Genomic DNA, 144,179 nt, shown 5'->3' on the forward strand with positions numbered 1-144,179 from the left:
CTTTAACAACACTACTACAGTTTCATTTAAAAGATGGTGGTGGGATGATGGCAAAGGGGCTTGGGCATCCCAGCTGTGTCAAGCTGATGTGGCTGTGATGAAAACTGTGTAAAGGATGGTCGCAACAGGTGAGTAGAGGAAACAAGTGAGAAAGACACCCTGGAGCTCATAGGAATTTATAGAAGAAAGTATGTAAGCAAGCTCATTTAATTTTATCTCTTGGGTTACATTCTTAATTTTAACATCCTTTTGGAATCATTAATTGAATGGTTTTAACTCCTGCGGGCACTTGTTTCTACAGATTATTTATTTGAAGAGTGAATGGCACTTCACGTATGTTTTGGACACTGTTTTTTTTTAATAAACGCACCTATGTTGTTGTTTGTGTCCTCATTGCACTAGTCCATCCTCAGCTCATGATTATCATTGTCCCAGGAAATGGCTGTGGGTTCTCGAGACATCGCAGTACTATTTTTTTTTTCTCTAGATATTTTAATAATGGATGGTGTAGTGGGATAGTGGACACCCTTGCTACCTCACAGCTCCAGTATTTTTTCGTTTCAATCCTATCGCCACCTGTTGTCTGTGTGGAGTTTGCAAATTCTCCCTGTGTCTGTATCGATTTTCCTCTGAGTATTCCAGTTTTCTCCCCACTTCCCTTAAGACATGCAGGTTAGGTTAAGTCTCCTTGAGTGTATTCACATGTGGTTGTGTGCCTAAAATGGATCCTGTGATGCATTGGTGCCCCGTCCGAGGCTTTTTCCTTCCTGTGTACATTTGAGTGTTTCGTACGTCACCATCTGTTCCAAGGTGTGTGTGGGTCGGCAGAATATGGCAAGGATAAAAGAACCTATTTACTATATAGGGAGTGTGTCTCTGCAGAATAACCGTAACATAAGCATACTGGCTATAGCTAAGCAGGTAGCCCTTACTGAAGGAGCCTGTCACTCCATTGTTTTTCATGTCTTTCCTATAATTACATAACAGAAGAGATTGTGCAGCCATTAAAAGCCCTCACAGATCCAGTATTTTGCGTTTCAATCCTGTTCCCACATGTTGTCTGTGTGGAGTTTGCAAATTCTCCCTGTGTCTGCATTGTGGACGAAGACTTTGATGTGCTATCCTTCCTGATGCACTTTGGTCCCAGGGGAAAAATGATTATGGAAGGATAGCACCAAATGTTCCAGTTTTCCCCCCACTTTCCTTAAGACATGCAGGTTACGTTAAATCTTCTTGAGTGTATTCACATGTAGTTGTGCCCCTAAAATGGGTCCTGTGATGCACTGGTACCCCATCCAAGGCTGTTTCCTTCCTGTCATCCTATGCTGTGGGGATAGGCTCTGAGGCTAGGGATCTGTACTGGCAATTGGAAGGTTGCCAGTTCGAAACCCGTAAATGCATATAGGGACTCTGCTCTGTTGGGCCCTTGAGCAAGGCCCTTAACCTGCTATTGCTGAGTGCTTTGAGTAGTGAGAAAAGCACTATATAAATGCAAAGAATTATTATTATTATTACATCTGAATGTTTCGTACGCCCCCAATCTGTCCCAAGGTATATGTGTGTTTGTGGACCAGCAGAAAATGGAAAGGATAAAATAATCTATTTACTGCATAGGGAGTGTGTCTCTGCAGAATAACCGTAACATAAGCATATTGGCTGTAGCTAAGCAGGTAGCCCTTACTGAAGGACCCAGTCACTCCATTTACTGTTTTTCATGTCTTTCCTATAATTGAACAGAAGAGATTGTGCAGCCATTAAAAGCCCTCACAGATCCAGTATTTTGCGTTTCAATCCCATTGCCACATGTTGTCTGTGTGGAGTTTGCAAATTCTCCCTGTGTCTGCATCGATTTTCCTCTGAGTATTGCAGTTTTCCCCCACTTTCCTTAAGACAGGCAGGTTAGGTTAAATCTCCTTGAGTGTATTCACATGTAGTTGTGCCCCTAAAATGGGTCCTGTGATGCACTGGTACCCCATCCAAGGCTGTTTCCTTCCTGGCACCCTATACTGTGGGGATAGGTCCCAACTAAATGTATACATCTGAGTGTTTCGTACTTCCACATCTGTCCCAAGGTATGTGTGTGTTTGTGGGCCGACAGAATACGGCAAAGATAAAAGAATCTATTTACTGTATAGGGAGTGTGTCTCTGCAGAATAACTGTAACATAATCATTTTGGCTGGAGCTGAGCAGGTAGTCCTTACTGAAGGAGCCAGTTCCTCCATTTACTGTTTTTCATGCCTTTCCTATAATTGAACAGAAGAGATTGTACAGCCATTAAAAGCCTGGCCTGTCCCCACTTCCTTATGCTGCTTATGGGACAATATTTCACACAGGTAGCCAAGTTCTTATTCTTCGTGCAGCAGAAGTAAAAGACATGCAGCACTTTTGTTGTCAATGCAAACTGTCATTTCTAAGTTTGTCTCTGATTCTAGGTTGTCATGTGCATGACTGCTGATGTCTAACCTAAAGTGCTCCTCCATTGAATAAATAACCCACCAATACCTATGTGCCATATTAACTCTAAATAACATTTGACAGCATCTGATGCATGTTTAACACAAAGGAGAGTAAAAAGGGAAAAAAAATGCAATTATGGCATTGCGTTCTTGCTTTAAGGGTTTGTACAGAATGAAGGTGAAGGTAAAGACAAGATAGAGAACTTGTCAAATTAAATGAGATAAATTACAGTGACGCTCCAAAGAAAAAAGTTGTAAGGACAAAAAAACAAAACACACAGACAAAGTGACTCCTTGGGGTCGTCATTATTACCAGACAAAGCAAGACACATTTGCAGGGGTGTTGGCAGTAAGTTGGGGAAATCGACTCTTCTGTCCCAAGAGTCCAGACAGTCCTGAAGAATTGGGGCAAAGATGGGGAGGAGCCAATTATTGGGGGGTCAATGCATTATTTATAAAGATTATTGCTGACTCTACTAACTCCTGTTTAGTACATGTATATACAGTACATATGTTCAGCAGCATAATATAAAATTAACCGCAAAAGTACGTTCTTATGTCTGTGGATAGTGGGCTGTAATGTCAGACAGGTGCACAAAAGAAAGATGACAAAATGAATGGATAAATAACTTGCACACTTACATGCTTCTGTGTAACTTGTTTATATACTTTGAGAATTAAATAACATATTTAAGCAGACGATACTTCAATATTGTCACACATGTGAGGCAGTCTATGGGCTTAAATAAGGGTAAAACGCCGGGTCAGGGGTTGATGAAGTGCACTAACGTCTCATCTCCCTCCTCTGCAGAACCACAGAAGAGAAGACTGACTACAGCCTAACCCATTTCCTCTTCCCTCTCCAGACCACGCCCTCCTGCTGACCTCACTTCTGCCGATGACTGTAGGACCCTCCTCTTCCTTTCCACCGCTTATAAAAGCAGTCACTTGCCTTCCCCAGTGAGTTCCATTCAGGACTCAGTCTTTTTGAGATTACAGTGATCCCTCGCTATATCGCGCTTCGACTTTCGCGGCTTCACTCTATCGCGGATTTTAAATGTAAGTATATCTAAATATATATCACGGATTTTTCACTGGTTCGCGGATTTCTGCGGACAATGGGTCTTTTAATTTATGGTACATGCTTCCTCAGTTGGTTTGCCCAGTTGATTTCATACAAGGGACGCTATTGGCGGATGGCTTAGAAGCTACCCAATCAAAGCATGTATTACGTATTAACTAAAACTCCTCAATGATATACGATGTGCTTCCCGCGAGGTGCTTGATTGTTTGCTGTTCTCTGTCTCTCTCACTCTCTCTGCCTGACAGAGGGGGTGTGAGCAGAGGGGCTGTTTGCACAGAGGATGTTTGCCTAGAGAATACGGACGCTCCTCTAAAAAATGCTGCTTTATGGTGCTTCGGCATACTTAAAAGCCCAAAAGCACATATTGATTTTTTGATTGTTTGCATTTCTCTCACTCTCTCTCACTCTCTCTATCTGACATTATCTGCTCCTGACACGCATTCTTTGAAGAGGAAGATATGTTTGCATTCTTTTAATTGTGAGAAAGAACTGTCATCTCTGTCTTGTCATGGAGCACAGTTTAAACTTTTGACTAAAGGGTGTTATTTCATGTCTAGAGGGCTCTAATAATGTTAACAGTGTGGGAGAGTTTATAAGGGCTTAAAATATATAAAAATAACCATACAAACATATGGTTTCTACTTCGCGGATTTTCATCTATCGCGGGGGGTTCTGGAACGCAACCCCCGCGATCGAGGAGGGATTACTGTACTCTATGGAGCCTGTAACTTCTGACAATCGACGGGGTGGATCCCCACACCTTTTTCTTGTTTCTGTTTTCTCTTTTATAACATTCATGATATTTTGAATAAATACTCGGTCTTTCCTGGGAATTACTTTTCCTTGTTTTTCTGTGTCAAGAACTTTTTCTTTCACTTTTGCTCTCGCCATTGCTCTGGAACAGTTGTTCTCAAAGGTCAATCCTGGGGGCTGCCTGTGGTTGCAGGATTATCTAACCAGTTCCCCTCTTAATTAAACTCCTGTCCCAAATTAGAAAGCTGATATCTCCCAGTTATAGTTATGTTATGTGTCAATCCAAAAATTACAAAGCTGGGTTTGCTAAGTTTTAATTGATATTTAGGAAACATTAATATATATTACATTGGGATAACCTCATCAGTATCATAAGTTCATTTTCCCTTTTCCAGGTGTTCTACTTATTTCAACTTTATGATTTATGATTAACCTCATTAATGGATCTACCACTGAAGTAACAGCAGCCTTTCCGCATTTCATGATGTTTGTTTCGTGTTACTCAACTTTTTGTTAATTATTATTACAGTAAGATACAAATAAGTGAGCAAAGTCCACAACAGAAAAGCTAAATTAATTAAAAAATTTAAACCTTTAAAGTGGTGGTAAAAATACAAATATTTTTATATTACTCATAAATGTTAATCTGACATTACTATGATTTTCTAAATGCAAAACAAGAGAAGATGGACAAAAGAGGGGCTAATTAAGCAAAGACATCAGTTGCAGGTAAAATGACACCCTGATTGTGAAGGATAAACGAACCTGCAGCCACCGGGGGACACTGCGACTAAACTTAAGAACCGCTGCTCTAGACCAAGTGACATATGCCTGGGAATTTGTAAAAACTGGCGACGATAAATAAACGGCAAAAATATCTATCGAGCGATGGACATGGAGGAAATGCCACACATGCCTGCATGACAAGATGTAGCATGAAAATGCATGCAGCATTATGGGTATAAACACACACACCTGAGTCAGCCTTAAAATCTGTTTTCTTTACAGGGGTTGTCCAATTTGGAGTTTCTTGTGTGTATTTATTTAGTTTTAAACACTCACTGCATTCATGTCTAAATGTTGTGTACAGAAATCATCTCCAAATGTTGGGAATAAACACGTGAGATTGGAAATTTAAAATCTAAAGTGTCATTCATGAGTCATCTCTCTCTCTCTCTCTCTCTATATATATCTCTATCTATATATATATATATATATATATATATATATATATATATATATATATAGCTATACTAATAAAAGGCAAAGACCTCACTGACTCACTGACTCATCACTAATTCTCCAACTTTCCGTGTAGGTAGAAGGCTGAAATTTGGCAGGCTCATTCCTTACAGCTTACTTACAAAAGTTGGGTAGGTTTCATTTCGAAATTCTACACGTAACGGTCATAACGGTTCGATAACGGTCGACAATGTCCGCCATGTTGAACTTTCTTATTTATGGCCCCATCTTCACGAAATTTGGTAGGCGGCTTCCCTTTGCTAACCGAAACCGATGTACTTACTTATTTCGATGGTATGACGCCACTGTTGGACGCCATATTGAACTTTCCAACGTCACTAATTTTCCAACTTCCCGTTTAGGTAGAAGGCTGACCCCATCTTCACGAAATTTGGTAGGTGGCTTCCCTGCGCTAACCAAAACTGATGTACGCACTTATTTCGGTGGTATGACGCTACTGTCGGCCGCCATATTGAATTTTCCAAACGTCACTAATTCTCCAACTTCCCGTGTAGGTAGAAGGCTGAAATTTCACAGGCTCATTCCTTACAGCTTACTTACAAAAGTTAAGAAGTTTTCTTTTCGAAATTCTACTTATAACGGTCATAACGGTCAACAAAGTCCGCCATGTTGAACTTTCTTATTCATGGCCCCATCTTCACTAAATTTGGTAGGCAGCTTCCCTGCGCTAACCGAAACCAATGTACATACTTATTTCGGTGGTATGACGCCACTCTCAGGCGCCATATTGAACTTTCCAACGTCACTAATTCTCCAACTTCCCGTGTAGGTAGAAGGCTGAAATTTGGAAGTCTCATTCCTTACGGCTTACTTACAAAAGTTAAGCAGGTTTCATTTCGAAATTCTACGCATAACGATCAACAACGTCTGCCATGTTGAACTTTCTTATTTATGGCCCCATCTTCACGAAATTTGGTAGGCGGCTTCCCTGCGCTAACCGAAACCAATATACATACTTATTTCAGTGGTATGACGTCACTGTCAGCCGCCATATTGAACTTTCCAACGTCACTAATTCTCAAAATTCCCGTGTAGGTAGAAGGCTGAAATTTGGTACTTATTTTAGTGGTATGATGCCACTGTCGGCCGCCATATTGAACTTTTCAACAGTCTGTTACTTATGGGCCCATCTTCAAGAAATTTGGTACACGGGTTCCTAACGCTAACTGAATCCTACTTACGTACATATATACGTCCATAGCCTGCAGCTCAGTCACCGTGTGAGGCGGCGTTGGGTCCCTCATCGCAACACCTCCCACGTTATTGGCTGCCTGCCTATGTAAGGCCGTCCGTCGCGCCAGTCTCTACATTCTCTTCCTTGCTTCGCCACGGGATTCACGTCTCCCCTGCTGATAACTACAGCCTTTTTATTTAATCCACGGCTTCTCCGCTGTTTTATTGTTCATTTATTACAATTATAGTTATTGTGTAGGTATTTTAGACTTACTTTACATTGTTCAGGTACCCATTTCCTTTATCATTCCAACTGTACCCGCATTAACATGTCTATCGAGGTGATCACCATTGATCAAAGAACTGTCACTTACCGAGTGGTTTCCATGCCCGGAGATGGCACCTGCCTTTTCCATTCTGTTTGTTACATATTGTACGGCCATATCAGGCTCACTCTTGATATCTGAAGAAACTTTGTGTCTTATGTATTGAATGACTGGGACAGGTTCAAGGTGTGGACTGATGACGGTACAGGAGATAATTATACTACACAGGAGCACTATAAGAGTGAAATGCCTAAGCCCTTTACCTATGGTTCTGCATGTGAGTTGATGGCTGCCGCTGAATTGTTCGGTTGTCGCTTTCAAGTGTACCGAAATGGCCAAATATTTTACACCTTTCGACAACCGCCAATGCCTCTTAAACATCTTAGATTCACAGGTGACGATTTCAGTAGTGGACACTTTGATGTTTATGAATGTTTAAACTCTCAAAAGCTGGATGTGAAGTTATCAATGAAACTGGTTGTATACTTACAACGCTTGACAGATGCCGAATGTCACTTCAACACAAGTCCTACAAATACTGTCGTAATTGAAACAAACCATAAAAATCAAACCGATTATGACAGCAGCAATCCAAGCTGTGAGATTTGAAACAAGATTACTGTTCACATGGCCAACTGTACGTTGCATGCTTAAGAGTAAGCTCAGCGCACAGCTTGGTCCTATTACAACTGGAGGGCCAAACTCACAATGTGGTATATGAAGAGATCCTTAACAAATAATTATTCGTATATTTTCCCTCAGTTTAAAAAGGTTTAATTTTCTTCTTAATAAAACTTTTAAGGCAGTATTTCGCCGCTGCGAATCGCGGGTATTTTGCTATATATTGTAAAAGAAGCAATAGACAATATAAAGGTTTGGGGTTTTTCCGGCCCCGTATATTGCAGACAATCCACAATATTTCAAAAAAAGAACAGGTCAAAATATAAACAAAACAGTTCATATGCGCAACGACTTTCAGAGGCGTTGGCGGCCATTTTATAGAGGAGGGGCCGGAAGTGGAGGAATGCTGGGAAGGAACGGTGAGGGAGGATGGGACTGCTGACGTCAGGAAAGATGGCGGAGGAATGGCGGAAGTGGACGTACTGCGGGCAGTCTATGATGGCGGAGCGTCTCTTTTTCTGGAAAACAAAGGAGAAAGGTTAGTACCCCACCACCCCGCGCTAACGTCTTTCAAGCGGTTTAAGATCCGTCCATGCCTCCTACTGGCATGCGTGACACGATATATATATATATATATATATATATATATATATATATATATGTGTGTGTATAGATAGATAGATGTAGATAGATAGATAGATAGATATATAATCTCTGAGTGTGTATGTATATATATATATATATATATATATATATATATAGATAGATATATAGATATATATATATATATATATATAGATATACAGGTAGATAGATAGATATATATATATAATGTGTGTGTGTGTGTGTATGTATGTACAGTATGTATGTGTATATATATAGAGAGAGATATAGATATATATAGATATTCGATATATCTAATGGGCAGCATGGTGGCGCAGTGGTAGCGCTGCTGCCTCGCAGTTAGGAGACTCAGGTTCACTTCCCAGGTCCTCTCTGCGTGGAGTTTGCATGTTCTCCCCGTGTCTGCGTGGGTTTCCTCCGGGTGCTCCGTTTTCCTCCCACAATCCAAAGACATGCAGGTTAGGTGGATTGGCGATTCTAAATTGGCCCTAGTGTGTGCTTGGTGTGTGGGTGTGTTTGTGTGTGTCCTGAGATGGGTTGGCACCCTGCCCAGGATTTGTTCCTGCCTTGTGCCCTGTGTTGGCTGGGATTGGCTCCGGCAGACCCCGTGACCCTGTGTTCGCATTCGGCGGGTTAGAAAATGGATGGATGGATGGATATATCTAATAGATATAGATATATAAACTGTATATATAATGTGTGTGTATGTATGTATGTGTATATATATATATATATATATATATGTGTATATGACAGCAACACTCATAACAGTGACAAAACAATTACATTGACAATCATGTTGCGTTATTTTCAAAATGTTTCCTTTAATTTTTCATTACTTCTTTAACACACTACTTCTCCGCTGCGAAGTGTGGGTATTTTGCTAGTATAAATATATAAAATCCAACGTCTGTCTGTCCGCTTTTCATGAGAGAACTACAATATATGCTCACGTATAAGTCGGGTCTTGAAACTCAAAAAATCATTATATAATAATATATTATATAATTATAAAATCAGACCCTGACTTATACAACCGTTCAAAAATCTGGCATTTAATTTTTTTTTTGCATCTTCTTGCCTCCATCAATCTCAGACCAGTTTCTCAGATGCATTGAATTTTGTTGCAGCAGTGCAGTTACCAATTTCTTTCACTACTTCAATGACGTTTAATTTAAAACCAGCCTTATATTTTCTTTTGATTGAACGCTCCATCGTAGATAAGGGATGCTCTTACGATAAAGGTGTATGAGGGTGTGAGACACAAAAAACACAAATCAGTAGAAACATTGCTTCAGACTAGTTTGGGTATTACCGTGTGGTCACGTAGGCACAAAGAGAGAGGTTAGGAGCATACGCTGATGCAGCGCATTGCCACACTCACATAGGAAAAAAAGGCAGTGTGCTCTGGTTACTCTCTCAGGTGAGCATTAGCATATCATAATCTCTTGGACCAATAGCGTGAGTTTTCTGCATTCAACTTATATGACTGACATTATAAAATACCAGAAATTATACTGTAAAATCAAGTCTCGACTTACCCGCGGGAGAACTTATACACAAGTACTGTATATGCAGTACTTAATGGATTTAGATCGGGTTTTTTTCTGTAATTTGCTTGAACATTGCAGTTGATTTTATGACTTCTCTCTTCGCGCTAAGAATCATAATTCACTTGCAGGAGTGATTTACTCGTGCTAATCCAAGACAGAGGCTGCGGGCCGAGGGGGGGGGGGGGGTGCATGACATCAGGAGTAGGGAGCCGGGCAGGGCCCTCCTCACTCGCGCGGTATCCTCTGTTTGAGTCGCTCTACCTCTACGTTTTGAAGCATACCTTGCCTCTGCTTAGCTAGCGATATCTGCATGTTTATTGATTTTTAAAGTTTGTCCTGTTTCACTACTATGCGGGCAGTGCAGAAGGGAACGGCTAGTACATAGATTTAAAGATACTCAAACTGGTTTCTTCCAGTTCTATCCCATATTTGAATTATAAAAGTTATTGCTGATTCTTCTGGCTCCCGTTTAGTACACTCATACATGTATATTCAGTAGCATAGCAAAAAATACTCAAACTCAGTTAACCCCTGTTCAGGTTTTTTGTAGGCCAAGGCAGGTAGGATCAAGGTACTAGGGTCAGTTTAGCAGTGATAGCCCTTATGCTCATGTCTTTGGGAGGATAAATTGGCTGTCCACTGAAAAATCCAAGCAAGAACATGCAAACTCCACACAGACAGGGATTCGAATCCAGGAAGAAATATCTGTGAGGCAGAAAGGCTGCTGTATTACGATAAGAAATTTGGCAAAGGAGAGGAGACAACTCATTCTGTCATGTCTGTCTGTTAAGCTAGTAGCTAAGCTGCCTTAATATCTCATCCAGATTCTTCTTAATGGTTGTCAGGGCTTCTGCTTCAACTCCTTGACTCGGTAGTTTGTGCCAGAGTCCCACAACTTTTTGTGTAAAGAAGTGCTTCCTGTGCTTCAGTCTTAATTATACATCCCCTTAATTTCCAATGATGTCCTTGAGTACCTGATTCAAGCTTAAGCTGAAAGGATGTTGCTGGATCTACTTTATTAATGCCATTGAGGATTTAAAATACCTGGATTAGCTTGGCTCTTCTGCTCGAGACTAACCAGGCTTAATTTTCTGAGCCTGTCACAGTAGAACATGTCCTGAAGTCCTGGGATGCACTTGGCTGATCTTCTCTGCACAGCTTCAAGTGCTGCTGTGTCTTTTTTGTGCCAGAATTGTTCACAACACTCCAAATGTGGTCTTACCAGTGCATCATATACTTTGAGCACAACATCCATTGACTTAAATTTAACAGTTTATTGATATAACCAAACAATTTATTTGCCTTTTTAATAGCTTCTGTACATTGCTTATTTGATGAAAATGTTGTAACAACATAAACCCCAACATTTTTTTTAGTGGTTTCTTATTTTAGGACTTGTTTTCCATCTTGTATTTATAATTGATGTTCGTTTTGCCCACATGTAGCACTTTGCACTTTTTGAAATTAAATTGCATTTTCCAGGTATTTGCCCAGTTTTGAATTTTGTCCAGGCTTTATTAATTCTTTTTGCTGCCTCCTCAGTGTCTGTCATGTCTCCAATTTTAGTGTCATCTGTGAATTTCACAAGTTTACTAACTACAGTATACTTGAATTAAAGTTTTTTATATAAACCAGAGAAAGTAACAGTCCAAGGACAGACCCTTGAGGGTCTCCATGGATAACCTCAATCCACGTGAATCCTTCTCCTCTTATCTGTACTCTGTCTCCTGCCACTTAATCATTTAGAGATCCAGTTTTGTACCTCTAATGCCTACAGCTTTTAGTTTCAGAATATAATATACTAACTATATGATATATAATATGCTATAATATACTAGCTGTGCTACCCATCTAAGATGGGTTGAAATCTAAGTGATCAATGTAGACCTCAGTGTTAACATTATGAAGGACAGCCGGGTCCCATGCCTGGCAGGGACGCCTCTGCTTCTTAAGTTCTGGGAGAGCCACCATGGGCAGTCCAGTACCTCCCCCAGGATGCTTGGTGGCAGCCTCCCTGGCTGACGGTGATTCCCCAACCACCCGCAGGGCTCCATGGGAGATGGAGTCCTCCACAACCTGGTTGGGGGCTCGGATGGCCACTAGGGGGAGCTGCATGGACTTAACAGCCTGGCTGAATGAATCTTCAGCCCCACCCAGAGGTGCAATTAGGACCAGGTGGTCAAGCACCTAGAACACTTCCAGGTGGGTTATAAAAAGGGCCAGCCACCACCACTCAGAGAGCCAGAGTCGGGACGAGGAAGACTGAGCTTTAGGAGGAGTGGTGGTAGAGGAGAGAAGAAGAGTGTTTGGTGTTGCAGGTGTGTTTTGGGACTGTGTTGGGCTGTGTGGCATGGGGAAGACGTGTAAATATAAATAATATAAATAAAAGTGTGTTTATTTTTATATGTACCTCCATGTCCATCTGTGTCGGGTCAGGCGCCTATATAGCGCCTTTCTTACAACATTTACAGTGCACCATCAAATAGAATAATGTACTTTGTTGTGTATGTAGTAGTAAAATGCATCAAATTTTTCATTCCAACAGATGGTACATCACAAACGTTAGTAGTAATACATGTAAATAAATGGAGTTTCTGTGCAAAGTTTGGTGGAGATAAGTTCAATGGTTTAGGATTTGCAAACTGGGCAGACACAAGCAGGAGAATCTGTCTCTGCCCGGGTTAGAGGCACCAAGTAAATATTGGAACAAAACACAGTAATGGTTTTTCCTTGTACAAATGTGGGGTCAGTGCAAAATCTGAAGGTGAGAGGTTCAGTGGTGTAGATTTGCCTACCAGAGAAACATATATTAGATAAAAGTATATGATTTATAAAACTTTATATAAAATCACATTCTTCTTTTAAAATAATTCAGACAAAATGTAACCAAAGAAGGTTCACTTAAAATAGGGCAATATCGTCCATTATGAAAACTGCCCAAGAGATGCCAGCTTCCCAGGCATATCTGTTCGTGGCTCCACTTTTCAATCACACTGCCTACAGACACACTGATTCATGCTCGCTCACTTCTTTAATGACACATCTTGAAAGCGTGCAGTGCATGTTTCTTATGGTCATTAGCATAAATCTATTAAACACTTGGGATAAAAAAAAAGCCGAAGCTAAGTGCTGATTATCTCTCTGACTAAGTTTCTAACATATCTTGTCAAGTGATTAAATGTATGCCATGCCCTGCAGATATCTGAGTTGAAAAACTTAACCATCCTTCAGAAAGAAGTTCACTTTAACATGAAATGGGGGGGCGACTTCGATATCCTGTGAAGTGAACTGGCTTGATCTGAAGGGGTTTGATAAAAACAGAACATAACATTCTCAAATAACCCACTTAATCTGGTTCAGGATTTCACATCAGCCTATCCTAGTCCCACACACTCACATTCACTCACTCATATCACACCCATACAATATCAACAGTCTACCAAGAACACACATTTTTGGGATAATAAGCTTACACATTTTATATTCCCTGTTTTAGTACGTTAGATAAAAATCGGTCTGATCAGAAAATGAGAAGTGTGTGGCACCAGCTGCCTATCTTTCCGAACACTGCTTAAGGTAAAGAACTTCAGCCACATGGGGGGGTCTCACAAAGCACAATATCCTAGACCTACTAAACCTGATTCGGGGTTGTAGAGGATGAGAAAGAGAATTGAGTGCACCCATTCATACCCGCACAAGTGGCTGTGAATGGATACCTAACGTGCATATCTTTAAAGGATGAGAACTTGAGTGCCAGGAAGAAACCCTCATGCAGACACAGAAAATATGCAAACTCAAATAGTGTCAATACTCCTGGTATTTGAACCCATGACTCTCGATCTGTGAGGCAACGACGCTAACTATTATAATACCATACCACCCACCGCTATAACAGCTAAGAAAAATTGGTGTTTCCTTAGCTTGACTTTGGCTACTGGATTTTTTTCAACCAACTTATGAGTGATTTATAGAAATGATTACCAGTATTAGTTAAATGCGTTGACGTCTGTCTTTATTTTTGTACAGGTCGTGTTTTGCTTATTCTCTAAAATTTAGGCTCTACATTTAGGCCACACTACCCCAATTTAGTAGTAATCTGTGTTTTCACCTTTTATCCACACTACCCTGGTATTTTCACCCCTCATAAAATGGAGACTTTTGAAAATGCTCTCCAGAGCCATCTACTTCTGAAAACATCGCCGCACCATTGCATTGTGGATGCGTGAAAAAAACGCATACTCTAATTGTACTCTGATTTGTTTGTGTTATTATGTGACCCCTCCTTGACTGGATTTTGCTTGTTACAACATCTCATTCCTTGATTGGTCACCCGTCACAGAAAAAAAAAACATTGGAACATAGCGGATGTAGAAGATTTGCTTTCCATGGCGCTTGTTGTGTTGCTTACCTGTATGCATGTAAACTGTGTTTTGTACAGTTTAACTGCTGCATGCATGTGCAAAAGGCAAGTAATCTACTGGTCACTACACTTACGTGATAAATGCCGTGTCCAGCAGTGTTACCATCATTTCAAGATTTTTTTTCACCAATGAGCGCATACCCAGTATAGGTAAATATCTCTCTATTATAAAAAAAAAATCCTGCAATGAGACAAGACGTTTTTGAAGAGATTTTTTCAAGTCCCACGAGACTTTAGCCATGAGATTTTTTCAAGGCACTCCCTCCTCTCAACCATATTCAACCATGCCCATGGTACTCTCACCTCTCATTCGTATGAATGTTTTTGTCAGACACAGTTCGTGCTCTCTCAGCTCTTATAAATTTTAACGTTTTCCTCACTTTAAGTTCCCAATTAAAGAAGACGTACTGTATTATGTCCGAATCTTATTGAAGAATTTCATCACAGAGGGTTATCAACAGAAAAAATGAGTACACAGGCAATCCTAACATAGAGAAAGGATGAAGCCAAACAAATTAACACCAAAAATGTCGATCAGTTGAATATTTGATGATAATGACAGTGATCGAGATAGTGACAATCGATTGGGTGATGTGGAACCTGTAGGGCCTGGTACTGAAGTGGTGTTTCTTCATCACAAGGCTTCTGACATGTCACAACTATCCGTACAGCAGTACAATGACATTCTGCCACCCACTGAACACAAACTGTTGTGAGCAATAAGTGCAGACTGTGCAAAGAAACATGTTGTATTTGTGGCACGTGTCCTTCTAAGCCTGCACTCTACGTGGTGCCATCCTTCAAGGACTCTCATTTAAACTGAGACTTGATCGTTTGTTGGTCAAAATAAAATGATTAATGGCTTTTTTATATTTCAGACAGAGTTACTGTTGACAGACAGACAGACAGATAAACAGATAGATAGATAGATAGATAGATAGATAGATAGATAGATAGATAATGTATAATAAATAGATTTAGACTTGAATAGACTTGAAAAAGTCACGCTTTTATTTTCTTGTTTTCTCTCAGCACAGCACACAGAGCTCAAATCACCAACAATAACTTAGTCCCTTCTTTTTTTTATTTCTTTCTTTCTCCTTTTCTCTCTTCTGCCATCTCTACTCCTCCCTTCGCAAGCTCTGTACTCCATCTCCTGACGCCTGCTCTCAGAATGGAGTGATCGGCCCATTTTATGTTGTCCCCGGATGCTCTCCAGGTTCTCGTATGAATGCTTTTGTCAGACACAGTTCGTGCTCTCAGCTCTTATAAATTTTAATGTTTTCCTCACTTTAAGTTCCCAATTAAAGAAGACATATTATGTCCAAATCTTATTGAAGAATTTCATCACGAAGGGTTATCAACAGAAAAAATGAGCACACGGGCAATCCTAGCACAGAGAAACGATGAATTTAAACGAATAAACGCCAAATCCGTCGATCGGTTACATGGCAAATTGGTTGAATTCGTATCAATGGACTATGCTGAAACCATTGGTGGTGATCATGCGGAACATGAAAAAATCAACTTACAATATCACAAAGAATATCTACAACCATTAATACCGTCCGGTCTTCCATCACACGAATTACTAAGGTAGTACATCTTCCACAGAAGACATTAGACAACAAAAGAGATTTTGATATGCCATTTGTATTGAAATGTTAACAGTTTCTCGTTAGAATAGGTTTTGTAAAGACAATTAACAACTCTCAGAGCCAAACATTCGAAAAAGTCATTTTATTTATTAGAGGGAAAGAAATGAAATTCAATCATGGAGAGTTATACATTGCGTTGTCACGATGAAAGTCCAAACACAGATTCCAAATTCAATGCAATGTTGACGAAAATTTAATTCAAAAATTGTTTTTACTGGTGCTTTAAAGTTTAAAAAGATTTTGCGTGTTAATTTCAAAGCCAAACAACGAAATTGTATTACTCAACGAATAACTCAAACGCAACACGAAACATAATTTACTTTCATGAGAGGTTGGGCATCAAATTAAAAGAAGTGGGAGTTCAGGGTGATTTTTTTGATGGGTGCAGAATTGGCTCAGACGCAGGAAGCAGAGGGTGATGGTGTAAGGAACCTCTTCAGAACTGGCCGATGTTAAGAGTGGTGTTCCACAGGGGTCAGTGCTAGGGCCACTGGTATTTTTAATATGTATAAATGATTTAGATAGGAATATAAGTAACAAGCTGGTTAAGTTTGCAGATGATACCAAGATAGGTGGATTAGCAGATAATTTGGAATACATTATATCATTACAGAACGACACCTTACAGGCTTGGGCAGATTTGTAGCAGATGAAATTTAATGTCAGTAAATGTAAAGTATTACACATAGGAAGTAAAAATGTTAGATTTGAATACACAATGGGCGGTCAGAAAATTGAGAGTACACCTTATGAGAAGGATTTAGGAGTCATAGTGGACTCTAAGCTATCGAGTTCCCGACAGTGTTCAGAAGCCATTAAGAAGGTTAACAGAATGTTAGGTTATATAACACGATCTGTGGAGTACAAGTCCAAAGAGGATCTTCTCAAACTTTATAACACACTGGTGAGGCCTCATCTTGAGTACTGTGTGCAGGTTTGGTCTCCAGGCTACTAAAAGGACATAACAGCACAAGAAAAGGTCCAGAGAAGAGCGACTAGGCTGATTCCAGGGCTACAGGGATTGAATTATGAGGAAAGATTAAAACTGAGAACTGAGCCTTTACAATTTAATCAAAAGAAGATTAAGAGGTGACATGATTGAAGAGTTTAAAATTATGAATGGAATTAGTACAGTGGATCAAGACTGTTATTTTAAAATGATTTCATCAAGAACACGGGGGCACAGTTAGAAACTTGTTGAGGGTAAATTTCGCACAAACATTAGGAAGTTTTTCTTTACACAAAGAACGATAGACACTTGGAATAAGAGACCAAGTAGTGTGGTAGACAGTAAGACTTTAGGGACTTTCAAAACTCGACTTGAAGTTTTTTTAGAAGAAATAAGTGGATAGGACTGGCAAGCTTTGTTGGGCTGAATGGCCTGTTCTCATCTAGAGTATTCTACTGTTCAAATTATTACGTTTTACTATTTTTAATATGGTTAATTACTCGCTTTAATGTAAAACACTTAATTCTATCATGTACAGTATATGTAACAATTTCCATGAAAATAAAAATCTGTTTAAATTGTACATCCGCATCCCCATGTGCGAGTGGCAGAGCCGCAAAGAGAGTTGGTGAGCGTAGCAAGCAGGGGGCAAAGCCCCCTACTTATAAGTAATTCCAAGGGTTTTAATGTTATACTTTGATAAATGACCAGAAATCATTGGTATGGACGGAGATTGCTCTTGTTTAAAAACACCATTTTGTAAATGAAAACTTAGCAGTATGGGATTACTCTTAGAAAAGACCTCTGTGCTTTACTCAAAGGAGCAATTCATTTCCTTGAGCTTACATGTTTAGATTTTTCTCTTCCAAATTTTTCATTATTAAAACAGACGCCTTATGATGTATGCTTGGGAACATAATAGAACTGAATTACAGTAATAGTATTTGTGCAGGGTAAATAGAATCATTTCCACCAAAGCCTGGAGAATTAAAGAAATAAACCCCTTCCGTTTGTCTCATCCAAATGGCTGCAGTGCAAGTTTAATCAACTTATATTAGCCTTAAATCTTTCCCCGCATAGCCCCATTCTTGCTAAAGTGGGTGTAATAACGAATAGATGCTCCTCTATGTACTGCAATCAATGTTTCTGGCTTGAATGCAATTAAAAAAAAATCCACACTATCTCCTCTCCATGACCTGTGTGAATGCAGCAAAACTATCAGCAGTCGCCAGTTACTCTTCTCCCCACAATGCATTATACTTTCATATTTTTCTTTAATAAGTGCATAACCGATGCCCCACCTTTAACACACTGTGCCACAATACAAGCACTCCTCTTGGGAATTTAAAATCATTAGGTCTGGCTATAAGAAATGCAAACACTTTGAAATTACTTGGAAAAGGTAATATCAAGCCATGCAGACATTGAGCAGAATTGATTTATGCAGTCGTTTGACTGCAGATGGCTGCCCTCAAATACTTATTTAATTCTGCTTTGCAGATTATGAGAAATTTCCTCCTGCCTAGCTCATAGTCCAAAACCAGCCTGCTTTATAACATTTTCCTTTAGTGCTTTTTAAACACTCGGCAAGCTTCCCTTCACTGGCCGTCTTATTAGCAATGATGACAGCTCCACCAGCCAAAGCCAGTTGCTGCCCTCAAGGCAACATCCAGCAGTCCATTTAGGTTATGGCTGGCACTCAACGGCCACACACAAACACAGAACGCACTTGATATACAGAACTGAATCTGCCCTCTTGCTATAGAGAAAGAAAAAGGACAAGTTTGTCTTTTTTATTTCTTTAATGCATCCTTCTTTTATTATTCATTCGAGTGAGCTTGCTAATCATCAAGAGGTACTGAGAGTTCTTAAACCGGTGATGATGATGATGACCTGAAAGCAGAAAATACTAATTATCACACAAGACAAACATTCTTCTTCTTCTTTCGGCTGCTCCTGTCAGGGGTTGCCACAGAGGATCATCTTCTTCCATATCTTCCTGTCCTCTGCCTCTTTCTCTTTAATACCAATCACCTTGATGTCTTCTCTCACCACATCCATAAACCTTCTCTTAGGCCTTCCTCCTTTCAACAAACATTAAAGCATATAAAATACAAGTTAAGTTAACTACAGGGAGATTCACTCGAAAGAGGCCCCGAATATTCTATAATAACTCTCGCTAAGACGAAGCAATCTGAACAAAACAACATGTGATGTGCTCCTCAGTATATGGAGCTTTGAAACAAGTCGGAGCAATGAGGTTGGCACCAGGCTGCCGTCACAACGTTTAACCTCCGTTTGCAACTTCTGGGTGCTTACTGCCCGTACCCCTTTACTCAGTCACTCGACTTCTCATCAGGATGGTGGTGTACAGTGTTGAGCAGCGCGTCTTCATGGTGTGAACCTATTGGGTCACCAGTTTGTTTAAGCAATGTCAGAATCAACTGGATGATCATGAGTTAATGGAAGGTTACTTTCAGCAAGATGGAGCAACATGTCACACATTGGCAAGGAACATGGCAGAAACTGAGTCCTTCTTCGGCAACAGGGTGATTTCAAGGGGGCCTTGGCCACCACGGTCGCCGGATCTGACACCACCAGACTTCTTCCTTTGTTGTCTGCTCAAAGGAAAAGTCTATCGGAACAAGACTCACACTGTGGAATATTTGAAGGAAAACCTCCAATGTGAAATTGTTGCTATTCCCCGTGAGATGCTTGCCGACACATTCAGGAACATGGAGCACCACGTTGAAATGTGACTGGCAGAAAACAGAAACCACTTCCAGCATCACATGTAATGCAATCAATTACACACACGTCAAGATATACAGCGTGTTTTTTTTGGTTCAGATTTCTTCATCCTAACGGGAGATACAACAGAATGTTTAGGGCCTCTTTTGAGAGAATCTCCATGTACTGTCTTATATATAAACGTCTGCACGTGGAAGTAAGAGGTGGAGTCGGGGTAAGGGCTCCTCTTCCAAGGAGACAGAAAACTTGCTTAGCTGCTATTAACACAAGCAAGGTGAGCATGTCAGCAAAACCAAACCTCAGAAGAAAGACAAAGTTGCTTAGCCGCTAACATTGGCAAAATGGCATCCCTTTTACTGCAGTGGGCTGGCGCCCTGCCCATGGTTTGTTTCCTGCTTTGTGCCCTGTGTTGGCAGGGACTGGCTCCAGCAGACCCCCATGACCCTGTGGTAGGATATAGCGGGTTGGAAAATGACTGACTGACTGACTAATCCATCATTATGTCATTGCAAAAAAAATTGCTGAAGTTTTGAAACAGCTAGATTGGCTGCAAGGTGAATATCTGATGATAATGACAGTGATCGAGATAGTGACAATCGATTGGGTGATGTGGAACCTGTAGGGCCTGGTACTGAAGTGGTGTTTCTTCATCACAAGGCTTCTGACATGTCACAACTATCCGTACAGCAGTACAATGACATTCTGCCACCCACTGAACACAAACTGTTGTGAGCAATAAGTGCAGACTGTGCAAAGAAACATGTTGTATTTGTGGCACGTGTCCTTCTAAGCCTGCACTCTACGTGGTGCCATCCTTCAAGGACTCTCATTTAAACTGAGACTTGATGATTTGTTGGTCAAAATAAAGTGATTAATGGCTTCTTTATATTTCAGACAGAGTTACTGTTGACAGACAGACAGACAGATAAACAGATAGATAGATAGATAATGTATAATAGGTAGATAGATAGATAATTTATAATAAATAGATAGATAGATAATGTATAATAAATAGATAGATAATGCATAATAAATAGATAGATAATTTATAATAAATAGATAGATAGACAGATAGATAGATAGATAGATAGATATGAAAGGCAAGTGCCAGACACAAGAGGCACACTTGGAAAAACTCACGCTTTTATTTTCTTGTTCTCTCTCAGCACAGCACACAGTGCTCAAATCACCAACAATAACTTAGTCCCTTCTTTTTTTTCATTTCTTTCTTTCTCCTTTTCTCTCTTCTGCCATCTCTACTCCTCCCTTCGCAAGCTCTGTCCTCCATCTCCTGACGCTGGCTCTCAGAATGGAGTGATTGGCCCATTTTATATTGTGTCCGGATGTCCTCCAGGTTTTCCTTGATGATCTTCCTGCAGCACTTCCTGGTGTGGCAGAACTGCTGCAGTCCATAGCTCTCGAATTGTCTGAGCACCATCTCATGTCCCAGCAGACCCCCATGACCCTGTAGTTAGGATATAGTGGGTTGGATAATGGATGGATGGATGGTATTCCTTTTACTTTTCCTCCCACCGCTAATTCACAAGCATTGCAAGCATAACGGCAAAATGAATTCTCCTAGGACAGAGATGCCCAGAGTAATTCCTTTCATTTACCTGACATCTCTACATTTCAATTTTGTTATTGACGATTTCAACAGTTTCTAGGACCCCGGGCTTTTTACAGCACGGGCTAACACAGCTAGTATGCTATAACAACAAGGTTAAATGTTAAGGTTTTTATGAATGAGAATTAAACTGAGCATCAAAACAACAATCAAATAGCATAGACTGAAAAAAAATCAAAATGTTCTGACACTACATTAACAACAACAACAAAAATGCATTTCTTGTGTAGCCCAAAATCAAACAACGGGTGTCTCAATTGGCTTCAACAGGTCCTGCTTTTTGACAAATCCCCAGCCTTGACTCTCTAAGAGGACTAGAACAAAATTCCCAAGGAAGGAGGGAGCAAATCGGATTGAGACCCTCTTGCAGGTAGGTTGGAGATGCAATGGCCGTGAAAAAAAATGAGGCACATACAACACACCAAACAGAACACAAGAAATCCTCTTCACAAACCTAGATGGTCAATCTGTCACGGCCACCTTACAAACACAACAGAACACAACACTTTGTTCTTGCACAGCGAAACACACCCAGTGCAGGCACACAACTGTCATGAATACATTATACCACTCGCTAAATACAGAACTACCATATATAAGGAGACAAGTTTGTTAAAATACATGAAAAACAGATTAGAAACTAAATAATATGAATGAAAAACAAGACTAGTCTGCAAATTCTTTCCAACACTTCTATTAATGCTGCTAGGATTGACTCCAGCCTCCTAAATTGGAATAAAAAACTTGAATAACACTGAACTATAAAGAGTTTGGTTCCTTAACAGTTTTGGGTTTATGATAATGGTTTTTGCTCAGCTAATAACAAAAATCACTTACTGTTTAATTGCAATCGGCTCTTTGTGATTTCCTTTCATGTTCTAAATATACGTGTACAGTACAATAACTAACACTGGAACTTCTGTGGTGATCTCCATGTAGTTGCACCCTATTTACTGCAAATGGGACACCCATGCTGACGAATCTCACTACATTAAAAAGACCGGGCTAATAAAAATTGCACTTACACCACTTGTCGACCCAACAAAGATATACTTTTGCCTCCTCTTCGTATAAAATTTGGATTAATGAAAAATTTTGTGAAAGCGATGAACAAGGAAAGTGAAGGATTTTGATATTTGAGGCTGATGTTTCCATGAGTAACTGATGCCAACTGTAAGCAAGGTCTACAAGTCAGACACATCATCAGTGACACCCGGTTTGAAGATCTGCTAGCGGGGTTGGAGGAAATTACGTGGATGGTATTCAAGGATGTTGTTGAGAGTTTTCATGGCAACTACTGAGCATCAGACTACATCAAGTATGCAAGCCATGAAGCGCAATATGTTGCTAAAAATTCATTTTCAGCATTCACACTTGGACTACTTTGCCGCTAATCTTGGTGCAGTCAGCATTAAACGTGGTGAAAAATTTCACTAGGACATTACAAGGATGGAAAAGTGCTAACTGGGCATGTGGAGTCTATCAGTGTTGGGCAACAATTGTTGGACACTGAAATGAGAACCATCAGACATGGAGGACAAATGAAAATGAGCAGCAAAACATTTTGAGTTAAATTGAACTAATGCAGTGTGTCAGCATTATTAAGAGATTAAACAAACTAAATTCAAGAAAAGTTAGTTACATGTTTCTCCCAATTCCTTTGAGATCCAGCCAATCTGAAATTATATGTGTTCTGTTTGAAGTTGTCTATCATTACCACCAAGAAGGTTTTCAGGAAGGAAAACATTTTTTAAAGTTTGTTGTGCGGTGCAAAGGATGAATGGACGATAAATAAATATTGTCAGCTGTAACAATGTTTGCAATGTTGAAAGTACCTGTGTCGGTTAGATTTACATTACATTTAAAGCCCGCTGTGATAGCTTTAGTTTTTCATTCTAAATTCCCTGCTTAAGTTCAGAAGCAGGAAAGAAAACAAGGCATGGGGCTACTAATCGAGTTAAGCTACAAGCAAGCATTAGCTTCTGCTCTATGTCTTAAGCGAATTACCTGATAAGACATTGTTTATTTTCTAAATTAATGTTTCCCAGTACAAAGTAACAGAGAACTGAGCTTAATGTGCCCCAATTCTAAAGCTCAGCCAGCTTCTGACAATGTGGCCTTTTCAATGCCATTGCACTTTGTTTTAAGGCCAAAACTACCTTTGGGATCATTCAGTTTAGGAGTACCAGATCAGAGCGCCCTCTAGCAGCTTCTGGTATCACAGCATATGGCGGAATAGTGCAGATCATGTCCACGTGTTTTCATATAAAAGCAAACTGACGACAAACCTTTTGCACAAATTACTTCAATTAAGGAAAGAATGTACAGTATATTCAATTAATTATCATTACAATTCATGGTGGCTCCAAAATCCGTACTAACCCCTACTCTCTCTTCTGTTCTTTTCCCTGTTTTCCGTGGTGGTGACCTGCTCCACGACCACCTAATCAAAGTACCGTGATGTTCCTACATTGATGGATTAAAGGCCAGAAGTCCACGTGACCACCATCATCAAGTCCTTCCATGAGTACCCTAAATACAATGAAGACTGATCATTTATGTTAGGTAGAATGCTTAGAGGGGGCTGGGTGGTCTCGTGGCCTGAAACCCCTGCAGATTTTATTTTTTTCTCCATCCGTCTGGAGTTTTTTATGTTTTTTTCTGTCCTCCCTGGCCATCGGACCTTACTTTTATTCTATGTTAATGATTTTTGCCTTATTTTAATTCTTATTTATTTTGCCTTTTTTCACTTTCTTCATCAGGTAAAGCACTTTGAGCTACATTATTTGTATGAAAATGTGCTATAGAAATAAATGTTGTTGTTGTTGTAGTGATGCCAGGCCCTCTGCTCTTGTTATGTTCTGATTTCAATTGTGTATTTCGTTTTGGCTTAATGCTTTTTGTCTTATTGGCTCTATATTATTTACTTATCGATTGATTGATCAGCTGTATTATCTGTCCAGTAATTCTTGCATCCATTTTTCATGTCTTTTAATGTCCATTTCTTTATTCCCCTTGTGATTTAATAAAGTTTCTGTAATCTAAAATAATTCTTCCAGATGAAACTGGACAAAGCAAGTTTCCACTTTGGTCACAGTACCTCTCTAATGCCGTCCTTTTGTATGACCTTTAGCCTTAGCATCCCTTTGCTAACCCTCGATATATCTCAAGTATTTTATTGCTGCATGTATCTTCTTAGCTTTACATTACAGTTGCCTCGGGTTATTATAAAAGCAGTAAGATTATCCCTGTACCTCATCCTAACGTTTGTATTTTATTTCCTAACAATCCAGTTCATGAATATTCTTGTCAGCATCAAGAAAAACAAATCCCTTGATAAAGAGCACAGCAAAGTTCACCCGTTTTGTAATTAATATCATATTATATGTTATATTAAGTCCTCCTCGACTCAAGAGACTATTACTTAATACTGCTATCAGCTGTTATCAGCTGAAGTCTTATTTCATATAAATCAAATCTGCTGGAATTGACATTTCAATTTTAGTGACACCCTGCTCTCTACTGGAGACATGTATTCCTAATGAAAGGCATTGCCTATTAAAATATGCATGATGTGGTTTATTAAATCCCTAAGGCCACAATTGCTCAACATGTTAACATGTTAGCTATGTTACTGAATAAAATAAAGAATGATTTTCTTATACCAATTTAATGTATTAATTAAAATCAATGGATCGACATTTTCTTTTGTAAATTCTAAGAGGAGCTGTTGACATCTGAAATGCAGCATTCCCATTTGGTACCTCAAAGCATGGCTATAAATCTGACTGGTTTAATATCTGTTAACATCTGAATGATGAATTGTGCCAACTTGATTTAAAATGATTGAACTCTTGTTCAAATATGATTTTGTCATCGCTTCTCTGAAAACGAGAGTTACCCAAAGGAATTTTGATGTGGTATGGTGTTGTAACTGCATTTTCCCCTTATTTAAAAAGAAATGATATCAAGTGGAACATTGGGACAGAGACCCTGAAGTGGATTACGTGAGTGTGATAATGGATGGATGAAATGATATGAAACGTTGAATTTGAAAAATGATCTTCGGTTGTGTGCAAAGCTGTTTAGCTAGTCCTGAGTTATCATAACCCCTAATATGGAAAAATCAGGATCAGTAAGGGAGTGGATGAGTTAAAGCAGAGGAGGTTACTGAAGGACTGCAGGATTCTTTCCGAGAAGTCACATAATTGAACTCATAGGGCAGATTCATAATTTTACTTTATTTGCAGTTCAATAGCTGTTTTCTAAAGTTGATACTTACTATAAACAACTGGAAAAAGCAAAAAAAAAAGCTTGTTTTTTAATGGAAGAAAATTTTGAACAAAATGAAATAAATAAATATGCAAATAAAAGGTACTGTGAAATGCGACAATAAATAAAGAAAAAGGGCATGAAATGTGAGCATAAATAAATATGTGTCATGGAATTTTTTTTTATTTTTGCTTATTTCATTTATTTAATTTTTAACCTAATTTTATTCATTTATTAATTTGATAGATAGATAGATAGATAGATAGATAGATAGATACTTTATTAATTCCAAGGGGAAATTCACATACTTCAGCAGCAGGATACTAATAAAAAAACAATATTAAATTAAAGCGTAATAAAAATGCAGCTAAAACAGACAATTTTGTATAATATTAACGTTTACCCCACCGGGTGGAACTGAAGAGTCGCATAGTGTGGGGTCTCCTCAGTCTGTCAGTGGAGCAGGACGGTGACAGCAGTCTGTCGCTGAAGCTGCTCCTCTGTCTGGAGATGATCCTGTTCAGTGGATGCAGTGGATTCTCCATGATTGATGAGGCTGCTCAGCACCCGTCGCTCTGCCACGGATGTCAAACTGTCCAGCTCCGTGCCTATAATAGAGCCTTCCTTCCTCACCAGTTTGTCCAGGCGTGAGGCGTCCCTCTTCTTTATGCTGCCTCCGCAGCACACCACCATGTAGAACAGAGCGCTCACCACAACCGTCTGATAGAACATCTGCAGCATCTTATTGTAGATGTTGAAGGACGCCAGCCTTCTAAGGAAGTGTAGTCGGCTCTGTCCTCTCTTACACAGAGCATCAGTATTGGCAGTCCAGTCCAATTTATCATCCAGCTGCACTCCCAGGTATTTATAGGTCTGCACCCTCTGCACAGTCACCTCTGATGATCACGGGGTCCATGAGGGGCCTGGGTCTCCTAAAATCCACCACCAGCTGCTTGGTTTTGCTGGTGTTCAGTTGTAGGTGGTTTGAGTCGCACCAAGTTAATTATCATCCAACCAGAAAACTGCCCGTTTCTCTCATTAATGCTGAGAGGGTGGTCTCTAGCAAGTGCTGTTATTTGATTGGTGAATCATCCACAGGGTGTAATCCTGTCTCTCGTGCACACAGAGGGATTGACTCAGAGTGCAAGAAAAGGATTACTCTGCAAAGTGGCTGCATTAATTTAATAACCTTCAAATTCATCATTCGAAGCCTGCGTCTGAAATGTCTGCCGTTCTTGTGACATTTGATGGTGAACTGTACAACAGTTCACCAATTAAAACACAGCACTCGCTAGAGCCCGCCCTCTCTGCTTTGACCAGTGAAAGTGACAGTTTTAAATTCAAGCCAGATTTCATGTTGCATTTGGAAGAATTTTACAGACAAAATTATAAAAAACTGATTTTGATACGCATTTATTTATTTACACTCGCATTTCATGCTCTTGTTCTTTATTTATTGTGACACCGTACTTTCATTTATTTATTTCATTTTGTCTGTTAGTCAAATGTAAAATGAAACGCAGATTGAATTTAAAACTGTTACTTTCACTTGTCCAAGCTGAGAGGGAGGAGTCTTTCAAATACTGCTTTTTGATTGGTGAATGTTCTGCAGAGTGGATGTATGTGCTTTACTTGACTTGGGAATCCCATAGAAGTGAATGTGATTGCTAACCACCTTTTCTTTGCAGAAGAGAGAATGAATCCCGGGATGAGCTGTAACATCACCACTGGTATGCTCCTGAACGACCCGACCCTCCTGTACTAGGGGCTAATAAAATAACTGCAACACACACAGTTACCTCCCATTCTGGTCCACAGTCAGGTAGAGAGAAGAGCTCCATGATGGAGAAGCCTTTAAACACGTAGCTTACAAAGGACCCAAGACATTCTACTTTTCTGATTAGTTATTCTACTATTTTTAGTTTCATTATTAAACAGGGTACCTGGCTGGTCCTCAAAACGTAATAATAATAATAATAATAATAATAATAATAATAATGCATTTTATTTATAGGGCACTTTACATTAGCAGTAAATCTCAAAGTGCAACATAAAAAGATTAAACAAAGGCAAGGCAAGACAAAAACAGAGATAAAACAACCATAATTATAGCATTCTTGTTAATAAGCTTTCCTAAATAGAAAAGTCTTTAGCTATTTTTTAAAACAGCCCACAATCTGCTGTGTTCTTAGGCTGTCTGGTAGGGCATTCCAGAGCCGTGGAGCAGCGGCTGCAAAGGCTCGGTCTCCCATTGTCTGAAGTTTGGTCACAGGGGTGCGAAGGCGGTGGGTGTTTATAAAATGGAGGTTTCTTGTAGTGGATTGTAATATAAGGAGCTCTTTGATATATTGTGGAGCATTTCCATTGACACACTGGTGAGTAAACAAACAGAGTTTGAATTTGATACGGAGATGGATAGGGAGCCAATGAAGTGACCGAAGGATTGGTGAGATATGTTCATATTTCCGCACCCTCAGGATTCTTGCAGCACTATTTTGAATTTGTTGGAGCTTTTGAAGGCTCTTGTTGGGTATCCCGATGAGTAGTGCATTACAATAGTCCAGTCTGCATAAGACAAAGGCATGAACCAGTTTTTCAGCATCACAGAGGGAGAGGTAGGGGTGGAGTGTGGCTATATTTCGGTGATGAAGGAATGCAATTTTACAAAATTTACCGTATTCTATTTTGTTTACAGAGTTAAAAGACATAATAAAGCAAACTAAATATACTGATGGAGGTCAGTGGTACATCAGTTAGAGCTACAACATTTTGCGTAAAGTTATCATGCAAAAATGGCAGAACCGATTTTCACGAAATTTGCATGGACTTGCTATTCTAAATGGCCTCTCCATACCGTACAGCCCATCATCCTATTTCTCTTCTAGATGGTCTTTTCAAACTGTACAGCCCAACATCTCATTGTTGTACTTAATGGTCTCTCCATACTGCCTAGTTTCTGATAAGAACTGGTCAAATTCTACCTGGTGTGAGAGATGGCTGGCAGTTTATCCCAGCCAACACCCCCAGGCTGCTAAATGGAGTCCTCCCTGCAACATGGAGGTAGGTACCCCGAATTCTCGCAGGGCATCATGGACAATGGAGTTCGGCTTCACAGCCCTGCTGGATATCATGGGGGCTGCCAGAGGACACTGAAGGGAGGCACCATTGTTTCTATCATAGCCTGGACGTACTCCCTAGTAAAAGAGACGGAAGAAACAAAGTACTTCCAGGCTGAAAGAGTTTTTATCTGACCCAGAAGTGCTATGGAATTACATGGACTGAAGGACAGAAGTACGTCCGGGTCAAGGACTATAAAAGGACTGTGGCAAACCCAGCAGACTGAGCCGGAGTTGGGAGGGAGTGTGACAGAGCTGCTGGGTGGAGAGGAGGATTAATTATTGTATTATTATTGATTATTGTTGATTATTTGTGTAGTGTGCAGGTGGAGATGTTTTGTGCACATTATTGGAAAATTAAAATAATTTCTGGGACTTTTACCTGGTGTCTGAACGTGTTGTCTGTGGGTTTGGAGGAGCGACAGCGCCCCCTACTGTCACACAGGCATGTGGCTAAGATATGCAATGTGAAACCACAAGGCTGCCACTTCAGCCCCTTAACCGACCTCTCCACCTTCTACTCATTCCTCTTCGTTTTACCACATGCCTCCCATGAAGAACCAAGTCCCAAAATCTCAATAAATTGTGCTGTCCTTCTCTCATCTCCATTTAACATTTGTCCTAAATTAGTGCTGGACCTCTTGAGGATGGCTGTTAGGGATTGTTAAGGGCAATGTGTCTTACATTTTCATTTACATTTACATTTATCCTCTTAGCAGATGGTTTTATCCAAAGCAATTTACAGAAGAGGTCAACAAATCTGAGTAAACATCAGTCTGGGGACTGTTTTGGAATGAGTGTGTCAGGACAAGTTTCTAATATTGATCATCGCAAGGACAAAACAGAATACGAACTAATTACACTTCTTAAGTTACAAGAACCTATCGAAGTCAAAATCATTTAGACAGAAATTCACAGAACAAGAGAGTCTTCAAATGCTTCTTAAACACGCTGAGGGAGTCAGCAGTTTCGGGTGGAGATGGGTGGCTCATTCCTCCGGGTAGGAGCGTCACACAGAAAGAGGTCAAGCTACTCTGATATGGCATCACCAGCAGACCTGAGTGTCCAAGAAGGAGCTTAGGACCACACAGAAGAAGCATGGGACCACCTAACAGTTCATCACAATGTGAAATGGTCTCTACAAGGTTTATTCCTCACCTCCGTGAACTCACTGTGTGACCTTTGCTGCTCTCCAATTTTAAATAATCGAAGTCCCTGGAATTGCAGAAACCTGCCTCCCCCTCACAAAGCATTTCGCATATGAAAAATAAACATATAAAGGATATGCGTGTGCTAATAAAGAGTACGATTTACTGTTTTAGAATTTTACCGTGACTCTTTCATTTACAAACACAGGGAAAGTACTCTATATTCAGGTAGCTCAGCGTGTTCTGCGTATATTCAAATATAAAGCATTATGACTGCCTGAGCAGAAATTTTGCCTTTGATGTAATATTTGTAAACCATGGAAGAGCTCAGTAATCTTAAAAGCAGAGGGATTTCAAGAAAATTAATTACTGCCTTCACTTTTGATCAGGTCAGCAAAAAAAAAAAGAAAAAAAAATCCTATGAAATGATCTGAAGAGATAACAGAGATTGAATCATTACACACGATTTCACAAGTCGATTAGGCTCAGTATTTGTAGCTTAGGGAAATTTCTGGAGTAGAAAAGGAGTACAATTAAGAGCACAGAGTGAAAATAATGAGGTTGATGATTTCTAGGGGAAAAAAAGCATACAACTTTTCTATGATCACAAAGCCTCTTGCCACAGTTGGTCACAGATTGTCAAAGCAGTCATCGTCCAACCCGCTATATCCTAACACAGGGTCACGGGGGTCTGCTGGAGCCAATCCCAGCCAACACAGGGCACAAGGCAGGAACAAACCAGCGCCAGCCCACCGCAGATTGTCAAAGCACACAATCAATAAATCCCTGAATAAGAGTTCAGCATCCAAAAAGGTTGAATACTACAGTATGGCACTGTTTAAATTTGTGATGAGCTAGAAACTGTCACTGAATTGATGCAACGCTGCTTACAAAAATACGGCAAAGCTAAGAAACTTTAAAAAATGAAGCACATCATTACTACTTAAAATGTAGCCATTTCAAATATTGGCTAATTAAATGTTGAGAAAAATCATCACCCAAACTTTTGCATTTAATCTTCAAAACTAATGGTTAGAGTGAACACAGTTAAAAAAAAAACTTTTTATAGAAAAATCTAAACAAAATGTTGTGTTGATCAAATGAAATATATCTAAAATTGTAAGGCTGCTGTACAACAAGCAGGCGCTGCTCCATCTGACAAAGGCCTTCCCCAGCCTGCCTACAGCTGTTCTCACCCTGAGCAGTCCGACCACCCAACTACACAGACAAACTTTAAGCCTGGCCAGGCCCCAAAAAAGTCCAAATTATTTTAAATGGACCATTTTTTTTCTTTTTGGTAATCTGGCACACTGTATTAATCCCCGAGGGGATATGATCTTTGGGGGTCAGACCACAGGGTCAGCCATTGTACAACAGTCTTGTTCTTCTTTCAGCTGCTCCTGTTAGGGGTTGACACAGCGGATCATCTTCTTCCATATCGTCTTGCCTTCTGCATCTTGAACTCTGTATCAGAATTCCAAGAACAAAACTTAAAAGTGGTGAGGTGGGCGGCCTTCTGCTGTTATGCACCTAAAATCTGGAATAGCCTGCCAATAGGAATTTGTCAGGCTAATACAGTGGAGCACTTTAAAAAACTGCTGAAAACACATTATTTTAACATGGCCTTCTCATAACTTCACTGTACTTAAAATCCTGATACTCTGTATATCCAACTCATTATAATAAGTATTCATGGTGGCTCTAAAATCTGTACTAACCCCTACTCTATCTTCTGTTTCCTTTTCCGGTGTCCTTGCAAGCCACCATCATCTACTCAAAGCACCGTGATGTTCCAACAATGATGGATGGATTAAAAGCCTGAAGTCTGTATGACCATCAACATCAAGTGACTCTGTGAGATCCCTAAATACAAAGAGGACTGTTTCATTTATGTTAGGTAGAATGCCCAGAGGGGACTGGCTGGTCCTGTGGCCTGGAACCCCTGCAGATTTTATTTTTTTTATTCAGCCATCTGGAGTTTTTTTTTTGTTTTTTCTGTCCACCCTGGCCATCGGACCTTACTCCTTTTCTATGTTAACTAATGTTGTCTTATTTTAATTTCTTATTTTGTCTTTAATTTTTCTTTTCTTCATTATGTAAAGCACTTTGAGCTACATTTTGTATGAAAATGTGCTATATAAATAAATGTTGTTGTTGTCACAAATCACTCCTGACACTCTTTTTCACCCATTCCACCCTGCCTGCTCTCCTTCAACACAGTAATGGGATTTGAACTGGCAACCTTTCAGATACCAGCACAGATCCTTAGCCACAGAGCCACCACTCTAAAGAAAGCTGTAAAAAGTATCTATGGCTTGAGAAACAAGTTCATGAAGAGTCACTGTAAAAGAACAAAAAATTGCAAAAGGTAAAATAAGAAAACAGGACTTGCCTTAAAAGGCAATCCAAGATGGACAATTCCAAATGCAAAATCTTAAGCTGAAACCACAACACGGAAGTAAAAACCCAGAATCTGAAAAAATCAATTCTTGCAAAAGGACAGAACTCCCCAAACATCAATGAACCACTGAAGGATTTGCTTCCTCCTTCAGAATATAAACACTGAGGGCTGTCCTTCAGCAGTGACATCAGGATGGCCCCACCCACAAACCACAAGGAAAATAAGAGAACGTAGAAGCACAAACTGTCGATACTAAATAATAAACAGAAGAATATTAACAAAAAATACATCATTAAAATATACACTCAAAAATAATCATTTAAAAGACACAATAAAAGGAAAATAAACATAAGTGAGGTATCATAACAAATACATACTAATAAGAGAAAAATAGAAAAATTAAGTTTATTAGTAAAACAGATTACAGTTGTAAAGACAGTCAAAAAAAATGAACGCTTCTAACAACAATAAGGTACACTAACATAAATAAAAAGGAAGTACAAAAATATGAAAAAACAGCAAAGGAAAACAAAAATATAAATAACCAAAAAGAGCAGTGCAGTAAATTGTGACCATAGTTTTATAACTGTGCAAATTTGGGGCGATTTGTGTTCCTTTGTAAAGCCATGAACAAATGTGATGAGTCACATGGAAACACTGTGCCATTTTTAGCAGATGGTGTGCACGTTGAAGGCCATAAGCTGTGCTGTCTTACTAACACTTGAGTTGTAATTCAAGAAACACAAGTTGTCCTTTGACAAAACACTTATGGAATGTTCTAATTTCATGCAATGCTGCTCTCAACACTGTTTAATTGTAAGTCTGTCCTTGAAGGCCATTCAACCTGTTTGATCTAATGTCAGCAGTGCTTAGTGTAATTTTATGGAAATTCTTTCAAAATCACATAATATTCGATAACCTTGGGAAAGACAAGTTTGAACTGAATGTGAACCACTTTTTAAACATTGAAATGTGTTACCAGGTTGTACTTTTATACATGCTGTTTTGCAAGTTAAAAAGCTATACAATTGTGAAATTTGTTTTAAATATTTGATAAGCCATAGCATTAAGCAAGTTTTGTTATTTTATGGTATCACCTTATTAGCCACCATTTGAATAAACCTATAGGTAGAATTTGACCAGTTCTTATCAGAAATTAAGCAGTATGGAGAGACCATTAAGTATAACAATGAGATTTAGGGCTGTACAGTATTCGAAGACCATTCAGAAGAGCAATAGGATGATGGGCTGTATGGTATGGATGGACTATTTATAAGAGCAATAGAAATGGAAATTTCATGAAAATCGGTTCTGCCATTTTTGCTGGATAAGTTCATGACAGTGTGAGAGAAAATGTTTAGAGTAGCATAGCATTCATCTTAAGAAATAGCATAAAGGCTTAATAAATGTCAGAAACCTGTTCAAGTATATCAAGAAACCAGATCAATGTAAATTGAACAACAAAGACACAGAGAAGGTTGATGTAATACATCAAATGCACTAAGAGATGACTAAGAGACCGGCAGATGTCCTGTAAATAACAAGAATGGATAGTTGTCGCATACATAGAAAATTCAAGGGTGTCGGCTAAACCTAAAGGTGTAAGAAGAACGTGAGTGTGACACTTATTTCATTTGAATAAGTCATTTGGGTGTAGATTGTTGTGGCAGAAATGTGCTGCTCAAAGAAGGCACACAGAGTCTCAGGAAGGCAGCAGAATCAAGCTTCATTGCGCGATGCATACACGGACTCAAATCAAGTGAGATGAGTGCCCAAGGATGGGCATACCATACTTTTTATTACAGTCCTTATCATGGAACCCATTATTCATCCTCATCTGACTCCCAATCATCTTCTAGCTTTGGACCTGCCACCAATTAGGAAGATGGTCTGTATGGTATGGATGGACCATTTAGAAGAGCAATAGAAATGGAAATTACGTGAAAATCGGTTCTGCCATTTTTGCTGGATAAGTTCATGACAGTGTGAGAGAAAAATTTTAGAGTAGCATAGCATTCATCTTAAGAAATAGCATAAAGGCTTAATAAATGTCAGAAACCTGTTCAAGCATATCAAGAAACCAGATCAATGTCAATTGAACAACAAAGAGAAGGTTGATGTAATACATCAAATGCACTAAGAGATGACTACGAGACCGGCAGATGTCCTGTAAATAACAAGAATGGATAGTTGTCGCATACATAGAAAATTCAAGGGTGTTGGCTAAACCTAAAGGTGTAAGAAGAACGCGAGTATGATACTTATTTAATTTAAATAAGTCATTTGGGTGTAGAGTGTTGTGGCAGAAATGTGCTGCTCAAAGAAGGCACACAGAGTCTCAGGAAGGCAGCACAATCAAACTTCATTGCGCGATGCATACACGGACTCAAATCAAGTGAGATGAGTGCCCAAGGATGGGCACACCATATTTTTTTATTACAGTTCTTATCATAGAACCCATTATTGATCCTCATCTGACTCCCAATCATCTTCTAGCTTTGGACCTGCCTCCAATTAATTTAACAATTATTACCCAGGCTCATGAGAACAGTGCTTTGTCCTGCTCACCATGCCCCCTTGGCAGGTCTTCACCATTACCTAATGCCCATCACCTGACCCTATGTCCATCATCTGACTGAAACTTTCCAACAGTGCTCCTTACCCTGTGCAGCTGTCTGAGACCTGTTTATCGATCCATTCCCACCAGCAAGTCCCAATCAGGAGGATCCAATCAAATAAACGCTCTCTTGTTGTACAAACATCCCTCAAGATTAGAGGTCTAGGTAGCTGCATCTCTAAGACAATGGCGCTGTTTCTTATGGACCACACTTTCCTTGGCTTGTCGTCACCTGTCCAGGCATCCGGACAGGGAGGCAGAGGCCTAACCGGTGCCAGTGACAGCAAGCGGCCTATCTGGCTTCCTCGCATGGTTAAGGCCTCCGTAGCTGCATTTCTTAAAACAATGGCCTGTTTAGCCTTCTCAAAGTACACAGTGTCCTTGACTAATGTTTTTTAAGCTTAACAGCAAGATATTGGTGGTTTGCAGCTGCAAAGTGGACAAATAATAAAATATGCATGTGAGGGCTTTTTATGGTTTAACTCTTACTATACTGGCGTGCATTAGGATATATAACTTATTTTCACACATGCTTATGATTCTCTTTGAATATATGCAAATCATAAACTTTAAGAATATACTTTTCTACAAGAGCAACAGACCAATCAGAGGACATGTATGAATTAATCAGCACTGTTATGTAAATTCAGTTGTTTATAAAATAGACTTCTGCCTTATTATTTGGACTATTCTGATCATTTCGTAACAGACTGCTGTGAAGAAACGGTCCCTCTTTGCCATTTGTTGAGGTGTAAATAAAAGACGCAATCAACAAGTTTTCTCCTGCCTGGTTTCTGACTTGAACAGGTTTAGCAAACTTGTCCTAGTAGATGATAATTTAAATTCTTTAATGAATAATTTCATTTCTACAACAAAAGACAAACAGACAACCAAACAAAACAAAAAACAGGTTATATTTTTATTGATGTGTATTTCTTAGTTTTGCTTTTTCCATTTTACTTGTTACTGAAGCTCCAATATCCATTCTGACAATTTCAAGAATAAAGTGTGCTTTTAATAGAATTGTTTATAAGCTTTGTTTGTGCAAAACATAACCCAGAATAAGACTGCATTTATATATGGCATCACACACATGCACATGGGAGGCAGCTAAAGGGCTTGAATGAGGGCAATTCCAAATCAGACCAGGATAGGACAGAGTGCACTGATTCTTTTTCTCACTTTCCTGCAGACCATTCACGGGAAATTCCACCTGGCCCTGGTGACGTCACTTCTGGGTGCGAACCTATAGATGAAGACATTTCTGGTTCCTGCCCCCTGGATGTCATGTTCGTGCCCGAGCCTATGGTTGAAGAACCTTCCGATCCCATCACTTCCTATCCTGACCTTTAAAAGTCTCCACCTTTCCCCTACTCCCTCAGTCCTGTTTTGGACTCTGATTTGTGCACACCAGTCTTTTTGCTTGCAATTTAGCAGCAATTAAAAAAATATACGGGTGGTTGCCCCAAACCTTGCTATGACTCGTGATCAAGTTTGTGACGATGGTGTAAAAAAATTAGTCTCAACACACTGGAAAGGTTTGGGGCAGCCACCCATATGTTGTCCCTGGCTGCAAAAGGGTATGAAAATTGACAAAAAGTGTCCTTGTTGAGTTCCAGACTGAACTGATTTGGTGGTGGAAAAGATGGCAGATTTAAAGGTTTAAAACCGGATGTGATGTCATCTGAGTCTGGAAACCAAAAGTGACATCGTTCTGGGTGCCAAAACCGGAAGTGACATCATTCTTGGTTCTGGGACCAGAAATGGCGTCTTTCTTGGCACCACATTCGGAAGTGACGTCATTCTTGGCACTGGAACCGGAAGTGACGTTGTTGTTGTTGTTAAATTAGGTAGGTTTTCCCGTATTTGGCCTGCAGAGACAACAGAAGTAGGTTTAGCGCACCCCAACACCCCCTGGCCTGGTGGATAATTACCTCCACTTGGTCCACTCAGCTTCTTCCTAATCGCATGTGTGTGACAATGGACAGTATAACCTCTGGTCTCAGTAAGTCCTGCCTTGTATGAGTACACTTTTTAGATATCAAGTCTCCTTCCATTTCAACGACCTGGCAGACTTTTTCCTTCAGACACTCTGATTCCTCCCACATCCCAAATACAAGCCTAGTTTTAAGGTGAATGTAAGAAATATTAATAGCCTGTGATAGACTAGTTTGTAGCAGTGCTACCATTACTTAGAACTGCATCTCCCAGCAGTCTCCCAGGGGCTGTTGGGGTCAAAGGTGGCCAGAGGGGTTTAAAAGGAGGGCAGGGGATGTGGAAAAGAAAAGTTTTGTTTTGTTTGTTTGGTGATTGTATTTATCTGTTGAACTGCCTGTCGTTTTCCTGCTTTACATCTTCGTGTCCTGGATTGTATTGTTTTGTTGGGGTCTGGAATCATTTGTCTACCTGTTTACTGTTACTGAGGACATTGTCTGGATTCATTGGTTTTCACAGAAGAAGGAGCGCTCCTGAACTGAACTGAAAATGGAATGGACTGAAAGCCAGAAGTCTACGTGACCATCATCATCAGGTCCTTCCATGAGAACCCTAAATACAAAGAGGACTGTTTGATTTATGTTAGGTAGATTGCCCAGAGGGGACTGGGCGGTCTTGTGGTCTGGAACCCCTACAGATTTTTTTTTTTTTTCCAGCTCTTGGAGTTTTTTTTTTGTTTTTTCTGTGCACCCTGGCCATCGGACCTTGCTTATTCTATGTTAATTAATGTTGACTTATGTTTATTTTTTATTGTGTCTTCTATTTTTCTATTCATTTTGTAAAGCACTTTGAGCTACATTTTTTTGAATGAATATGTGCTATATAAATAAATGTTGATTGATTGATTGATTGAACCATTCATCTGTCTTCATACTTCAGCAATTACCGGTAGGACTGTGTTTTTCCATTGCCCTCGCTTCATACAAATCACTGGACATAACTTCACCGCTGATCATTTCATACATGGACTTTACTGCGTGTTTGTCGTGTTTATCTGTTAAATGTAATATCGCCGAAGGGAACAGGGGTGGTATTATTGTTTTCATTTAGTTAATTTAATTTCATTATACTTTTTTTATCGTTTAAGTTCCCAGTGTGTTTTCTTTGTTGTCTCTGTAGTGTGTGTGTCGTGCCAAGGCTGGGGTTGTCCCTGGTAATCCTAATATAAAATAAATAAATCACCGTCACCCTCGACGGTGTGAATCTTAGCGGCTTCTGACCGCTACAAGTTTAAGTTCCAATGGCGTAAGTGTCAGCTTTGGCTCTGCTCTATATTGAGGGGATGAAAATATTATGTGAAAATAAATAAAGAAATAGATGACTGGTTATTGAAACTACAAGTTTATCAGTGTGTATTGTTATTTTTTTGTAGAGTTCTGGTGATGACGAGCCCTAAAGAAGCCAGTCGATAATCAATCACTGACTAACAAACTGCATGCCAAAAGCTACAACCATATGCAGTATGAAGTCATTTAGTCTCACGGAGAAGTGTGACCTTTCTCTTTCATATTTTTCAGTTTCTAAGTTGATATCTAATCACAAATACCAAGTCAGTCAAAAGCGTGCAACTTCTTATTGTATGGGTTGTCTTTTATCCTGTTTTTTCCACAAAATAAGATTAATCGTTTTCTAAAGAATGCAAAGTAGAAGAGACTGCAATTATATGTAACACTTGACACACACTGATGGAAAGTTAATGTTGACTTGTGTTGGAAAGCGATAAGACATATGAGAATGCAACACCTGGACCATTACTTCATCTGCTGCCTATTCGTTCACAATTATACATGTCTAATTAATCATTTTGCATGCTGCGTTGATGTGGGTTTTGGGAAAATGAAGCAGCAAAGCTACAATTGAAAACAACAGATCTTTCTATGGGAGATTCATTCGGTGAGTTCAGCTGGAATTTTTTGAAAGTCACCAGAATGTTAATAGAAAAAAATAAATTAAAGCCTCCTTAAATTAGCTGATTTGAAAATACAAGACAACAGTCCACAGATAGATCTTAGAAAGAAAGCAAAATGAGAAGCTGAGGAGAAAGGTCGCCTTTTCTCCCGTGACAGAGTTTATAAATCTCCCATATTAATTAATGAAACAGTCAGTCAATTAAATGTCATACAATAATATATAAAATGTTTGTCCATGGTCACGTCCTCACGTTTCTCTCTGGAATTCCGCACTTGAAACTTACTGCTACGTTCAGATTTTAACACACAAACGTCACTGCTTAGCTGTGATAGCTAATATTTTTAATGGATTTTGTTACACTGCTAAAATTTGTACAGTGCCCATTTTTTCACTAATTGAATGATTTTAATCAGGTTTCTTTAAACTTTCTTTATCTGCAGACTGCTTGTCACATTGTGACCTTTTTAAACTCTTTTAGGTATAATTTTTTTTTCTTTTGTCGCAGAGCTGAATATTTTCCCAAAAAACTCAATTTTTTTAAAAAGCACTTGAAGCAGTGGTTTCACACATAAATCAACATACAATGCTTATTCTTGACAAATGTAACTCTGCTTTATGTTCCATGAGCCTCTACAGTATGCAAATTGACATACGTATTACATTCTTATATTGCATACCTGCTTTCTCATCACTCATAAACCGAAAGGCACTTTCTGAGAAAAAAAGCCTGAAGTAGTTGAGTGGCTGGTAATCTGTAGTGTCCACTAGCATGCTGTGTTGTTTGGTGAAGTCCAGTAGCCATGTTGCCTCCCACTAATCTATGCCTGGGTAGTCCTCCCAGGGCAAACGTTGCTGTAGGTGTGTCAGCTACACGAGCATGTTCAGCACTACGATCAGCTAGGAACCAATCAGCTGTGTGCAGATCAGCTAATGTAGGTACCTGTCTTTCATTTTCACTTTCCAGATCATTTGCATCAAAATCTAGAGTTCGATAAGTGTTTGTGTAGACCTCCCAGGAAAATGTTGCCATAGGCACGTCAACTTCTCGATCAACTGGGGAGCGATCAGCTGATGCAGGTACCTGACTTTTGTTTTCCATCTCCAGATCACTTGTATCAAAATCAGAGTTCGATAAGTCAGAGTTTGACTCAGCAATAATCTATACATATAAAGGAGAGTTGGGATCCGAGAGACTGTATTTGTAGAGGGATAGAGAGTTAAGGCGGGTGGGGGAGTCACGTGATCATCTCCTCTCCCATTCACGTTATTTAATTCACTTCATTTCGCTCCGAGCTGAGCGCCGCAGCTGATGCGGTCTTGCCGTTCTTTTTCCTTAGTGTTTAGTCCTCTCTCCTTTACTGATTTATATTAAGGAGAATTGGGATCCGAGAGACTGTGTTTGTTTGTTTGAGGCGGGATTGAGAGTTAAGGCAGGTGGGGGAGTCACGTGATCATCTCCTCTCCCATTCACGTTATTTAATTCACTTCATTTCACTCCGAGCTGAGCTCCGCAGCTGATGCGGTCTTGCCGTTCTTTTTCCTTAGTGTTTAGTCCTCTCTCCTTTACTGATTTACTGTTTACTAGACACAGTACTTACTGAATAGTATTCTTTCCTTTAGTGTTTCTACTTAGTGTTTCTTAGTGTTTAGTAGATGCGGTGTGCCGGTGTTCCTGGCGGTGTTGCGGTTTACTGTTACTTTCTACTTCGTTTTTGTACTTTAGTGTTTAGCAGACTTTTACTTTATCTCATTTACTGTTGTTTTTTACTGTTTTTCCCGGCGGTGTTGCCCGTTTTCATTTATTTCAATTAGTGTTTAGTAGACTTTTACTTTATCTCATTTACTGTTGTTCCTGGCGGTGTTGCCGTTTTTCTTGTTTCTATTTTTTATGTAGCATGTTCACGAATTAGTCATAGAGAAAATTGATATATTTTGGCTCCAGGAGGACAAACCAAAAATGTTGTATATAAAGAAGCTCTATAAGTCGTATGTAGATACATAATTATTCCAACTACAGCGACTGCAGCGAATCGCAAGAGGTCTGCTAGTACACAATAAATAAATAAAAATAAATAACATGCATGGAGTATTTTGCGTTACGCATTTTCCCGATGTCGCTGCACTGTAGATGTTGTTTATACTACGCTATTCATGCACACGCAGGCATTCAACGTCAAGTCGGCAAGTCTAATAAACCTCCCAGCAAAAAGGGGGTACACTGTACCTATAACTTAACAGTCAGTTTTATCGACGTTTACAGCTTTTACCGCCCTCAACCCCTTGTGTTGACAAAAGTCGACATCCGTCCTTAAAGAGTTAAGGTACATTCAAATATACGATAGATAGATAGATAGATACTTTATTAATCCCAAGGGGAAATTCTGTGATAATAATAATAATAACAAAGAGATTTGTGTGCAAACATTTTAAAAACAGTTCATCGAGATGCCATCGACATGTGCAGCGACGAGGCACATTTCCATTTTAATGTTTGCGTGAATAAGCAAAACATTCGCTATTGGGCTGAAACCAACCCTCATGAAATTCATCAGAGAAACCTGCACAGTGAGTGTGTTACAGTTTGGTGTGCTGTTGCAGAATTTGGCATTGTAGGCCCTTACTTTTTTTTAGGGGGGGGGAGCAACGGTCACTGTCACCTCAGAACATTACATTGAAATGCTAGAGAACTTTTTGCAGCCCCAACTGGAAGAAATGGATGTGATGGATGCCTGGTTTTAACAGGATGGAGCAAGCTTTGTGGGAGATGTTTCCGGTGAAGCTGATATGTCTGCGCAGCAATGTCAGGTCACCTTCCCATTCACCTAATCTCGCTCCGTGCAATTTCTTCAGTATATAAGCAGACCATGCTTTCATTGTTGGGCTCTGTCACTTTTTATTTGAAGAAAACACTAGGGATCTGGACCGCATTATTCAATATTACAGTATGTAATAATCAGAGAGATTAGGAGCAGGCACTGATACAGCACTTTGCCGCACCCACCACATGACAAACCAACTCAGGATCTCAGATTAGGACACAAGGGCAGCCTTGCAACGGGTGACACATCAGCACCACACTAGTTCAGATGGAATGGAACAGTGTGAGGTTTTTATGGTGGCTGGAGTGCAAATTCTGCCACCAACCCCCAGGTTTTTCCCTGCAGGTTAGAGGGCCTACATGCAGGGCTGGATGAGGATTAACATTACAAACCAAGACGGAGCAATTGCAGGTTAAGGACCTTGCGCAAGGGTCCAACGGTGGAGTCACTTTTGGTGTTTATGGGATTCAAACCAGTAGTCTTCGATTGCCAGTGCAGATTCCTAACCTCAGAGCCACCACTCTGCCCCAATAATAAGTTAATAATAATAAGTAATAATAAGCTTGGAATGTGAAAGCTTTATGATGCAGTGCATGAAGCCTCTCACAAGTTCCTGTCCACACATATTATGAAATGTGAAAGATCCTTGCAATGACAGCAATCTTTACTAATGACTTCTGCCTTTGAAATGGGTTATATTTTAGTCTTGTTTTCCAAATGATCCTCCTAGCAACCTGTTAAGATTATTTCATGGCCTGTTTTTTGTGTCATAACTGCAAATTTTATTTAAACAGCACAATACTGGACCACCAATCCGAATGAGGGAAATTATTCCTTCTCATCTAAATATGTTATGTGCTCATCAATTTAGCTAATAATAATAGTCTGTTTGCCCTCTTGACAACTATCTATACAGTATATTGTCACACACGTGCGAGTTGGAGGCAGTCAAAGAGCCCAAAGGTGAGTGAAACATCGCGAGACAAAGGGTTATCACGTGATGTTTACCTTAATCTCTTTTCGCCTACAGAATATTCAAAGAAAAATAAGAAGTCCCACTTCCGGGTTCAAAATGGCCACCACGACTTCACTTCCGGTTCACTCTGATGACGTCACTTCCAGTTACATCAATCCATTGCTCCTGTCCAATCCTGATGACGTTGGTTCTGTTTCCCTGTCTCCAATCGTCACTTCCTGCCAGCCATTTCCTGTTCCATAATCCATTCTGCTATATAAACGCCAGCTTGTCTGCAGTTGATTGTTCATTTTGTACTGAAAAGTCTTATGAATCAACCTTTTCTTTCATTTGTCTGGACGACAATATACGGAGACGAACCCCAAACCTTTATTTTGTGTGGAAAATATTTTTTTTGTGGAAGCATCTTATCACAATATATAAAAGCCAAATACCACTGACTCACTCATCATGAAATCTCCCTAACCATGAGGACTTGGGACTTGAAATTTGGAATGTAGGTTACCCTTGGCCCATAGGTGCTCACTAAGAAACGGTTTATAAGCGCAAAATTTCATGAGATAACTACTTAAATCTGTTTTGTTTCTATAATTTGCTTGAACATTCCACTGATTTAGCGACTTTCTCATCGCGTTAAGTATCATAGTTCGCTTGCGGTACCGATTTATTAGCCTGAATCCAAGAGAGACTCATCGGGCTGTGGGGAGGGAGAATGGCGCCCTCCTCACTCATGCGTCTGCCTCTGGACGTAACCTTAACTCTGCTTAGTTAGCAAATGAGAGACCTACTTAAAAGATTTAGATCTTTTTTTTTTTCTATAATTTGCTTGAACATTCCAGTTGATTTTGCAACTTCTCTCATTGCACTAAAAATCATAGTTTGCTTGCAGAAGTGATATATGATATATTCATGCTAATCCGAGAAAGAGGCTGTGGGCCGAGGGAAGGGGGAGAGTGACGTCAGGAGTAGAGAGCTGGGCGAGGCCTCCTCACTGTCCTGTTTCACTAATACGTGGGCGAAGCTGTGGGGGAATATTAAAGCTTAATCTGGAAGAAATAAAACCACATGCTAATGCCACTTCTTGTTAGATGAAAGACAGTCCAATGTTCACAACTGCAAAATAACACCTTTTCATCTTGCCTTTCACACAGGCCTGTATCACTCTTAGAGAAACCACCAGCTTGATTTTCCAAAGTTAGAATGAGGTAAATGAGTAACAGACACCCCTCTAGAAAATGAGATCAATAGATGAGTCCGCAGAGGACTGAGATGTTTGTGCATATCTGTAACCAAAAAAATAATTGTTCTGCATTCTCATCTGGGTTCCATCTTCTTTGAAAATAGACAAAAGGTTTTTCCACAACATCAGCCCATCCCAAAGGTACATTCATTCATACTCAGCCATTCTATCCATCCATCCATTATCCAACCCGCTATATCCTAACTACAGGGTCACAGGGGTCTGTTGGAGCCAATCCCAGCTAACACAGGGCGCAAGGCAGGAAACAAACCCCGGGCAGGCCGCCAGCCCACCGCAGGGCACACACACACACACACCAAGCACACACTGGGGACAATTTAGGATTGCCAATCCACCTAACCTGCATGTCTTTAGACTGTGGGAGGAATCTGAAGCACCTGGAGGAAACCCACGCAGACACGGGGATAACATGCAAACTGCACACAGGGAGGACCCGGGAAGCTAACCCAGGTCTCCTTACTGCGAGGCATCAGCGCTACCACTGCGTCCATACATAGAATACAAATTTAAAATGTATTTAATAAAAATGCATTCAAATTGAAGGGCAACGCAAACAAGCTATATGAATCACAACAATGCGTTTTAAATAATGTAATATACAGTATGTATGCTGTAAACTATACAGTATTGAGAAACTGTTGGTTTCCACCATTGCATGGAAGTAATCAATAAAAGAGAATGACAAGGATATGGTTTGTTAATATACCTTGCATCAATAAATGATAACATAAAATACTTACGCATTACCACAATAAACAAATGTCTGTGTAAGCATATATTTTATTTTAGTGCTCACTGGAGACATGGTTATTTCATCACAAGAGAATTTAATGCCATACAGCTATTGAGTTCCAGTGGGAAAAGCAGATGCAATGTAATAACAAATATCATTACCTTTATTGATAAGCAGCAAATTATTAAATAGCAGTAATATGTGAGAGTTTAGAGCCGCTCAATGAGAAATCCAATGATGTCAAAACCCTGGTTACTGGCACGGAGAAAGGCTGAATCAATGATTATACTGATGAAAATTGAGTTAAAATAAAATCAGGCGTATGTAAAGCACTTTCTTTAAAGGAAACCTCTTAACCCTACAATGTCCCCAGAGTTGCAAAGTAAACAAAACAAATATGTGAATTAACATTTGAACTAAATGATTAATAAACAATGTCATTTGTAGTCACAGCCTTCCTGGAAACTAAGAGGTGAAAGGCAAGAACCAAACCTGAATAGGATGGAAGACATTTTTGAATGTTGTTAAGCCCATGAGCTTAAAGGATATGTTTGGTATTTCTCAAATAAAAGTTATTTTTCATAATTATCTTATACATTAATTTGCCACATAAAATTATGTTCTACAGTGAAGTGTTTTTTCATAAATATATATATATAAAAGTCAATGTATGTGTGTGTGTACGTATGTATGCTCCAGCATCACCTCCGAACAGCTGGAGCGATTTTCATGAAGCTTGGTACACATGTTTCTCATTGGTTGACTAAAAATACTGTAGGGGGAAGTCAACCCTAACCCACCCCCTTCTGGGTACGGTGTTCGATCTTGCGATCTTGTATGCATGTGATCATCCGGGTGACACTCCAAACGACCACCAGAGGGCATAATGGAGGTTAGGGTTTTGAAATTAAATAGAGTTGGCCGGTACCGAGCGTCAACTGGAGGATAACCTACATACAAGACCGCAAGACAAGCACATTAATGAGTCTTCATTGTTTGTTAATTATATTTTTATTTTTTAAGTTGTGTTTTTTTTAATTATATTTTTCACAAACAATTAAAAAAAAAAAAATTTTATTTTCCTCCCGGGCAATGCCGGGAATTTCAGCTAGTTGTAAATACAGTTATGTGCTGACTTATGGCTCCATTTGGGACTGGCCATTTGTCCATTTGTCAAGTTGGCTGTATGTCAGTTACAAAGCCATTACTGTTGAGGCTACGTGGGTCTGGTGTTATTCACCAGTAGGCAGACTTTATTAACTGCTGGTATGGAGGAGCACAAACTGATCTTCAAGTCTCGGTGTCCACACGCATGGTCTGTGTAAGGCTTCCAGCTCCCTCTACACTTCTTTATTTCTGGTGCCACATAACACAATCAGTAAAGGGCATGCACCAGGGATTTTATACTTAAAAAAATATATAAATATTTATTTTTTAAATTTATTTGTTTAATTAATTTATTTAAGATTTACAGTTAGGTCCATAAATATTTGGACAGAGACAACCTTTTTCGAATTTTGGCTCTGTACATTACCACAATGAGGTTTAAATGAAACAATTCAGATGCAATTGAAGTGCAGACTCAGTGGGCTAAACAAAAAGATTGCATAAAAAATGTGAGGCAATTAAAATATTTTTATAACACAATCCCCTCATTTCAGGGGCTCAAAAATAATTGGACAATTGACTCAAAGGCTATTTCATGGGCAGGTGTGTTCAAGTCCGTCGTTATTATCAATTAAGCAGATAAAAGGCCTAGAGTTGATTTGAGGTGTGGTGCTTGCACGTGGAAGATTTTGCTGTGAACAGACAACATGCGGTCAAAGGAGCTCTCCATGCAGGTGAAAGAAGCCATCCTTAAGCTTAACAGAAAAATCTCATCCGAGAAATTGCTACAATATTACGAGTGGCAAAATCTACAGTTTGGTACATCCTGAGAAAGAAAGCAAGCACTGGTGAACTTAGCAACGCAAAAAGACCTGGGGCCTCATGTATAAATGGTGCGTACGCATAGAAATGTTGTGTAAGAACTTTTCCATATTCAAATCGCGATGTATAAAACCTACACTTGGCGTAAAGCCACGCATTTTTACACGGTACCTCATACCTTGTCGTACGCAAGTTCTCCGTTTTGCAGACTGGCGGCACCCAGCGGCAAAGCAATGCTACTGTTCCTGTGTGATTACACCTTATTTTCCTGACGCGGCTTTATAAATACACTGAAACTAACCGCATATTGTTTATTAGTGTAACACATCTGATCGTAATTAACTTGTAACAATATAATGGTCCAGGGAACAGCCATAGTATTCCAAATACCACAACTGCTTTAGCGTTGTTACTCTCACTGCACCTTCTTCTTCTTCTTTCAGCTCCTCCAGTTAGGAGTTGCCACAGCAGATCATCTTTTTCCATATTACTCTCACTGCACCACTCGGAGTATTTATATCACTGTATCTGAGTGTGAATCACAGTAGCAGCTGATCAGAAAGAGAATTATCATTATACAGCTTCAAGCACACGCTACCTCAGCCACGGCAAAACGTTTCAAAGCCTTTCCTGACCTCGCGGTTCAGAAACAGTTTCATCCCAAGAACTATAAGCGCACTCAATCAATTGCACCTTGTAGAACTGTTAGTACTTATAAGTACAATCACCTCACTGTAAACTTACACTACAGTTATAATATCGCACAACCTGAGCCACTTTATAAAGCGTGTATTTACATATGATGACGATATCATTTTTAAGGTGAAATGCAGTAAAATATGTTTATTATATTATACAGATAAAACTTTAACTTCATTTAAATAATCTATATTCTTCACTGGGAGTGTCGTGAAGGATAGAATAATTAAACATGTACTACGAAGATATTTCAATGTTCCTTAAACGTTTTGAAGAATCGGCGCTCTAAGCTTACAGATGGCTTAACTTCTATTACAGAACTGATTGTGTGGTGATTGGGTATTTGGGGAAAGAAAAGCAAGGACTGCAGTGACGGCTACGCCAATATATATTGAATATAAAACAGAAAGAGAAAATAACAACATAGCTAAAAACGCAGCAACAAATTTCGGCAAAAGTTAAATGCTTGTGTCATGAGCACGAGGCGGCTATGCAGTGTCTGCAACGGACGAGGCCATCCACCGTGCATAAACTACATTACTGACATTGGCGGGCGAAGGAGCCATCGATTCTTCCTCTGCCCAGTGCCACCACAAGCCTAGAGCCGCCCCTGAGTACTGCTGCAATAAATTATTTCATCGAAGTGAAACACGTGTTTAATAATGTGCTTTAACTCCTATCATCATAAAATGATATCATGTATACATCTCAGTATTTTAGTTATTCAGAGAGCTGTAATATCACGAATGTAATGGACTCTGTGTCCAGTTGGAGGAAGAGAGCCGGTTTAAGAAGCAAGTAGTGATTCACACACATAGAGCACATACGAGTAGAAGATCAAATACAAAACAAAGCATTTAACGTGCTACTTTAATTACGATGTGATTTGAGAAACTGGTTAATTAAACGATTTAAAGATGAAGTTTATGATGTTCTACTTTAATGACAAAATAAACTACGTGATTAAAGTGGAAATGTCAAGATTGAAGTTGACATTTAGTGCTTTTTCCCCACTGTGTGCCTTTTTTTCTCTGTATCCTAATAAGCTTTCATATGACACTCAGACAGTGGGCTACAACTCGCCTTTTCACGGCGACTTTGATATGTGACTCCTTTTTTTTTCCGGCACTGTGCGATTTTGTGAATGTGAGCTTTCAAGTTTCTCCAACACACTATGTCACTCGATCAACTTCATTTTGTTGATTATACCACAGTTTATTTAAACAAATAGTATGTTTTTCCTTTGCCTCCACTTGGTATTCACTGAAATTCTTATATTTCCCCCTGTGCTTTTCCCATTGTCTTTTCACAGAAGGCTGAGCTTAAGGGCGATTTATATTCATTTTGCATATTCAAAGAGGCGTAATTCTGGGAGGAGTTGGGGCGTTACATAAAGCGCGTGCACGAGTGTTACTTTTCACGGTGATCGGGATTTATGTAGCGGAAGAACGTGGAAGTTGGTGTACGCACAGATTCCTGCATCTGGATTTTTCGGTGCATAAGCACATTTCAGCTTTTGTGCTTACGCCACGTTATAGTGAGAGTTCTACGCACGGCGTTATACATGAGGCCCCTGGACGTCCATGGAAGACAACAGTGGTGGATGATCACAGAATCTTTTCCATGGTGAAGAGAAACCCCTTCACAACAGCCAACCAAGTGAACAACACTCTCCAGGGCTTGGTAGGCGTATCGATATCCAAGTCTACCATAAAGAGAAGACTGCATGAAAGTAAATCCAGAGGGTGCACTGCAAGGTGCCAGCCACTCATAAGCCTCAAGAATAGAAAGGCTAGATTGGACTTTGCTAAAGAACATCTAAAAAAGCCAGCACAGTTCTGGAAAAACATTCTCTGGACAGATGAAACCAAGATCAACCTCTACCAGAATGATGGCAAGAAAAAAGTATGGAGAAGGCGTGGAACAGCTCATTATCCAAAGTATAGCACATCATCTATAAAACACGGTGGAGTCAGGCAGTGTGATGGCTTGGGCGTGCATGGCTGTCAGTGGCACTGGGACACTAGTGTTTATTGATGATGTGACACTGGACAGAAGCAGCCGAATGGATTCTGAGGTGTTCAGAGACAAACTGTCTGCTCAAATCCAGCTAAATGACGTCAAATTGATTGGGCGGCGTTTCATGATACAGATGGACAATGACCCAAAACATACAGCCAAAGCAACCCAGGAGTTTATTAAAGTAAAGAAGTGGGAAATTCTTAAATGGCCAAGTCAGTCACCTGATCTTAACCCAATTGAGCGTGCATTTCACTTGTTGAAGACTCAACTTCGGACAGAAAGGCCCAGAAACAAACAGCAACTGAAAGTAAAGCCGCTGCAGTAAAGGCCTGGCAGAGCATTAAAAAGGAGGAAACCCAGCATCTGGTGACGTCCACGAGTTCAAGACTTCAGGCTGGCATTGCCAGCAAAGGGTTTTTAACCAAGTATTAGAAATGAACATTTTATTTCCAGTTATTTAATTTGTCCAAATGCTTTTGAGCCCCTGAAATTAAGGGATTGTGTTAAAAAATGCTTTAGTTGCCTCACATTTTTATGCAATCGTTTTGTTCAACCCACTGAATTAAAGCTGAAAGTCTGCACTTCAAAATACAATTTATAATGAATATGGAGGAGTCAACTAATGTGATTACAGTACTTACTGAGACAAATAGTACATGAAATGAATGAAAGTCTATCTATCTATCTATCTATCTATCTATCTATCTATCTATCTATCTATCTATCTATCTATCTATCTATCTATCTATCTATCTATCTATCTATCTATCTATATCTCACCTTTCACTGAAAAAAAATTACAAGGTACTTTGCAAAGAAAACTTTGTGGCATATAAAGCAGCATAAGATAAAAGGCTGGATTTGATGTGAAATAGCTGCAAGAACACAGATCCCATCAGCTGCCTTATCTATCTGCTGTGATGAGATATAGTGAATAGGCATTTCAGACTAATCAAGTTTCTTTTATCTTTCTTGGATAAATCCCTTTAAACCCTACTATACTTTGAATATTCTAAATCATTTTAATTACAGTAGGATATCGTAGGACCTTCTTTGATATAACATTTGCTCATCTGTATTGACACTTGATGTATGACCTGAAAATGACAAATGAGTCTCAGAAAGACTAGGGATGATGGGAGGATGTGCAGACATTTAATGCATCAAACATGCAGGTGACCAGCTTTCATATCAGATTATATAAACAGATTGGGATTTTTAAAGCTCAGGGGGACCAAAGTTTACGATGTCAAGGCACATTAATAAAAGTCAGAATTTTGAGGAGTTAATATGTTTATATCTCATACAGAAAACATGTTAAGTACATTTAAAACAATACTGTTGGCAGGACAAGGACCCATGAGTCAAAGCACATAACTGCTCACTAATTTGCACTCCATTCTGTTAACATTTAATCATTTTTCAGTTCTTGATTGTTTCAAGGTATTTTAATGAGTTTATCACTGTTTTGTTTGCTCCTTGAGTTGCATTTGCCGCCAGCTGTAGTATTATTGTTCATGGTTTTCGTGCCCGTTGTCAAATCATGTGACATATTACATTATTGCACTCCACCTAAAGAAAAAAATCTTTGGTTAGAGCTGTTTTTCTTCTTAGTTTGTTTCACACCTTTTGACACATTTTTACCTTTCTTTGGACCCCTCAATTTGACTTTTTTTTTTTTTTTGACCTCCCGTTATTCTGTCCCATTCTTGTCTTTTAGCTTGTAAGGCCCCTAGTGTTTTTTCATCTCCTAGTTAAAAGAGAGAGATTCCATTTTGTAAATGACTGGATTTTTCAGGTAATCTATATATATATAAAAGTCAATGTATGTGTATGTGTATTATGTATGTATGTATGTATGTTCCAGCATCACCTCCGAACATCTGGAACGATTTTCATGAAACTTGGTACACATGTTTCTCATTGGTCGACTAAAGATTCTGTAGAGTGAAATCAACCCTAACCCACCCCCTTCTGGGTACGGTGGGGGGGTGATCTTGCAGACTTGTATGTATGTTATCATCTAGTTGAAGCAGCCAACTCTATTTAACTTCAAAAGCAACAGGGGCGCTGTGGTGGTGCTCAAACATAAAGAATGCTGGCAGTCACTTCCAGTACGCCCTCTAGTGGTCGTTCAGAGTGTCAACTGGATGATTAGCTAGTTCATTATAAAAGGATACCTAGCAGAAATTAAGGGGAAGTACATCTAAGACAAAAACCTGGAGTCACTCCTGAAGAATAAAAGAAGTTTAAGAAACAAGAGGTGACCATTAAGTCCATCAAGGTTGCCTGGATAACTAATTGTTAAATTTCCCTAGGATGTCATGCAGAAGCAATACTTTTTAAGCATTGTCAAATCTTCCCATTCAAATACATAACTTGGTTATTTTTTCCAGAGTCTCACAACCCTTTGTGTAAAAAAAGAGTGTCCTGAACGCCACTATCAATTCACTTTTCCTTAATTTCCACGTGATTCACAATTTAACTGTAAAAATCCAACTGGATCACTTTTATCAATGCCCCTGGCCATTTTGAAGACTCAGATTATGTCCCATATCCAGACTAGGCCTTAAATGTATTCAAAACTGCTTTCATTTTGCAACTACTGACTCAGAAAGCCCGGTGTTATGCCATTGTATTCTTTTAAGGGTGACAGTTACTGCTGAGTGGTGAAACACTTGCACTAAGAATTTCATTATTGCTGCTCATTTTGTGACTTGATTCACTTTTGTAGCTTTGGGTTTTTATGCCAAATATTTACTTCTGCACATTAACAAAATTAATGAGTGTCTGCTTCCAAAGCTTGTGCAAGTGGAGATGAGAATATTTTTAATTAACTTAGAGGCAATTTATGAGACCTGTAAATTCTTTGTTTTAACTTTTAGTACAGATATAATTTTCTCCCGTTAGTTGCTTAGATCATTATTACAAAAATAATTATAATAATACCAGACATTAAACAAAAAAAAGACTGCCATATTATCAAACTAATATATTGTATCTCTCTCTCACATCCATTGGCTGATACTGATTTCAACAAGATGACTCCATTTTACTCGATATCCTCCAATATTAACAACAGTTCTTAAATGCAATTTACAATAGTCCAGGTCTTCTTTTTACATAATCAATCCATTTCTTTTCCTGTTTTCCTCTGCTACTACCTCCTTACACATTAGATGGTAGTCACATCTCAGCAGAAATCGAGATTCATCAGGCCGGGCTGTGTTTTACAGTCTTCAGCCGTCTAGTTTTGGTGAGCCGGTGCCCACTGCAGCCTCAGCTTTCTGTTCTTGGTTGACAGGAGTGAAACCCAATGCGGTCTTCTACTGTTGAAGCTCACCTGCTTCAAGGTTCGACATGTTGTGCATTCTGAGATGTCTTTCTGCTCACCACAATTGGTTATCATAGCTATTATTGCATTGCTGTTATCTCGAACAATTCTCCTCTGACATCTGTCGTCAGCAATGTGTTTCTGACTGCGGAATGTCCGCTCACTGGATTTTGTTTTTGTCATCAATTCTGAGTAAATTCTTAGGGACTGTTGTGTGTGAAAATCCCAGGAGATCAGCAGTTAGAGAAATACTCTGATCAGCCCATCTGGCACCGACAATCATGCCATGGTTGAAACCACTGACATTTTTACCGCATTGTGGTGTTTGATGTGAACATCAACTGATATATGCTCCTGCCCCATTACCTTGAAGTGGATTATGTGTGTTCGATAATGTATGCATGGATAGATTTAACTTACCGTTTATACTCACATATAAGTTGGGTCTTGAAACCCAAAAAATCGATTACAAAATCAGTCCACGACTTGTACGGTCACTCAAAAATTGCCTTCTCCAATCTTGCATCAATTTCTCAGGCGCATCGAATTTTGTTACCAATTTCTTTCGCTACTTCAACAACGTTTAATTTAAAACCAGCTTCATCGTTTCTTCTGATCGAACGCTCCAACGTAGATAAGGGTTACTCTTATGATAAAGGTATATGAGGGTGTGAGATACAAAAAACTGCAAACGTCGCTTCGGAATAGTTTGGGTATTACCGTGTGGTCACATAGGCACAATCGAGAGAGAAAGACAGTGAGAGAGAGGTTAGGAGCACACGCTGAAACAGCGCATTGCCACACCCACATAGAAAAAAAAGGCCGTGTGCGCCGGGGTTATTCTCTCAGGTGGGCGTTAGCATATCATAATTTCTTGGAGTTTTCCGCACTCGACTTATATGACCAACATTATGAAATACAAGAAACAATACGATAAAATCAAGTCCCGACTTATTAGCAGGAGAACTTAGCTGCGAGAATATATGGCAATTTTACCTATAATGTTGAAGAAAAGGACTCTTCCAACTGGCTCTTTCTCAGTTTCAGAAGTTGTTTGATGGAGGGACATGTTAAACACGCACATTTCCAAGATGCCTTTCTGCTCACCATAGTTGTACAGATTGATTATCTTAGCTACCCTTTCTGTTATCTCGAACCATTCTCCTCTGACCTTTGTCATCAACAATGTGTTTCCGACTGCAGAACTTCTGCTCACTGGATGTTATATGTGTTTGTCACCATTTTGAGTATACTCTACAGTACGGGGGGTATTGTGTGTGAAAATTCAATAGGAGTTCAGCAGTTAGAGAAATACTCAAAGCAGCCCATCTGGTACCAACAATCATGCCATGGTTTAGACCAGTCTGGTGTTTAATGTGAACATTTACTGACGTTCCTGACCAGTATCTGCATAGTTGATTGGCTGATTAGATAATTGCATAGATATGCAAGTGCACATATGGCGCACAGTGCCGTGAGTTGGTGTCCCAGTTAAGGCATTGCCTCCCCATGTCCCAGGTAAGCAAATCATAAAAATAATGAACGGGTCATTGGACATTTAAAACAGAATGTTGCTGTTAAACAATTTAAACCATTCCCTAAACCACAACACTCTCTCACAGCAAGTTAATTTGTACCCACCCGTTATACTTCCATCATGTCATTGGACGGCACTTTAGCTTCAGAGTTGAAGCATTGTTCAGTCAAATCTGCATTTAGCACGTTTATCTCATTTTCCATCTCACAAAAGGGGCTAATTTCAGGATGATTAAGATTTACAGTAGGTTGCAAGGCTTTCATTTTGCCGAGGACAGATTTGAGGTGTTTAAAGAAAGAAAAGGGACAGTAGCACTTTATGCTAATGTTCACAGCAGTCCTTCACATTGTGGAACAATACTCTCATGTAAATTGCTTGAAAGTTGAGATCCAGCTGTTACTCAAGTGCTCGTCTTGAATACAGGAGAGACAAAAAAGATGAATAGCTTTGTGTGAAAAAGCAGGGGGCCTGTGATCTCAGGTTCCCGCGCAAACAAGGAAATGTCAGTTAATTTAACCAGAATAAAGGGGTGGAAGGGGGTAGTGGATCATTAAGAAAGGAAAAGGGAAATCAGCAGGAAGCAATATATAGAGAAATATATTAAGCTTTTCAATCTAAATTTAAATGAAAACCCCATGTATGCTCAATGACTCTACTTAAATAAGAAAGTTACAGTATGTGTGTCTAATTGGAATGTCAGATTTACACTGTCCTTTCCAGGAGGGGGCACAGTAAACATGCAGGATACAAGAGCGCTATACACAATCGGGGTGCCTAACCCCTATAAATAAGATCTGCAGATGGTGACATGTGGCTGGGAGCATCTTAAGTTGTAGGAAGTTCTCTTTTTAATAGGATGCCTAAAAATTCTGCTGTGTTAATTAATTCCATCCGCCCATTTTTGTAACCAGATTTTACCTAATATGTCTTGCAATGATTTTAATGCACCATCCAGGATTATTTCTTGCCTTGAGCCTGATGCTGCTGAGATAAGCTCCTGCTGCATTACCTTCAAGTGGATTATGTGTGTTTGATAATGGATGAATGGATAGATTTGACTTAATTAATCCTTATAACGTTGAAGAAAAAAGCTTTTCCAACTGGCTTTTTCACAGTTGCAGAAGTTGTCTGGTGGAAGGGCATGTTAAGCACACATGTTATGGGAGTGTGTTGGAGGCTCTTTAGAGGAGGTATAATGGAGAACAGGTTTAGATTAGACACAGTTACAGAAGTGGAGTGAAACACTAAATGACCACATTACTTTTAGGCAGGAATCAAGAACTATAAAAATTCATAGCTGTAATGTTGACTTATCCCTATAGATAGATATTAATTTTTAGTATAGTAGGCAGGATTAGATAGATAGATAGATAGATAGATAGATAGATAGATAGATAGATAGATAGATAGATAGATAGATAGATAGATAGATAGATAGATAGATAGATAGATAGATAGATAGATAGATAGATAGATAGATAGATAGCCAGGAACCCTGCCCCACCGGGATACCTGGAGGTAGGACGGACTGGGACAGCGGCACTATTCTTCCCTGGGCGCCTGGACGGTCCTTGAACCCTGGAGGACAGCGCTTCCGGTACACCAGGAAGTGCTGGCGGACCAGGGATGGTGTATGCCTGGAGTGCTTCCGGGTGTAAGGGCGGCACTTCCACCACACTGGGGAGTGCTGTCGGAAGGTTGTCATCATGCATCTGGAGCACCTCTGGGGCAAGATAAAGGGGCTGCCTCACTCCAATCTGGGAGCCGGAGTCGAGTGGAAGTGGACAGCGCTTGCAAGAGAGGAGTGGAGACAGCCAAAGGACCAAGGACTGAGCAATCTATAAATATTGTATATAGTGTGTGGAATAAACGTGTTTATGTTTTTGGACATTCCGGTTTCGTGTCTGTCTGTGGCCTGGCTATCTGTTACAATGGATAGATAGATAGACAGCCTTTCATTCATCTTCACATACTATTTGGCTCAGTGAGTACTGTGATCACATTTATTTGACCTATCCATATTCATTACAAATTGTACTATACCTACCAAAATATAAATCCAATATAAATATATCAAATATTTATATTTTATATACTGTACTAGCTGATTACCCAGTGGCTTCGCTAACTGAGTGCAAGGGAAAAAATAAAATGTAGCATTTATAAAATAAGTTATTAAGTAGTAAAACATTTTGGTAAAAGAATTTGAAGAACATATAAGAAGCGTATAAATTATTAAACAGTAAAACATTTCCATAAGAGAATTTGAATGATATATAAGAAGTGTATAAATTATTAAACAGTAAAACATTAACATTTAAGAAGTAAAGATACATTGAGTACTACTGCAGTGGTTTCAGGTAAACTACCTCTTTGACAACCTTGCACTACGTGCCTGTGATTTAAGAGAAAAATTATTCTGGGAAATGTGGACGCTGCCCTTCCGTGCTTAACGGGCAGAAGGTCCAAACAATTCCCAAGTCCAATACTTCACATGAAGAGGTCGGTACATCTTCTTAGATGTACAGTAAACCCTCTATCTTCTTAAAAGAATTCATCACAATAGCAACCTTGAATGTTGTGGGGTTTTAGTGACCCAAACTCACCTTAAGGAACAGTAAGTAGCCGTGCACTGCAATTTACCAAAAGAGTCACGCTTTGATGGCACTCATTTGCAAAGATTTCCACTGTCCAAGGAGCCAACATGGCACTTGAAGTGTCACAAACAGTGCGAAAAGAGAGGACGCTGCCCGAAACTGCAAAGCTATAGACCCGGCAAAGCAGCCCAACATTCCGCGCCTCCTAGCGTCCACTTTGTTCTCACGACCCCTCACCGCTGAAGGCGGTCTCGTCTTCAAATTGTTTATAGCTTGGTGCAGTTAAAAAGTAGAAAAACGCAAAGCTGTTTTCTTCATCTCTTCTACTATCAAGTACTGTCAATTAAAAAAAAGTTACAATGTGGCGTTTCCACGACAGTTACTTGGACGAATAAATAAAACTTCTCTGTCAGAACGCGCCTGGCGGCAGATGGCTCAGCGCTGGAGTCCAGAGAGGAGGACTGGGAGAGGGCGATGCGGGGCGCACTTCTATGGGATAGATCGGTGTATTTGTGTTTACTTCTTTTCAATATCAGTAAAATAACTCTAACACAAATAATAACAATTCATAAAGACAGTATAAAAATGGCGTCCACAAACGAAGTGATTAGCTCCTGTATTATAATATATTCTGTGATCATACGTAATTTCTGTTTCACGTGGTCATACGAAATTTCCATTTCAAACGCGAAAAGAATTTTATATATATAGATATACTCATGGATAAGTTCTCCCGCGGAAGAGTCAGGACTTGATTTTACCGTATAATTTCTGGTATTTTATAATGCCGGTCGTTTAAGTCAAATGCGGAAAACTCACGTTACTGGTACAAGAGATTGTGATATGCTGATGCCCTCTTGAGAGAGTAAACACGGAGCACACGGCCTTTTTTTTCTATGTGGGTGCGGCAATGTGCTGTATCAGCGTGTGCTCCTAACCTCTCTCTCTCTCTCTCTTTATTGTGACTACGTGACCACACAGTAATACCCGAACAATTCCGAAGCAGTTTGCACTGTTTGGTGTATTTTGTTTCTCACACCCTCATACACCTTTATCGTAAGAGCATCCCTCTTCTACGATGGAGCATTCGATCAGAAGAAAATGTGAAGCTGGTTTTAAATTAAACGTTGTTGAAGTAACGAAAGAAATTGGTAACTGCACTGCTGCAATAAAATTCGATGTGTTTGAGAAACTGGTGCAAGATTGGAGGAGGTAAGAAGATGTAAATAAAAATAAAAAAATAAGTGTCACATTTTTGAGTGGGCGTATAAGTCGGGGTCTGATTTAATGATTGATTTTTCAGGTTTCAAGACCCAACTTATACGTGAGTATATACGGTAAATATAAACCCCTGGTGCATGCTCTTTGCTGATTGTGTTCTTGTAGCACCAGAAAAGAAGAAAGTGGAGAGGAAGTTGGAAGAATGGAGAAGGGATTTGGAAGATAGAGGACTGAAGGTAAACACAAAATATCTGAGGTTTACTGATGATCAGAATTCAGAAGTTAGCTTGCAGGGGGAGCTATTGAAAAGAGTGGATACGTTTAAATATCTAGGATCAGTGGTAGCCCGAAATAGAAAACTTGCATTATGACATTATGCAAGCATATTGCTTTTGGTACTGCATAAACGAGCCCCAGTCGTGTTTCTTGACAGACATTTGTTGAATAATTGTTGAATAATGCAGGCAGTGTTGTGTAGTGTTTAAGGCTTTGGACTTCAAGTCATGAGGTTGTGGGTTCAAATCCCACTGCTGACACTGTGTGACCCTGAGCGTGTCACTTGACCTGCCTGTGCCCCAATTGGAAAACCATAAGAAATATAACCAAGTGTATTATAAATGTTTAAAGTCACCTTGGATAAAGTGTAAGCCAAATGCATAAATGTAAATATATATTTTGTTGGCTCAAAGTACTCAGTGTTAGTGTGAGATGCTGTTTAGAATTGTTCATAATGGCCATCATTTTTGTCTTCATTGTCTCCTCCACAACTACGTCCAGTGGGTTGGAAGTACAACTGTTTGTTGATTTGGTGGACCTCTCTTGAAGTGATGTTTCCTGGCCTAGCATACCAAACTGTAAAATATCATACTGGCCATCGCAGAGTCAAAGAACATGTAAAAGATGTCACTACCCACATTAATAGAACGCAGTCTCCATAAGAGAAAAAGATTCTTCTGTGTCATTTCTTTTATAGTACCTCTGTGTTTACCAGACCAGTCCAGCCTGTCTCTGACATTGACCTCCAAGTACTTGTAGCAATTCCCAATATCCACTCCCTGAATAGGGGTGGGTGTAGAGGATCTATGATGAGGTGAAAGTCAACAAGCAGTTCCTTGGTTTTGCTAATGTTGAGTTGCAGACAATTCATTCTACACCAAGAAACAAAGTTCGGCACCATAATTCTGTACTCAGTCCAATGACATGTGAACTTGTTGGATATCCCATTCCAAAACAATAGCCATTAATATGGATTTTGCTGCCTTCATTGCCACTAGAACAGCCTCGGCATTTCTCAGAAGGCTTTCCATTGAATACTGGAGTGTGTCTGTGGGAATTTGTGTCTATTCAATTAAAAGAGCATTTCTGTGGTCAGCTAATGATTTTGGGCGAGAAAGCCGTGCTTGTAATCGGCATTGCAGTTCATCCCAAAGTTGTTCAGCAGGGTTGAGGTCAGGGCACTATGCAGGCCACTCAGGTTCCTCCATGTTTTTATGTACCTGGCTTTGAGTACAGCGGCACAGACATGCTGGAACAAAAAACGTCCTTCTCCAAAATTTGAAACATGCAATTATCTAAAATATCTTTGTGCCCTGTTGTATTAACAGTACTCTTCACTAGAACTAGGGGGCCTAGCCTAAATCCTAAAAGAAGAGGCCCCAAACCTGACAGTGAGAACTAAGCAGTCTGGAAGTTAGTGTTCTCCTGGCATCCACCGAAGCCACATTAGTTCATCAGACTGCCAGAAACCTGGTTCATTACTTCCTAGAACATGTTTCCACTGCTCCAGAGTTCAATGGTGGTTTGCTTTACACCACTCCATCTGACACTTGGTATTGTGCATGGAGATCATAGTGCTTCTGTAATGCTGCTCAGCCACGGAAACCCATTTCGTGAAAGTCTTTATATTCTTGTGCTGATGTTGCTTCCATGGGCAGTTTGGAACTCTTTAGTGAGTTATGCAACAAAGCATAAGCGATTTTTATGAGCTATGAACCTCAGTAATTACTCTGGGAATTTGCATGGTCTACCACTTAATTGCCGAGCTGTTGTTGCTCCTCAACACTTCCACGTCACAATAGCAGAACATACAGTTATCTGGGGCAGATCTGGCTGAGCAGAAAGTTTATATACTGTGTCAGGGATGCCAGGGGCCATGACCCGGCTGGGACGCCATGAGGGACCGGATGTGGGTCTGCACCCACCCTGTATCACGTGGGGTTCGCCTTCCTGGTTGCTCTGGGGGCCACGGGTACAAGGCATGGAAGCTCCACCCTGTAGGGGCCTGTGGTCACCGCCAGGAGGCGCCCCAATGCCTTGGGGACCTGTTACCCCAGCACTTCTGCCACACCAGGAAGTGCTGGGGGGAAGAATTAGGACGGCGCCCAGAGAGCTGCCGGGAGGACAGCCGGCACTTCCGCCACGCTGGGGCGTAGCTAGAGGAGGAATGCTGGGAACACCTGGGGCTCATCCGGGGACTGTATAAAAGGGGCCGTCTCCCTTCATTCAAGGCTAGAGTCGGGTGGAAGAGGACGAGGCACGAGGAGAGTGTGGAGCAGGCATTTGTGGCCAGGACTAAGTATTGGGGTTTTGTACACTAGTGGACTGGGTCTGAGTGACCATTATTGTAAATATTTGTGTAAATAAACGTGTGGTGGTTTGATGAACAACATGTCCGCCTGTCTGTGTCCAGGCCGGGTTCACAACTGACGTGTCACAAAGGTGGCATCTTATGACAGTGCCATGTCTAAAGTCATTGAGCTCATCAGCACCACCCAATGTGTGTCAACAGAAATTGCATGGCCAGATGGTCAATTTAATGCATCTGATAACTGACTGAAACTCAACAATTTGGAGGGGTTTGAACATATTATTGGCCATATAGTATATATTATTAAAGTCATTACATGTGCTACAAGCTTGCTTAATAAAGCCAAGTAAGAATTCTCTTGACCTCATGGCTTACTGCAAAAAAATAAAACTAAAAAGCAAATATACAATACCCAATGGGAAATAAATAATAATAAACAGTAAAAAGAAGACCTTAAGTGCCAACACCTACTCTACAGGACGGATGCAATGCAGAGAAGATTCCAGTGTGCCAATATTCTCAATCTGAACAAAACTAATAATTAATAATAATTGTAAAGACCCTGATTATTCCACATTTGTATTCCATCATAACAGAGTCTAATTAATCTTTACTTCCGGGAATGTCATTTTAAAGTAAAGGCCATCACACAGCACCGTACTATAAATGATAATAAAGTCAGATATGAAAAAGAAGAGATACATCTTAATATCTTGCTGATTAATGGGTTTCAACAACAGTACACCGTTAAGGGTGTCTGAAAGGCAAATAAACACAACGAAATCTACCAAAGGTAAAGCCATTAAGTGATTAATTACATTCTTGCATGCAATAAGATGAATGCATTGGATCTACAGTGGTAAAAATGTAACATCCATCCATCCATTATCCAACCCGCTATATCCTAACTACAGTGTCACGGGGGTCTGCTGGAGCCAGTCCCAGCCAACACAGGGCGCAAGGCAGGAAACAAACCCCGGGCAGGGCGCCAACCCACCGCAGGGCACACACACACACACCAAGCACACACTAGGGACAATTTAGGATCACCAATGCACCTCACCTGCATGTCTTTGGACTGTGGGAGGAAACCCACGCAGACACGGGGAGAACATGCAGACCGGACCCGGGTCTCCTAACTGCAAGGCAGCAGCATTACCAACTGCGCCACCATGCCGCCCTAAAAATGTAACATTGATAATACACATTTTTTCTACATTAATAAGTAAGCACAGATTAGCAACTTCTGAACGTTTCACAACTCTGAGTAAATACTTTAATATAATTTAACAGGATCAAACATGTAAAACATTCTGGTGTGCAGGTTAAGCTGCTGAATACCAGTTATTTACCCAGTTTCCACCCCCCATCCACCACCATATACAGGGCTGCCAATGTTGATGCCAAGGGAGGGAAGAGAGGAACCAATGGTTGGGCAAGAAAACAGCCCATGACACTCACTGAAACTGGGCCAGATTAGAGCTGCCAATTCATCTCTCAGCATTGCCCTCAACTTCCATCTCTGACCCCGAGGCACCCAACTTTGTTTCCGTAGACACTCTGTAGCTACTGGGTGTTGTTTCAAAGTATTCTTAATCAGAGGTCAGTTCCTGCCTTTAGCTTATCTTTTTAATTAGCCAGCTTCTTTATGTCTCTACCAGTTATGTCAAAAATGCCCAGCACTGTGAGATCTACTTCATTAAGAAATGTACCGTGTACTCAAAATTAATCAAATTTATCTACCCATCCATCTTCTGAATGTGTTTATCCCAATACAGAGCCACTAAAAATTAGGACCCATTGCAACAGTGGGTGTAATGCCAGAGCCAACCCTGGACTGGATGCCAGTCTAGCACCAAGCAAAGTTATTCACACTCAGTCACCCAAGACCAGTTAAACTTGACACAAACCACTTTTAAAGGAGACACAAAAGCGGAGAACCCAGAGAAGACACATACAGACCAAAGGTGAAAATCAATTCTGAATTATTATAATTACCACACACAAGTGAGTCAGAAAATGGCCTGATGGATTATTCTAGTGATAAATATCATGATACTGCTTTGAATCAACACCGTTGAATGACTTGCTAAAACTAAACCACCAATCAGATAACCACCAACAGCTTTTCTCAGCCCACAATATAGCAAAGTAAAGACGTTAGTCTGTGCCATACAATGACAATGTCAATGACAACAAAGGACATGTCACCTATTCTGCACAAAAAACTACAGTGACATGCAATGATAAGTAGTGGAAATACACAGTGCTTAATGAAGAAATACATTTAGGATTCCAACATCATCCAGTTAAGTTCAGCTCAGTTCATACAACTCCTTTCTAACCAAGTAATCCAACTCAAGGTGTTGCGAAGCCAGCAGCTAACCCAGCACTAGTGGAACATTAGAACAATCTGGACGAGAACAGGCCTTTCAGTCCAAGAAAGCTCACCAGTCCTATCCACTTAATTCTTCCAAAAGATCAAGTAGATTTTTGAAAGTCCCTAAAGTCCGACTGTCTACCACACTACTTGGTATCTTATTCCAAGTGTCTATGGTTCTCTATATAAAGAAAGACTTTGTAATCTTTTTGCAAAATTTATCCTTGGTGAGTTTCCAACTGTGTCCCCGTGTTCTTGTTAGACTCATTTTAAAGTCACCGTCTCGATCCACTCGACTAATTCCCTTCAAAATTTTATACACTTCAATCATGTTTCGTTTTAATCTTCTGTTACTTAAACTGAAAAGACTCAGCTCTTTTAATCTTTCTTCATAACTCATCCCCTTTAGCCCTGTTATCAGCCTAGTCACTCTTCTCTGGACGGTTTCTAGTGCTGCTATGTCTTTTTTGTAACCTGGAGACCAAAACTGCGCACAGTACACCAGATGAGGCCTCACCAGTGTGTTATAAAGTTTGAGCAGAACCTCCTTGGACTTGTACTCCACACATCAGGGCGCTATATAACCTAACAGTCTGTTAGCCTTCTTAATGGCATCTGAACACTGTCTGATAGTTGATAATGTAGAGTCCACTACTACTTCTAAATCCTTTTCAAAACGTGTACTTTCGATTTTAACACCTCCCATTGTGTATTCAAACTTCACATTTTTGCTTCCTACGTGTAATACTTTACATTAAATTTCATCTGCCAAGTCTGTATGCTGTCCAAGTCCCTCTGTAATGATTCATCTGCAAACTTGTTACTTATATTCCTAACCAGATCATTTACTGTATATATGTATGTATATATATATATATATATGTATATATATATATATATATAGTAAAGAATTCCACGTACAGTCGAAAAAGGTTTGGGGTTTTTCCGGCCCCGTATATTGTCTACACACTTCAGACAAAAAAAACAGGTCAAAAACAGAAGAAACAAAACATTCATCTGCGCGCCGCCATACTAGGCGTCGGCGGCCATTTTATATGGGAGGAGCCGTAAGTGGAGGAATACTGGGAAGGAGGCGTGAGGGATGACGGGACTGCTGTCGTCAGGAAAGATGGCGGAGGAAGGGCGGAAGTGGACATACTGCGGTACAGTGCCTTATGGCGGAGCGTCTTTAGTTCTGGAAAACAAAGGAAAAAGGTTAGTACCCCGCCATTCCCCGACGGCTAACGTCTTTCGAAGTGCTTTAAGGTCCATCCGGCCTCCTACTCGCATGCATGACAATATATATATATATATATATATATATATATATATATATATATATATATACAGTACAGGCCAAAAGTTTGGACACACCTCCTTATTCAATGACCATTTACAGCACTCCATCACTCTCCTTCTTGGTCAAATAGCCCTTACACAGCCTGGAGGTGTGTTTGGGGTCATTGTCCTGTTGAAAAATAAATGAGCGTCCAACTAACCTGACTTCTGCACAACACAACTGCTGGTCTCAAACCCATTGATAAAGCACACATGTGAAGTGAAAAGCATTTCAGGTGACTACCTGTTGAAGCTCATCGAGAGAATGGCAAAAGTGTGCAAACCAGTAATCAGAGCAAAGGGTGGCTATTTTGAAGAAACTAGAATATAAAACATGTTTTCAGTTATTTCACCTTTTTTTGTTAAGTACATAACTCCACATGTGTTCATTCATAGTTTTGATGCCTTCAGTGAGAATCTACCAATGTAAATGGTCATGAAAATAAAGAAAACACATTGAATGAGGAGGTGTGTCCAAACATTTGGCCTGTACTGTATATATATATATATATATATATATATATATATATATATATATATATATAGGCGCACGGTGGCGCAGTGGTAGCGCTGCTGCCTCGCAGTTAGGTGGCCCGGTTCGCTTCCGGGTCCTCTCTGCGTGGAGTTTGCATGTTCTCCCGTGTCTGCGTGGGTTTCCTCCGGCTCCGGTTTCCTCCCGCAATCCAAAGACATGCAGGTTAGGTGGATTGGCGATTCAAAATTGGCCCTAGTGTGTGCTTGGTGTGTGGGTGTGTTTGTGTGTGTCCTGCGGTGGGTTGGCACCCTGCCCAGGATTGGTTCCTGCCTTGTGCCCTGTGTTGGCTGGGATTGGCTCCAGCAGACCCCCGTGACCCTGTGTTCGGATTCAGCGGGTTAGAAAATGGATGGATATATATATATATATATATATATATATATATATATATATATATATATATATAATAGGAACAATGGCATCACTCGCAGACTCATATACACCCACTTGTACAGTAGTTTAAAGTCACCATTGAATCTAATGTTGGTATAATAAAGAAAAACCCCACAGAGACAAGGAGAGAAACAGCAGAAAATGCATCTAACGTTGCCATTTTCCTACACTGCACATTCATGTATCTTGGGGAACAAGAACAGGATGTTTTTGTCCTTGAAGGGATGCATATACCACTGGCAATGGGATTTATCACAAAACTGTTGTGTTTTACGGATTGCTTGCCTTTTGCGCATGTATGCAGCATTCAAGGTGTACAAAATGCAATTTAGATGCAAATGGGTAAGCAAGACAACAAGCACTATGGAAAGCAACTCTTCTAGGTCTGCTATGTTGGAGTTTCCCCATTTGCGGGTAACAAATGAGGGAATGACATGTTGTGATGAGCAGGATCCAATCAGGGAAGGGTTATGTAATATAATTTTAGTTTCTTAATATGCCAGATGGACACATCATCAGTGAGGAACCCAGGATCATAGTGTGTTTTGGGTCTTAGATCATCAGACACCTACACAAAGTCTTGTGTCCAAGTCATGCACTACACCATTGATCACCCCTCTTGATTCAATGATGTTCTTGCTGGCTCTTCTTTTCTGTAATCCTCTAATTTTAAGAAGATAGACTGGTTGATGTAGAGACTGCCCTGCTAAACCCCTGCAGCCTGACTTAGTAGGTCTACAGCGTGTCTTTCACCCATACCTTCTACATTCCTCTACTAGCTTAAGATATTTGGCCTTCTTACACTCATGGGCCACCTCTATCTCCCAGTGTACAGTGAGTTCCATCATAATCACTTGCTTAGAAAATCCAGATATTAAAATGAAATACGGCCTGAGTGCCGTCCTCACAATGTTTTCCAGAAACTTCAGCTGCTTCCCTAGGTCAGCCTTCAGCTGCCAGTCACACACTAAGGCTAGAAGTTGAGGCCTTGAGATCCTTCTAAGGTTTTTCTCCTGCCTTTACAAAGGCAATCAGGTCAGGTCATGTTGGGGAGCATGCACTGGTACAGCACATTGGAGCACCCACCACATGACGAAACAGCTTTGGATCCTAATTGGCAATCCCCCCAGGCAGACACACAGTCCAGTCCCACCCTCTGGAAATGACCCTCTATCTGCTGCAGCCAGGTTTTACGTGGGCGTCCCCTTGGCCTGGTCCAGCCACTCGAGTCCTCAACAATGAGGATCCTGCGAGCTGGATCACCCTCGGGGAGATGCGCCACATGGCCGTAGTGCCGTAACTGACGCTCCCTCACAATGCAGGTCATGTACCTCACTCAGGACTCCATGAGCAACCGCTGATTCAACACAAAGTCAAACCAGCGCTACCCAAGGATTCTCCGAAGAGAAACAGTACCAAAGGAGTCCAGTCTTTGTCTCAGGTCACTGGATGTCTCACAACTACAGTATATAGCAAGACAGGAAGCACCAGGACTCTAAGGACTTGGACCTTCATCCTTTTGAAGATATCAGGAGCGCCACACACCCCTTTCCAGCGACCCCATGCTCTCCCAATCCACCTACTGACTTCATAGGAAGAGTCACCAGAGACATGAATGTCACTGCTGAAGTAAGTAAACCTCTCGACAAACGCAATGATGTGCCTTATTGGGCGCTAATGTTTACTCTATTGAATTTTCAGATAGATACTGCCTTCAGCACCTGAGCATGGCACCATCTATACTTCCCCACTCCTAAAGCGTTCAAGCAGCAGCTCAAATTATGCTCCAAGGAAATTCTTGCAAGGCATAGTGGTCATACTGGGGTATCTGCTAGACCCCAACATCGCAGGTTAGATGGGCTTGGAAGGGCATCATACACAGACTGGATCAGAAACTTGAGTTTAGCTGGTTCTGCCTTCCAAAATTCCACCCGTGTGATCTTATGATCAGTTATATGGTCCCAGCTGACCCAAGCTCCCTGCTTACGCATAGCCATTGTCCTGCTACAGCCTGTGCATGGATCGCTCCCTGGATCAACTGACATCACTCTCTTTCTTCCCCTTGTAGTGTGGACTTGTATAGCTTCCAAACACAGCTCATCAGGCTGCAGTCAAACCTTACTGTATCAGAATGCCTCGTCTCAGCCTTGCTTCTGTCAGTTCAGCTGCCTCCGATGCCCAACACTTCCTCCTAGTTCTAACTCTTGTGTCAGCTGATTCTCTATAAAGTATCATCTCCCTGGTTCCGGTGACCTTAAAAATACCCTGTTTTGGGGGGATGAGAATACTGGTGTATTATAGATTAAAGGTAAAAATGGAGACAACTGCCTACATCTTAAAATGAATATGTAGTAGTGTGGACATAGTCAAAGAAAACCACAAATTTTCTAACCTAATCCAGTTCTCTGGAAGTACTCAGTGCAAAGGGAGAACTAGCCATGGACAAGGCACCCTTCAATCACACATCCATACTGTTTGCTACTGTTTAATGTAATCTGCGCATGTTTGAGATGGAGAAGAATTTAAAGAACTTGCAAACGCCACACAGAAGATGCCCAGATATGAGATATGAATCCCTCTCTCTGGAAGTGTAAAGCCGCATCTTTAGTTTCTGTACTACTCTTCTGCCACAACATAGTGGTAGCAAGCGTATTTCCAGCTGGATAAAAAGACACTTTTATTTTTTTAATTGTAAAATCCAAATCATGAACTTGAAGCTACTGATTCTTTGCTCTCCCTGTGTGGTGGCAAAAAGGCTACAGTATACAGCCCTTTGGCAGCATCACATGTCTTTATGGAGCAGGGTATATAATTCTCTTCCCTTGTGCCTCTAATCAAACAATGGCAGAAGCAATAGCATTAATTTCCCAAGTGTTTCACGTTTTCTTGCACTTCCAGCGATTATTTCAGAAAAAAAAAGGTTGCATTATGAGGTTTCCTACTAAAATGTCACTGAATTTGTAGGCCTGGGCTTTATGAAAAGGGCACATTCCAGACAGCTGATTCAGAGGAGCAGCTGTTCCAAACAGGAGACTGTCTTACCAGCCCAATATGCAGTCTGGCTTTTGTGGCACCAGGGCTGCTTTGTCTTTTCGAAAGATACTGTGCATGATTACCATATGAATCAAACCGTTAGTGAATTAAATTTGTGATTCTGAAATTCTTTGGAATTAAATTTACAGTATTAAGTGAATGTAAACATGTGCATAAGTGTGTCTTGCAATGGGTTGGCGCCCCATCTTGGGTTGGTTTCTGTCTTGCACTCGATGCTGTGTGAAATGAATAGACCTTGACACCAAAAGGAGATTTTGGGGCAGCCAACCGTATACTTGAATAAGGCTGCAAATACGAAGATTTGGTAACACAGAAGAGTACAGGTTGAGTCAAACAAGAGAACTGAGTAAAAATGGAGGATGACTGGCTTTTAAAACAGGTTGGCAGGAGTGACATCATCTGGGGCCGGAAACAGAAGTAATGTTCTTGGGGCCAGAACCGGAAGTGACATTATCTGGGGCCAGAACCGGAAGTGATGTTCTTGGGCCCGGAACTGGAAGTGACATTGTTGGAATCACTCAGAATTTCCCGTGTCTGGTCATTAGAGATGAAAGAGAAAGGTTTACTGCACCCTGGGCTGGCGTGGAATTATGTTCTTTTGGTCCTTCTAGCTGCCTCCCATGCACACATATGTGACAGCTGCTAATTTATGCAGAAGATTCGCACATAAAATTGATTAAGCAGATTTTATAATGGATATTCATACATAACGTACTTTTCACTTGACATACTCTGAGCACCACACATAGTTACCAAGTTGAATACATTTGTCATAAAACATCAAGAAATGGAAACATTCAATATCATTTACAGGGGCGGATCAACTACGAAACCAATGAAGCTTAATCTTGAAGGACCCCAGAAGCAACTGTAGTCCACATTGCTTAAACAATTTGGGTGTATCCTTATGAGAAGGAGTTTTTACAATCCCTACATGTAGTAATTCATTTTTATTTATTAAATTGTGATGATCTGTTGTAGAACAACCCCACCTGAAGAAGGTAACAGTCATTACTCAGACCTCATTGTTGGTTGTGAAGGGACCTCCATAACAGTTCAAGCTTCAGAACCCATTGAATGTACAGTAGGTTTGCCGCTGATCATGTGATAACTTATCTGAGTGAATGATCATTTAACTGAATGATTGTACAAGAAGAAGATTGATGAGGCAGGCCACCAAAAGATCATTGACAGCTCTAAAGGAATTACAAGCTACAGTGGGTAAGATTGGCAAGGCTGTGGAGACACCACCTGCCACAACCTTTTGGGAGGTTAGAATCAGATGCTAAGCAGGTATCAAAACTTGATGACACACCAATCTATCTCAGGATCTACTCACCATTAAAGTCCAATTTAGTATTGCCAGTAAAATTAACATGCATGTCTGGGGACTGTGGGAGGAAAAGCAAAATACCTGGTGGAAAACACATAGGAAAAACTTCTCAAAGACTTTTCAAAGCCGAGAATTGGATGTGGGTATCAAATCCAGAACACTGATCCATTAGGCAGCAGGGTTAGTCAACAAACTGATACTACATGCCTTATGTCAATGTATATAAGTGGACAAACCAGGAGCCGGACCAGAGAAACTCCTGGAAAACCTGCTGGATCTCCATTTATTATCTGAACTGTAAGCTAGAAACCAAAAAAAATGATAAAAACATAAAGCTGGACACCTCATTTGTTTAATTGATCTTCATGATATTTTTTCTTTTCTGTCCCAAATATCTTTGTTATTATACAGTTATCATTATAAATACAGTGCTTTTCTTTTTATGAAAATGTTAATATATTTGGAGAAACATTGTCTAAATGAGGCCATCTGTTACAATATATGTATCCAGGCTAATAAATAAATAATGCATTTTTTTGTATTCCCATTGCTAGTGAAAAGTATAATAAATGTTAAAGCAAAAAGGAAATAAAAACAATGGGAATTCACACTGGACCAGTGGTTTGATGACAATTAGGTATCACATTTGTTGTAAATATGAATTTGTTGTTTGTCTTATTGCCATCCAGTCACTTAGATTTTAAACATGATTTTCTCTGGTCAGTGTGACGGGAAATCAGAGACTATCCTGGCATCGATAAGTAAAAGGTGCGGACCACCATTCGTTAAAGGGTTCAGTCACTTTCGCTCTCATGACATGATTAATGCAGTAATACAGTATGTAATTAATCAATATATCAACATCCATAGTGGTTTAAGCATTGTTTTTGTAAACTACAAATGAAATTCATGTCAAGCAAAGTCCTTTTATTGTCACATAATTTAACATGAATGTAGAGGTGAATGCAAAACTTGTGTGAAAGGTCCACTGCAGCTTTACACAACAGTATATGCACATAATAAATATGTTTAGTCATGCACTGTGCATCATAAACTCATGAAATATAATAAACACACACGTTAGATGCCAGGACAATGCAATACTCCATACAACGCATGCTAATCACAAAAAATAGTTGTGAGTCAATGGAACATTAGTACAATCTGGATGAGAACAGGCCATTCAGCCCAGCAAAGCTCACCAGTCCTGTCAACTTGATTCTTCTAATATAACATCAAAAGTTTTGAAAGTCCCTGAAGTCTTACTGTCTACCACACTAATTGGTCACTTATTCCAAAAGTCTATCAAGGGTACGAAATTTACCCTGAACAAGTTTCCAACTGTGTCCCTGTGTTCTTGATGAACTCATTTTAAAGTCACCGTCTCGATCCACTGAACTAATTCCATTCATAATTAGAAACACTTCAATCATGTCACCTCTTAATCTTCTTTTGCTTAAACTGTAAAGATCTTTCCTCATAACTTACCCCCTGTAGCCCTGGAATCAGCCTAGTCACTCTTCTCTGGACCCTTTCTAGTGCTGCTTTGTCCTTTTTGTTGCCTTGAGACTAAAACTGCACACAGAACTCCAGATGAGGCCTCAGCAGTGTGTCATGAAGATTGAGCAGAACCTCCTGTGATTTGTACTCCACACATTAGGGTGCTATATAACCTCACATTCTGTTAGCCTTCTTAATGGCTTCTGAACACTGTCGGGAAGTTGATAGTGTCGAGTCCACTACGACTCCTAAATCCTTCTCATAAGGTAGACTTTTGATTTTCAGACATCCCATTGTGTATTCAAACCTTACATTTGTACTACTTTACATTTATTTACTTACATTAAATTTCATCTGCCACAAATCTGCCCAAGCCTGTATGCTGTCCAAGTCCCTCTTTGATGATTCAGTGGATTTGAGATTATCTGCCAATGCACCTAGCTTGGTATCATCTACAAAATGAACCTGATGTGTTACTTATATTTCTATCCAAATCATTTAATATACAGGATATATTTAATATGTATTAAAAATAGCAGTGGCCCTGGTACTGACTGGTGCTGGATAACATGATTAATGTCAGCAAATTCTGATAAGGTTTCTTGCACCATAACCCCCTTCCTGTGTCTGAGTCAATTTTGCACCCATCTACACACCACACCTTTAACTCCCACTTCTTTTAGTCTGATGCCCAACCTCTCATGTGGCACCTCATCAAATGCTTTCTGAAAATCAAGAGAAATAATATATGCTTCGCATTGATCATATCCTTTAGTTGCTTCCAGCTAGACATAAAGACAACAGTAAGTGCTTCTCACAATGTGCAAATTCAACCAAAAATGATAATTATGTCATTATCAAAAATGATACAATGCATTGCCGCACCCACCACACGACAAACCAACTCAAAAATCCAGATTAGGACCCAAGTGCAGCCATGTAATTGGTGACACCTCAGCACCACACTAGTTCAGATGGAGTGGAACAGTGTAAAGGTTTTTTATGGTGGCTGGAGTGCCAATTCTGCCACAGACCCCCAAGTTTTTCCCTGCAGGTTGGAGGGCCTACATGCAGGGATGGATGCAGATTAACGTTATACCCAGGGCAGAGCAATTGCAGGTTAAGGGCCCAAAAGAGCAGAGTCCCTTTTGGCATTTACGGGATTCGGACCGGCAACCTTCTGATTGCCAAAAGTAAAAAAAAGTAAAGTGGAAATATAGCATAACATTTTCAAACCAGCTTCATTCAGTTATTATATTATCCGAAATTGCAGCATCAGACACAAGACCGTAAAATGCACATACCCACATTCTCAAATTCAACATCATGGGGAGTCCAAGCCTACCACAAAAAACAAGGCAGAAACCAACCCAGGGTAGGTTTCCAGTATGGAATTGTAGTTAATATATAATCTTTTATAACCTATTACAGTATATGGTCAAATGAAGTTGAATTATGAAAACATAAGGAAAAGGACTGAAGGTAACTAAAGGGATAACTAAACATGGCCTAAGGTCTGAGTACATGAGGCCTGCATCACTCTTAGAGAAACCACCAGATTGATTTTCCAAAGTTAGAATGAGGTAAATGAGTAACAGACACCCCTCTAGAAAGTGAGATCAATAGATGAGTCCGCAGAGGACTGAGATGTTTGTGCATATCTGTAACCAAAAAAATAATTGTTCTGCATTCTCATCTGGGTTCCATCTTCTTTGAAAATAGACAAAAGGTTTTCCCACAACATCAGCCCATCCTAAAGGTACATTCATTCATGCCCAGCCATTTTATCCATCCATTATCCAACCTGCTATATACTAACTACAGGGTCATGGGGGTCTGTTGGAGCCAATCCCAGCTAACACAGGGCGCAAGGCAGAAAACAAACCCTGGGCAGGGTGCCAGCCCACCGCAGCAGCCATTCTAGACTCACCATTTAATCTAAGTTTAGGATGTGTCAGGAAAAGGAGAGCACCTAGAGAAAAACTCACATATACTGCATGTGACAAAAAACATGCAAACTCTCCACGAACAATAAACACACGAGGAATATGAACCTAGAACTCTGGAGCTTTGAGGCTTTCCACTAATCACTATACCAGCAGAACCTGTATTTTGTAATATGATGTACTCAGTCAGTCTATTAATCAATTAATTATCTGACATCTAGATACTGTACCATTCAAACCAAAAATGTCCATGGCTTCTTTATCAAACCATTAAATGCCTACTAGTAATGCACATTGGCTGAATGGGAACCCTGTAAATTAGGGGTGCTTAACTGGAGGTCCGTGGACCACTAGGATGAGTTTCAGGGGGTCAGTGAGGGTCAGATAAAAATTAACTTAGACATTTTAGAGTAGATGTAGTAGTAGTAGTAGTAATGGTAGTAGAAAACATAGTAGTAGCAGATCTGCTTTTATTTGCACAAGAGGATTGTATCTCATAATTGTAATGAGTGGCCATTACTTATTGCATAAAAATATTAGTGTTTAATAATACTTTGTGTATGTCATACAGTATATGTATGAGACAATCAAATCACAATAAATAAAGTACATTATATTCATTGCATGCAAAGTTGTGTTTATGTGAGTAGATCTGGGGATGGGGGTCCATAGCTTTCATCAGATTCTTAAATGGTCTGTGACTCTAAAGAGGTTAAGAATCACTGCTTTCAGGTGGGGGTTGATTTGTTTTCGATCCTATTTTTGTAAAAATTGATCTATTTGTATGGAATGTTGTGTGATTTCAATAAAATCAATAAAATTTTAAAAAAAAAAGAATCACTGCTCTAAATGTTCCATTTTCATCGAACACCCTTCTCTGTTGTTGCAAAAGGTTTACATTGGTATTTATAAACTCAAATCTCAGTTATTTACTTTCTTGCCATCACTCATTAAAACAATCTACCTGTTGAACAGCAGATACTGTAACAAAAGCTTTAAAAGTGTATGAAAATTCATGTTATCCGTATTGTAGATATCTTTTTTGTGTTTCAATGGGCATTTGATAATGAAAATTTTAATAACAATACCCAGATGAAGTACTTTACTCACATACTTATTAAGTGGAATTTGCTATGTATAGAGTGAATCGGAATAGTTGATTACGCTAAGTGGAAGTTCTTATTCTGGATCTTAGTTATAATCACGTCTCTTTTACTGACATGTTATGCTTTCCAGAATTCTGTAGGTTTTTGAGTTTTCTTATCAGTCCCTTATATGTAGATGTATGAACTTATTATTTAAAATCTATTTTCATTTATCAGCTTCATTTTTACTGAAATTAAATAGTCAACTGGTAGTGCAGTGGCCAGTGTGGCTCCAGGGTCCTGAATTCAGATTCTGACCTGGTTGATGACTGGACGCAGTTTGCATGTTCTCCTTGTGTCTGGATGGGTTTTCTCCAAGTACTTTAATTTTCATTTTGCATCCTAGTGACATGCAGGTCAGTTTAGGTGGTAATTCTGAATTGTCCTGGTGTGGCTGGATTTGCCCTGAGATGAGCTAGTGACCCATCCAGAGTTTAATCCTACCAAAAGAATCTGGAATAGACTTTGGTTGCCCAGTGTTCCTAAATTGTATTAACAGCTTTATAAGATGGATGTATAAACAATGTTATCCATGGTTAATTCAGATATTATTTTAATGCTTAGTAGCACAAAATAAAATATTATTAAGTTAGGTATTCACCTACCCCTGGTGACCATGCTGAGGATAAAGCATGCTTAGAAAACGATAATGGTATTCACCTACAGACTCTATTTGATCATTAGTAAAGAGACCAGGGTTTGTGTCCAAAGACCTCCCTACATGTTCTGTCCATGTCTGTGTGGGTTTCCTTTGGGTGCTCCAGTTTTCCTCCCACAGTCCAAAGGTATGCAGATTAGGTTAATGGACATCTCTAAATTAGCCCTAGTGTGTGTGTGAGTGTGTGTGATTGCCCTGTGATGGACCGGCACTCTGTCCAGGGTTTGTTCCTGCCTTGTACCCTGTGCTAGCTGGCATAGTCTTCAACACAAAACCGTGACCCTGTTCAGGACTAAGCAGGTTCCAAAATGACTAACTGACTGACTCGCAATGAGTAAATAAGTCAAGAGGTCTTATTGTCATATTATCTATACAGTGGCATTAAATATCATTCTCCAGCACCGGTTTGAAACATATAAATAAACACAGTACAAGTGCAAGACAAGTAGTGAACTCTACTATACTCTACTCTATCATACTATACTATACTATACTATACTATACATGACAACCAATAATAGCGAGGACAACAGAAGTAACAGATGTCCTGTATGTAGATGAACTATTAGAAGCAGATCTGTGGCAAGCAGGGCAGCCCACAGTTCGGAGTCTGGACAGCCCTGGGGTAGGAGTTGTTGCAGAAGCTGGCAGAACTGTTTGAACGCTATGGTACACCAGATAGAAGTAGGACAAAATGACCGAGAGGAGGGTGGTAGGAGTGGTCTTTCACTGTGCTGTAGACTTTGCAGATACAACTCTTGATCTTTAATGGAGTGTTGAAAGGTCCCAATTATCTTTTCTGTTGTAGGATCTTGCAGTTGCCAACACTGAAGTTCCCAAACCAGACGATGATGCAGTTGGTCAGAATGCTCTCTATGATGCCCCTGTAGAATATGATGAAAGACTGAGACACTGCTGTGACTTCTTGGCTATGCTGGTATTGTTCATTTTCAAGGTAAGTTTAGCTGCCAAGTGCACACCAAGAAACTTGATGCTCTTGACCAATTCCACCATGGAGCCCTTGATATGTAGTAGGGTGTGGTCAGCATGGTCCTTCCTGAAATCAATAATCATCTCTTTCAATTTGTCCACATTAAGAGACAAATTGTTGCACTTGCATCAGTTCACCTTTCATCGTATCTCCATTCTGTAAACTGACTCATCCCCACTGCTGATGAGACGTGCTACAAACTTAAAGATGGTATACAGTGATAAGTCAACAGAAGTGGGCTGAGAACGCAGCCCTGGGGAGGAGCCAGTGCTCTAGATGATGGTGCTGGAGATGTGAGCTGTCTGGAGTATCTCAGTCAGGAAGCACCAGGATCCAGTTGCAGAGGGAAATGTTGTAGAAATACAGTATCTTCCATATTAGCTTCTGGGGGATGATGGTGCTGAATGCTGAACTGAAGTCTGTGAACAACATTCTAACATAAGTATTTTTGGTCCAGATGGGACAGAACCAGATGGAGAGTAGATGATATGACATCCTCAGTGAAATGATTTGAGCAATGGGTGAGAGGGTCATGTGTCATGGAAAGTGAGGCTTTTAGGTGGACCTTGACTTATCCCTTGAAGCACTTTATGAGGAGCAATGTGTGTAATATAGGGCGATAATCAGTGAGGCGAGAGGGAGAGACTTCTTTGGCACAGGTATGATGCTAATGGTTTTAAAGCACTTTAAAGCACTCTGCCTGGTATGTTTTAAAAAGTTGTTTCCATTCCCATGCTTAACTGATATACACTCTGTTATACTGTCGCTGAATCACCATGGCCTACGTTGATCATCTCATTAAGTGCTTCTTTTTGTAAGGAGGGATTTACTGAACTCTGTTCCTAATCCAGCCCGTTCATGCCTGCAACATCCGCTCTACATCATGCCACCCATTGCACCCATCCCATCGCCAGTTTGTGACATTAATTAGATGAGCCCTAATCATGTTTAGACACCACCACTAAACCTAAGTCTTTGATTGTCCAACTGCCTCCTTGTGCAATGGAGGCTTTCTTCCAGTTAGCTCCATTTTGGATATGACATCAGCAGATACAATTAAATGTATATGGTTTCCTCAGAAGGTGTTGAAATTAAATTCACACTTATTTCTGTTTCATTTTTCTGTACATTTGTGCAGCTAAACATCTGTTGAATTTTTATTTTGGACTGTAAGAGCTGGTGCCTACTGTACATCTTGGTCTGCAGAAATCTGATTTAGTATACATTTTGCCACAGTAAAAAAAAAATGAAGACTGCATGGTGACATTCGATTTCATTTTACATGCTGATATTGCCCCCCGCTCGCTTTGCTTGCCAATCCCCGCCTCTTCACGTCCCTGCCACCCGCGTATGTGAATTTCACTTTCACCAAACAACAAATCTTTTAATTCTTGCAGATACGCCTCCTTATTGGGAAGAAACACTACTTTTCCCCGATGGCAACATAAATTAGACGATCTACTAGTCTCCGACTTAAAGTTTAAAGCCGACCAATATCTACACACTTCTTTCATATCAGTTATGTCCATATATTCTATCTCTTTTCGCTGTTCTATTATTTCACCGAGTAATCATTTCCATTTGTTAGCGCTACTGTGATCTTTACTATCAGTTTTTTGAGACCTTCAAATTTTAGTACTTTCATAATCTCTGCCTGTGTATCACGCCAACGTTTTTCAACCTCTTTACAATGCTCTACTTTGTCTTCTGCTCTTTGTCTTTTATTTCCGACCCTGCTTGGACCTGAGAGCGCAGAAACTGTGTCTGACGAATGAGAAGTGATTGGACCGTGGACATGGTTGTAAAAGTTTGAGAGGAGGGTATGACTTGTCAAAATCTCTTGTCAAAACGTCTCATCTCACGGGACTTGAAATTATCTCTCGTGGGACTTGAAAAAATCTCCGAGATATTCTTGTCCCAGGATTTCCTTTTATAATAGGGAGATTTATAAACATAATTGTTTTGTTATTATTTTTTTATTTTTTACTTTTATAATAGGCACTTTTTAAGATTTTAACAAATAAAAACCATTTAGGAGTTTAACCAATAAAAACTGTTTAACATTTTTACCAATTACATCCTGCCTGAAGAAGGGTTCTGAGTCGCCTTGAATGCTTGTATATTGTAATCTTTCTAGCTAGCGAATAAAAGATGTCATTTTGCTTAACTTCTCATTACATCCATAATGGCTAGCACAGTAAAACACCCTAGTACTACATATTTTAACCAATAAAATTGCTTTCAACCTCCATAAATGTCTCACTGGTTGACCCTGAACAAGTCAAGTACTTAACGTATGGAAATAAAGCACAGGTGTCGAACTCCAGGCCTGGAGGGCCGCAATGGCTGCAGGTTTTCATTCTAACCATCTTAGTTCTTCATTAGTGACCAGTTTTTGCTGCTAATGAACTTCTTTGGCTTTAGTTTTAATTAACTTGACTCAGGCCCCTTAGTTGTCTCTTTTTTTAGTAGTCAGCCAAACAATAATGAGACACAAAATGAGCAACCACATGACCAGCTCACCTGTGCCCATCACACAATATCTGAAAATAAAGAAAAGTGAAGGTCTCTGTAAGGTTGATCTCTCAGGTCACCAAAACACTTTGACGAACATAAAATCAACAGTTTTGGAAATGTCTGCTGTGGCAGAATGAGAGCAGCAACAGGCCACAAAATGAAATAACGGGCTTAATTAACAGCAGGAATCAGCTTCTCATTAATAGATTGGTTGGAGTGAAATTGTTTGGAGTTTGAAATCCCAGTTTAGCTGGTTATCTGTTGGCTCGTTTCATGTCTCATTTCTGTTTGGCTGCCATTTCATGAAGAAACAAATCAATTCAGAGGACCGAATCCTTAAAACCAGGGCTATTAAAATTAAGGGGAAAGAAGTCAATTAGCAGTGAAAACTGATCACAGATTAGGAAAAGAGTTAGAATGAAAACCTGCAGCCACTGCGGCCCTCCAGGCCTGGAGTTCGACACCCCTGAAATAAAGACACAATTGTACCTCCTGTACACCCTTGTGTTTTTTAACTTACTTACCATAAAATTCTCAGGTACTGAAATACACCGTTTTAATTACTTACAATTCATCCAGCATCTCTCTTCCTCTCTCAAAGCAAAACTGAGCACCGTTTCTGGAGGTGGAAGTGAAAACGAAAAAAAAAAAAAAAGCTCTGACTGTTTCACTAAATCAAACTCATTTACGCATGGCTCAGAGAATTGCTTTATGTGCCTTTCCTCTACTTTTCAGGCAGCTTTTGGAAAAACACACATCATCACCAAGTACCTCAGGGGAAACGTTGGGTATATAAAATAAGATAAACAGCTTTTCAGTTTCCAAAAGGCATGCGTCTCCAAAAGCAAAAATAAAAACAAAAAAGCAATATTAGCTGCTTTAGAAGCTCTTTGCCGCTCTTGGCGTCTCCCCTTAGAATGACCTTTTCAAAATGAATTTGTGCCACCTAGTGGCCACACTGATTCATTGCTGAATAATTCAGCTTTTGCCCAGCAGTGAATTCTGCTCTGCAAAGGTCTGGGGAGCTTCTGTAATTGCCTGTGTTACACTCCAGCCCACATCACGGCCTATTATTGCTCCCATTTTGTGAAATCTCTACCGATAATCATACCAGTTAAAAATATAAACACCATATTTATCAAATTTAAAAACAGTCTTGGGATGACATGCATCAGAAAACAGTACTCATTTAAGTATTATGGTCTCCCTGCTGTAACATATGATTTTCCATTGTTGGAAAAATTATGAGATTTACTTGAAAAAAAGTGCCATAAATCTGTCTTTCTTAAAGTAATTATGCACAATGATCAAAAGGCTGAAACCAGCAGTGCAAAAACACACAAGAAGGTGCAGTCCAAACAAATGACAGAGTAGCTGTCAGTCTCCAGGGAGAATGGGACAAAATGTCTTCCATGAGAAAATCCATCAATTCAATCCTGTTTGATGAGGGTGGAAAACTCCACATCCTTGTGCCGTCTCCCTTAAACACCTAAATGGGTTCAAAATCAAGTGACTGGAAAGAACATGGCATATGGATATGATCTTGTTATACTTGCTACATTTCTGGACAACTGTTCTTTTCCATATATAATAGCATATTCAAGGTTTCCTTTAGGTTGTATCTGTCATTAAAATTAAAAAGTAAAAAAAAAAAAAAAAACAAAGTCAAATTTGTTTCATGTATGCAAACTTGGCCAATAAATGCAATTCTGACTCTTTTAATTTATAATACCTGTTGTGGTAAATAATCAAGCCTTGACACAACAAAGAGGTTTGGGGTAACCACCCGTATACTTGAGAATTGGCTGCAAATGGCCTTTACAGACAAGAGTCCAAAACAGAACTGAACAGGTTAGGAAACATCGCGCATATAAAGTTGAAAAGCAGGAAGAGGAGGGATCTTTGGTACCGGAACTGGAAATGAGGTCATTAGGAGGTGGGCTCTTCTGTTGATATGGAAACGACGTCTTCTGGGGTGGAACCAGAAGTGATGTCATGGGTGCCAGGCAGAATTTCCTGCATTTGGTCTGTCGGGACTTAAGAGAAAGGATTAGTGCACTCTGCCATCCTCTGGTCTGACCGGGAATTACCTTCTTCTGAGCCCGTTAGCTGCCTCCCATGCATACGTGGGTGACACTGTTATTTAAATAACGTTTCCAAAGCAGCTACATTATTAATGATATGTATTTCTAGACTGCGGTGGGTTGGCACCCTGCCCAGGATTGGTTCCTGCATTGTGCCCTGTGTTGGCTGGGATTGGCTCCAGCAGACCCCCGTGACCCTGTATTCGGATTCAGCGGGTTGGAAAATGGACGGATGGAATGGATGGATGTATTTCTAGATGAGTTTGCAAATGGTTGAACATCCTAGTTTTACTTCAATGGCTTAATAAAATGCAAAAAAAGTTGAATCACATCGCTAAATTATTATTAGCATATCTGTGTTCATATCTTATAGGATATCAGGAAAAATAATTTGGTGAACAGTCTTCGAATGGAGGAGCAGGCAAATTTTTTTTTTTAATTTATAAAATATGCTTTACTTTAGAACATGATTTCATGTGCCAAAATAATATATACCATGATTGTAAAGACATAATTTCAACTTGAAAATTACCAAATGTATCCTTTAATGAAGTGCTGGTTAGCTTGATTAGCAATTCTAAATTTCCCCCTGTAAGAACCTTTAAATTAATGTGAATGGTAAATTTTCCTTAGTTTTTGCTGAGTTTGATTTTGAATATCAGTCAGTCATCACCCAACCTGCTATATCCTAACACAAGATGACGAGGGGTCTGCTGGAGCCAATCCTAGCCAGCACAGGGCACAAGGCAGGAAAAAATCCTGGGCAGGGTGCCAGCCCACCGCACAGCAAACACACACTAGGGACAATTTAGGATCGCCAATGGACCAAACCTGCATGTTCTTGGACTGTGGGAGGAAACCCACGCAGACATGGGGAGAACATGCAAACTCCACGCTGGAAGGACCCGGGAAGCTAACCCAGGTCTCCTTATTGTGAGGCAGCAGCGCTACCATTGCGCCACCGTGCCGCCCAATCTTAAATATATTGTAGCTTTAACACACAAAATGAGAAGAATCTGTTCTACAATCTATAAATTGAATATAATGGAATGTGCGTAATGTTAGCTCTGTGTGACAGCAGTGTAGCCCCTTAGATTGAAGTTAGACAGCTAGAGAGAAACATAAACTATTAGTCAGACAGGCAATAAGAGTTTTCTGACTTCCTCATGGGCTCAGTCAAGGTATGTAATAACACACTGGGACAAATGGGGGCGCTGCCACTATCGTCTTCCCTTTTCTCCTTTGCAGTGCCAAGAAATCATCCAATGAGAGCACTTAACTCCGACCCTTCTGGTCCGACTGCCATAAATCCCAGGTGTCCCAGAAGGAGGTGTCACTTTTGGCCACAAGATGGAGCTCTGTCAAGCCAGTCCTTACTTAATACCTTGAAGAGCCTAGACATGCCTTTTATCGTTCCATTTTTTTCATGTTATTTTGCCCTCGTCCTTGGACAAAGGGGACGACTTGGGTGGTGTCCCAAACATTTACACTTTTCGAGTCAGTCTTCACTGTATGTAACGTATGTGTGGTGAATGAGATAACAGAAACCTTAGGGCTCTGCTCTACAGCCTGTGTCACCCTTGTGATATTTTCTGGTGTCTCCACAATTCTCAGTGGTCCAATACATATATACCCTCCGCAATACCAGTAGATTGAGATTTATCAAACCACTTTGAAATAGTGTTATGAGACGCACAAAACGTCTTTAGACCTCTGTGAGAGACTTATGCTGTAATGCTGAACATGCAATGAGGCACCAACCCGTCTCTCCTGGTTGTTGAAACTGCATTTAGCATACCACCCTGACACCAAGACCGGATTTCTCCACAAAAGACTCTGCAGTTGGATTCTTTTTCTTTTGCATCAGCTAATGCAAGCTGTACGGCCACCAAACTTAATGAAGATGTTTGACAACTCTTTGTTTTTCAAAGAAATATTCCTGCCGCCAGACAAGTAGATCCGGTCCTTTTTAGCTCATTTACTGTTATCTCCCATCCACCAGCAGTCAGACATACACTGTCATCCTGCAGTTTACTCATTACCAGCATTTGTGGCAGCAGGACGGGCTGAATTCAGGCTATCAGAACAGAAAGCTTTATTAAGCAATCATGTGACGAGCCATTACAGACATGTCAACGACCGAGCAATAGTTCAAATAGTGACACTGCTATAAGCCATAAGAGAAAAATGAAAGCACTTCATACCAAATTGATAATGCAGTCGCAGACCACCTAATAATGTGCTTTGGGTCTGAACTTGTCCATAGACCTGGTTTGGAGACTACTGCTGCAAAGGATATGGATGGACTAGCATCCCATCTGGGGTGGATTAAGGTCTCTTTCCCAGCTGGGAGGCCTTTATAGTGGATGATTTTAGAGGATGGTTGAGTGTCCTGGATATGGATGGTGGTGCTTTCTTTCTCTATTGGCAGGCTACCAAATTCGGAAGAAACTAGAGAGGCTGTCCCCTAGGGCTATGTGTTCCCCCAATATACTGAGTGGCAGAATCCCTATGGTAGGTGTTCTGTTTGTACTCCCGCAGGGCATCATGGGTGCTGCAATCCAGGGAGACACCAGGGAGATCTGCAAGGAGGAGGCTTTCCTGTCCTAGGGAGTTTTGACCCAGAAGTGCTCCTCAGTAGCAAAGTTATTACGCCAGAAATACTCCTGTTTCTCGTTGAAAAGGAGCTGCTCCACCTCACCCAGGCTAGATGGATTACAGAGAGGAGAAAAGCAATACTTGCCTGGGGAAGATTGAAGGAGGAAAAGGAAAATAGGAGAAATGGTGAATTTGTGGAAATAACCCAGTTGGCATAAGGTATTTTATTAAAATAAAAGTTCTTTTGAACCCAAGACTTGAGATGTTGTAAGTTGCCTCTGGGATGTGATACATTATGAAAATGTAATCAGAAAATGCCACAAGAAATGAAATAAATTGCCAAATCATAATATTGTGATCCATCCATTATCCAACCCACTATATCCTAACTACAGGGTCACGGGGGTCTGCTGGTGCCAATCCCAGCCAACACAGGGTGCAAGGCCGGAACAAATCCCGGGCAGGTTGCCAGCCCACCGCAGGGCACACACACCAAGCACAATTTGGAATCACCAATACACCAAACCTGCATGTCTTTGGACTATGGGAGGAAACCCACGTAGACACGGGGAGAACATGCAAACTCTGCGCAGGGAGAACCCGAGAAGCGAACCCAGGTCTTCTAACTGCGAGGCAGCAGCGCTACCCACTGTGCCACCAAGCTGCCCCTAACATTGTGATTCTTCATGAAATACATACAACTAAATTTGGATCCATTGATTAGGGATCAACACACCACAAACCAACAGTGTACCGTTCACATTTGCAGAGGTGCTGGCACAAAGCAGGGGTCAGCTGGAGACAGGGTGACAGAACACAAGTGCTTTCCTTGGTTTACCATCTCTGCCACGTTTTTACCATATTTTCTCCATTTTTATCCCTAACAGTTCAACAATTGGATTCGGGAAGTCACACATTAAGACCACTGATTTCTCCGGATAAAAAAATTGTACAACATTATAAATATTTTTGAACTTTGCCATTAAGCAAACTAAGAAATAAATAATATGTGCTGGGCACTTTAGGCTGACAGTATTGGTGCAGCACAGTGGGAAGGGGCACATAGAGAGATAACTGCACTGGAACAGACTTTACTGCAACTCACTGACTAGACTTACTTAAAGAAGTGTTCTTATAAACTCAATCGGAAATCCAAATATTATAGGAAGAATTTATACTGTAGAACTTGATACACAGGCAAGCGTAGGGAGTGTCTCACGCGTATGTCTGTACCTAAAGATACAGGGAACGTTTTGGGTTTGACACCACAGACCTCATTTTTGTTTCCTTTAGAATGGAGAAGAATACCCCGGAAGACTAATGACATCACTTCTGCTTTCACCTGCAGTAACTCCGCCCCTTCCACTTTCACCACAATAAATCCAACCAAGACAGGAAGTCATTGTTCAGCCTGGAACCCGCTCTCCTTGAAGGCACATCCCTTTAAACAGAGATGAAGCCCTACCCTGACAACATCAGGAGATATACCTCTATGGCATCTCAAAAAATGGCTATTCAGTATTTATTTACGTCTCGGATACTAAAGAAAGTTTCCTCTGGAGCCCAGAATCTCTTTCTTTTGTCCATCTCTTCTGTTCACAGATTTCAACAACAGTCACACTGAGAGATTTTGGTTTAAGTCCAAAATAAGTTAATCCATTTTACTGTTATAGGCACAAGGTTACTTTATTTCTGGCCTGCAGTACTTTGCTTCCTGGATGATTTATATATTTATTTATATACTGGTCTCTCACCTTATAAGGCTGTCATTGCAGACTTGCCTTTAATTAAATCCCTGAGATTATAATGCCTGTGCATAAACAAGTTAATTTTAGCAAGTTAATGACACGCAGTTTGGAACTCTGACAAGTCAGGGTGCAGCTTGTGCAGATTCACTTGCTGTGTATGTATCTTGGTCATCCACAGCCATGGTGGGACACAAACTTTAATATGAAAATCAAATCACATCAATATAAAAACAGTGCTTTCATTATTGACAAGACTTAAACTAAGTACAGAGTTGATTATAAAGAAGACAAATAGCAGTTATGGGCAACTTTTATCATAGCAGTGCAGCAGAATGAAGGGACAACTTATATTCAGCAGTTTGTGTATATATATATATATATATATATATATATATATATATATATATATATATATATATATATATATATATATATATATATATATCTGTATAACAGATCAACGCAAAATACAAGAAATATTTGAAAAATACTGCATATCCTTAAGGGAAGACTCCACCAAAAATAAGTTTTTCTTAGAAATGCTACTTAAGCCTTTGTCGGGTGACTTTTCCTTCGATTTTCAGTCATAGCCTCCCTTTACATAATCTTAGCAATTTGGAGGTAGTTGGTGGCAGGATCCTGTGAAGCTGATCGCCTGCTGCCTGCCTAAGGAAATGTCATCCCTGATGGTGGATCGCAGGAATCATCGGGTAGAAGGGTCCTTTCATCAGATTGGCTGGCCCAGAGCTGACTCAGCCTGGAATGGCCAATAGGGGGAGGCAGCTTGATGGACAAATCCAAATCGTATTATGGTATTTCATCTACTGTTGAATTCTACTCTGTACCTGTAATATTTCTATTGCATTTCTATTACATAGGAACCTCGGTTCACGAACGTCTCTGAACATGTACAAATCGGGTTACGACCAAAAAAGTTTGGCAAACTTTTGCATCTGTTCACGACCACACACTCGGTTGATGAACAAGCAAGTTTCCCTTCCGGTTTGTACGCACCGATGATTTCTGCACGTATTCAGTCTCTCCCAGTACCGTACATTGTTCTCGGTGTGCATCACGCAGATGGACTCTCCCTCATGACTGTAACCTCCTCTCAACTCAGCTTCTTCCTGTGGTATAGCGGGTCCACAGCTCCCGTCAAAAAGGCCAGATTTAATAAATAATCACCTAACTCGCAGCTTAGCGAGGGGGCGTGGTGGTGTGTGGCCGAAGCGGTTCCTGAGGAGTTTGTGATATGGGAGTTTCCCACCTAAGTGCACAGGTGAGAAGCGGTCCACATCCGTAATTGTTCCCAGGAGCTGCTGATTGCCATGACTACCACGCCTCTTCATAAATAGATGCGCGAGTCGGCTAAAGGGAAAAAGAAGAGAACAGGAAAGAACAGAAGGTTGCAGGAGAAGGCAGGAAGCAGGAGGAGAAAGCCGGTGCAGAGGAGAGAGAGAGAGAGAGAGTGCGAGAGAGAGAGAGAGAGAGAGAGAGAGCGAGCGAGCAGCTGAGCAGGGAGCCCGAGTGTTTGTCTCCGTGTTATTCAATGTTTTTACATTTAGTTTACTATTACACTGTGCATTCTATGGTATAATTAACTATTTTTGTGCTTAAAAATCTTTAAAGAAAATATATTTACATACAGTTCGTATGGTCTGGAACGGATGAATTGTATTTACATAAAATCCTATGGGGGAAATTACTTAGGGTCACGACCAAATCGGGTTACGACCAGAGTGTTGGAACGAATTGTATTGAGGATTACTTGTGTTCTTTTCTGTGTATTGTATTGTATTTACCCCCTTTTTTGACACCCACTTAACGCCCAACCAACCTGGAAAGGGGTCTCTCTTTGAATTGACTTTCGCAAGGTTTCTTCCATTACTTTTTCCCTACAAGGGTTTTTTTGGGGGGGAGTTTTTCCTGGTCTTCTTAGAGAGTCAAGGCTGGGGGGCTGTGAAATGGCAGGGCCTGTTAAAGCCCATTGCTTTAATCCTTGTGTGATTTTTGGCTATACAAAAATAAATTGTATTGTGTATTGTATTGAACTGTGACATACCCAGCTATTCAATCCAACTAGTCCTTGATTCGCTCTGATAAAATCATCCATCCATTATCCAACATGTTTTATCCTAACTATAGGGTCACGGGGGTCTGCTGGAGCCAATCCCAGCCAACACAGGGCGCAAGGCAGGAAACAAACCCTGGGCAGGGCGCCAGCCCACCGCAGGGCACACACACCCACACATCAAGCGCACACTAGGGACAATTTAGGATCGCCAAAACACCTAACCTGCATGTCTTTGGTCTGTGTGAGGAAACCGGAGCACCCGGAGGAAACCCATGAGGACACAGGGAGAACATGCAAACTCCTTACTGCGAGGCAGCAGTGCTACCACTGTGCCACTGTGCCACCTGATAAAATCAAGTAGGTTTAATTTTATCTTTAATCGTAGGGTCAGACAGTGTGAGCAAGAGAGATGACAACCAGTGAATGCTCATTCTGAAGTACAATGCATAGAATGCAGTGATGAGGAATAAGGAACACATATGTTTTAATCCCCACAAACAGAAGAGAACTTCAGTTGTCTCATGTCTTGTGTTTTACATACTAAAGCAGAATAAAATAAGGAAATAAAGGGCCGAGATTGCTGATGAACACGCTGCAGCTGTTAACACTTCGTACAGTGCTAGTTCTGTCAGGCAACATGTTATTGGCTGTCAGAAAAAGTGGTGAGCACAACTGTACTGAAAGATTGGCGTTCCTTTAGTAAATGTGACATGGGCTGAAAATTGTCCGTGATTTAAATTGACCTGGTGCACTGATGAGATCAGCGACTGTGGCTGGCAAATTTGACATACCCCACAACAAACAGGTCCATAATGTGACATCAGATTTATCCTATATGATATGCAGTAAAGACACAAAAACATTTAATTTCATGTTTTCATTCAGAATGGAGCTGACAAATTTTATGTCTTAAGTTTATGTTTTTACGTTTATGCTTAAGATTCCAAGGATTAATAATATAACAGTGGGAAGTTAAGTTTTTAATGACAGGGCCCTGAAGCTATAGAATGATCTGCAGGCTAACATAAGAGATGTCCCTTCAGTCTCAGCAATTAAATCCAGGCAGAAAACGCACATTTTTAGTCTGGCATACCCTGACTAGAGCTGCTGATTAGCTGTGCATGCTGCATTACTGTTTGTTAGTTATTTGTACAGAATATAAGTATCACAAGATCTTTAAACCATTACTAAGCCACTTCTATTCCTTTTCTCTTTTCTGTATCTGAATGTGGCACTTGGTGCCACTGCTCTACTCCCAGGGTGCTGTCCTGTGTATGGAATAGCCATCTCAGATAAAGGAGCGTTGGTATCATTGCAAAAAGATTCTCTTATCAGATTGGATGGCCAGCACAGACCCCACTATAAAAAACCCAAGAGTGGGTAAGTTTCCTTTTGGCTAAGGTGTCCAGGACTATGACTTTATTTTTGACTTTCTTTTTTACAATTTTAATCTCCATCTGGCTTTTGTTTATCAATTAATTAATTAATGGAGGATATTGCTGATTTATTTATTTACTAATATGTATTAATTAGTATAATCTATAGTTGTATTTTAAGTGTGAATTGTTCATTGCGCTATGCGCCTGCATTCAGTGAAAACTATTATACAAAAAGAAGTTGAATTGTGTTGTATTGTAATGGAAGCCGGTGGTGCCCAATGCTGGACATCAGTAAATGATATCAAAACATCCATGAAAAATCTCATGTTACTGGTGATGCAAAATGCACATCATGTCATTCAACTGGTTACTTAAAATGCACAAAATGCAAGTTTTTTTTTTTGTTAAAATGTTGTAAAAGCGATTCCTCCCGCAAAACGAAGTAGCCCACAACTCAGAAGCCCTTTCACAGGGGGTCGTGGTTTTGAATTGAAGGCCTGCCTCACCCCTGATACATTTAAAAAAACACAGGTAAATTCAGACTCAAATACAGTAGCAGAAACATAAAAAAACAAGAATACAGACACACATGACAAATAATACAATCAATCAATTAATTGGATATTTAAATAAATGAATAAAATTAGCAAGTGGAAGCACTGAATTGCCTAATAGTAGTGGGCAGAAAAGACCCTCACTTCTTAACACAACATGGTTAAATGAAGCTGTAAGTAAAAGTGCTCAGAGAGAGAGCTTTCTTGAGAGGATTCAGGAGGTTTTTCGTGATGGCATCCAATTTAGCCACCATCCCCTTTTCCACAACAGCTTCCAGTGTGCCCAGGGTTCTCCCTGTGATGGTGCAGGCTTTCCTGATAAGTTTGTTCAAGTATTGTGCTTCTTTTGAGCTCAGGTTGCTTCCCCAGGAGACTCCACACTGGCTACTATGGACTGGTAGAACATTTCCAGCAGCTTACTGCACACATCGAAAGACCTGAGTCTCCTTAGCAAGTCAGTCTACTCTGGTCCTTCTTGCATGGCGCCACTGTTTTGTCAGACCAGCCCAGTTTCATGTTCATCTGTACCCCCACATACTTGTAGCTCTGCACCACCTCCGCATCCTCCCCCTGAATGGTGACTGGTCTCAGAGGTGTCTTGTTCACGCTGGAAGTCCATCACCAGCTCTTTTGTCTTGCTAATTTTGAGTTGCAGGGTGTTGTCCCTTCATCAGAAAACAAAGTCCTCCCTGACTTTCCTGCACTTTGACTCATCTCCATTATTAATGCGGCCAAAGATGGACGACCCATATGATGACCTGCTTTGAGTGTGTTTCACATGAGATAAAGCTAAATTGAATGCGTGTAACAAGCATTTAGTATGTGCATCAGCCATTATTTGTTACATCTTTAAAAAGCATACAAGAGTACTGTTCAAAATTCAGACAAAATACAGTAGTTATGTATTCTTGATTCAAAGCAGTTTTGTTCAGTATTTTAATGGAATATAAGGCGAATAAAACTCAAGCTGGAACACTAATTACCTTCAGTGTTATTTTTATAATGTCCTCTGTTTCAGTCAGAGAAATTCACATGATGAAGGCACAATGAATTTAATAAATCTTTTTTTTTTTTTGTTAGTTACAGCCTTGCAGGTACATTAAAAGCGTCTCACTTTTGATTGATAGGGCTATTTGTGACTAGCATAAGACTGTTCGGTACAGTGGCTGGCATCCAGTAAATAAATAAATAACAAGTCCAGTTTAGAAGTGTCTCCAACTTCAAAAGCAATGTACGTCTAATCGATGATTCAGACAAGAAATCTCTTTGAGAGATGGGCAACGTCAATATTTGATTATACTTTCCTCATGAATCTAAAAAAAGTTATCTACTTAAGATCACCAATAAAGCATTGGCAAATACAGAGCGGGCCTTCATCACAGAAAAATAACTCAAGTAATCCATCAATGAATAGAGAAGCTATTCCACCTGTAACAAGCAAACTCCTTTGATCCTAAATCAATGCCATTGAATATTTAGGGCAAGTGCAATATATAAAGTTGAACTTTCAGATAACTTATAACATGGTGTAGTCAATGATGCTCTGTAAAACATACTGGGGTTTCATAGAAGAATGGTTTATTGGCTATGATCACCTTAATGGAATCTGCAGAAACAATGTTAAAAGTATTTGCATGTTATTAACCTTTCCTTTTTCCATCTAGAAATGAAATTGATTCCATTTGACGTGTGTGTAATCAATGGTGTGCACTAATCCTTCCATTAAAATAGAAATTAAGCACATGCATGTTATAGACTTTCTTGGATTTTGTCATCTTTCTTAGTATACAGTAAGATGGAGGACATCAGGGCTAAGATGAAGGATTCCAGTACCAAGCACAGCACTGGTAAGAGTGTTACAGTGGTGCCTTTCTCCATTTTAGTTTTATTTTTTATGCTTTTAACCCCGCTCAATATTTTATCTTTGTTTTGTTTAACAACATATATCTGTTATGCACTTGGCCACTCTGTCAGTGATGGAACCTGGGATCAGATGTTTCAGGCCTTTTTACATCGCTGTGAACAATTCACAGTTAAAATACAAGAATTGATGATAATAATTACTAAATACACGAGTGGTACATGTATTCATGCAGATTTATTAAAACACACACAGAAGAAAGTAGAACTGATTAAACATAAATAGAAGCCAATAATATATGTCCATTAATTAATTGATTATGGCCAGTTGACAAAGGTGAAGATTAAAATCATAAAAGAGAAAGTCTAAAATAAAATCACAGTCCTTGAGACCTTGCCTACTCGCTCCTGGGTTTTCTATAGTGGAATCTGTGTTGGCCGTCCAATCCAATGAGATGATTCCAATGCCCCTTTATCTGAGATGATCAAGTGCCACATCCAGGTGCCAGGAAAAGAAACACAATAGAGGAGGGGTTAGTAATGGCTTAAAAATAGTGTGACACTTATATTTCTATACAAATGACTAACAAACAGAAATGCAGCATGCACTGCTAATCAGCAGCTCTAGTCATGGTAATCCACACTAAAGATGTGCCTAAATGTAATAGCTGAGACTGAAGGGGCACCTATTATGTTAGCTGGCATTATGTTAACCATTCCACAACTTCAGGAGCCTGTAACTAAAAGCTCTACCTGGCTGAATTTTGCTCTGGAGCTTCCTCCATCCACTCCTCCCAAGGAATGGTGAGGTCCAGCATGACCATCTGCTTAGATGTTTCTGTGTATAACATGATATCGGGCTTCTGGGTGGTCTCCATGAGGTTGTCTAGGAATCAAAGCATTCCCCCGGGTCTACCTTGAATTGCCATTCAGGCACAGTCTGCATGAGCTCCACTACTGCCTTCTCTCCAGTTCTAACAAAGGCAATCTTCTGCCTCGCTGGTCTAATTCACATTGTCTTGTGTTTTTGTACTGCAGGTGTTTTCTGTAATTACTTTAAGCACCATCAATAACACAACTTATCCAGTGCTTTTGTGCAGCTGCTCAGGATGTATTGGAGTGTCCCACTTCTCTGGCATGAGGGAACTACATCAAGTTTACCTCAGCAGAAGAGGTTACATGGAATGGGCAGGATGTCATTGGCAGACTCATCAAGAACATGATGTGGAAGAGCTTTGTGTGCCACAGCTTGGACGAGGAGATCTTACAGCCTATAGCCCTTTTCCATTATGTCCTTGTGTCTTTCTACTGCATTCCCACCACTTGACTTCCTTGAAGCTCATCTATCCTTGGTCTCAAATATATATAATCTAAAATGGTCTAAAATATGCCCAGAAGAATAACAAACCTATGAGTGGTTTTATTAAGCATCTGCATCATTAAGTCACAACTTTTGGGCATGTTCCACATTCCAACCATTTGGGATTAAATATTTGAACCTAAAATCACTCTGAATACTTTAATGGAGGTTTTTACAGTAATTCCAGATGGGGGTAATGCTGTTCTGTGAAAATTCTGTTGAGATATCCTAAACATTACTTGCATGGAGACTTATTTTGCTGAAATGGAGGAACCTGCCTTCTGTAACTCTTTAACATCTCCAATTGAAAAGAACCCAAATTCTCTTTATGAAGATCTATTCAGACTTTGGCAAGAATTCAGTAATGAAAATCTAAACGAAGCATGGCAGGAAGTCATGAGACAAAATGTCACTGTCTTAAATTTTTTGATACAAAATACTGCCAGTATATGAAACGTGGCCTTGTATCATGTATCATTTGACATCACCACATGCTGGAAACAAAATGCAAGGGCAAACAAAAATGTCTTTCTTTGAAAGCAGATGATTTAAAAATCTGTTTGAACATTTACAACTAAGGTGAAATACGCCATACTCACTGCACTTTGGTAGATCCGTTACTCACCCTTTGTAAAGAAATGTGAAAGTGAAACTTGTCAGTAAACAACATGGACATCACTGGCCATAAAAGAGGGTTGGGACCTGTTCCCCAACATCTGGTTCAATATACAGCAGACAACCCTGGACCAGGAAGCCTATCAGATTTAAAATGAACAGGAACATGACCACAGGCAGCATGTTAAGCCTGGAAGCACCAAGCTGCAGTATTGCTTACTGGGTGGGGGGTAACTTGGAGAAAGTCACTTGTCGTGCCTGGAATATCCCCAGGTTGGAGGCACCCCTAGGGAGCAAGAAACAAGCAGGTTAGAAGACCAGCAGAGGTTCTTGAAATAAGAAACAAAAATAAAAATATAGAAGGCATGAGAAAGGAATGGGTGTTAAACTTTCACAGACTAATAAACAGAAATGCAGCATGCACTGCTAATCAGCAGCTCTAGTCAGGGTAATCCACACTAAAGTTGTGCCTATGAAATGAAGCCAATGAAAGTGATCTGTGATTGGCTAGCACCGGGGGTGTATTGAGAAAAGCATATGAAACTTTAAAGTGCCTCAAATTGTAACTGCCTGCCTAACTAAGACATTTTGTATCATTTGTACCAGGCACGTCATTATAGAGATAGGATCATATGACATTTATACTTTTATATTTTGTTTTGTTACACAAATTTATATATAAGAAGTCCTGTACAATGAACCAGATATTTGTTGAAGACTTTTTATCCGTTTATCTATTTTGGGCCCCTTAAGATAATACTTACAAGATACATGTGTTGAAAGATCATATAATTTATCTGTTGTCTGATTGGTTTATACTACAGTAAGTGAGTGGTTGCTGAAGGGCAGGGATTATCTACAGAATATATTATTGTATTTGCTTTTTTCTGTTTGGATTATGTTTATTTAATAGATTTTGTACTTGAAATAAAATATTATTCAAAAGCTTAAAACAATACAGAAAACGGTCATTTCAAATTCTTAATGCGGTGTGGAAAACCAGCCTGGACGTGCAAAGAAGCACAGACTCACAAGCTCTGAAACACACGTTTTAATTTCTTCCTCTTCTCACAGTACAGCTTTGTTTCTTCTCCCTTCTTAATCTTTTACCACCTCCACTCCTCTCTTCACAAGATTCATCCTCTGCCTCCTGACTCCGGCTCCCTGAATGGAGTGAGGCAGTTCCTTTTACAGTGCACCTGGATGTGATCTACGTCAGCGTTTCTCAACCTTTAAGTATTTGCGACCCGAGTTTTTATTACAGTTTTAATCGCGCACCCCATAACATTTTTTTGAAATGTAGATGCATATTTTATTATGCCTACTTAACTTTTATCAACATTTATCTAACTCAATAGTTCTAGTATAAGAATGTAGCTTAAGTTAATTTGGTTTGGTTTCAACAGATGTTTTTTTCATATTTTTGATTCTTGTTTTCTTTTTTTCACATCTTTGCCCCACCCCTTTTTGTTACTTCATGCCCCCCTAGGGGGGTCCGCCCCACAGGTTGAGAACCACTGATCTAGGTGCTCCCAGATGATCTCCCTGCAGTACTTCCTGTTGTAGCCGAAGTGCTGCAGTCCATGTCTCCTGGAACATCTGGGCGCCCCCTGGTGGTGGCCACGGGCCCCGACAGGGTTGAGCTTCTAACCTCCGATCCCGTGGCCCCCAGGCAAACCAGGGCGGCCGTCCTCTCGTGTCCTGGTGGAGCTATTGTCCCCCTCTCAGTCCTTCCACCTTCCAGGTGTCCCGGCTGTGCAGCCTCCCCAGCCATTTGCCACAGCGGGTATTTTGACTTCTTGACCTCAGGCTCTCTTTCATGAAGCTTTGGAGAACATGATCCATTCTGCACCATCTTTTCCTGCCTGTGGTTTTCTTGTTCACAGGACATCATATCCAAAACACACCCTTCAATCACTTCTGTCCTGATTTACCTCCTGCTAGGTTGCTGTGGTTCACTCTGTGCTCCTCCTATCATTTCAAGACAGGTTGTCACATCAGCAGATGAGGATAAAATTGTACAGAGTGTGATTATGTGTGCGTTTAGCTGGATTGCCAGCCATGGCAGGTTTCTTCTTTACACTCAATACTGCCAAAATAGGCTAGGTAACAAATGGTAGCTGTAGACAACAGATAGGAGAAAGGATGCCTAGTCAATAAGACAGGACCTTAGATAATAGTTGTTTTATTAACTTACATTGACTTTCCTCAGGGTCCATCTGAAAGCAGTGATTGTTAGGATAAGAGGTGACACTAAAGTAAACTCAGTATGCAAGTATGCTCTGCAATGATCTCATCAATGGCTGACTCCTGATGATTGTCCAGTAGCACTCAGATAAGGTCCAGGCCCATGTTGCCCCTGAAATAATGAAAGTCAACTCATCAAATGGATAAATTGGCAGGTTTTATTTCAGAAACTTGCTTATTCAGATTTCTTTATGCTTTATAATCCAGAGAAAAGAAGACATAAAACATATGTTCTCGCGTCATCCCCAGCCCCAACACCACTTACTGTAAAAGGCACCAGAGCATAGAATAATGAGGGGAAACCCACGGCAGCAGTGTGCTAACAACGCTCTGTGTTACTCTCTGGTGTCTCTCCTAATTATGCTAAAGCAGTAGGCCAAAGGTCAAAGTGATTCTCCCGTACTGCTGTTTAGCGCTAATCATGGCAGGCAATTTCTTTTCTGAAGGAGGCCGTGGAGTTACAAAAGGAATACAAATTGCTTACCGTGTCAAGTGGTTATAATGCATTGAATTTTTATTTTATTGCTTTTTTCTGTTGACAATTCTCAAAACAAGCCGAGAAGCACACATTATTGATAGCAGAACCATGCTGAGGAGCCACATTCATTTTTAATAACTTATTAGTTGATAAACTGAAACAATAAAATTCAGGTGCAAATGCATTCTTTTTTAATATGCCTCATTAGCAAATTAACAAGCACATTAATCAAAAACAGAAAAAAAAAACCTTAATGACACCTGGAAGGCTGAAACAAAAGACTCCTCACAGAGATTTCTTTATCCTTTATTTAACTTCCATTATGTTAATTGGGGAGACAATAAAAGTATAACTCGGAGGCTTGAAGATATATAAAGCGAAAAAAAAAAAAAATAAATATGAATGCCTGGAAACAAGCAGGTTTTATAACCTCAATTCCAAAAAAAGATGGCACAGAATGGAAACAGAAAACCAAAAAAGGGTGATTTGTAAATTCTATTCGCCCTGTGCTTTAGTGCAGTGCTTCCCAACCTCTTTTTCTGTAGTGGCACTTTATGTAACCGAAATTATCCGAAGGCACACCACTAACCACAAACACTAACGCAGTATATCTGATAACCTTGCTCAACTGCCCGGACGGGTGGGACTACCGGAGAATATGGTAAAAAAAAATGGAGCTCCGACATCAGCATTCATACACATGAGCATCTCCGAGCTGCTTCACCCCTTTGTTCGTCCCTCGTATTACCCACGTTCCACGTGCCATATGAGGCCCACTGGTGCCCACACACTTAGGGCAGGTGGACCATTGCAGCCTGGAGTCACATCCGACGTGCTCTTACATGGCTTTTAGACCAGCTTCTCCAGGCCGTCCTCGACCACCTGCGGAGCTTGTCTTTCTCAGGTTCAGACCCAGGTGCGTTACATTACTGTTTCCGCAGCACACCGGTTGAAAAACACGGCTTTAGTGAAACATTGCAACAACACTTTATTTAATGTTTGACCGTGTGAATTTGATTTTTAAATATACACTCATGTCAAATCTATTGAGTGCAGCACACTGTTTAAAATTTGACTCAGCCAATTGTGCCCCACTATTTCTTTAAATAATACTTACTGCATTAAACGTTTGGGATTTGAACACACAGGCTGATTAAATTTAGCAAGCAGAATTTCCCCCCATTCATCCATAATGCATGTCTTCAACTACGCGAGTCCATTGGTCTTTTGTTGACGTATTTTGCGTTTTATGAAGTGCCACACATTCGCAAATTATAGACAGATCTGGATGGCAGACAGGCCAGTCGCACAGACATACATTCTGCTTATGCAGCCAAGCTCTTATAATCCAGGCAAAATGTGAATTGGTGTCCTCCTGGAAAATACAGAGACATCCCTGGAAAACACATATATTGCTCCAAAATGTGAACATACTGTATCTTTCTACTTTAATGATGTCCTAAGACAGCGTTTCACAACCTTTAAGTATTTGCGACCCGAGTTTTCAAAACAGTTTTAATCGCGCCCCCCTAATGTTTTTCTGAAAGGCGCCCATAAATACCAATTTGTTCTTTTTTAATTAATGATATATCATAGATGTATATTTTATTATACCTACTTAACATTTATCTAACTCTATATTTATTTTTCTAGTATCAGAATGTAGTTTAAGTTAATTTGTTTTGGTTTCAATAGATGTATTTTTCATATTTTTGATTCTTGTTTTCATTTTTTCACATCTTTGCGCCCCCCCTGATTGAGAACCACTGTCCTAAGAGATGTTCATGTTACACATGCCATGGGCACTGAGACAGCCCCATACCATGACAGACGGTGGCTTTTGGACTTGGTGCTAATAACAGTTTAGATATTTCTTTTCTATTTTGGTCCGTAGAACACGACAACTGTTTTCCCCAAACACTATTTGAGATATTAACACATCGGACCAGTAAACATGACTTCACTGTGCTACTTTCGTTCTTAGTGCAGTGAAATTGGTTGTGCTTCATAACAGTGTTGACGTATGGATGTAACAATTCGTCCCGCGCACTAATACGAGCCGATTGGTACCACTAATCTGTCCTAGGTAACGGCAGATGATAAAAGGATAGGCCAATATCACACCCCAAACAATTTCCCGTACACCCTTTATTCTACGCGGTTCAGTCCCTTAATGCCAACACTTTATAGCCCCCCAAAAAAACAATAATCAAGATCTATCATCAAATAACGAGTATATTACATACAATGAAAAAAAGAATACAATCCCTTACACATGCACCACCCCCTGCCACCATAAATAACCCTTATTCTGTAGCGCCACAAATATATACATATATTTACGCAATAACAATATTAATTCCCCCAGTTCCCCTTCCAGAGATGATAAATAGATCCACAAATGTCCACTGTTCTGTCCTGCAACTGCCGGCAGGCCAAACGAGGTGTCCTGAAAATTGCGGACTACTAGCACAATCACCTCTTCGTCATAAAAGACATACAGTCAGTCTTGCGCCATAATACAATATAAGTCCTTTGAAATAGCTCACCCGAGTCCGTAGGTATTAGCAGAACGTTTGATTCCCCGATCAAAAGAATACCTTCCACCTTCTGACAGGACTGTAGGAGCTCCTAGACTTCTTGTATGCCCAGTGCAGTAACTGATCTGCTTTTTCCTTTTTCTCCTCTTCTCCCCTTCTCTCTTTAAAATGGCGCGCTTTATGCAAATGACTCCCGAAAGAAAACAGTAAAACCGGAAGTTCCACCTCTGGGGCACCGCTGTCAATCTCCGGAAGAAGCAACTTCCCTACAACACCCGATCGACAGCAGAAAACATATTATATTTATGTGGCAGCGCTACATGGATTCAGCTTTGTCCAGCAAAGCCTTAACTTACAACTGTTAAGGTGGTGTTCCCAAGCCCATGTCATGACATCCATTACAGATTCATAACAATTTTTAAAACTGTAACAGCTGAAGGATCGGAAATGATGTGCTTTCAGAAATGATTTCCTTCCTTACCCTTTACTCACCGAGATTTGATTGGATATTGCACACTGTAGAGAGTGAAATGCACAAATCCTACTGATTTATTTTAGTAGAACATTTTTCTCAAAAACATGATAGGCAAGAAGGAATGAGGAACTTCCTCTTACCGAGAAACATAGCAAGGCTTTGTATAAACCATTTAAATGTATATATGACCTACATTTTGATTCTTTGGGTAATGGTATATCTGTTTTTTCAAACTATTCCTGGAAACTCTGCAATACTGGAATCATGCCTCAGCCAAGACCCCCAACTGCCTTAAGAACTGTTCCCAAACATCTCTTTAATATACTACCGGTCAAAAGTGGTCTGAGAAAATGAAAGTGATCTTTGATTGGCTAACACCGGGGTTGTGTTACCTATCTAACTCTTCCTTAGTTTATCGGCTAGTGCGTCATTATTTTTTAGAACTACTCCCCGAAGCTCTGCAAATACTCATCAAGTGCTGTGTCTCTTCAAAGAATACTTGGGTACCCCTGGTTGGACTTTGAGTCCGAATGAGGCACCTCACCTGCATACTGAGGGAGCATCAGTTATGGCACTGCAGCCATTTTGAGCGACTCCCAGAGGGTGATCCGACTCACATTGTTGAGGCTCGGTTGTCTGGACCATGTTACACATGGCTGTTTCAGTTAAATGGTTATTTTCTGGATTGGGGCTGGATGGTGTGCTTGCCTGGGTGGGTGCTAACCAGAATCCTGGTTTGTCATGTGGTGGGTGCAGCAGTGTTCTGTACCACTGCATTCTTCCCTTATGTGACTTAAATCTGGTTGTTAAACTCACAGGCTTCATGTTCTAAAAATATAAACTGAAAGATTTTGAACAAGTAGGCTTTAGGTTTTATTTCTGTGGAGGAATTTCCATGCCATGGGCGGCACGGTGGTGCAATGGGTAGCGGTGCTGCCTTGCAGTTAGCAGACCTGGGTTCACTTCCCGGGTCCTCCCTGTGTGGAGTTTGCATGTTCTCCCCATGTCTGCGTGGGTTTCCTCCGGGTGCTCCGGTTTCCTCCCACAGTTCAAAGGCATGTAAGTTAGGTGCATTGGCGATCCTAAATTGTCCCTAGCACATTCCATTATATTCAATTTATAGATGGTAGAACAGAATCTTCTCATTTTGTGTGTTAAAGCTACAATATATTCAAGATCAGGCGACACAGTGGCGCAGTGGTATCGCTGCTGCCTCACAGTAAGGAGATCTGGGTTTGCTTCCCGGGTTTTCCCTCCATGGAGTTTGCATGTTCTCCCCGTGTCTGCGTGGGTTTCCTCCCACAGTCCAAAGGCTGTCTTAAATTGTCCCTAGTGTGTGTGTGCCCTGCGGTGGGCTGGCACCCTGCCTTGCACCCTTTGTTGGCTGGGATTGGCTTCAGCAGACCCCTGTAGCTAGGATATAGCGGGCTGGATAATGGATGGATGGAATTTCCATCCCATAGTACCTCAGCATGTGGAACTCCAGATTGAGTGCTGGCTGTGAAGTGTGACCTGGTGAAAGAGGAACTGCGAGTGTGAGACTCACGAGGAGGAGGAAGGGTGTATCAGGCACACTGACAGAGTTTGAGAAGTCGGCATTAAAGGAACGTGCGCGAGAGAGGAAGTGCTGGTGAAGAGATGTTCACTTACACGTGGATACCGAGTTAAGACACAGAACAAGAGATACCAGGGCAAGAGGTAGCAAATATTTTTAAACTGTTCTGTCTTTGTCAGGTACCATCGCTGGTATTATTACAACTTGTTAACTTAAAGAAAGGAGTCTGCTAAATAAATAAATAATGTTGTAGATCAGAAAAGCTGGAAGATTTGAAAATGAGACTTTCAAGTTAATTTGTCACTTTCATAAATGGCACAATGCTGAAAGCGACTTCTTGAAGACTCTTCCAAATTTCTACAGATCACTCGGCTCCCACACATAAACCGAAAACGAAGTTGTGGCGCAATTTCCAAATTTGGTACCTGCTAATCAGACTCTTCAGAATTCTAGTGAGCTCTTTAAAGAGAATCTCTTTCAGCTTTAAGAATGACAGTGCATTTGTTTCATAAAGTGAAAGTTTTCCACGTCTTTTTTTTTTTTTTGGGCATAATGATCCCACTCTCCTGCAGATGCACTTGATTAATAAAGCATTTAAGTGCACATTATCATATTCATGAAGGAGAAGCTTGGTGATTAACACATGCATAAAGTAGCTTTGCAGCGCCCCAAGCCCAATCAGCGCGCCGTCGTCAGTTTATTTTTTGAGCAAATTCCAATTAGTAAATGATGTAGCATATTGTTCCCCAATAAATAAATAAATAACTTGTCTCAAAACTTACTTGCATGAGTGCATAGATTACAAAGAGGCAGATTTGTGAAGAGGTGCACAATGCAATCTCTGTGAACCACTGAAAGGTGGCCTCAAGGGACAATATTTTTTATAATTATTACTTTTTATTGCTTTGCCCCCTACATAGCACATGCTACCTATTGTCAAATGAATGATCTATATTACTAAACGAAGGTTGTATATATGCACGGATGCCAGAGGCCAGAAGCAAGCCGTCACCATCAGGGAACTAGGTGGTGCTGAAAGCGCACGTACGCACATCGCCTCAGCGCCCCAGAGTCAAACCCACCGGCATCCCAGAGTCAAACCCAGCGGCTTCCCAGAGTCAGTAGGTGGCGCCCAAACAACACAACACAACCTATATTACGTCCAAAGAATATTGACGTTGACCGGAGGAAAAACCAAGTGATTGGATTGCTTCCTGGAGAAACCCGAGTCTTTCTAAGTACTGACAGTGTTGATTCTGAAGACGAAAGTGAGCATATTAATTTCCCATTAGAATATTTAAACACTATTAACCCGGCCGGATTACCACAACACATTCTTAACCTTAAAGTAGGGACAAGAGTCATGCTATTAAGAAACCTTAATACTAAACAAGGTTTATGCAACAATATACGGTTGGTTGTGAACAGCAGGAGAGAAAATTTTATTGACGCACAAGTGCGTACGGGATCCCTTACTGACAATACAGTTTTGATTCCCAGAATTGACCTTACAAGTTCTGACCTGGAATTACCTTTTACCTTTTAAACTTAAACGACGCCAATTTCCCATTTCGATGACGATCAACAAATCCCAAGGACAAACCCTGGACAAAGTAGGGATTTACCTATCTGAGCCTGTATTTGGACATGGACAACTTTATGTTGCCTTTTCAACAGTCTGGCTGGCGTTCATGGGACGTTAAAGTGAAGGTTTTAACTACTCCACACCAGGGAGAACTGATTTAAGGACAAGAAACCATCTTTACCAAAAATGTTGTTTATAAGGAAATTTTTGATGAACTATTTTGAATTTACCATTTTATGAATTTTTTGTTTCCAATTTACTTCATTTAAACCTTTGCACTCCGATATTTTTTTTACTTATGAGAGCAATAACTCAAAGACATTTTGGAGTTAAATGATATAACAATTAAATTTCAATTTTAGTTTTAATTAATTGGTTAATTTTAGTACCAATATATTTATTTAATTAAATGAAAACTTTCCCAGGACGCTCCCATCCTCCATGATTTTTCATCCTTCCAAAGATCGGAGGGAACAGAAAGTGATTGCCATTGTTGGATTTGCGATTCTTTAGAGAATCGGGCGTTTACTGGTTTAAGATAACTGATACCAATTTTAAAGTGGCCACCTGGATTAGAAGAATAAATATCTTTCACGTTGGTCTAGAACAGCGTTTCTCAACCTTTATGTATTTTTGACCCGAGTTTTCATAAGTTTTAATCGCGTCCCCCTAACGTTTTTTTGAAAGGAGCCCACTAATACCAATCCATCCAGTTTCCAACCTGTTGAATCTGAACTACAGGGTCATGGGGGTCTGCTGGAGCCAATCCCAGCCAACACAGGGCGCAAGGCAGGAACCAATCCTGGACAGGGCGCCAACCCACCGCAGGACACCCACACCCCAAGCACAATTTAGAATTGCCAATCTACCTAACCTACATGTGTTTGGGAGGAAACCGAAGTACCTGAAGGAAACCCACGCAAATACAGGGAGAACATGCAAACTCCATGCAGGGAAGACCCGGGAAGTGAACCCGGGGCTCCTAACTGTGAGGCAGCAGCGCTACCACTGCAACACCATGCCACACTCTAATACCAATCTGTTCTTTTTTTATTAAGGATATGTCATAGATGCATATTTTATTATACCCACTTAACTTTTATCGATATTTATCTAACTCTTTATTTATTTTTCTAGTATCAGAATGTAGTTTAAGTTAATTTGTTTTGGTTTCAATAGATGTATTTATCGTATTTTTGATTCTTGTTTTCTTTTTTTTCACATCTTCGCGCCCGCCCCACAGTTTGAGAACCACTGCTCTAGAACTTCTTTTCCGTTGTTACGTTTAAGCATTCAACATACGAAAGTTATTTTTACACAATCGGAAGGTCATGGTCTGACCATACACAAGTCATTTAACCTATCTACTCTCACACTGTGTGATTATGAAAAGCGAATCTCTTTATGCACCTCTGTTTATGTAAAGCAAATAGGGGAAGCTACTGTACAAAGCAACAGTTAATTGAAATAAAAATGATAGAAGAAATGATTTAAGTAATTAATCAGGAAAGCCGGCCGAGGGCTGCATTATCAAAGAAGGCAGCCTTTTTAATGCGTCATTGGCTGAAGGCCTTCTCCAAATTCTGCTTCAATCTATGGATGCCACCCAGCTAATTTAGGGGAATCAGCAAAAAAAAAAAAAAGAAAGGAAAATCCTGTTGCTGTTGGCATGCCAACTGCAGAGACTGTAATGCATGTCAAAAATTCTGTCGGCAACGTAAAATTTATCAGCAGTAAACAGCCTATGCATTCTCACATCCTCCAAGCCTAAAGTAATTTATGAACTTACCATTGAAAAGCACAACTATAGTACAGTAAATAATGCCTGCCTCCTAATCCTTTTTGGCACCAGATAAAATATGCTCTCTGAGCCAGCAGAATTGGCATCATGAGGTATATATCTCCTTTTATTCAGAGCAATACAAGCCAATTAACAATCTTTCAACATACGGACTGCTTCTGCATTCTAGCCGTGAAGACCCCTTTCCATGGAAACATGAACAAACATAGAGCGACTCTGAACTCACTACTGTAGTGCTTTCATTCACATGCATTTGCTTAAATATCGATGAACAAATATGGAATACGGCATTGGCTCTAATGCACTGCTTGAGTGTGGTTTTCATAATATTTCTATTCAGTAAATATTATTAATAGACCTTCATAACCAAAACGTTCCATGCTTTGCACAGCCATGAATATAGAGCATCACATTTCAACTACAGATGTCATCTCCATAAAAGTCATTTAGCTTTGTGCAGCCCCCAATCTGCCATACTACCCTTCAGTGCCTACATTTGAAGCATTCAAATACAGTCGGAAAACTCAGCTCTTCTCCACTGCAGTCTGAAAGTGACATTCTTAGATATATGAATCGGCAGTAATGGGGCGTATTGACAAGGGGGCTGAAACGGAGAAGAGGAGTCAGGATGTAAAGGGAATTGTCTGGAAGTTGGCATCAACAAAACAAAGCAGACACTATGCCGGGCCACTATTTAGGCAGTGGATGTGGAGGTGGTACATTATGTCAAGTACTTGGGGGTCCACATCAGTCATAAGCTGGGCTGGTCTAGTAGCAACAAAGGAACTGCATGAGAAGGGGCAGAGCAGACTCTTTTCTTGTAGGAGACTGCGCTCCCTTAATGTGGGTAGTGACATCTTTTACACGTTCTACAACTCTGTGATGGCCAGTGTGATTTTCCACAACAGTGTTTTTCAACCATGTGTCACAGCATAGTGGTGGACCATGAGAGCTACCCAAGCATGCCATGGAAATAATAGTGTAGCAAACCTGGGTCTGAACTTGAGAGAGACAAGCCCCTCAGGTGGTCAAGACCTGTCTGAGGAGGACAGGACAACCTGGAGAAGCTGACATTAAAGCAGCGCCATGATCGCTATGTTGCCGACACATCACTTAGAGCACTACTGTGACACGTCTCCTGGCTGCTAGAGCCCATCTTCCTGGTGCGTGCTTGCCAGCGAGTCTCACAGGGGTTGGTGGATAGTGGGCATACGAGTTACCTTTCTGAAGGCAGAGAGGGGCGGAAAAAGGGATGAAGCAGCTGGGAGATGCCACCAAAGTGTTCACTAAGTGCCATGTCTGTAAAGTCTGATCTCAAAGCTGCTTTTTTTTATTGGCTTCTCTGGTAATCCCGGCCTTTTGGACAGCTGACTACATGTATGAGGTACAATGTGCTTGTGGTTAGTAGAACATTGGAATGCCTTGGGATGTTTAAGGTTACAAAAAGTGTGCCACCCCAGAAAAAAAAGGTTGGAAAACACTGATCTACACTGTGGTGTGCTAAGCTGGGAAAATCATTTCAAGAGAGGCCAACCAAATCAATGAAATGACTATGGGATGTACTCCTGACCCCTTTGAAGTAGTAATAGAGGAGAGAATGATGATAAAACTGATGACCATTGTGAGGGATGGCCGGGATGCCCAAAGGACGGAAGGATGTGTCCAAAAATATCTGCCTAGATGGCAGCTCCCCTGGAGTGTAGCGGTGCCCCGGATTCCCGCAGGAGTTTGAGTTGGAGTTCGGCTTCGTAGCCCTGTTGGGTGCCATGGGTGCTGCCAGGGGGAGCTGTCAAAGGACCTGGAGACTCATCCTTTCCTTAGAATCTGGTAGTCATAAGGATGAAAGCCCTGAAGTACTTCCGGGCTGAAGAAGAAAGCCAGTTCTTTATTAGACTTGTCACGTGGTTGGAAGGACAGATGCACTTCCGGGTTGAAGGCTATATAAAGGACTGATGGAAACCCAGCAAGCGAGCCAGAGTTGGGAGGTAGAAGACAATGCTTCCTGGGAGGTGTGGAGGAGATAGAAAGAGAGAGAACTGTCTTGTTTATTGTATTTCATTGCCTGTTTATTGTGGCTGTTGTGCTTTGGGCACTGTTTTCAAGAAGTGAGAGGATTAAAATACTTCTTGGTGTTTTTACTTTGTGTTCTGAGTGTCTGTCTTTTGGGGTTTATGGGGTAACGGCGACCCCTAGCATTCACACCATCTTTAACAACACTGCATGTCCCCTCTCTCATACACTAGTTTTGAGCACTTTCAGCCAACCATGCTGCAAAAGTGTGTCTAGAAACTCTGCTGGAGCTCCTTCATACCTAAGGAAATACTTTATAATGCCTCATTCTGATGATGTAGGCTGACAATTTTTGTATTATAATCTTTTATTCACCTAAAATGTACTTGCCCTTGATGCTGTAAAAATAGCAAAATAACTAAGATCCCAAACAAATTCGAGCATTTCACTGTGCTTACATTATTTAGCTTTTTTTACAGTTATCTTTATGAAAGATTTGGTTTCAACATTAGAAATTCATTTTATTTTGAGTATCCCTGAATTCTGAGGTTAACTGGTAATTCTGAACTGGCCCGATAGGAGTGATGATGAGGATGTGTGTGTGTGTGTGTTTTTGCCTTTCAATGCATTGACATGCTGGCCTGGACTTTCTCCTACATATCGCTCAGTGCTCCCGACTCTCCCAACCCTGAAAAAGGCAAAACAGTTCTGGGTAATAAAAGACGCAATGAACAGAAAGACTCTGCATTTTATAACACTCATTGAATAGCGCAAAGAGAAGAGGAAGGGCAATAATGGCAAATATATGGAACAAAAGGTAACCAGAGGGACGCATTTCAAAAGACTTCTGTCAAATGTTAAATCGTAATGTGCTACTCTGTGCCATCTGAAAAGCAATAAGCTGTGTATTGAGACGTGACTGGATGCTTAAATTTAGAAAGCTACTGTTTTTCTTATGTAGGAATAAATAATTGGATTTTTTTTTCTGCAGACTTCACAGTTTCAAAAGAGACTACAAATTCAAAAATTTCTCAAGGTCCTAATTATGCAAATTGTTCTGCAATTGCTGTCTTTATGAAAGATGCCCCGTGTAATACTGCATAACCCGATTCACCGTTGACATTTTTAACCTTACACAACGATCTTCTACAGCTATCTGGAGTTAGTGAGGGGACCCTAAGGCAGCAGACGATAATGTGGGTATGAAAACAAACTCATTTTATTTGGTTGGGAAATAGCAGCATATGGCAAAATTTGTGTTATTATACAACTGGTCATAAATGTCCTAAGACATGTATAAAACTTGAGAAGGTTGTTTAGGAATAAGATTGAAAAAATATGGATCTGTCATTTTAGATTCCACTTAGTACTATTTATTAATGTGTTAATTTGAGACGGTCAGCTGAGAATTGAATTCTCATCCGCAGTGATGTTAGCAGCCAACTATTAATTTTTCTGACAATTATGCATTTATTTATTGGTATATTTATGTATTATTTTCAGTCAGCTTATCTTGGTGAGGGTGACAATAGCAACTTGCTGAGCCTGGTTGACCAGATCGCCCATTGCTCACCAGACATTTTGAACTGAGAGACTGCAGGTCCAGTGCACGTCCTGGGTCTCCTTCTTTACCAATGCCCAATCCCATTAGAATGAAAAATCAAAAAAAAGGTGATCTCCTTAATATTTTTTTGGATTTTCAATGAGATCAGAAAGAAGTAAAAACGGACATATTGTCTCATGCTTCTCAGATTTTTGTCCTGTCAAAAAATACCCTGGTTGTCTCACAAAGATTTCCTTTTGAGTTTTAGCGGGGATCTCAGCAAAGTCACACAATGGGCTTGGATCTTCCAAGTAGTGTCTTAACATTTTTTTGCAATTTGAAAGGATTTGCACTGGGTGCTCAGTAATATACGGTGAAATAAATGAACAGTAAGAATAAAACACTTTACTATGATTATACAGCTGTAGTCCTAGCTTCTGAATAATACTATAAGTTGCTCTAATTTATATTGCTATGCTCCAGTTAGATCATACACAGCAAAGAAGAAAAAGCAAGCAGTGTGGCATAGTGGTTATGACTCTGAAAGGCGCACAAAGCAATGGTTTCACACACAAATCGAAATAAAATGTCTGTTGCTGCCTGTTGTGCCTGCTTTCCGTGCCTGTTTGCAGTTTGCAGCAGCAGTGGCTGTGCGGGGAGCGGCTCGATGGCAGGAATGCACGGTGGGCTGGCTGCCTGGCTGTCTTTATGAGACAGGTGCGGGCAGGTGGCAGTTGCAGTGAGACACAATATTGTTTGTACCTCCTGTAATCATAAGTATCTATCCTCCCAGGCGAATGTTGCCATACTGTAGGTGCATCAGCTACACGAACGTGTTCAGCACCACGATCAGCTGGGGACCGATCAGCTGATGCGGGTACCTCACTTTTATTTTTGACCTACATCTCCAGATCACTTGCATCGGACAAATCAGAGTTCGATTCAGCGATAATACGAAAAAAGTTTTGCTTTGGGCATTCACTTTGGTATCTCTCCACGTGCCATTTTAGAAGCTGTTTGCTCTTCGCTACTCATACACACTCAGAGAATCGAGCTCAAATCAACAAAGCTAACTTTCCTTCTAACAAAAGCGTATTGAAAAGCACTGTAACAAGAGGATCACTGATCTCTATCGATCGCTAGCGAGACTGAGGCTTTCAAAATAATAATAATAACAAAAGACTGCGTTATCGCACAATAAAATAATTGACGGCGTTAATTAATTAATGTGTTAACACGATAATAATGTATTAACTTGCCCAGCCCTAATATATATATATATATATATATATATATATATATATATATATATATATATATATATATACACATACATATATATATATATATATATAAAATGTACAAGGCAAACTAATTTGTAGTTGAATTCATACAAAATGATTCTCTGATTTAAGATAGATGAATTTTGAAATTTTAAAAACGTTTACAGCACACTGTGTTTGAGAGAGCTCAATAAAAATTGAACTGTCCCAGCAAATATTCTTGAAGAATCAGCATGCCAAATTTCAACAAAATCACAACACTGGGAGGCTGAGTTTTATTGTATGGACAGACAGACGGACAAGCATGACTATTGCGGTAGGTGCTTTTTCCATAATATGTGAATACACCTAGAAAAAGGAGCAAACAAAAAACTGGGATTAACACACACTCAAGAATAAACAAGCAGAACATATGATAAAAAAATAATATTTATTGTTGGTGCTTACTTACATAGTGGCACATTGTCAGGCAGCCATACTAAAACTTTAAGAATTTTAGCAAGGTTGGAATCTTGGGCTAGAATTATGTTTTAACTTAGTATGTTATCTTCTGAGCACTTAAGCATGTAATTAGTATTAATAAAATCTCTATATGTGTTATGTTAGCATATTGATTGTTTTAACATGGTGTTTGTGAAAACTGAATAACCTGTATATAACAACTCATAATATAACAGATAATATCACAGAGACATTACAGCCAATTTTATCTTCAGGTGCTCCTTTTCCATTATGTAATATTTCACATATCATGGCTGATAATCACAGTATTGAACCACCAAAGAAGGCTGAGTGGAAGCCTACAAGCTAATTGATAAGAACTGATATTGCACATTCTGTCACTGATGCCATAAAGATCAGCTGTTGCCAGTACTTTTTTCCAATAAAGCAGAGAAAGCCGAAGAACAACCTAAAAGAAAGGAAGCTACATTTAGATTACGAGTGTTTATACCATCTTTCATACATAGCATATTTTGAAAGAAAGTGCAGAAAAACACCTTTGTCATTGTTTTCACATAGCACTAATGCGAGCCTTTAATTTGCAAATTAAATCCAAAAATCATTGAGGCCTACCACCATTTCTTCTGACCGGTTGTGCTGACTCAATTGAAATCAGCAGGTAATTTAGTATTTGAATAATTACAATACCGTGCATAGCTACTGTTGCTATTATGTTTAGATAATCTCAGTGCTGATGTAATGTATAAACCTGGCCTTCATCTTGTATTCATAGTCAGAACAGAGCTCACTAGTAATTCATCATGGCAATCTTTGTCTTGGCTCAGATTTGCTGCGCAGATCCCACGGAATTGACTTAGAAGCGATTTCTGCTTATCAAACACAAGCTGATTGGCTTTTTATTGGTTTAATCAGGCTCTCTTCGCTGCTTCTATAATTGATAAAAGGCATATGTATACAAATTCATCTTACTCAGCACTGAAAGTCTGGGTTTGATCTTTGGAACTTAAACTGCTACTGAGGACAGTTTGTATATATAAAAGAAAAGCTTTGTAGACAAGGATTGCTTCAAAGGCATACAGAACAAAGAAAAATAATAGCAAAGAACGTTTTAGCAATGTTCACGGGTTTGATGATAAGTAATGGCAGGCAATAAACAGTTATCTTCCTGGATCAGTCTATTGATCTCTGCTGCTGCACCTACACATTAGCACTGGCAGCAGTTCAATAGGTGAGCCACAATCTTTGAACCCTGCAGGAACATTTCTTGATTTTGATACGGATTCACAATAACAGGTGTCAAAATTTACTCAGTAGCTATTTAGACATATAATTTTTGTGAGGAAAATAAATGAACAGAGTGCTCTTTGCTTGTATAGGAATTGCGAAAGTCAGTTAAGTTCATAGCAGGACTGTTAGCACAGCCATTGAAACATGAAAATAAAAGCTTTAAAAATGATGGAATATGTCTACTTTGAAACAGCAAAGTTTTCAATTTAAGAAACAAAATGCCTTCCACATTTCTGAGGCACAACAAAAGTAAACTTGAAATCGTACATTTTATCACAGTTTCCTTAGGTAAAGATAAATTTCCTGTTTGTTTGTCTGCTTGAAATGCCATCATAGGTAGAGTTTTGACATTTATCCCAGACGTACCTTGTAGCTGGCACACATACTAAATTATACACAATACAAACTCAAAACAATAAATACAAATTGCATTATTTTGTGATCATTATTGTGTTATTTCACAAAGATATTGCCTGCTTTTCCCATTATCATGTGCATTCTCACACTTCAGTAGTGCAGTGACAGCCAGTGAGTGAGAAGTTGAACATGCATGTGACCCACAATCAAGTGACAGGATCTGTGAACATTATAGACAAACATTTAGTTTTAATCAATTTGAAGTTTAGTAAATCTAGTACAGATATTTTAACGTTGGCAGAGAGATAGTACAGAGCTGTCATTCCTCCCTCACAGCACCAGGGTCTGCATACGGTTTGCACATTCTTCCCAATGTGTTTAACTGTTACCTATTTTAACACTGAATAGTGGAAATATGTCAATAATATTTGTAAATTACCAAAAAAAACTTGAGTTTTTCATGTGTTGTGAAGTAAATGGCATCTGTCCCCTTTTTTGCTGGGCATACACTTTGTTATGTATATGGAAGTGTAAGACTGTGAGTTTTCGTGTGACATTTTTTCTGTGATTATTGTTTCACAACCTACAGAACTTCTGAATATCAACAATTAATAATGTCAGTAACAGCACTTGGAGACGATATTTCAAGGTGAAAAAATATACACTTGGGATAACCGCACACCGGTGACGAAAGATTGCCACGTATGAAAACCAGCAGTGAGGTGAAGGACACAACCAGTCTCCTTTAAAAATTGCTGATTCTCTCAAACACGTTTTGCTTTCTTCCCCTTCCAAGTGCGTGTGTTGTTCTGCAATATGTGTGCAAGCTCAAGATACGGATCAATACTCGATAGCAGTCTTGGTTTGAAAAATGGACATATTCAGTCATTTTAAGCCATTTGTTTTTGTGTTTGGACACCGGTACCCTGCACCTCCTTTGTAATGCAAAAGAGCAGGATAGGTATTTTTTTAAAGTTCTAAAATCACAATATCATGTGGCAAATTAATATATACCTTATATAAAGCTTGCTTATATTTACAAAAGAGATCATGTAGTTATACCACACTGCCAACTAGAACATCACATAAAGCGGTCATTTCCCTGCAGATCATCTAATATGGTCTACCTAATTCTTTTTATGAAATGTCCAAACATTGTCCTCTACGTGGGAAAAACTGGACAAGCACTCCACCAAAGAATGAATGTCCACAGGTTCCACATTAATCATGGCAATAGGGATGTTCCTGTAGGGGATCACTTCAGCAGCTATGGACACTGTGAGAAGGACTTTAAAGTCACAGTACTTATGGGCAACTTCAAGACACCTGCAAAATGAATGGGAAGTTCAACTGATACTAAAATTGGGCACATTACAACATGGTTTGAATAAAGACAAGAGTTGTATAACAAGATATGAGGGTTGTTTGCATCTCTCTGACTGACAGAGACAACCTGACTACAGATCCACAGAACTCATCAGAACTTCCAAAGATTTTGTTGTTATCTATCTTATCAAAAGATCTTGCCTATACATTGTTCTTCTCTCTCACTAAATTAATCTATTCATTTGTTACATCTAAGATGTCTCATGGGCGGCACGGTGGCGCAGTGGTAGCGCTGCTGCCTCGCACTTAGGAGATCCGGGTTCGCTTCCCGGGTCCTCCCTGCGTGGAGTTTGCATGTTCTCCCCGTGTCTGCCTGGGTTTCCTCCGGCGCCCGGTTTCCTCCCACAATCCAAAGACATGCAGGTTAGGTGGATTGGCGATTCTAAATTGGCCCTAGTGTGTGCTTGGTGTGTTTGTGTGTGTCCTGCGGTGGGCTGGCACCCTGCCCAGGATTGGTTCCTGCCTTGTGCCCTATGTTGGCTGGGATTGGCTCCAGCAGACCCCCGTGACCCTGTATTCGGATTCAGCGGGTTAGAAAATGGATGGAAGATGTCTCACTTAAACGTTTTCCTATGCTGTACCTGTCCTAGTGTGTATATAAGCGCAGGGAGCTCCAGTTTCTGTATTACATTTTCCCTGATGAAGGGGCCTGAGTTCCCTCGAAAGCTTGCATATTGTAATCTTTTTAGTTAGCCAATAAATGGGGTCATTTTACTTGACTTCTCATCGAAACCATAATGGCTAACACGGTACAACACCCTAGTATGGCAAAATAATCCTTAAAATGAAGCCAGATTCAGAGAACGATGCTGAGTGATACCTGATAGGCATGCAAAGAGTGCAAGGAGGCCTGTTTTATACAAGTGGGATTCCATCATCAGTTTTTATTATAATCTCCACAATGGATGTCCTTTATTTACGCCAACTGGTGGAGCTCCATGTACTCTTGTTCAATGTGATATAACAGACTGTTTAAATGATCACAGCAGTGTCTTATCATTTAGGTGCATTTATGTAACACATCTAAATATATTTTAATTTATATGAATCAGCAAACAAGTAAATGGTATATTCTTTTAGTACCATTTGCGCCATCAAGTATTAAGCAAAATCACACATTAATTAAACATGTTAAAAGTCTTAAGTCACTATCTGATTCATAGGCCTGTTTTATGCAAGTGGGGTACCATCACGAGTTTTTATTATAATCTCCACAATGGATGTCCTTTACTTACATCACCTGGTGGAGCGCCATGTACTCTTGTTCAATGCAACATAGCAGACTGTTTAAATGATTACAGCAGAGTCTTATCATTTAGGTGCATTTATGAATACTTTAATTTATTTGCATCAATTTTAAGATCTTATCCTATTTTCTAAAAAACATCCTATTAGTTATTGTCATATGTCTGCATGTGTCAGGCACCCACCTGCTAGGCTTAAATCCACAAAATCAAAAATAATGCCAGATTTTTCTTATGAGCTCCATAATATAGTTAAAATCTAATTCACACAGTTTATTCACTTGCAAGCTACTGTTGGGAAAAATTGTCAGTAAATAAAGAAGAATCTTGAGCCATCGTTATAAATAATCTCCACAATGGATGTCCTTTATTTACACCAACTGGTGGAGCTCCATGTACTCTTCTTCAATGCAACACAGCAGACTGTTTAAATCAGCATTTCTCAACCTTTTAAGTATTTGCGACCCAAGTTTGCATACCAGTTTTAATTGCGCCCCCCCCCCCTAACATTTTTTTGAAATGCAGATGCATATTTTCTTATACCTACTTAACTTTTATCGACATTTATCTAACTCTATATTTATTGTTCTAGTATCAGAATGTAGTTTAAGTTAATTTGTTTTGGTTTCAACAGTTGTTTTTTTCATATTTTTGATTCTTGTTTTCTTTTTTTCACATCTTCGCGCCCCCCTTTTTGTTACTTTGCGCCCCCCTAGGGTTGCCCGCCCCACAGGTTGAGAACCACTGGTTTAAATGACCACAGCATTGTCTTATTATTTAGGTGCATTTACATAACACATCTAAATATATTTTAATTCGATCTGTTCTTAACATAATTCCTTTTTTTTTGTAAAAACTTGATTGCTATGTATTGATTGTAATAAAATTAATAAATAAAAATAAAAAAAAAAATAAAAGAATTCTGAGGAAAAAAATTAATTTAATCTATTTTGGAATAAGGTTGTAACATAATGTTGGAATGTGGAAAAAGTGATGCGCTGTGAATACTTTCCGGATGCACTGTATATACAGTATTTGTGCTTGTGGAGTAGCGATATAGATTTAAAATATATAATGCAGGACATTTTATAACTTGGAATTAGTAGTTAATTTTCCATTCCATTTTATATTTACAACATATTCAGAAAGTGCTCAGAAATTAAAAAAGTAAAATCGCAAACTTTTCTGAAAACACGTTTTCGCTTTGTCATTATGGGTTATTGAGTGTAAATTGATGGACAAAAAAAGTAAATGTATCCATTTAAAATTAAATCTATAACATAATAAAATTTGCAGAAAGCGAAAAAAAAAATTAAATAAATAAATAAATATATTTTAATTCAAATGAATCAGCAAACAAATAAATGGTATATTCTTTTAGTACTATTTGCGCCATCAAGTATGAAGCAAAATCACACATTAATTAAACATGTTAAAAGTCTTAAGTCATTATCTGATTTATAGGCCTGTTTTATACAAGTGGGGTACCATCACAAGTTTTTTAGTTACTCAGCAGGGTCGTCAGGCATGTCAACAGCCCATTGGGAGAGTATTTTATTTGCTGAAATGTCAGCATCTCCGTTTTCTTTTCCTTTTACCCTCTTTTTTCATGTCAATGTTTTGCTTAAAATCTTGAAACAAATGGTGTTTCGTTTTGAGTGAGGAAAAAAAGTCATTTAATTTCAGTGAAATATTTGCATACATTTATTATGCAGGCATCTACCAGTCTTTTAGTATTTATGTAAATAAAGATCTCTAGTGCACAAAAAAACACACCAATGGGCTCATTTCCAGTCAGATGTAGACATTTTGCCATCAGACGTGTTCAAATAGTGATGAGAATCCTGGTGATTGCAACCCTAAAGATGCATTGGGGACAGAAAAGAACTCCCAGCTCCGCCGTGCTTGGAGTGTGCATATCCTCATCGCTTTTCCTGATTCCTGCAGAAAATAAAAATGTCAGTTGCTCGGTAATGACAGGGGTGGGACTTCCTGTATACTTAGTTTTTTTTGTGGAGAAAACAAAGAAATGTATGCACAAAGGTGCATCATTTGTGTGGAAATTATGTAGCATGGCATATTTAAAAAATTGCACTATGTAAATGAGGAGCATGAATAGAATTGATGTGACCAGTGGGCTACAGATTACAGGCATTATGTTGCTGCGGAAAAGAAAATCTGTAAACCCAGAAATGTGAATGAGGCTTTAGGGAGCGGTTTTCCTTTTTTTTCACCTCAAGAAAACTTTAAGCTACCAAAAAACTTTTTAGGGAATTTAATGGATTTTAGTGTAAGTTTTATGAACCTGTATACAACTTGAAACTTGCCAGTTTTGCTCATCAAAGGGTATGGTTTCACTTCCACCGATATGATTATGAAATTTTTATTATTAATAATTTCAGATTATGGAGAGTGCAGGGGTTGATACTCTTGACTTACACCCCTGGAAACCAGGTTTCAAATTTTGGCCCAGTCACTGCCTCTGTGAAGTTGACTTGTTCTCCCATTTGTCTTCCTGGACTTTTTTTTGACATTCCACAGGTTACTTCAATTGGCTCAATAAGAATGAGATTGAAGGACACGTGGGCTCAATTCCTGTCTTGTTTCCAAAACTGTCAGCCTTCTGCTGTTATGCACCTAAAATCTGGAATTGCCTGCCAATAGGAATTCGCCAGGCTGATACAGTGGAGCACTTTAAAAAACTGCTGAAAACACATTACTTTAACATGGCCTTCTCATAACTTCATCTTATTTTAATCCTGATGCTCTGTATATTCAATTAGTTTTCATTACTATTCATGGTGTCTTCAAAATCTGTACTAACCCCTACTCTCTCTCTTCTGCTCTTTTTCCGTTTTTCTGTGGTGGCGATCTGCGCCACCACCACCTAATCAAAGCACCATAATGTCCTACACTGACGGATTAAAAGCCAGAAGTCCACGTGACTGTCATCATCAAGTCCTTCCATGAGAACCCTAAATACAATGAGGACTGATCATTTATGTTGGGTAGAATGTCCAGAGGGGGCTGTGTGGTCTCGTGGTCTGGAACCCCTGCAGATTTTATTTTTTTTCTCCAGCCGTCTGGAGTTTTTTTTGTTTTTTTCTGTCCTCCCAGGCCATCAGACCAGTGCTGTCTTATTTTAATTCTTACTTTATCTTTTTTTTTCTCTTTTTCATCATGTAAAGCACTTTGAGCTACATGATTTGTATGATAATGTGCTACAGTGCATCCAAAAAGTATTCACAGCGCATCACTTTTTCCACATTTTGTTATGTTACAGCCTTATTCCAAAATGCATTCATATAATTGTTTTCCTCAGAAATCTACACACAACACTCCATAATGACAACGTGAAAAAGTTTACTTGAGGTTTTTGCAAATTTATTAAAAGAAAAAAAATTGAGAAAGTACATGTTGTCACGCACGCGCGAGTAGGGGACCGCGGAAGGACCTTAATACGCTTGGGAAGACATTCGCCAGCAGGGAGTGGCGGGGTACTAACCTTTCTCCTTTTCTTTCTTGCAGAAAAAAAGAGCCTCATTCTTTACGCGGCACGTTACTTCCGGCCTTCCTCCGTCCATTGTTCCTGACGTCATCGATCCCGTCCTCCCCCATGGTTCCTTCCCAGCATTTCTCCACTTCCGGCGTCATTTTTGGCGTTGTGCATATGTGAAGTTTTGTTTTCATGTATTTTGACCAAGTGATTATTATTTTGCTGTGGATAATTTTACAGTATACAGGGCCAGAAACCCCAAACCTTTATGCTGTGTGTTGATTCGTCTTTTACAATGTACATAAGTATTCACAGCCTTTGCCATGAAGCTCAAAATTGAGCTCAGGTGCATCCTGTTTCCCCTGATCATCCTTGAGATGTTTCTGCAGCTTAATTGGAGTCCACCTGTGGTAAATTCTGTTGATTGGACATGATTTGGAAAGGCACACACCTGTCTATATAAGGTCCCACAGTTGACAGTTCATGTCAGAGCACAAACCAAGCATGAAGTCAAAGGAACTGTCTGTAGACCTCCGAGACAGGATTGTCTTGAGGCACAAATCTGGGGAAGGTTACAGAAAAATGTCTGCTGCTTTGAAGGTCCTAATGAGCACATTGGCCTCCATCATCCGTAAGTGGAAGAAGTTCGAAACCACCAGGACTCTTCCTAGAGCTGGCCGGCCATCTAAACTGAGCGATCGGGGAGAAGGGCCTTAGTCAGGGAGGTGACCAAGAACCCGATGGTCACTCTGTCAGAGCTCCAGAGGTCCTCTGTGGAGAGAGGAGAACCTTCCAGAAGGACAAGCATCTCTGCAGCAATCCACCAATCAGGCCTGTATGGTAGAGTGGCCAGACGGAAGCCACTCCTTAGTAAAAGGCACATGGCAGCCCGCCTGGAGTTTGCCAAAAGGCACCTGAAGGACTCTCAGACCATGAGAAACAAAATTCTCAAAGATTGAGCGTCATGTTTGGAGGAAACCAGGCACCGCTGATCACCAGGCCAATACCATCCCTACAGTGAAGCATGGTGGTGGCAGCATCATGCTGTGGGGATGTCTTTCAGCGGCAGGAACTGGAAGACTAGTCAGGATAAAGGGAAAGATGACTGCAGCAATGTACAGAGACATCCTGGATGAAAACCTGCTCCAGAGCTCTCTTGACCTCAGACTGGGGCGACGGTTCATCTTTCAGCAGGACAACGACCCTAAGCACACCGCCAAGATATCAAAGGAGTGGCTTTAGGACAACTCTGTGAATGTCCTTGAGTGGCCCAGCCAGAGCCCAGACTTGAATCCGATTGAACATCTCTGGAGAGATCTTAAAATGGCTGTGCACCGACGCTTCCCATCCAACCTGATGGAGCTTGAGAGGTGCTGCAAAGAGGAATGGGCGAAACCGACCAAGGATAGGTGTGCCAAGCTTGTGGCATCATATTCAAAAAGAATTGAGGCTGAAATTGATGCCAAAGGTGCATCGACAAAGTATTGAGCAAAGGCTGTGAATACTTATGTACATAGGATTTCTCAGTTTTTTTATTTTTAATTAATTTGCAAAAACCTCAAGTAAACTTTTTTCATGTTGTCATTATGGGGTGTTGTGTGTAGAATTGTGAGGAAAAAAATGAATTTAATCCATTTTGGAATAAGGCTGTAACATAACAAAATGTGGAAAAAGTGATGCGCTGTGAAGACTTTCCGGATGCACTGTATATAAATAAATGTTGTTGTTGTTGTTGTCAGGTGCAGCTTTAGATAGATAGATAGATAGATAGATAGATAGATAGATACTTTAGAACAACTATAAATATTAAGTTTCTCTACCAAAAAATAAACCCAATGATGAAGTCTGTCACATTCCTTATCACAACACAACATCTCAAAATCACTGGAGAACCTGACAGAGGCTTTGCAAAGGCAATGCTGGAGTGAAGGGCCTCTTTTATATTCCTTACCTCTCCCATCATGTGACTGACATGTGATTAGCGTTGCACGGCAACAGACACAGAGAGCAGGGGCCAAGTACAATTTGCAAGCAAAAAGGTGGTGCCCATGCTATCATCCTGCCAGAAGCATCCAGACTGGGCTCCAAGTAATAGGAAGGCAGGTTCATAAAGATGGGATTTCAGGTCGACACTTCCGAATATTTTTCTCTTTTTCTAGTCTAAAGGCCAGTCAGTAGACTTTTCTGAGCCTCAATCATTGTCACTAGAGTTTATTTTTATTTGTGTTGTAATTTTACCTATGATGTCTATTAACCATGTGTTTAGCCTGAAGTACTGACTAAGGATTAATGACAATACACAAGAAAGAAAGACACAATAGCCCCAAGGATACAAATCTGCTCATCATGAAACTGTGGGATTGGATGTGAAAAATATGGACAATCCATTAATGTTGTCTAGTGTCATCTCAAATCAGGCGCCTTGCTGTGAGTGTTAACAAGAAGCCTTTAGCAAAAAGCATGAACCCTGCTCTAGTGTTTCTTCAGTGTAAGTCACTATAACTGCCCACTTAGTTATCAATACAAATCTCTTTTAACCTTAACAGGGCATCAGACGCCTCTCTGCTATTAATGATTTTTAAGAAGCTACTGTAATGCGGTTAAGTGAATAATACTATTAATTCCACATCAGTGATAATTGCAATCTTATATGCAATAGCTAATTTCACTCCTGTCAGCTTTTTTCTCCATTTTTTTTTTTTTTTGTTTCCCAATGAAAAATAATTGCCGCCCAGGGATAGTTCATTCTCACCTTTTTTAATAGAGCAAGAGAGAGCAGAGCATTCGCTGAGAGCCAGAAAACAATATAGTGTGTTGAATAATGCATCTACATGGTCTTTCCTCGCAGGCTTTTTATTGTCAGGTCGCTCTCATCCAGCCTTTTCCATTTTTCTCTATCTGTGTCTCAAATGCACATTCACAAACTCCTGAGTGAAAAATAAAGTAACAAAGCTCTACCTATTTATGGGCATCATCTAATACATTAACTTAAAGAGATTTTCTGAATTGAGGTGGCCTTGGGGTTGATCTCTTTGAAATGCAAATGATATAAAGGCCACCGGCCAAGCCAGGAGTCTCAGAATCCTGTATGACTGTGTGTTCTGCAGGACCAGCATTATTGATATCATAGCTGACACATACATGCAGTTCCTATGAGCACAATGTTAAAATCAATTAGCCAGAAATGATGACTAGCCATTGTTTTATGTTTTGACGCCATTCCATTGTTTCTTTTTAATGCCTTCTTGGACTTCCTTCACCCTGTGGATTTTGGAAATCACAGCACAAAGTTTCTAATGTTCAATTTTAAACAATAATGAACAGGCATCCAGTATAAGTAGGAAATCCTGGACAGGATTTTGTGTCTTGAAATTAACACTTGTGTAAGAATGTATTAAAATTCTCTACTTACTCAGAACATTTACATGCTTGCTCACATCTTATCTATTGCTTCTGTTTTGTTCATTATTTTATAGTGAAGAAGTATTCACGAAAGGCACTTTAACCTCTAATGTTCTTTTCATAGTGGTGGAAAAGTTACAGTGCAAGTATTCACAGCGCATCACTTTTTCCATATTTTGTTATGTTACAGCCTTATTCCAAAATGGATTAAATTCATTTTTTCCTCAGAATTCTACACACAACACCCCATAATGACAACGTGAAAAAAGTTTACTTGAGGTTTTTGCAAATTTATTAAAAATAAAAAAACTGAGAAATCACATGTACATAAGTATTCACAGCCTTTGCTCAATACTTTGTCGATGCAACTTTGGCAGCAATTCCAGCCTCAAGTCTTTTTGAATATGATGCCACAAGCTTGGCACACCTATCCTTGGCCAGTTTCGCCCATTCCTCTTTGCAGCACCTCTCAAGCTCCATCAGGTTGGATGGGAAGTGTCGGTGCACAGCCATTTTAAGATCTCTCCAGAGATGTTCAATCGGATTCAAGTCTGGGCTCTGGCTGGGCCATTCAAGGACATTCACAGAGTTGTCCTGAAGCCACTCCTTTGATATCTTGGCTGTGTGCTTAGGGTCGTTGTCCTGCTGAAAGATGAACCGCCGCCCCAGTCTGAGGTCAAGAGCGCTCTGGAGCAGGTTTTCATCCAGGATGTCTCTGTACATTGCTGCAGTCATCTTTCCCTTTATCCTGACTAGTCTCTCAGTTCCTGCCGCTGAAAAACATCCCCACAGCATGATGCTGCCACCACCATGCTTCACTGTAGGGATGGTATTGGCCTGGTGATGAGCGTGCCTGGTTTCCTCCAAACGTGATGCCTGGCATTCACACCAAAGAGTTCAATCTTTGTCTCATCAGACCAGAGAATTTTGTTTCTCATGGTCTGAGAGTCCTTCAGGTGCCTTTTGGCAAACTCCAGGTGGGCTGCCATGTGCCTTTACTAAAGAGTGGCTTCCGTCTGGCCACTCTACCATACAGGCCTGATTGGTGGATTGCTGCAGAAATGGTTGTCCTTCTGGAAGGTTCTCCTCTCTGCACAGATGACCTCTGGATCTCTGACAGAGTGACCATCGGGTTCTTGGTCACCTCCCTGACTAAGGCCCTTCCCCCTGATCGCTCAGTTTAGATGGCAGGCCAGCTCTAAGAAGAGTCCTGGTGGTTTCGAACTTCTTCCACTTACGGATGATGGAGGCCAATGTGCTCATTGGGACCTTCAAAGCAGCAGAAATTTTTCTGTAACCTTCCCCAGATTTGTGCCTCGAGACAATCCTGTCTCGGAGGTCTACAGACAGTTCCTTTGACTTCATGCTTGGTTTGTGCTCTGACATGAACTGTCAACTGTGGGACCTTATATAGACAGGTGTGTGCCTTTCCAAATCATGTCCAATCAACTGAATTTACCACAGGTGGACTCCAATGAAGCTGCAGAAACATCTCAAGGATGATCAGGGGAAACAGGATGCACCTGAGCTCAATTTTGAGCTTCATGGCAAAGGCTGTGAATACTTATGTACATGTGCTTTCTCAATTTTTTTATTTTTAAAAAATTTGCAAAAATCTCAGGTAAACTTTTTTCACATTGTCATTATGGGGTGTTGTGTGTAGAATTCTGAGGAAAAAAATCAATTGAATCCATTTTGGAATATGGCTGTAACATAACAAAATGTGGAAAAAGTGATGCACTGTGAATACTTTCCGGATGCACTGTAATACTGGGAATGCCTAAATTGGTACCCTCGGCTTACAAGGTACACCCCACTATACATACCTGTTTACTCACCACTCACTGCTCATTACACACAATTTGCAGTCAATAGCAGATTACCTTAGGCAAAGGCCAAGAGCCATTTCAAGAGCTTTCAAGAACTTTGCTTCTGCCTGGATTCATGGATGTAGAGATCCACACCCTGATAGCTACCTTTGACAGAGCCGCACAAATACTTAACTTGCTTGAAAGCTTTCCCTTACGTATATGGCAGTTTACTCTAAAATCACTACCTCTGAAACAGCTTAACCAGAATGAACACAGCTCATTATATTAAGACTCATCATCCATCCATCAACAAGAAAACTTCATCGAGGTATTGTAATACTAAGACTCTATTTCAATCATTACCTCTGTCTATTTGCAGAAAAAAAGGCCAAATAAAATTGACTACAATTAATTATTCTTTATGCAGCTTTCAGTTAATTCAAAATACTGCCTCGAGGATGATTACAAGAACTAGAAAGTACAACCACCTAACTCTTGTCCTTATGACTCTACAGTGGCTTGCAGGATTGATTTCAAAACCCTCCTTCTTACATATAAAGCCTTAAGTGAAGACAAGCCCTGATTTCTTATCATTTCAGCTTATCATTTCTTCCAAATAAATGCGTGCATTAATATCTCAAAGTGCCAACCTACTTAACATACCATGGCATATAAAAATAACAGTGGGAGGTTGAACTGTTAGTTACAGGGCCCCAAAGCTGTGGAGTGATCTGCCTGTTTATATACAGTATGTCCATTTGGTTTCGGCTTTTAAATCCAGGCTGAACACTCTAAACTTTAGTCTAGTATACCCTGATTAGATAGATAGATAGATAGATAGATAGATAGATAGATAGATAGATAGATAGATAGATAGATAGATAGATAGATAGATTAGAGCTGCTGATTAGCTGTGTATGTTGCATCTATGTTTGTTAGTCATACAATAATTACACACACATTATAAGTAATACAATAATTATGAACTGATCTTCCTGTATTCTGTTTCTCTTCTTGGTATTTGGATGTGGCACAATTAGTGCCACTGCTCTACTACGAAGATGTTTTCCTGTTTATGGAAAGAACATCTGAGATCCTGGGAGCCTTGGAATCAACCTATGTAAAGATTTTGTCATCAAATAGGATAGCCCAGTACATACTGACCAGAAGAGGGTGGGTGGCCAGTTGGCTGAGGTCTCCAGCACTATGACTCTCTGACTCTGCTTATTATGACTGCCTGTTTGTATAAATGACTATAGACCTCCAGAGGTTTATTTTCTTCAGGAGTTTTTGTTTCCCTCTTTTCTGTTGTCAACTGACCAAAGTACAATAATTAATTAACTCTTTCAGGGCTGATGTCGACTTTTGTCAAAAGGAGGAGTTGACGATGGTAATCAACTGTAAACTGCGACAAAACCAACTATTGTTTTTTAGTTGGAGTCTCGTTGCTAGAAGGAAAGTTAGCTTCGTTGGTTTTGACCGAGATTTCCTGCACTCCCATGAGTAGCATGGGGCAAACGATGGCAAAAATGGCCCTGACACCTGGCGAGAGATCAAAGCGGATGCATAAAGCAGAATAGTCCAGGGACGACGTTTTGCCTATTCTCTCTGAACTGGACTATGACTTGTCGGACTCTGATTTTGATACCAGCAATCGAAGACGAATGCGAGGTTCCGGCTTCAGCTGATTGGTCCTCAGCTATTCATGGTACTGAACAGGTACAAGCCTATGGCACTGTTTGCCTGGGAGGACTGCCACTTAACTTTGATAAGCGGTAGAATCCAGATTGCAATGCACTGCGACCGTGACCGCTGCTGCCGCCCCAGCCACGTGAAGACAGCCTGGCAACAAGCCTGATGCACACTTTGGCAAACTGGCACCCACAGCATGCAGCAACAGATGTTTTATATTCATTTCTGTGTGAAGCAATTGCTTTTCAGAAAACTGTTTTCTGGAAAAAATATTCAGTTAGGTTCCATCTGTCTTAATCAGTTTCAAACCACTTTGTGCTCCTATGTGTTAAAAACAATCTGTATCTTTACATGTATTTACCATGCAATTAGTATTTGCCTGCACTTGATGAAGAGAATAAAAAATAAAGATAAACTGAATTTAATTGAACTGAGTTTTGCTATCACACTGGAACATTGTGTGTGTCACTTTTGGTAATAACTGGTCATGATGCTCTCTTTTTTTAATCATTTATTCCTTCTAGAACAGTGCATATTCAGTATGGTGACTACCATTTGAGACATGAACACAGACACAACACTCAACACTTACTGTTACTAAATCCATAAAATTAAGAAATAAGATGTTTGAGCTGCTCATCTGGAGATGCAGACTTAGCATTTTTGTAATTGATAATCTCTGACACCGCTAAGCTCCACTTCCCAGAGCAATAAACAGAGATATGCAGCTCAAGCATGTTAAATTGGGAGCTATTGTAGCCATCATCACTAATAGTCAAAAACTTTTAAAACAGAAGTACAATATTTAGCAATAAACAGTATAGGAAAGTAAGAATTAATAAAAAATAAAGTACTTCACTTCACTACTATAACAAGGACCAAATTTCTTGTCACAACCAGATAATAAGATACGTGAATAGAAAGACCACCCCATTTAATTCAAAGGTCTTACATACCAGGGCATACATGTAACAGAGAGCCATCTGCTTATCACCTAAAGTCCTAAAATTACACCAATCTAAGCAGAGGTAACCAAGAATACATAAGACATTTTACTTTGTTATTATTCACTGTTATTAAATGTTTTTATTGGATATGTAAGATAGATTGACATGGAAAGAACTATATGAATACAGATAGGTAAAAGGTAATAAGGTTAAATATTTATGTACATATCACAGACAGATAAAACTGTACATATTAACTATGCTGTGTAACAGCAGTAGTAGCACTATCACATTTTCTGAGTACAGTGAAATTCTTAATTGTACATTCAACAAACATATAACACGTTACCACTCTCCAATTCCATTATAAACTTAATTTTTTATTGAACAGAAAATATAAATCAGTCTAACTGATGTTAAGCTCCCAGTCAATGAAACTCTGTGGGAACTTCACTGAGATAAAGTTCTACACATGTCTGTGAGGGGCTTCCTCCAGTAATTCTGGTTTTCTGGCCACATCTACAAAGATGCACACACTGGGGAACTAATGGCTTCAAACTGGCCCAGTGAGAGTGTAGATGTGTGTATGAGAAAGCCCTGTGATGCACTGCTGTCCTGTGCAGAGCTGTCCCCTGCCCTGTGGCAAGTGCTGCTGGCCTCCCCATGACCCACAATCCGATTAAGAGAATCTGGTCTGAAAATGAGAGGAGAACGTTAACTCAGAAATTACCTCAAAATTAGGCGTTGGCTAAATATACAGTAATAAATTAATTCTGAATATTGTGTTTCTGTCTTCCAGTGTATTTCACTGTATACAATGCATGCTGTGTAGTCTTTTATTAGCACGTAAAACATGATCAGGCAGAAAAGGCACATCAGTGCTATCACCAGTGAGGAATTTGAAAAAGATAAAAATAATAAAGGATGAAGCAAGTTGTGGAGTATGTCTTATCAGACGGGACCTCAGAACTGAACTGGAGCAAGATGGCTGGTTCTGGGATTATATGGTGACTCCACAGGAAAGGGCGGGTCCAGGAAGGCAGAAAACTGAAGTGACGTCAGCAATGGAGTGGCTGTCAGTCATTCTGTTCTACAAGAGGGAGGAAGAGAGAAGGCATTAGTCCACTGTCCCAACTGCTGGTTTGGCATGTAATTACCATCGCCAGAGCCCGTGCTGCCTGCCCTGTGTGACATTAAATAGTGTTAGACATCAGCACTTAGGGGACACCATCAGGGCTCTAATAAGGTAAGCAGTACTGCTCCATAGATTGATATAAATATTTGCAGTATAGTAGACAGGATCTGATAGATAGATAGATAGATAGATAGATAGATAGATAGATAGATAGATAGATAGATAGATATTTTAGATAGATAGATAGATAGATAGATAGATAGATAGGCACGATTAGATAGATAGATAGATAGATAGATAGATAGATAGATAGATAGATAGATAGATAGATAGATAGATAGATAGATAGATAGATAGATTTTCCAGAGTGACTTGGTCATTTACAATATAAAATATAATTCTTCACTTTACTATATAAGGGCAGCATGGTGGTAGAGTGGCACAGTGGTAGCGCTGCTGCCTCGCAGTAAAGTTCGTTTCCCAGGTCCTCCCTGTATGGAGTTTGCATGTTCTCCCTGTTTGCTCCAATTTCCTCCCACAGTCCAAAGACATGCAGGTTAGGTGCATTGGTGATTCCAAATTGTCCCTGGTGTGTGCCCTGAGGTGGGCTGGCACCCTGCCCAGGGATTGTCCCTGCCTTGCGCCCTGTGTTGGCTGGGTTTGGCTTCAGCAGACCCCCGCGACCCTGTAGTTAGTATATAGCGGGTTGGATAATGACTGGCTGACTGACTTTACTATACAGTATATCACAATTGCACCTATTAGTAGAAAAAGCTCTGAAACTGATGTGAGAAACAAGTCAATCAATAGATAAATTCTCGGTGCTCACTGAATTTCTTCAAATTTAAATTTTGTTTTCACAAAAAGTTTAATTGGTCTATAATGTATATTATTTATCAAAAAAATATAGTGTGACTTGTACAGCACGTTTTTTCTGTGTTGATAGTAAAATGTGTGCATTCTTCCACACAGATGCCAAAGCAACATAGCCAATGAGCTTTGTAATAAACAAAAATGATGTGATTGTATTGCACCCCAAGCAAAAAAGGTGTGATTGCTAATTCCTTTGCCTCTTTTTTTCTAGAGTTCTGAAGAACATTCTGACGTTGACTCAAGTCACTGCCCCCATTTCCCCAGAATTCTCGTTGCTTCCAGGTCCTACAATATGTAAACCCGCCAAACTTCGAAAGAGATTGTTCATTGAGGGACAGTACCACTCCATGCCAAGAGGGGGCATAGTTGCTAATGCCTTCTTCCTTTTTTTTGCAGTTCTGAAAGGTGACTGAGGTCATGTTCTCTTTTTCCCCAGAAGTCCAGCCTCTCCCAGATTCAACAATACATAAGCCTGCCAACCACCGGAAGAGGCTGCTCAATGATGAAGAAGACATTGCAATAAATAAAAGCTTGACACCTTATGTGAACTGGCTGTGGACACTGAACCTTTGAGTTTTCTTGCTATTTCTTTTGAGTTTTTTCCCCTCATTTAAATGTGGTTCACCATGGTGATGCCACAGCTCTGACCGTGTCTCATCCCATAGTGCTACAATAGATAGAGAGATAGATAGATTGTTGTATAAGAGAGATGAACAAACTGGTTGAAAGCTACATGCCTCTTAAAGTAACTTCTCTAGTTATATAATCTTGTTATACCATAATTTTATTTATCTTAGCACTTGCTGTGAATCACTTGAGAACGTGAATGATTTTTGTTATTGATTTTATATTAATACAAAAGTTTAAGGTTTGTTTCTACACTGAAAATAAAAGAATGTAAAAAAACACAATGTTTTGGTTCATGGAGGCACTCCTAATGAGGATAGTAAAATCAAAATGTGCTGTCTGTTACCTTCTTTCATTTTTAGTGTAGAAATAACCTTACCCTTTTTTTTTATTTACTGTAGAAGATGCACGCTGATGCAGCCCTTCACTAAAGACAATATCACATTATGTGACTTCTACTCTTGGGATATGTCAGATTTGCCAACCCCAATTGCTCATCTCATCGTCAGACCATGTTCAATTTATCCATCCATCCATTATCCAACCCACTATGTCCTAACTACAGGGTCATGGGGGTCTGCTGGAGCCAATCCCAGCCAGCACATGCAGGAGCAAACCCCAGGCAGGGTGCCAGCCCACTGCAGGGCACACACCAGGGGCAATTTGGAATCACCAATGCACCTAACCTGCATGTCTTTGGACTGTGGGAGGAAACCCACGCAGACACAGGGAGAACAAGTAAACTCCACGCAGGGAGGACCCGGAAAGCGAACCCAGGTCTCCTAACTGTGAGGCAGCAGCATTACCCACTGCGCCACCGTGCCGCCCATGTTCAATTTATGTGACTGAAATTTGCCACCCATGTCATGTTTTGCCAAGTGGGTACCATTTTTACAGCAGTGTCATTGCTCTCCCTTTTTTGTGACAGCCCATAATAGGTTGCCTGACGGACTCCGCACTCTATGAAGGTTTAACAGGTTAACATGTTCTGTGAGATCGGTCGTAGTCTCTGTTCTTTTTTTTCCATTCTGTTTCAGTATGTAAAACACGAGACATCAGGCAGATGAGCCTCTGTTATATTCAAGGCACCCGTTTTCCTTTTTCTTAATCACTGCTTTATATTTATTGCACTTCTGGATGAGAATTCATTGGCTGTCAGCTCTCATGCACACACATACAATTAAAAACAATACCAAAGCGAGTCGTGGACTAGTCGGAATCAGTCACTGGGCATGTCACATTACGCGACTGACCCTTAGGAGTACACCGTCAACTTCCACCCTCTCACTAAGATTATGGAAATGAAGGCTTTGACTGAAAATTGCTGGAAAAGTCACATAATGTGGCAGATTAACTCAACTGTCTATTAGTACTATGGAAGACATTTAACCCTAGAGCCACTTGTTTAAAGGTTGTGCGAAAAACAGGGAGAGGGTAAAAGGCCCTTAGTACCTTCTGTTGTTTTGGAAGAATACCTTTTAAACCATGACACCAAGTCACCCATATACTAAGTGGCCTCCTCCTTAGTGACAAGTGACAAGACAACTCATACAAATCATCCAGGGCCGTTCTTGACAGTGATTTGTCATTATGCTGCGGCACACCATCTTTAATTTTTTTCTTTAAATGAAATTAAACAGAAGCTGTGTAACTAAGATACAGTTAAGTTACCTCTTAAAGTTTCATTCATTTTTTTAATTTAATTATTTACTTTTTAATTCAGGGCGGCACGGTGGCACAGTGGTAGCGCTGCTGCCCCGCAGTTAGGGGACCCGGGGTCGCTTCCCGGGTCCTCCCTGCGTGGAGTTTGCATGTTCTCCCCGTGTCTGCATGGGTTTCCTCCGGGCGCTCCGGTTTTCTCCCACAATCCAAAGACATGCAGGTTAGGTGGATTGGCGATTCTGAATTGGCCTTGGTGTGTTTGTGTGTGTCCTGCAGTGGGTTGGCACCCTGCCCAGGATTGGTTCCTGCCTTGTTGGCTGGGTTTGGCTCCAGCAGACCCCCGTGACTCGATTCAGCAGGTTAGAAAATGGATGGATGGATAGACTTTTTAATTCAATATGAGTCCATTTGGAATGACACAAAAAAAAGTTATCCTACAGGTTTAAAACAAAACAAAAAAAGCATAACGATTCCTTCCCTTGTTAGTAGAGGTCTTTTGTTCAGGACTCTTTGTTGTGCCCCACTAGACTGCTATGCTAATGCATCATGACAGCATGGACACTTGGCCTGGAGGCAACTCTTCATGGCTTCTCATTAACTGAACCCTGCAGTTTGAGCGAAGGAAACAATTGGCTGGAAAGCATGGGGGAATGGCTGTCAGCAGCAAATAGAGAACGCAGTGTGCCTGAGACCTGCTTAATAATAATAATAATAATAAGCCCAACGGGAGATAAAATACTTGACACACCAACACCGATGTAAATTTTAATATGCTATATGCTATGATTTCTTCAAATTGGAAGACCTAAACAAACAGACTGTATATCTATGTATATTAACAAAGCTGAAATCCGGCACTCTCTGTGACAAAGGTCCCAGAAACAAGCCTGCTCTGTTTCCCACCACTAATATTAATATTATTTGTATAGTCCTTCTTGCTGTGTTCCAGTAACGGTTCATTACCCTTATTTTTGCCACAGTTCTCTATCAAGCTATAATAAAGTAAAATTGCTCCTGTTTGAAAGCAACAAGAAAAACAATAAAGCAAGAATGCTTTAAATTAATCTACCGCAGCTTTTCCTTCAATCCATCCCTACTATTGCAATCTTATTTTCCAAAGTTATTAGTGTGAGTTTGCACTTATTAATTTCTGTACTTGTAATGAAATATGTTGTAAGATATACAACATATATATGTTGTTGAGAGAAATGAACTATTAAGTCTGTTTCAGCCACAATACTCAGTCTGGGTTCTGTCATCATTTACCTGTACACACTAAGATCATATTGTTCTTACATTCTCCTGAGTATAACATAAAATTTTTTCTGCAATCTGTTTGTGCTTCAACTCACTATAGATGGTCCAACAGGTAAGGTCAGTCAGTCATTTTCAAGCCCACTTAGCCTTGAACAGAACTGCGGGAGTCTGCTGCAGTCTCTCCCAGCTAGCATAGGTTGCAAGGCAGGACCAAACTCTGGACAGGGTGCCAGTCCATCGCAGGGTGACATACATACACACACACACACCAACTATTGAGCTCTCTTTCTCACTCACACCCCACCGTATTTCCAACAAGCCTCCACATGTCACCCATCTACAGTGCAAACCCTGCCAAAAACGCACTATTGTGAAATCAAACCACAGCATCTCAGGTCACTGATGGTGGTCAGCCACGAACCCGTTGCAAGGGCCCTCAGCAGCTTTGTCTCTCTCTGTCTCACAGGTCTTGCCACACTACATGGGATGCCTGGTGCTTAAGCCTGCCCGTACAAGCAGCCGCATGGAGGTATGACCAAATCTCCATCACACGTCACACTCGCCCCGTTACAGAATTTTTACAAAACAAAAATGTGATGCCTACTTCTTTGATGAAGCAAATCAACAACAGAAAACTCTCCAACTTTCAAACTAGTTAACTAAGTCAGAGCCAAATGTTGCGCTATGTATACATCTTCTAACTTGTTAAAATGAGAAAGTGCTTATTTTGTCACAATTAAAATATGAAGAAATGCTTTAAAAAGCAATGTTTTCTGTCATTTGAATACCGTTAATGGTATTTGTGTACTGTTTTTGTAATTGCAAAATTTTTAAATCTGTTAATGTAAGTGAGACTTCATTTTGATCATTTATATTACAAACAATTTACCGTATTTGACATGGGATGTGATGTAAATATGTAGCAGTACAGTTGAGACTAATACTCGCGTTTAAGTTCTCCCGCGGATAAGTCGGTGCTTGATTTTACCATATAATTTCCGGTATTTAATAATGCGGAAAACACACGCTATTGGTCCAAGAGATTATGATATGCTAACGCTCACCTGAGAGAGTAACCAAGGAACACACTACCTTTTATTTCCATGTATTGTGCCTACGTGACCACATGTTAATAGCGAAACTTTTCCGAAACGACGTTTACAATGTTTTGTGTTTTTTGTATCTCATACACCTTTATCGAAAGAGCATCCCTTATCTACGATGGAGCGTTCGATCAGAAGAAAATATGAAGCTGGTTTTAAATTAAAAATCACTGAAGTGGCGAAAGAAATTGTGCTTCTGCCATAAAAATTCGATGTGTCTGAGAAACTGATGTGAGATTGGAGGAAGCAAGAATATGTAAAAAAAAATAAAATAAAGTGTTGCAATTATGAACCGGCGTATAAGTCGGGGTCTGATTTTATGACCGATTTTTTGGGTTTCAAGACCCGACTTATACACGACTCTATATGGTAAATGAAATCATTTTTATAGTTTGTCATCTATGTTAATTAATGTTGACTTATGTTTATTTTTTATTGTGTCTTCTATTTTTCTATTCATTTTGTAAAGCACATTGAGCTACATTTTTTTGTATGAATATGTGCTATATAAATAAATGGCCGGTCAAGCCTAAATATCAAACAGCACCCATGTAAACACTGTATGAAGCTCCTTTTCCTTAAGGCTGTTAGTTCCCATGTGAAATGAACAGCTTACCCTTCTTTTGTTTTTCTCGGTTTCTGCCTTGTGCCTGATACTGCAGGGATAGGCTCAGGACCCTTTGACATTGAACCGGATACGGTGAGCGGGTTTGACAATGGATGGATATATAGAACAGCTGGAAACACCGAGAAACTCGATCCACACTCAGGCTCTCCACAGAACTGATTCCCTGTACACCAAGCGGCCACACTTTTCTCAATTAGAAACAAATTTGGCCTTAGCAGAACTTGTAGTTTAATTAGACAGACACTCTTTGTTCTCGGTTTATGGACTCGGCTGTACTCTACTTTTTTGCATTGCCTTGCTAAGCAATGGCAGACAGATGGCCATGGCTCATATGGTTTTTTAGTACACAGAAATGTTCTTCATTTAAATTAATTTGCTTGTTAAGGTTTTACTCCAGGCACTGCAGTATGAAGGTATTGGAATGAGACTGACTCAATCAAAATACGTTTGGCTTACACAAACATACTTGATTAAAACTTAAAAAAAAAATCTTATCTCTTTCATCCAATATTGGTATAAAGCCCATCTGTGTGATTTTAAATGGCGTGAAATAAATCAGTAGCTCACAGAATTTGGTCTGTGGCCCTCCTTGCAGATGTTGGTTTAAATTTTTTCCAATTTTCAACTCCTGAGTAACCTCTAGGGGGTGCTCACACAACCAAGTCAGAGGATCATTTTTATTTACAGCAAACTAGAAATTTAATGACATGTTTTATTTTCCTAAGGGGCTGCAGCTCTCTGTCCTGTTTTTTGTTACAATTGCAAATTGAAAGAGGCTCTCGATTTAGTTCCGAAGTTTCTCTCTCTCCTCTCTTCCTCTCCTTCCCCTCCAAAGAAACCCACTTTGTGGTTTTGGCATGACTGGACACTAGACTGCTGCAGGTAATGAAAGTGCCTGTCTTTTCCAGTCCCTTGAATTTATTCACAGGGGCTTGAGCTGCTCCAGAACTTCTTGTTGTGACCGGAAGTGATGAAGGTACTCTCAGCTGAGGGATCTTCCGGAGTCTGGCTTATAGATTCTTGTGGTCAAGTCGCTTCTAGTTTTATTGGTCCACAAAAATAAAAGTGAATGACTCTGAGGAACCAATAAGTGTTCATTTTTCTGTGATGCTATAAAGATGTTATACTCCAGTATTTCCCCAAAAATAAGACCTACCCTGAAAATAAGCCCTATCGTGATTTTCAGGCTGCTCTGTAATATAAGCCCTAGTCAAGATCGTCAGCTGAAAAGTAAGGTGCCTAAGGCCGGGTTTATACATCACGCTATGTGACGCGTGTGCCTGAAACATCTATTAAATTCTGAGGACACCTTACCAAAATATACTTGAACAGGATGTTTAATGATTACATCCATTAATCCAGGGATGCGCCCATTCCAGCAGCATCGGTGCAAGACCTGGGCGGGGCATCAGCTCATCGCAAGGTGAACACAAGCATACGCATATACACTGGCATCATTGTAGCTTCACCAAATCCCAAACCTTCATGTCTTTGGATGGAAAACTAAGCCCACTGTGGAAACCCACCAAGAAAACATGCAAACTCCAGGCAGGGATCACAAGGGCCGTGACTCCCTACTGCGAGACAGCAGTGCTACCGCTCTGCCACCGTGCCACGCCATATGTGTAACTATTAACAATATTTATTATTTAAACAAAGTTAACGATTTATCTGTAAAATGTAACATACATATTTTAATGCATTTCATCATGAATGTGAAATCAAGTATAAATCTAAGAATTCTCAATGTGCAGAGAGCTGGAATATTATAAATTGAATGTGTTTGGTGTGGCGATCTATTGCTGTTTGCCGCTGCTGTCCGGTCAGGAGGAAACCCCAGAAACATGTTGCGATTAACAACTAGGATGACGTTTACGACGGTCTGCTTTAATGATACAGTAAACTACGAGACTAAATTTCAATTTAATCACAAAATAGACCTTTTCATTATGTCCTTATTTTTTTTTCTCTGTGGCTCCAATATGCAGCCATACATTCTGATGCTATTGTAAGGTAAATAAAAAAAAGAAGATGGTATGTGAGACTTTTCAAATGTATCGTGTCATTACTTTGGGGGATTTGCGTCGCTGGAATATCAAAGCAACGTGAATACATTTGTATGTCGGCATTTTGCTTCACCACATAGAACCATTCATCACATATCGAAGCATGGACTTCGATCTGCAAAGTGGCTGGAGTAGCAAGAAATTCAGGCTGGAATTCAGGGTTTCAATGTGGAGAGTTATAACGATATTCCAGAAGAAGGTGACATGACTGTATTTGGATAAATGTATATTGGTGTACATGAATAAATATAAGATATCCCCTGAAAATCAGCCCTAGTGCATCTTTTGGAGCAAAAATTAATATAAGACCCAGTCTTATTTTCGGGGAAACACGATATACAACTCCAAGAGACCACCAGGAGAATGGAGGGCAAACAGGGAAAGATGGTTTAATTGAATTTGATTAGATATGTTGAAGATGAACTTCATCCAGCCATCCATCTATCTGTCCACACATTCATAAAAAATACTTCATCCATCTTGGGGGTCTTATGGTCTTTAGATTGTATCGACAGCACTGGGCACGAAGTAACAGACACCCAGTATAATAATAATAATAATATATTTTATTCAGAGGTGCCTTTCAAGGCACACAATGACACCTCACAGAGCACATTAATAACAACAGGCACAATATTAAATTAATAACATTTTACAGTACAAGAAAACCAGAATAAATACAATAATAAAATGAAATTAAAATTTATCAGCTAAAATTATCAGACAGAATAAGCCAGCTTAAAAAGATGTGTTTTAAAATGAGATTTAAATGAAGGAAGAGAGTCGATATTACGAATGTCTTGTGGGAGAGAGTTCCAGAGGCGAGGGGTCACTTGACTGAAAGCTCTAAACCCCATTGGCAGTCAAGCGAGCAGGAGGCACAATAAGATTGATAGAGGAAGAACATCTAAGGATACGAGAAGGAATGGAGATGTGAAGAAGATCAGAAAGATAAGCAGGTGCCAGATTATAAAGAGTCTTGTAAGTAATAAGCATCTTAAAATCGATGTGGTATTTCATAGGGAGCCAGTGAAGCTGTTGAAGGACAGTGTTGTGTTCTATAGACGGGGTTCTGGTAATAATATGAGTGGCAACAACATTCTGAACTAAATGGAGTTTGTAAAGAAGTTTGTGAGGAAGACCAGAAATGATAGAATTACAATAATCAAGATGAGATGTAACCAGAGCATGAACAAGAATAGCAATGCTGGTAGCTGAAAGAGATGGACGTAAACGGCTGATAATACATAGACAGAAATATGCAGACCGAGTGACATTATTAATATGTGCCTTGAATTTTAAGGTACTACCGAGAATAACACCTAAGCTCTTAACCTGGGAGGAAGAAGAGATTAGAGAATTATCAACAGTCAGTGAAATATCATATTTATCTAAAACAGATTTAGTTCCAACCAGAATAACCTCTGTTTTATCATTATTTAATTTAAGAAAATTAGCAGACAGCCATGATTTAACTTCCTGAAGGCATTCAGAGAGGGAAGAAGGTGGAAGAGTGGAATCAGGCTTAGTAGACAGATAGAGCTGTGGGTCATCAGCATAACAGTATATTAAATGTCCTAAAGATATGACCAAGAGGCAGAAGATAAATAATAAATAGAAGGGGGCCCAAGACAGAGCCCTGGGGAACACCAATAACAACTGGGCAAAATTGTGATCTGAAACTGTACGAATTGTGTATGATCAGAGAGATGTGAATTAACCCAGGCATGTGGAGTATGACTATTGTGGTAATTGGCCCTTTTGCCAAATGGACAAGAATCCATCCATTACCCAACCTGCTATATCCTAACTACAGGGTCACGGGGGTCTGCTGGAGCCAATCTCAGCCAACACAGGACGCAAGGCAGGAAACAAACCCCGGGCAGGGCGCCAGCCCACCGCAGGGCTGGATAAGAATCAACCTCTAAAATTCCTACATGAAGACTGCACTGAGAGTTACATTGATATCCTGGAGTAGTTAAGCCAGGATGAATGTAAAATGGGAAGACAGTAGAAGGCTACTTTTAATAATACAAATTCTCTCCAATTTAGTAGGAGGTAGCAGGGAAACCTTTTATATTATATGTGGTTGTATTGCCATGAACTCACACCATCACGAGCCATCTCAGTTCACAGATTTCACAACTTCTGAACTACAATGGCCCTCATGAACACCATCTCTGCAGTGTTACCTAAAGGAAAACTCCTTTAACTGTTTGTGCAGGGACAGGCTGTGAGCAATGTGAAACGGAGCACTTCTTGGGGGCATGAGCTGAGCTCTCTTTCTCATTCAGACCCCACCATACTGCCAACAAACCTTACCAGGTTGCAAATCTTGCAATTTGGTAACTGATGGTGGTCAGCCACAAACCCTCAATGTCGAGATTGCAAGGGCCTCAGAAGCATCTTAACATAAACTAAAGGATAACTCCACTAGTTGTTTGTGCAATACAAAGCAGAATGCTGCCTGGTGATGTCAGCTGAGCTTTCTCTCTCTGTCTCTCTCTCTCAGGTCTCTCCACAGTATGCGGAAGTGTCGCAACACTCCACACATCCACAGTGCAGATCCTGCCAACTACGCCAAATGTATTTTGTATCACACGCTTTCTCAGTTCGCAGATTGGCACTGTGGTAATTGCCAGTAGTTAGCTGTGGACTGGCAATGTCTGGATTTATAACAGCCATCAGAAACAGTCTGTTCATGCAGGGACAGGCTATGAGCAATACGAAGTAGATTGCTTCCTGTTGACATCAGTTGAGCTCTCTCTCACTCAGCTCCCACCACATTGTGTGATGCTGCCTCACCAGTGATACTCTGCCCTGTTGCTCATGATGAAAAACAGCTAACTTATGGTCTGCTTTGCCCCAAAAAGGAGAACTGGGGTCCACGATTGTGAGGACACTTGTGGTGACTAAGGGTTATTTTTTTTTATATGAACATGTTGGATTAAGGAATGTTCACTGTGTTGTTATTACTGAACATAGACCAGGAGCTGAAAATCATTTCGGAGAGTAAACTAGTCATAGTCTTTAAGCAGACAGCGGTCTAAGAACCAGAAAAGACAAATTGTTCTAAATGAAGATCACAAGTCAGAAGTCCAAAGTCTAAATGTAAGGGAGAATAATAGACTAATAAGATTCCTTCACCAAAACAAAGCTAGAGCATAATTGCAAAGACTGTTGAATTTATCCAACATGAAAACCAGCCTAACACATCTGAGAATTGCTGTGTAAAGCAATCTGATAAAGCCAGAGATCACACAGCATCACCTAAGCCCATGATGCTGAGCACACAAGATCGATTCCTAATCAATCAGCCTGCATTTATATGGCAGTTTTCATCACCAATGTCTCCTTAGGCCACTTTCATATATCAATCCACAATTATGGTTACAGTTGATAAAAATTGTTCTGACAAAAGGTACTAAGTGTTAAATAAGCTAAGTGCACTTTAAATATGTGCTACTGAGGTGTGTCAATGGAGGAAAAAAAGAGGAAGCAAAATCATGAAAGCCAAACATGTCAAGCTATAAAAAGCCAAATGTCCTTCTGGCGACAAAAAAAGATCTATCTATCTATCTATCTTGCCTACTATACTAAAAATATCTATCTGTCTAGAAATAGAAGTTTTCATATGAAAACATGCATATGATGAAAACATGGAGAATATTTTATTGTATGGAAAATAGAATGTGTAACTGTATGCTTCCCATACAGTCCTACGACCTTTGACTGATGTGGACCAAATTTTGCCTAGCTGTTCTCAAGGACCACATAGACAGTGCTGGTGGTCTTGTACTCACCAGTACTCCATATTTGCACTTCCCCATTCTGTATGTATGCATAGCGGTTTGCACCAGCACGTCTCATGATGCATGCCCCACTGCCAACCAATTTTTAGAAAAAATATGCCCTTTCAATAAGCAGATGCACTGGGCAGCAGAAGAAATTGTAATATTGGTATTGCATCTAGAACATTATATATTGTCACACATGTGTGTCAGAGGATCGGCTTTGGTTCCAAAAGCGGAGACCACTTGCTTTTAAGATTAGGTACCATTCTACTATTTTAAGATTAGGCACCTACTCTAAATTTTTAAGATGAGGGACCCTGGCGTACCTGGCCTTACCCCCAAGAACCTTAAGTTCAGGGTTTGTAGTAAGGGTAGACCAGTCTAAAACAAACAACAAGAAGGAGATGGCATCCGCTTTTTGAATAAGACCCAGAGGATCACCTTCCAGGTTTATCTAAGGTAAGTGATACCACCCTGGGGTGAAAAGGAGTGCAGTTGCTAGCATTGTTGCCTAATTTGTCACCTACAGCAGTAATAAGACACTCACTGAGGGCATCGGACTTTACCCCTACTGACTGGAGGAGTATTAAAGAGGCTTCAGTGAATGCCATCTCATATAGGAGCTGAACTGTGAATATGGAAGTTTTAGTTAACATATAATAATCTTTTACAATTTATTACAAGCATATTATATATATATATATATATATATATATATATATATATACACATATATATATATATATATATATATATATATATATATATACACAATATATATATATTGTGCCCCGGCCGGGCTGGAGCCCGGCCGGGACGCCCAGGAGGACGTGAGGAGGACTTGTGCCTCCTCCAGACCGCGAGGGGGCGTTCGTCCTGGTTCTATTGGGAGCCACGGGTCGAGGGCATGGAAGCCCTACCCTGTAGGGGCCCGTGGTTACCGCCAGGCGGCGCCGATGCCGGTTCATCCGTGTGCCCTCGGCCGGGTGGAGCCGGCCGGGACGCTTAGAGGACCGGAGGAGGCGTGTGCCTCCTCCAGACCGAGTGGGGCGTCCGTCCTGGTTAGACAGGGGCCTCGGGTACAGGGCTTTGAAGCCCAGCCCTGTAGGGACCCGTGGCCAGCGCCAGGCGGCGCCACGGTGCCTAATTATCCGGGAGCCCGGCACTTCCGCCACACCAGGAAGTGCGGGGAAGACTTATTGTGGTGACCGGAGAGCTGCCGGGAGGACAGCCGGCACTTCCGCCACGCTGGGGCGTGGCCAAGAGTGGACGCCGGAATCTCCTGGTGCTCATCCGGGAGCACTATATAAGGGGCCGCCTCCCTCCAGTCTGGAGCGGAAGTCGGGTGGAAGAGGACGGAGCTAGCGGGAGGACTGGAGGCGCCAGAAAAAAGAGAGAAAAGAGAGAAAAGAGGCATTGTAAGGCCTGGGAAGAGAGACAGAGGCGTTGTAAGGCCTAGAATCGTTGCATCGGTGCAAGAGGCACTGGGGACTTGAGCGCGGGAAAAATCTGTAAATAGTATAAATAAACGAGTGTGTGGTGAGCAAAACGATGTCTGTCTGCCTGTGTCCGGGGTCAAGTTCACAATATATATATATATATATATATATATATATATACACACATAGTGAGGTTTCTGAACTCTTTTTTTACACTTTAGTCAGTAATTATATGAAATTATGAGGTAACAAGTAGAGCGAGAGATTAGATTTGAGACCCAGCCCAGTGAGGGTTTTGCATGTTCTTCCAGCATCTCCTAGTTTGGTTCCTGCCTGCATCCCTAGCTGCTTGGATTGGCTGCAGCTCTCTGTGACTGTAAAATTGAATGTAGATGCCTTTCAGTTAATGGATGGCTAGATGGACATATACTCACAGAGAGAGAGAGAGAGATTTTTGTTTTAATGCTTCTATCTAGAAATAAATAGCTACCAGTTTAGACATTTAATTTGTTAAAACTTTTATTAAATGTGTTCTTTTTTTAAAGACACACGTAATTAATATACAGAAAACCCTGTGACTAGCGTTCTAGACATTCAATTTTAATAAGCCCTAAACAACTTTAAATAACAATCTACTGCTCATCTTCCCTGTAAAATGAGGATGACGTGAAGAATGTTCACCTTTTGTGTTCAAGGCTGTGTTTCTACACGGCTAGAGCTCCACCAAGTGGATACAGGTGGATAGCCAGTGGTGGGAAGCTTTCAAAAGTGATTGAACTATGTATAAAATCCAAGTTGATTTTATGATAAATTAACCATTTGGATTTTTTCCCAAAATGTGCTTTTATTTATGTTTGAATCTTAATTGTTTTATGCTGTATTGAGTATTGGGACGGCATGGTGAAGCAGTGGCTCCAGATCCAAGTCGGTGCTTTATTCTCCCTGTGCCTTGGTAGGGTTTCCTCCATGTTCTCTACCTGTGTCCCCCAAGGACGTGCATAGTGAGTAGACTGGTGGCTTTAATTTGGTCCCAGTGTGACTGTGTGAACGTGTGTCTGGAGATAAACTGTTGTGCTCTTCAGAGTTTTCATGCCTTGTGCTTAATGCTGCCTGGTTAGGCTCTGGTTTTCTGCAACTCTAAAACGAATCTGGCAGGCTTGAGTATGTTGCATGCATTGAGAATCTGGTGGCATAGCAGTAACTGCTGTTGCCTCACAACTTTTTTGAGCTAGATTCAGATTTTGACGGATTTTTTCCTGGATTGCCCTGACGCTCTTTCACATGCAAGAGGGTTAACCGGACACCACTGTGATTCAGGCATAGATTCCAGCCTGCTGCCAAAAAAGGGTAAATGAACAGAATGGATGAATTGATGAGCATCTTACGTAAGTCACTTGTTTTTATGACACATATGACACATGCAGGAAGTGTTGAATTGCCTGGGATTGCATCATTTTTATATTTATAAGTTTACTCTGACATTCTCAATTCATTGCTTTCCAATTGATAGTCCTGCTATTATTTTGCCTCTTCTTATTAGTCCTGCATATAATGGTACAAATATATATACTACAGATAGTACAAATGAATGAACAAAGCACTTTTTGCTGCCATTTTTGTTAATGAAGTTTTCGGTCTTACTCTATGGACCCCTACTTGGTCATGTCTATATCTACTCTGTCTATTCATCCATAGGGTGTGATTCATATAGGAAAAAAGTATTTCTGTTATACATCCATCCATCCATCCATTTATTAATCGATCCATACTGTGAACATGCCATCTCCACTACAAGGACCCAAGACTCCACAGTCTCTCCAAGCAGCTGAGCATTAGATGGGTACTCATTCCACTTGGGACTACCGTCCGCCAGAGGGCACACTCATCTGAAGATACTCCTTCAAAAACACATATCTCTCTAATATAAAAAAAAAATCTTGGAAGGAGACAAGATGTAATTTTCTCGGAGAGACACTTTTACGTCCCGAGAGACGAGTCTATGCCCAGAGCCGGAAATAAAGGACAAAGAGTAGATGACAATGTAGAACGTCGTAAAGAATTCAAAAACATTGGCGCAGTACACCAGCAGAGCAAGTTAGGGATAATGGAAGTACAAAAATTTGAAAGTCTCAAAAAAAGGATAGGAAAGATCGCATTAGTCCAAACAAACAGAAATTATTACTAGGTGAACTAATGGAACAGCGAAAAGAGATCGAATATATTGTTCGGATTTAAATTTCAAGTTGGAGACTTGTAGATCGTCTAATTCATGTTGCCAGCGAGAATTAAAAGATTCCAAAAAACGCTGGCGTGGTATAAAGTCCCGTGAAACTGGAACTTTTAACATGAGATTCTTTCAAGTCACGCCCTACTTACAATTATTTTCAAACAAAACCACGGCCATCTAACCTCAGTCGTGTGAATGCTTTTATCAGACACACTTCCTGTGCTCTCAGCTCCTAGTCATGTAAATGCTTTTATCAGACACACTTCCTGCGCTCTCAGCTCTTATAAATTTTATCAGGACAATAATTTTATACATTCTAGATGACACGTCAACGACTAAGCAAAGAAGAAAGCGCATGGACAAACATTCAAAAAAGTCATTTTATTTATTAGAGAGAAAGAAACAATATTCACTCACAGGCAATTATACACTGCGTCGTCACGATGTAAGTCCAAACACAGAATCAAAATTCAATGCGATCTTGAAGAAAAGTTCATTCTAAATATTGTTTTTACAAAAGTTTTAAAGTAAAAGTGAAAATAATGCACATGTAACAACTGCCATGAAAATAACAATTTCTTAAAATTGTCTATCCGGTTAACCAAACACGGGGTGAGCTAGCGAAGCGAGCAGGGGGTGGAGCCCCCTAGTGCTTCAAATGTAAAAGAATAATGGAAATATATAACAGTACAGACATAAGTAGAACATACATACAACACAAAAGATGATCACATTTCAGGCCTGGTTATTAATATAATAAGAACATAAGAAAGTTGACAAATGAGAGGAGACCATTCAGTCTGTCAAGACTGTTTGTTTAGCTAATAGCTAAGATGTCTCGTTGAGATTCTTCTTAAAGGTTGGCAAGGTTTCTGCTTCAACTCCATATCTCGGTAGTTTGTTCCAGAGTCCCAAAACTTACAGCATACAGAAGTGCTTCCTGTGCTTCAGTTTTAAATGCACTACCCCTTAATTTCCACTGATGCCCTTGAGTACGTGAGTCACCCTTCAGATAAAAGAATGTTGCTGGATCTATTTTATCAATGCCTTTAAGGATTTTTAAATACCTGGATGAGGTCTCCATGCAGTCTCCTCTGCTTGAGACTAAACACGTTTAATTCTCTGAGTCTGTCACGGTAGGAGATGTCCTTAAGTCATAATAAGCAGAAGATGTAACTCCAAAGGGAAAAAGACAATACTTTATAACTTAGATTAGTGTAGATAAACTTTATGAATCCCATGGGGAAATTCAGAATTCCTTTCACAGAGAAAGTGGGAATCTAAAGAAGCTGGTTTGTTTGGAGCTGTTTTTTAGATGTCTGGAGCTATTTCCCATTGTGAGGAAGGCAGGCTCTATTGTAGGAATGATGCTGGACAGTTTAACATCCGTGGCAGAGCAAAGGACGCTGAGCAGGCTCCTGTCAATCATGGAGAATCCACTGAATCCACTGAACATTGTCATCTCCAGACAGAGGAGCAGCTTCAGCGACCGACTGCTGTCACCGCCCTGCTCCACTGACAGACTGAGGAGATTGTTCCTTCCCCACAATATGCGACTCTTCAGTTCCACCCGGGGGAGTCAACGTTAACATTATTCAAAGTTATTGTCTGTTTTTACCTGCATTTTTATCACTATTTAATATAATATTGTTTTTTTTGTATCAGTATGCTGCTTCTGGATTATGTGAATTCCCCTTGGGGATTAATAAAATATCTATCTATCTATCTATCTATCTATCTATCTATCTATCTATCTATCTATCTACCTACAGTGGTGTGAAAAACTATTTGCCCCCTTCCTGATTTCTTATTCTTTTGCATGTTTGTCACACAAAATGTTTCTGATCATCAAACACATTTAACCATTAGTCAAATATAACACAAGTAAACACAAAATGCAGTTTTTAAATGATGGTTTTATTATTTAGGGAGAAAAAAATATCCAAATCTACATGGCCCTGTGTGAAAAGTAATTGCCCCCTGAACCTAATAACTGGTTGGGCCACCCTTAGCAGCAATAACTGCAATCAAGCGTTTGCGATAACTTGCAATGAGTCTTTTACGGCGCTCTGGAGGAATTTTGGCCCACTCATCTTTGCAGAATTGTTGTAATTCAGCTTTATTTGAGGGTTTCTAGCATGAACTGCCTTTTTAAGGTCATGCCATAGCATCTCAATTGGATTCAGGTCAGGACTTTGACTAGGCCACGCCAAAGTCTTCATTTTGTTTTTCTTCAGCCATTCAGAGGTGGATTTGCTGGTGTGTTTTGGGTCATTGTCCTGTTGCAGCACCCAAGATTCCTTCAGCTTGAGTTGACGAACAGATGGCCGGACATTCTCCTTCAGGATTTTTTGGTAGACAGTAGAATTCATGGTTCCATCTATCACAGCAAGCCTTCCAGGTCCTCAAGCAGCAAAACAACCCCAGACCATCACACTACCACCACCATATTTTACTGTTGGTATGATGTTCTTTTTCTGAAATGCTGTGTTCCTTTTACGCCAGATGTAACGGGACATTTGCCTTCCAAAAGTTCAACTTTTGTCTCATCAGTCCACAAGGTATTTTCCCAAAAGTCTTGGCAATCATTGAGATGTTTCTTAGCAAAATTGAGACGAGCCCTAATGTTCTTTTTGCTTAACAGTGGTTTGCGTCTTGGAAATCTGCCATGCAGGCCGTTTTTGCCCAGTCGTGAACACTGACCTTAATTGAGGCAAGTGAGGCCTGCAGTTCTTTAGACGTTGTCCTGGGGTCTTTTGTGACCTCTCGGATGAGTCGTCTCTGCGCTCTTGGGGTAATTTTGGTCCGCCGGCCACTCCTGGGAAGGTTCACCACTGTTCCATGTTTTTGCCATTTGTGGATAATGGCTCTCACTGTAGTTCGCTGGAGTCCCAAAGCTTTAGAAATGGCTTTATAACCTTTACCAGACTGATAGATCTCAATTACTTCTGTTCTCATTTGTTCCTGAATTTCTTTGGATCTTGGCATGATGTCTAGCTTTTGAGGTGCTTTTGGTCTACTTCTCTGTGTCAGGCAGCTCCTATTTAAGTGATTTCTTAATTGAAACAGGTGTGGCAGTAATCAGGCCTGGGGGTGGCTACAGAAATTGAACTCAGGTGTGATACACCACAGTTAGGTTATTTTTTAACAAGGGGGCAATTACTTTTTCACACAGGGCCATGTAGGTTTGGATTTTTTCTCCTAAATAATAAAAACCATCATTTAAAAACTGCATTTTGTGTTTACTTGTGTTATATTTGACTAATGGTTA

This window comes from Polypterus senegalus, chromosome 12, assembly GCF_016835505.1.
Source record: "Polypterus senegalus isolate Bchr_013 chromosome 12, ASM1683550v1, whole genome shotgun sequence".
Taxonomy (NCBI): Eukaryota; Metazoa; Chordata; class Cladistia; order Polypteriformes; family Polypteridae; genus Polypterus; species Polypterus senegalus.